General features: G+C 39.7%; 2 protein-coding genes across 3 annotated transcripts in view; both read right to left on the bottom strand.

Annotated features, from left to right (window-relative positions):
• Window positions 1-499: 499 nt before the first annotated feature.
• On the bottom strand, window positions 500-101,831 carry gxylt2 (glucoside xylosyltransferase 2). 2 transcript variants are annotated; one of them, XM_028825404.2, is made up of 9 exons: window positions 101,493-101,831; window positions 71,123-71,309; window positions 54,606-54,737; window positions 41,811-42,050; window positions 31,626-31,749; window positions 23,142-23,314; window positions 11,000-11,183; window positions 8,604-8,643; window positions 500-844 (listed from the first exon to the last, which is right to left on the bottom strand). In XM_028825404.2, exons 1-7 carry the CDS (start codon window positions 101,723-101,725, stop codon window positions 11,004-11,006), a joined length of 1,269 nt encoding a protein of 422 aa, XP_028681237.1. In that variant the 5' UTR covers window positions 101,726-101,831; the 3' UTR covers window positions 500-844; window positions 8,604-8,643; window positions 11,000-11,003. The 2 variants fall into 2 exon arrangements, with proteins under 2 accessions (XP_028681237.1, XP_028681238.1); XM_028825405.2 differs by lacking the exon at window positions 8,604-8,643.
• An 11,792-nt stretch (window positions 101,832-113,623) lies between these two features.
• Window positions 113,624-121,896, bottom strand: part of shq1 (SHQ1, H/ACA ribonucleoprotein assembly factor) — a 92,463-nt gene continuing 84,190 nt past the window's right edge. The window contains 1 exon segment of the mRNA XM_051921546.1: window positions 113,624-114,654. Within this exon segment, the coding sequence (XP_051777506.1) occupies window positions 113,979-114,654 (676 nt within the window). The 3' untranslated portion in view covers window positions 113,624-113,978.

The raw sequence follows: 121,896 nt of genomic DNA, 5'->3' as shown, positions 1-121,896 counted from the left end.
TAGTCCAACTTCTCCATCAATATGTGCCATTGCCAGAAGGTTTGCTGTGTCTCCCAGCACAGTCTCAAGGGCATGGAGGAGATTCCAGGAGACAGGCAGTTACTCTAGGAGAGCTGGACAGGGCAGTAGAAGGTCCTTAACCCATCAGCAGGACAGGTATCTGCTCCTTTGGGCAAGGAGTACTAGGATGAGCATTGCCAGAGCCCTACAAAATGACTTCTAGCAGGCCACTAGTGTGAATGTCTCTGACCAAACAATCAGGAACAGACTTCATGAGGGTGGCCTGAAGGCCCAACATCCTCTAGTGGGCCCTGTGCTCACTGCCCGGCACTGTGGTGCTTGATAGATATATATATATATATATATATATATATATATAGATACTGTATATAGATACCCCTCCTCGAACCGCCACCTTATTGTGGTGGAGGGGTTTGCGTGTCCCAATGATCCTAGGAGCTCTGTTTTCCTGATTTAAAATCAGACGTATGTGTGAGTGAGTGAGTGTACCCCACAATCCACACCAGTCCTGGCCTTTCAGGGACCCAAGCAAATTTTATTTGGTGATCCACCCAACCATAACCACCAAAGTCATGCCGGACGTTGCTGATTTACACTGTCTCACATATCAAGTCCTTAAGGCAATCAGATTCCTTTCTCCTGAAGTGCATACAAACACAACAGTAAGACAAAAACATTTACATTTAAGTAATTCTGAAAAAATGAAATTCTGGAATACAGTATACCGAACTGAATAAATGAGAATTTCCATCAACTGGAAGAGGCAGATTGAGGGTCTCATGGTGCGCATGTCTCCCGTGCCGAAAAATATTCAGCATGTAACCTGTAAAAAGACAGACAATAATATTGTATTACTATTTTGTATAAATGATTGTATATACTTATTGTAACATAATAACTTCTCTAAAACTACAGTATTGTCAGATTTTACACAGGAAACACGTTGCAAAATCCTGGTCAACATCCCTTGGTTTTATGAACGTTGGAGATATCTCTGGTGTTACAACATAACACCAAAAGGAAAAAAAAAACATCATAATTGCCTCACACCTGTCAAATTTTTCATTAATTGACAATCTATAAAAATGCTAATTAAAATGGAATTGACCTGTTATCTTCAGTATAAGTATCCACCTGGTTAGCTTTGAGGATATAGGCGCAACTTTAACTGCAATTAAACAACTCACTCAAGTTACCTTTTGAAAAATGTCATTAAGTTGAAATTATGAAGTAAAGTAGGTAAGCTGCACCCAAGTGTCAGACAGGAGACTTTCACTGTTAGTTTTCAGAGAACTTGACAATTTCCTATTGAACTTGTGTTGCATTGTAACGTACCTGCCAAGGTTCTATACTGCCCATCTAGCATCTCCCTACTTAAAGGTTTTTCTAGTTTCCCTTTTTCAGATTTTCTCAAAATGTATCTTTTTTAACGTTAGATGTAGTAAATGACCCATCCCAACAAATAGAAGATGGAACCAACAGTCCTTTTGCATATCACTTGGTCTGACGGTTATTTTAGACTGGTAAAAACACTTGATATTTAGCTTCAGCCCAGTGGTTCCCTTGATCTGTAAGAGCAGATCTCTGGAAAATAGAATACTGTCTGTAGACTTATTAGCCCCTCTTACATGCAAAAATAACTCAAGCCAGAAATCTGTGCAAGTTCTGTGAAATGACATCGTTTTGCCGATCCATTTAATCTCCTTAGACATCCACTCCAACAAAGCTATCAGCTAACATGTGTGACACTAAGAGACATTATTTCATAATTATTAGCTGAAAGGTTATTTTTAATATCTTCTTCTTTCGACTGCTCCCATTAGGGGTCGCTACAGCTTCTTCCATATCTTTCTGTCCTCTGCCTCTTGTTCTGTTACACCCATCACCTGCATGTCTTCTCTTCCCTACATCCATAAACCTTGTCTTAGGCCTTCCTCTTTTCCTCTTGCCTGGCAGCTCTATCCTTAACATCCTTCTCCCAGTATACCCCTCATCTCTCCTCTGCACATGTCCAAACCAACGCAATCTCGCCTCTCTAACTTTGTCTTCCAACCGTCCAACTTGAGCTGACCCTCTAATGTACTCATTTCTAATTCTGTCCATCTCCAACCCATATAACATAGCTGGTCTCACTACCATCCTGTAGACCTTCCCTTTCACTCTTCCTGATACCCGTCTGTCACAGATTATTCCTGACACTCTTCTCCACCCATTCCACCCTGCCTGCACTCTCTTTCTCACATCTCTTCCACAATCCCCATTACACTGTACTGTTGATCCCAAGTATTTAAACTCATCCACCTTCGCCAACTCTACTCCCTGCATCCTCACCATTCCACTGCACTCCCTCTCATTTACACACATGTATTCTGTCTTGTTCCTACTGACCTTTATTCCTCTCCTCTTCAGAATATATCTCCACCTCTCCAGGGTCTCCTCAACCTGCTCCCTACTATCGCTAAGATCACAATGTCATCAGCAAACCTCATAGTCCACGGGGATTCCTGTCTAATCTCGTCTGTCAACCTGTCCATCACCATTGCAAATAAGAAAGTGCTCAGAGTCGATCCCTGATGTAATCCCACCTCCAACTTGAATGCATCTGTCACTCCTACTGCAGACGTCTCCACTGTCACACTCCCATCGTACATATCCTGTACAATTCTTACGTACTTCTCTGCCACTCCTGACTTCCTCATACAATACCACAGCTCCTCTCGAGGCACCCTGTCATATGCTTTCTCCAGGTCCACCAAGACGCAATGCAACTCCTTCTGGCCTTCTCTAAACTTCTCCATCAACACCCTCAGAGCAAACATTGCATCTGTGGTGCCCTTTCTTGGCATGAAACCATACTGATGCTCACTAATCATCACCTCACTTCTTAATCTAGCTTCCACTACTCTTTCCCATAACTTCATGCTGTGGCTCATCAATTTTTATTCCCCTGTAGTTACTGCAGTCCTGCACATCCCCCTTATTCTTAAGCTATGTTACCTGCCAAAGACAGTCAATAGGATAAATTGTAAAATATCTGATATCTCTTGCCGTGTGTGTACTCTCAGTAATCTTCCTACACTTTTCCTTGGTATCCTTGTGTTTCTCAGCTTTTCTTGCCCAGCTCTTCCTCTCTCAATCACATTCCCATAAAGCCAGTTTCTCTAACTCTGTAATTACAGGGTGCCTTACCCCATACCTGCAGTGAAAACATCATTCCTATTCTTGGGAATACCTCCAGTCTTTAAAGGGGACTCGGGTTGTGCCTTGTTAGTATTTAGCAACCCAATGTTGTTCAGTACATTCTTCACTTTGTTCCTCCATTTTAACACCTTTTTATTATAAAATAAAATAATAATAATAAATAAAATAATAAAAATAAAATGGCCACAACCAGGAATTGAAGTATCATGTCATCCTCTCCACCTCTGAACAACTAAAGTCAAACTGACCAATCAGATTCTTGGCGGGACTGGACACACACACAGACACAGACAGTATTGTTATATAATATATGATAAGTATTTAAGACGTATAACTAGATATGGAATACTGCAAGTGTACAGTACTGTACTTTCATCAGCCATCTACTTCATCTAGGATACTGCTAGAATTCTGTCCATAGTGTACTCAGGTAATTTGTGTATTTTTTTTTTACTTTGCTCTTTTCTGGGTTTCTTAGTTTATTACTTTTGAGCGATTATGGAATGTTTTGATTTACCTTGAGAATTTTTAAGGGACCTCTCATTTGTCATTTTACTTTTTTACCATCATTTTAGCAGATACCACCTCGTTGACAGATTTGTGTGACATGAGCATGGCAGTGCTTTAAAAGGCTCAATGCGGTGCAGTGAAGTGCAAGCTACAGTTTCAATGAGCTCAATTTCAAACCTGACAGAAAGGTGAGGCTTTAAAAGAAAGCAAATGATTCACTGAAGCGCCCTCTTCTACGCAGTGGTGTGCTGGGGAGGCAGCATTAAGAGGAAAGACGCCTCACATCTGGACAAACTGGTGAGGAAGGCAAGCTCTATTGTTGGCATGGAGCTGGACAGTTTAACATCTGTGGCAGAGCGAAGGGCGCTCAGCAGGCTCCTATCAATTATGGAGAATCCACTGCATCCACTAAATAATGTCATCTCCAGATAGAAAAGCAGCTTCAGCGACAGACTGCTGTCACTGTCCTGCTCCACTGACAGATTGAGGAGATCGTTCCTCCCCCAAACTATGCGACTGTTTAATTCCATCCGGGGGGGGTAAACGTTAACATTTAACATTATACATAATTATTGTCTGTTTTTCACCTGCATTATTATCATTCTTTAATATTATTTATTGTATCAGTATGCTGCTGCTGAAGAATGTGAATTTCCCATTGGGATTAATAAAGTATCTATCTATCTATCTATCTATCTATCTGGTATTTAGCCTGGGGCAGGGGTTTTGTTTTGACCACATTCATTTCTTTCTGCCTCTCATACAAAACACTCATCTCTTCTTCCCATTAACATTTAATGAAACAGTTGCTAAAAAAAAATCACAAGGAAAGAACCAAACAGGTTTTCAGAGAAGTGATTAAATGCTTTTTCCTGGTTAATGTGAAGAACAGTGAAATGAGGTGCAAATTTTGCAGCGCACACTCCCACTTTGCCAACAAAAAAAATGTCTGTTCCATAGCAACTTAAAATCTTAGTCATCCAATTTTCAAAAAACGTTAAGTTAAAAAAAGAACATAAAAGAATTGAAGTTATAGAAAGAGATAAAGTTGATGGAGAACATGAACATACCCCTTGATCAATGGAAACACAAACTGAGAGAAGTTTAAAGCTTTCGAAAATGTCTTTCTACTCACTTTCCATGAAGCTTAACTTGCACGACCCATTTGTGATTTCGCACAAGATGTACTGTTGATGAGGTTGCTGAACGTTGCCACTGCTTATGATACTAATGTGGGTGGCAGAAAATGATGCATACAGTTGCTATTGCAATCAGCTCTGTTGTTAAGAAAATAAAATCTGCAGAGCTCATGGGAATTCTTTTTGACAGAACAGAGACCATCAACGGTTCTGAGCAGGAGATTGTTTATCTCGTTGCTGTTTCCAAAAAAGGTGAATATTCTTCATATCTGATTTGCCTTAATTGATTCAGGTTCTGCTCATTCTGCACAGGATATAGCCAATGGACTTCACAATGTGTTCCACGCCAATGGATTGGATGAAGAATGGAAGATGAAGATACTATCTTGTGTGTTCAAATGGACCTCCAGTTAATGATGGCATGTACAACAGAGTTGTCCATAAGTTATGATCAATGGTTGCCATCAGAGACTCCTTTATATACTTTGCTGTGTATATCTCTGTATTATAAAAAAAAACTTTCCCTGCGACGAGACGTGATCTTTAGAAGAGAGACAGAGAGACATCTTCAACGTCTCATGACACAGGCAAGTCACGTCATACTTACAACCTTTGGAAGCAAGTCCTGTGATACACATGCAGAGCAGAATAGAATAATAGAAGTAGGAAAATTCGAAAGTCTCAAGAAAATGACAGTAAAGATCACATAAGCGCAAACCCAACGGAAATAATTACTCTGTGAAATAACGGAACAGCGAAAAGAGATCAAATAGTGTTTGAGGATGTCTGGGGGAGAAGAGACACAAGGCAGTGACTTTAAAACGTTCGAAGCGCAGAACGAAATGCAGATCACGCAACACAGGAGCAGCAGCAAGCCAGCAGCTAATCGAGCAAAGAGGAGGTAAAAAAAAACTATTTGTTTCCCATTATATCACCGTTTAAGAGGGGGTTTCAGAGGAGCGATTGCGTCTCCTTGTAGTGCGTTCAGCCTCCCTCTTCACAACGGCGTGTAGCGCTTAGGATTGGTGAGCGAAGCTAGTTATAAATATTGCTGTATATATTTAATCAGGGTGCTGTAAAACTCCACAGTTTCTGTTTGCAGGAAGGCATGACACTATTCTGCCCGAAGGCATGAAGAGGACAAGGAGATGAAATGGTTATAAACCAGAAACGAACCATAAGACTAAATCTAATACACCAAAGCCTAATTGTAAACAAAAAAATCAAGGTTAGAGAGACAAACTACAGAATCATATAGTTGAGAAAGAATACATGTTTGCTTATTAGAATTTTTATCCAAATCATGGACACCGAAAGAGTCTCTGCACCATATTTAAAGGATTGCACTGATGACATACAGTAAGAAGCAGCACTGTGCTGTGCAACTTGCATTGCAACCCAGAGCTGCATCCCAGTACAGTTGACCCTTGATATACGACCGGCCTGACATGCGAACAACTTGATTTACGACCAAAATTTTTATTTTGATTTACGACCAACATCTTGTGTTACGAACTGAATGCGGTCACGTGTATCCGCTTGCGCGATTGTAAACAAACAGCCGCGAGCGTTTGTAAGCGTCAGTCGGAGCCCAGATACATGTGTTTGTGGACGTAATTTCGGTCAGGGCAGTGATTTACATAATTTATTTCGATAATTGCTAAGGAAGGAAGAGAAGGTAACGAAGGTAAAGAAAGCGATCACAATCGAAACGAAGAAGGAAATTGTGTGGAAATATGAGAGTGGTGTTCGTGTGACCAATCTCGCTAATATGTACAGCATGTCGAAATCCACCATCTCGACAATTTTTCAAAGAAAAGATTTGTATAAGGAGGCTCCTTCCAAACAATAACCACCTTCCATTTCATTCTCCTCCTCCTCCTCCCTTCCTGCAGCCCAAAGATGTCAAAATAAATGGTGAGTACAGTATGAAATTGTTTCTGGTAGACTAGGCACTTTTTATAACTTTTTGGTTAGTACATTAGAAAAATTATTGGTGTTTTGGTAAATTATGCACATTATACAACCCGTTTTTATTATGAAAAGGTTAAGTAAGTGTTGCTGTGGGAGGTTCGGAACGCATTATGGGTATTTCCGTTATTTCTTATGGGAAAAATAGTCTTGACTAACAACCAACTTGAGTTACAACCAGCCCTCGCGAACGAATTGAGTTCGTAAGTCAAGGGTCCACTGTAATGGGAATAATAACTGGGTGGCTCCTGATTGTAAAACAAACTAATGTGAAAGTATTGTGAATAATTAATCATTACATTCTGGAAACACATAACTGTCAGGAAACCACTCTAGAAAAAAAGAAGCAAAAATACCCACATAAAATATTGTTCTAAAAACTCATAGTGCACAAGTCATAACAGATACAAAAAATGGATGTGTTAAAGCAATTTTGTGATGAGAATGAAATGCATTTATTAAAATAGGCACATTTCTCAGTATTTAGAGAATACTGTATACAGTATTTATTCTAACTAAAATCTGAAGGCTATATAGATATTTACTTCTCCCCTTCTTTTGTCTAATGTTGCCTTATTAAAAAGCTTAAAGCAATTTTCCTTTAGCTAAGCTCTCCTTCTCAGGGGTGGGGTTTGATTTGTCTTCAAATTTGTTGGGTTATAAATTGATCTGTTTGTATGGAATGATTACAATGAAAATTAATAAAATAAAAATATTAAAAAATAAATAAATAAATAAAATCTGAAGGCTCTTACCAATAAAAATGAGACTGAGTGTTGTAAGTTTCAGACATGCAATAAATCTGTAGATATGTTTTCACACTTCTAATCAAACATTCTTGAACTTGACAGCATTTTGCTGCATACACCTATTGCATTTCAGTGTGAGAAGCTCACAGTTGGACGGTGTAAAGACGAGCTCATCGTATCTGTGGTAACGTTCACTCTTTTAATTGAAACTAGTGGTGCGCAGAAGTCAATGGCATTTCCTCATGCTGATGCTGACAGAGACAAAGTGGATCTCTTAAAAGCATTACTTTATCATCTGAATCATGGTATGCGTCGTTAAATGTATTCAACAATTTTTTTTTATCTTTGGTCCATATTCTTAACATAAGGAGAAGCAATTCATTCACATTTTTGGAAACAAAAATCTCAGTGAGATACTTCACAAGTATGAGACCTGCCTGTCTGTTGAAGCACAGTCAGCTTTGAAGGAATGGAAGCTCTTGAAGCAAGCTGGAAAACATCTGCCTGCCTCATCTGTGTCTGATCTGGACAATACTGAAATAGACACACATTCCATAGACACATAGTACAAGTTGGCAAGTAGTGCGGTTGACAGTAGAACTTTAGGGACCTCCAAAACTCGACTTGATGTGATATTTAAAGAAATAAGTGGATAGGATCGACAAGCTCTGTTGGGCTGAATGGCCTGTTCTCATCTACATTGTTCTAATGTTTCAATATTGTCAAGGCTAGCAGTGTGGACTCTTATCCCAATTGTCATACAATAATATTGTGGCCTTTCACGCTGCCTTTAACCAGTGCTGTTTGTGAGAGGAGATTTTCACTCATAAACGTTATCACGAAATAAGTACAGAAGCCACAAGTAAGATAAGAGCTAGTCTGCTTTATTGAATAAGTTTGGATATTTCAAGTTGAAGTTATTTCTTCACAGTCATTGGCACTGTATTGGCACAACTGCCACATGAAATTGTGTTATAAAGAGAAGCACTTTTTATAAATAAAAAATACCTACCTGCCCATGTACTTGGGAGTAAAGGTCACCTGGGTCCAATCTGAAAACAAAAGCATTCAAACTTACCAAATAAGTTCACTTTTTAAACCAAGAGCATTATCAAGCATTGATCTGTTCATATATTTTAAATAGTTTAGGAAAAGGAGGAAAAAAAATATTTTTGTGAGATTCAACGATTTTAAAAGATTGGTTGTGCACTTTACTTTGCTGGCCATCTTCCTCCATGGCACCACAAGTTTTACCACAAAGAGTCATCATCAAGCATTGTTATTGACATTATTGAATGTTGATACTCAGATGTGAACGAACTGCTGTCTCTGGTCTATAGAGAATTAGACAATAATCTTTGGAAAACTCACACTTAACTTCACTCATAGTCTTTCACAATACGTAAACTAATACCCGACACTCAAAAAAAAAATTTGTTGCATTATTTTGCAAATATATTGCCTACTGTTGTCACTATCATCCTGCACATGCATGCTTCAGTGGCCTAGCAAAAGAAGGGTCTGAACGCGTATAGTCAAGTGACAACAACTGATGGCATGTATTTAATTTTAATCAGTTTAGTAGTTTAGTAGAGATGTTTTAGCATATGTAGAGAGGTAGCACAGAGATGTCATTCCTGCCTCACAACAGCAGTTTTGCACATTGGATTGATTGATACAAGTGACTTTACTCACTCAAAAACATTGCGATTATTTCTGTTATTATCATATCCTCAGGAAGAGCGAGTGACTCGGCATGCACTGTAAAATTCAACAGTTGCTTTGTGGCACCTCAGTCTGATTCATTATGGTTTTACGCTATCACATTCTTTACCTTTTTCATGTTCTCACTTATTATTATTTATCGTGTATGTGCATGACACACCAAAGGAAGTAATGCTGAGTATTGATTGGCCCTTTCAAATTACCCTGTGCAAGTTGACTTGGCTCTTTCAAAAATCCATGACTTTTATAATAAATACAATGCAGCGTAATCAGATCAGATAATTGTTATATGTACAAAGTACAATGAAACTCTTATGTATGTTGCTCATCACGACACTGCCATTCAGCATGACTCTCGCTCTGTGGGCTATGTAAAATAACAAAACTGAATGTAAAAAACAACAATGTGTATGCATTGTTTAGGAAAAAAATAATCTGATAATTTTTTGAACACCTATATCTGTTCTTACAAGCCATGGCAGAATATATCTGTGAAACAAATAGCATTGCAAAGGTTTGTGATTTAATACACAGCCTGGAGTTTCATCCACCTCCATCTACGATGCCCACTGCCAACAAATAAGTGAGCAAGAAATATATCCTTACCTCAAGAAAACAGTACCAAGAATCTGTAATAAAATATATTATTTCCTCTTTACTTTTGTTGTCATAAGCATGCCTCAGAAAGGTGCTGCTTCAAAGTGGGTGTATTCTGTAAGTTTGAAGGATTTTGTTTTCATGTTGGGACACCAGTGTCTTTTCCTCCATTATAAAGCACAACAACAGGCTAGGTATTTTTTAAGATTGATAAAAAAAAATGCTTCATTTTAGAATGCATTTTCATATGGCAAATTAATATATACAATGATTGTGAAGAAATAACTTCGATTCGAAAAATACTGAACTGATCCTTTAATGCATATTTATTTTTGCAAGCTGAACACTGAAGCATTCAACCCTAAGGAAACTTTTACATTGTGGATGCAAAACATACTTTGCTGTGTCAATCAAAAAGAAAGACGCTCATACCAAGTTGAAAATGGAAATAAAGATGGAGGTTTATGACTTTTAATTTGTCTGAGTACAAAGTCTATTCATGCAGGTACTTTTTTGAGCACTAGTGGTAAAATCTAGGTCATCCCTAGATGACCACACGCTGTTCATATACCTTCTTCAAAGTCTTCTCAATTTGTTTAAGAAAGATCTGTGGTATTCTTAGTATCATTCTGCCCTCCATTGATTATTTAGCCTTTAGTCCAGTTTAGGACTGTGGTGACTAAAAGTTTTCCTGGTAGCATCTGGGACAATGTGAAAAGCCAGTTCATGGCAGAGAACGCTCAGACTCATACTTGCACTCATTCACATAGAGACAATTTAGAGTTCCTAGTTTTCCTTATAAGAATATCTTCTGGAAGCAGGAGAAAACCCACAAAGCCATGAGATGAATATGCAAATAAATGTACCTGGCCTGGGTTTTTATACCACATATACCTTCTTCGTTTAGATCAGTTAACTTTAATTACTATTACATCTACAGGCCATGATATCGTTTGCTGTATAAACATTTATTTATGAAATATAATTTATTTTATGTACTAGTTTTCATTATGTCACACATTTTTCTTTTAAATTTTTTTTTCTGTAGAGTGCATCACAATTTACATAAGATTGTATCACCAGTACCTTTCTAATACTGTAGATGTCCCAAATGAATGACCACACGCTGTTCATATACCTTCTTCAAAGTCTTCTCAATTTGTTTAAGAAAGATCTGCGGTATTCTTCCACACAAAGTATTCACAGTGTCCAGAAACTTTGTTTGAAGAGGATACAACAATGACTGGAACATATTCTCTTCAATAGTATACTAAAATATACAAGAAAAAAGTTTCATTTATTTTACAGATAACTTATTTCAAAGTAAAATTAATCCACATAACTCTATGCATTTCTGCAGCAGTACACATATTACACTACCCAATCAGAGAACAGCTTATTTTACTAAAAAATCATATTTTAGAAATTGTTTTAATTCATATAATACCTCACAGATTTGTCTGTGTAAATCAAAGTTCATAAATGGTTAACAAGGAAATTCAATTCTGATTCTTTCCCATAGTTCAACAACTAATTAATGGACATGTATTGTTAGGTTTTACTTATGTTAATCAGTTTCAACGTACTTTTTAGTCCTGAATGTTTCAACAAACATGTATCTTTATGTGCATTCATAATGTAATTAGTAATTTGTAATGTCTGACATTGCATGTACATGTGAACTTGTTACATCACTCTGAGCCTGCACTGAGTAAAGAGCGCAATACAAAATAAACTGAGTTGTTTTTCACTGGCCATGAACATTTACAGTATACTGCAATAATTATACTATGTAATAATTATACTGTGACTCAAGGGAAAAGACGTGCCCACCAAAGAAATGTTGGGGTGCCAACTGGGTTTCCCCTTTCAATAAGCACTAAGTTCAAAGAAACAAGACGATCAATAGTGCTAAACAAGGTAAGGCAATACTGCCTGGAAACCTGCTGTGTTGCTGAAAAACCGTAGGTCATAGCTATGAGCTAGGTTTATAGTTGCTGGACTGGAAGGGGTGGAGTCACTGGGCAGTTTCTCTGGAATGACTGTAGAAAAAGAGATGTCGTCAGCGACAGCACCCCCTTGTGTCTTCAGGTGGTAGTGCTTGCATCTGATAAGCCCAGAAGGTGATCCTCTGATGTGTATGTAATACAATTTATAAATATACTAGCTGTGTAAGCCCATGATGTAAAAAGCCCGGGGTCCTAGTAACTATTGAAATCGTCAGAAAAAAAATCGAAATGTAGAGATGTCAGGTAATTGAGGAACTACTCTGGGCATCTCTCTCTGCTGTGCATTAGCAGCAGGAGGAAAAGTCAAAGGGATAGCCGTTTTGCTGATGTTAGCAGCTAAGCGACTTTGTCTTTCTTCAGAGGTTTCATTTTGCTGACGTGCTGGCCTCGTGAGTTTTCTGTTTTCTCGGAGGCGGAGCCCTTACCCCAACTCCACCTCTCACTTCTGGGGCGGATGGAACACACACTTCCACGCGTAGACATTTATATATAATATATATACTTATGAGGGGCGGCACGGTGGCGCAGTGGGTAGCGCTGCTGCCTCGCAGTTGGGAGACCTGGGGACCTGGGTTCGCTTCCCAGGTCCTCCCTGCGTGGAGTTTGCATGTTCTCCCCGTGTCTGCGTGGGTTTCCTCCGGGCGCTCCGGTTTCCTCCCACAGTCCAAAGACATGCAGGTTAGGTGGATTGGCGATTCTAAATTGGCCCTAGTGTGTGCTTGGTGTGTGGGTGTGTGTTTGTGTGTGTCCTGCGGTGGGTTGGCACCCTGCCCGGGATTGGTTCCTGCCTTGTGCCCTGTGTTGGCTGGGATTGGCTCCAGCAGACCCCCGTGACCCTGTGTTCGGATTCAGCGGGTTGGAAAATGGATGGATGGATATATACTTATGCAAAGTTGACTGGCTCATTTTTACACTTTAGTTAAAAAGCTGAAATTTGGCAGGATGGTACACCTAGCAGTAGGTATCTGCTAAGAAAGGACATTTCAAAATATCAATATTTAAGGGTAAAACCCACCCCTAAAACTGAAAACCTAAATACCCCACTACCTCAAAAACGCTTTGACTGATTTGATTGAAATTTGGTAATGTTATAGAAATAAGAAAATTAACCAACATCAATAATAATGCTGTAGTGAGCACTCCATGCTTGTGTGGAGCAGCTGGAAGACGTCTTTTACTAACATTTTTAACCTGTCCCTGGCTCAGGCTGTTGTTCCAACTTGCCACAAGACAATGAACATTGTGCCTGTGCCTAAGTAATCCCCTGGAGTGGAATTTAAAAATCTCTTTAATAATCTTACCTCCATCACTATGAAGTGCTTTGAGCAACTGGTTCTTATTAATCTCAAACCATGCCTAGCCTCTACACTGGATCCCCATCAGTGTGGATATCATCTAAGCAGGTCAATTGAAAATGCTATTTCTACAGCACTTCATACAGCCCTAACACACCTGGACAACAGTGGCACCTATGTGAAGGGATGCTGTTCATTGACTTTAGTATGGTATTCAGTACTATCATCTCCTCCAAACAGGTCACAAAGCTCAGTGAGCTCGGCTTTATAACATCCCTCTGCAATGATTTTGAATTTCCTGATCAACAGACCGTAGATTGTTTGGTCAGACAACCACACTTCCTCCACTGTGATCCTGATCTTTGGTGTCCCACCGGGCTATGTGCTGAGCCCCCTACTCTACTCCCTTTTCACTTAAGACTGTGTCCCCATACATGAATCTAACATAATCATTAAATTTGTCGACAACACCAACATAGTAGGCCTCATCAATAGCAATGACAAGTCACTCTACAGAGAAGTCCAACACCTAATAACATGGTGTTCCAACAGTAATCTGGCCTTGAACATCATGAACACCAAAGAGCTCATGGTGAACTAAAGGAAGTCCAGTGCCTGCAGGCACACCCTGTTCTTCATCAACAGAATTGAGGTTGTGCATCTCTCCAGCTTTAAGTTCATGAGCGTTCACATTTCCAAGACATTTTTATGGTCCCTCAACACCTCTGCCCTGATCAAGAAGGTACAGAAGTGTCTTTACTTTCTGAGGAGGCTGAGGGAATTCCAACTGTCTTGTCAGCTTCTAACGAAACTTGTATCACTGCACCATCAATAGCATTCTGACCAATTGTGTTACAATATGGCATGGTAACTGCATGCCATTGACTGGAACTCTCTGCAGCAGGTGGTGAAAACTAACCTGGATGTCACTGGTTCTTGATAACCTGCCATTGAAGGGCCTCCACTATAAACTCTGTCAACTGTTGGTATGTATCATCATCGGGAACTCCTCTCATCCCAGTCATAGTCTGTTTACCCTTTAACCTTCTGGGAGGCAGTACAGAAACCTACATCCCAGGTCTACCATGTTTGCACCATAGTTTTGAACATTTACCTTAATACTGCCAGAACTCTGCTGTGCTTGAACCTATACAACTGTCTGCACTTTATCATTTACATAATTTAAACTGGTTTTATACTTTACTGATTATGCTCTTGACTTACTCTTGTCTGTACATTCCCTCACCGCTGTATATAAAGAATTTATATTTATCTGATCACTTGCAAATAACTTCTATTTGCACATTTGGTTACATGAAAAGCTGCACTTCGTTGCCATGGTACTAGTGCTGTGTTCTAATTTAATCTAAAATCTGAATACAGTCATAGCATGCATACTATAGCACTGCTGTATTATGAATGATGATGACAATGATAAAAATAAATACATATTACCACTGTAGTAGTAGTAGATACAGTATATCATTGTAAGCTGTTTTGTCTGTTTGCAAAGTTAAAATTTTATTTATTTAAATTTAAATTTATTTAATCTCTTGCCTTTGTTAATTAATTTTAAAGAGGAGATTAGAGAGACAGGAGAATTTAAAGAGCTGTGGGCTCATATAAAAGGGTGGTCAGTGGCTTATCTTATTCATGGATGAACAGAAAAGAACTTGCAGAATGTCAAGCAGAATTTAACCTACCTCAGCAGAATTTTAATGAATGAAACCAGCGGTACCCAAGGATTCTCCGAAGAGACAAAGGAGTACCAAAGGAGTCCGGTCTTCATCTCAGGTCACTGGATAGCATCCATGTCTTGCAACCATGTAGCAAGACAGGAAGCACCAGGACTTTAAAGGCTTAGACCTTCGTCCTTTTGCAAGGATGTCAGGAGTGCCACACACCCCTTTCCAGCGATCTCATGACCCCCCCATGCTCTCCCAATCCGTCTGCTGACTTCATAGGAAGAGTCACCAACAGGCCTGATCCCATTAGCTTTTGATGGTTTCGACTCTTCCTGGGATGGGGCTCCCAAAGGCTTTCCCCCATCCCCTTCAAATTGCGAGCAGCACCTTCCTATAGGCAGCTACAGCAGAGCTACTCTCATGGAGAGCAGAAAGGAGTCCTGTCTGTCAACTCAGAGCTGCGTGAAGTATTTTTTAGGGTGATTGGAGTGCCAATCCTGCCACCAACCCCAATGAATTCCTTGCAAGTTGGAAGACCACTTGCAGGGCTGGATGCAGTTTAACATCATACCCAGAACTCTGCTGCATTTTACATTTTTTGTACTAATTTGTTGCTGTCATATTGTGAGTTTCTGAGTTTAAAGGAATTCAATGGTTTCATTCATTTTTTTTGTTTGAATGTACTTTTATGGATGTTCCTTTGTGAGTTCTTTCTCCCCCAAAGCCATATTTTATTTGTATAAACATTGCCATTTTTGTTGTGCACTTGCTAGGTAATTGCTAGACTTAATGATTGGAGGTGAGTGTCTTGTGACGTCATCGCTGCAATAGTGTAAAGGTTAGCACTACATATTTTCTGAATTATATTAGTATTAAGATTGCTTCTAAGAACTTGGCATGCAGCTTATATTTATTTGATCTCTTCATTTTGACTTATATTGGTTTCCTGACTTTGATTCTCGTCTCTCGTGTTGGCTAATCTCTCTATTATAAAAAAAACCCTGGAGAGAAACAGTAGGGCGTCGAGACGTGATCTTCACGTTAAGATCACGGAAGACAGTTAAAAGACCCGCAAGGACCTTAAATGTGACATTGTGCCAAGAGATTGACCCAGGACTGTCTCACGATGACGTAGAACATGAGATTCTTGCAAGACAGCCCTACTTACAATCAATATCAAATAAGACAACGGGGTAGGAAAACATTCAGTCGTGTGAAGGATTTGAGCACACACAGATCCAGGGTCTCAATACATATAAAGCGTATAAGGACAATACGTTATAAATACAGTGGAACCTCGCTTCACGGCCATAATTTGTTCCAAAACTCTGGTCATAAACCAATTTGGTCATGAACCGAAGCAATTTCCCCCATAGGATTGCATGTACAGTAATCCCTCCTCCATCGCGGGGGTTGCGTTCCAGAGCCACCCGCGAAATAAGAAAATCCGCGAAGTAGAAACCATATGTTTATATGGTTATTTTTATATTGTCATGCTTGGGTCACAGATTTACGCAGAAACACAGGAGGTTGTAGAGAGACAGGAACGTCATTCAAACACTGCAAACAAACATTTGTCTCTTTTTCAAAAGTTTAAACTGTGCTCCATGACAAGACAGAGATGACAGTTCCGTCTCACAATTAAAAGAATGCAAACATATTTTCCTCTTCAAAGGAGTGCGCGTCAGGAGCAGAGTCTGTCAGAAAGACAGAGGAAAGCAAACAAATCAATAGGGCTGTTTGGCTTTTAAGTATGCGAAGCACCGCGGCACAAAGCTGTTGAAGGCGGCAGCTCACACCCCCTCCGTCAGGAGCAGGGAGAGAGAGAGAGAGAGACAGAGAAAAACAAGCAAGCAAAAATCAATACGTGCCCTTCGAGCTTTTAAGTATGCGAAGCACCGTGCAGCATGTCATTTCAGGAAGCAGCTGCACAAAAGATAGCAACGTGAAGATAATCTTTCAGCATTTTTAGATGAGCGTCCTAATCGTCTAGGTGTGCGAACAGCCCCCCTGCTCAATCCCCCTACGTCAGGATCAGAGAAAGTCAGCGCAAGAGAGACAGAAAAGTAAGCCGGGTAGCTTCTCAGCCATCTGCCAATAGCGTACCTTGTATGAAATCAACTGGGCAAACCAACTGAGGAAGCATGTACCAGAAATTAAAAGACCCATTGTCCGCAGAAATCCGCGAACCAGCAAAAAATCCGCGATATATATTTAAATATGCTTACATATAAAATCCGCGATGGAGTGAAGCCGCGAAAGGCGAAGTGCGATATAGCGAGGGTTTACTGTAAATACAATTAATCTGTTCCAGACCACACGAACTGTATGTAAATATATATTTTTTATAAGTTTTTAAGCACAGATATAGTTAATTAAACCATAGAATGCACAGCGTAATAGTAAACTAAATGTAAAAACATTGAATAACACTGAGAAAACCTTGAACAACAGAGAAAACTAACACTGCAATAGTTCGGGCTATAGCGCTATCAACCAGTGGCTAAACCTATCTATCTATCTAAACACACTTTTTTTTTAATGAGTTTTAAGCACAGGGAAAAAAATGAACATTTGAAAAAATCCATAACTTAATAAACCACCAAGAAAAGTAACATTGCAACAATGCACGCTACGAACCGATCGCTGTAAACAGAAGTGAAAACAAAATCAAGCCCAGTGCATTCTTTAACTGCCTTCCTACCTTATGAGTCCAGCCCTCTCTGTCACTCGCGCTGCCTGTGTGTGTGTGTCTCTCTCGTGTGTGTCACGCTCTCTTGCTCTCTCTCTCTTGCTTGCTGCACAGGAAATGCACAGTGAGAGACTGAACACGTACAAACCGAAAGGAAAACTGGCTTGTTCATATACCAAGTGTGTGCTCGTGAACCGAGGTAAAAGTTTGGCGAACTTTTTGGTCGTAAACCAATTTGTACATGTACCGAGACGTTCGTGAACCGAGGTTCCACTGTAGGTAGGTAGGTAGGTAGGTAGGTAGGTAGGTAGGTAGGTAGGTAGGTAGGTAGGTAGGTAGATAGGTAGATAGATAGATAGATAGATAGATAGATAGATAGATAGATAGATAGATAGATAGATAGATAGATAGATAGATAGATAGATAGATAGATAGATAGATAGATAGATAGATAGATAGATAGATAGATAGATAGATAGATAGATAGATAGATAGATAGATAGATAGATAGATAGATAGATAACTTTATTAATCCCAATGGGAAATTCACATACTCCAGCAGCAGCATACTGATACAAAAAACAATATTAAATTAAAGAGTGATAAAAATGAAGGCATAACAGACAATAACTTTGTATAATGTTACCGTTTACCCCCTGGTGGAATTGAAGAGTCACATAGTGTGGGGGAGTAGAACTTCATAAACATGTTCACAAACATTGGCGCTATACACATGCAGAGCGGATTATGAAAGCAGTGGAATACGAAAGGCTCAAAAAAAAAAAAAAGTATGCGCGATACAAATGTGGAAAAAGTTAAAGAATACGAAAGTAGGAATATTAGAAAGTACAAAAAAAAGAAAGTAAGGAGAGCAGTAGCGAACCACATGCCGTGGCACAACATTAGGGGCTTCGCCTCTGGCGCTGATGTCCGAGGTTCGGTTCCCCGAGAGGGGGGTGCAGTGAGTGTGTACGCCTGATGAGCCCAGAATTAGGGTGAAACACATGTCACGTACACTTTGCATTAACTGCGGTGGGCTGGCGCCCTGCCCGGGGTTTGTTTCCTGCCTTGCGCCCTGTGTTGGCTGGGATTGGCTCCAGCAGACCCCCGTGACTCTGTAGTTAGGATACAGCGGGTTGGATAATGGATGGATGGATAGATCGCAATAGTGCAAATAAATGGAAATTATTACTCAAAAAAGGGAAAATAATCACCACGGACCAGGTGTCATTGAAAAAAAAACCAGGACAAAGCGAGGTCAGAAATAAAAGACAGAGTAGAAAACAAAGTAAAACGTCATAAAGAGGTTACAAAAGAAAGGGGCCAAACACATGCAGAGCAGGTTAGAGTTAACGAAAACTGGAATTCAAAAGACTAAAAAAAAACGTAGGCGTGAAACACATTCAGAGCAAGATACAGAATATGAAAACAGAAAAAAAACGACAGTGTCAAAAAAAAAGTAAACATCGTATTAGCGCAAAAAAAGAGAAATTATTACTCAGAGAAATAACTAAAAGGCGAATAGAGATCGAATATATGGACACAGGTGATATGTCAGAAGTATGTAAATATTGTAAGGCTTTGAAGTTTAAGTCAGAGAATTTCAAAAACGTGTTTTACCTCACATGTATTTATTGGTTACTTTGCAAAAAAAATGATTAACTGCTGATGATGTAGATCACTTTGTCTGTGCTGAAATTCCAAACAGAGAAACCTATCCTGAATTATGGTACAAAGTCATTAAACACATGTCTCATGGACCTCATCCATATTACTAACCGAGAATGCTAAACCGGATGATGGACGCAGGCACATCCGGCAATGGGCCGTAGCTGCAAAAAGACGAAACACCTCCCGTCTCAGACATACGTTAATGGCAGCGAAGGCTACAACGGGCTTCTCACACAGCACAGGCAAATCGATTACAGCTCCAAAACAACACGTCCCAAATACTACACATGCAACAACGCACCTCTCAAACGGCACAAGCAAAACATACACCAGGAAAATTCATTCGGATTAATGAATGTCATTTGCAATCATTGTCATTCAGTTCACTTCCCTGAAGAAACAACTGGCAATACAAGTTATACATTTACACGTTGTTGTCAAAAGGGTCAAATTAGACTGCCTTCTTTACATTCATATACTGAATATCTACAGAAGCTTATAACTGACGATGTACCTGAAAGTGAAATCTTTATCAACTACATTAGATCCTACAAATCGGAATCCACTATGAACATTAACGGTGGCACTGCACGTGACATCCGTCTTGAAAAAATGTTGTTTATTGATGAATGTTCAATGGCATGAACAAACGTTTATGAATAATAATATTCGATTTGGAGGAAAGGTACTTTTATGAGGAGGAGATTTTAGACAGTGATTAGCTATTCTTCCAGATGCCATGCACTCAGCTATTGTTCAGTGCACCTTAAAATACGCAGACAATTGGCATTGCTTTCAAAAGATACAGTTAGTAAAAAAGATACGATGTCCAGAACCAGATCATAAGAATTGCTTATTACAACTGAGAGATGGTACACTCACCAATACAGATGGACTTCAGCCACATATTATTACAATTCCTCAAGCCTTTATCTGCGAGGACTTAGTTACAGAGAGATTTGGAACAGCAATCTCATTAGACCAAATGCCCCTTTTAACACAACGCACTATATTATGTCCAAAAAATATTAATGTGGAAAACATAAATACCCAAGTCATTCCATTACTTCCTGGAAAGACACAACTCTTTCTAAGCTCTGACAAACTTGACTCTGATCACAACAATAACCATCTTAAATGACCTTACAAGTTCTGAGCTGGAATTACCTTTTACACTTAAGCGGCGTGTACAAAGAAATTTTCAAATAAACCTTTACACTGTGCCACACACTTTATTGTTTGCTTTCTATTTGCATCATCTACACCGTCACACTATTCTATATCTCATTCATACATCACGCTCTTTGTCATTCCCAACACCAGGGGTTGGCGAGCGAAGCGAGCAGGGGGCGGAGCCCCCTAGTTTAAAAGATTCAGCATGTTGGGACTCGAAAGATTCCAAATATTGTTTTTACATAAGTTCTGAAATAAAAGTGAAACTAATGAAATAGCAACAATTTAAAGAAAAAAAAATCTTAAAAGTGTGTATCTGGAAAACCAAACATGGGGGTTGGCGAGCAAAGCCCCCTTGTATACATATAAAAAAGTAAGTTCACTCTCTTTTTTAACACATGCAGACTTGATCTTCATTTAAACACTATCTTTAGATAAAGGTGATATAATATAGCAAACAGCTTGCGACATTTACATGATGGAGCCCATTGTATAATTTAAATAAACAAAAATCCAAACTTCACCTCAAATACATAAAATTAGAATCAGGTGCATCGGATGAGCAGAAAATAATTCGATCATCATTACAGAATCTTGCCTGTTCCTATCTTATTTAAACTTTAGGCATTTAGTTTAGTTTGCTTTTTGTTTGTTGCATGCCTAGACTGTCAGGAGATTTAAGTTGAATGGAAACTAGACCTTACAACATTTGAAATGGGCTGTGCATGCGAGACACCTCTCAAATATCACACAGCTGAAAGAATTCTGCAAGGAAATGCCTACTTGAGGTTGTTTCTGCTAAAGGGAGCAATGCAAACTATTAGATCTAAGGGTGTACTTACTTTTTTCACAGACAGAAATGGCATATCTGATCATTTTAATTGAATAAATGATTGCAAAGTCAAATTTGTTTCTTCAAAATACTGTTTAAATGAAGATCAAATCTTGTATGTCTACGTACATCCACAAATGTTAAAAAAAAAACAAAAAACATTTGATACCACACAGTTACTTTTTCACATGACTGTACATTAATTGACTTCCCGGCTCCTGAACCTCTCACTATGTCCTTTATGGCCCTGATTTTTACTTCACATTTTGGGCTCTGTTTAAAATACAAATTTGGAATAGACCTTAGCTTGACCCTAAATCTAAGCCATTTATGACTGCTTCTTTCCTATGCAGTCATCACAGAAGTCCTGGGTTCAGCGTACAAGGCATTGAATCCACTTGTAGACTTCACTGATGCCCACTCTGGAGACTCTAGTTTCTTATCTGAAGGTCCTTCACCTCAGCATCAAACTGATGACTTACACCTAATCAAGAACATCAAGGCAACAGTAATTGTGTACTTAAACAAGATGTATGATGACACGACCACTGACAACATTGTTGACATGACATTTCTTGTATGCCCAGGGTTTAAAACATAGTACAGAAAAGATGGGAATACGGATTGCATTAAAGTTGGAGCTCTCGCTGAGATTCTGGAGGAAGTTGAAGAACAAATTGCATCTCAAGGTCCTTCCATGGTCGGAGGCACAGAAGCAGAGTCTAATGGAGAAGCTGCTGCACCAACACCAGGGAAAAATAAAAATACAGTATACAGTAATCCCTCCTCTATCGTGGGGGTTGCGTTCCAGACCCCCCCGCGAAAGGTGAAAATCCACGAAGTAGAAACCATATGTTTATATGGTTATTTTTATATTGTCATGCTTGGGTCACAGATTTGCACAGAAACACAGGAGGTTGTAGAGAGATAGGAACGTTATTCAGACACTGCAAACAAACATTTGTCTCTTTTTCAAAAGTTTAAACTGTGCTCCATGACAAGACACAGATGACAGTTCCGTCTCACAATTAAAAGAATGCAAACATATCTTCCTCTTCAAAGGAGTGCGCTTCAGGAGGAGAGAATGTCAGAGAGACAGAGGAAAGCAAACAAATCAATAGGGCTGTTTGGCTTTTAAGTATGCGAAGCACCGCCGGACAACGCAGCTGCTAGGAAGGGAGCAATGTTAAGGTAGCCTTTCAGCATTTTTTTAGAGGAGCGTCCATATCATCTAGTGGTGCGAACAGCCCCCCCTGTTCACACCCCCTCCGTCAGGAGCACATAATGTCAGACAGAGAGAGAGAGAGAGAGAGACAGAGAAAAACAAACAATTAAAAATCAATACGTGCTGTTCGAGCTTTTAAGTATGCGAAGCACCATGCAGGAAGCATATTGCTTGACAAAACAGCCACATTTAAGCCCAGTAAGGAAGAGAGCAATGTGAAGGTAATCTTTCAGTGTTTTTTGAGGAGTGGCCATATCTTCTAGGGGTGCCAACCCACCGCAAAACCAGCAAAATATATATTTAAATATGCTTATATATAAAATCCGCGATAGAGTGAAGCCGCGAAAGTCGAAGCACGATATACCGAGGGATTACTGTAAAATATTTTAATAGCTCAGTGCTCTAGTGGCTGTCCAGATTGTGAGTTGGTGTATAGTATAGTGTACATAACATTTTAAGATAAAATGACTGATTTACTCAATACCTGTTCATTGCCAAATAAGTAAAAAATAGCTGCAAAAGTGTTACTCATTAGCAATATCACCGTGCATTCTTGTAGGTAATCTAACTTCTTGAACTTGAAATAATTCTTCTTCATCTGACACCAAAGCACTTAATAAACTGAGTACTGCACACTTGTACTTACACCATGTATAGCTTCATATACAGCTTTGAAGGCTGGCTGTTTGTCATCGTAGTACACACCATTGTTTCCATGTAGAATTGACACACCTTCTTCTTCTGCCCCTTTGCAGTTGCTGCCATACATACAATGCTGTGGTCTGTAATTCCACTGACAGGGTAACTTATACAGATACTCTGGAAAAAATGATATACTTTACAAACAAGAATTAGCATCCAATGTATAAAAAAAGACATAAGAAAAACATTACAGACTGATAGGTTGAATATTGGAATAAATGGTCTTTTATACATAAACCCTTTCTTCTCATCTACTACATTCAATACAATAGTTAACTGAGTTTTGAACATTCTCATGGTACTGTATTAAAACAAATTGGCCAAGAAATGATTTCATGTATTTATGTATGCAAATGAATGCTGAATAGCAAATCAGTATCAAAACATTCTTCACTGAGGCCCAGTGTTTACACAGATTTATAGATACAATACAATACCAGTAAACTGCATTAACTACATAACATTCACACACATAAATACACATATTAAAATAACTAAACAATATTATCACTGTTAGCACGTCTTAGTTTACAGTTTATCTAAACACCAGAAAAACACACAGACTCAGGGTCCTAAAATAAATGCACATAAAAAACAAGGTAAAGATAAGGAGCTGTTAACATCTCATAGGTTTTTCCAAATATCTGCTTGTTTCACATCCTCTAGAAGTTTTAATATATTTTATTATTTGTGGTAGTTCCAACAGAGCAAGCGGAACATGGGCTTATGGATAACATACAAGTTAAAAATGAAATTATTTTATTGAAAACAAGTAGAATACACGAAGCATGCAAACACAAAATCATAAAGGAAATACACATGACATTTCTTGTCTACAGTATGTGCTTTTGTCTTCTTACTTTTTGTAGTTCTTCACTTAAGACCCTTCTATGATTTGTTTGACACTCTGCTCTTCTTCTTCTTCTTATTGCCCACTAAGGTGGTTAGCACTTTGTATGTTATGTGCGTTTAATAAAATTTGATGTTCGATAAACAATAAATATAATATATTCAAAAACAGGATATTGTTTTAATAAGCATATTGTTTTTAGGAGGTAAAGTAGGCTAGATATAAACATCAGTAATCACTCCGCCAGATCTTTTCACACATAATAAATTACACACATCTTTTTAGCAATATCAAAAAGGCAAGTTTACAGGGAGATATTATAGTCACGGCGGACTTTAATTATCCAAATATTAACTGGGATAATTAGTGATGGGTGAAAGCCAAGTTTTCAAAAACAAAGGAGAATCCCAGCTATACGACTTTGCTTTGTGACGCTAGTGTTGTTTGTGCTCCAGCTGTGACTCCCTCTTAGTGCAGCACATTTAGCTCTCCTGTCATGCTGAGGGGCATATGTATGCACCACTGATCTGGTGTCCTGCTGCAGTGAAGCAGATGTGAAACAAAAAACTCTTGACGTCAAAGTCAGAAAATCTGATCAGCACTATTTATTTGTAATAAATTGTCATGAGTAAACAATAAACTACATTTACAAACAGAAACAACAAAACTAACAGAGATAGCAATACTGTGTCGCCTTTAGATCTGTACCCCTTTTGGATCATCAGCTAAACAAAATTGACAGGAATAACAATGTGTGGAACAGAGAGTTCACTTAGGTCTAAGTGCTTTCTCCGTGAATGGTGGAACAAGATCAATACTAAGTTTAACTAATCCACAGCTAGTCTTGTTTTGACTTTGTGCTTTTTCTTAGTTTGTTCAGCAATTAACGTCTTGTCCTCTCCCAATGAATAACATGTCTCTACATATTCCTTTCGATTAAAAGGGATAGAACACAGGGAAAAAGAGTGCCCTAGTGTAAACTTATTAAAAAAATAATTGCAATCATTAAGCTACATTAGATTGGCTGCCGTTATTATAAACATTGTTCACTTTGAGCATGTGAACGGGTGATGGGGTTTTCCATCATATGTTGGTGAGTCTGTTCTTTCTTCTGAGATACACTGTATTTTATGCAATTTTCCAACATCCTTCAACATAATTCACCGATTAGGTAGATGTTGTTTGTTTGCTTACCCACACAACTTCCCCTTAGTAATACATCAAACATTGTTTCAGCATATACATAATTATTATGTGCATGTTTCCAGATCTCACTGCGACCGGATAATAAGAACAATGCATCCACTGCCATACACTTTTGTATTTCTGAACTTAGCAAGCAACTTTCTCAAAAAGCTGCTTAAAGAGCAATGCAGCATCCTAAATATTGGTGTACCTGGCAGTATGCTCACATACAAACAAACACTGACAACGGCAACAGTTTATTCTGTGATGCTATAGTTCCAATAATCTGAACTGTTAAACTGTAAAATTGTTACATAAAGATAAATTAATTTGAATTACTGTTTTCAATTATCAGTATTCTACCACATATCATAGAGTGCTGTCCAGAGTAACCTCTTGGAAAAAGTTAGGATGAATAGAACAATCTTACTGTTATAATGTGTTATTTTCTTTATTTTTTGCTACCATCCCTACAAGGTCTGAGTAAATACTGTATATGAAATATGTGGTTTTGGATCCCAAGGATTATGATTTCATATTACCATATATACTCGCATTTAAGTTCTCCCGTGTTAAGTTGGGGCTTGATTTTACCGTATAATTTCCGGTATTTTATAATGTTGGTCGTAAAAGTCGAATGCAGAAAACTCATGCTACTGGTACGAGGGATTATGATATGCTAACCTGAGAGAGGAACCACAGAGCACACTGTCTTTTTTTTCTATGTATTGTGCCTACGTGACCACACAGTAATACCCGAACTGTTTCAAAGTGCACTGTTTGCACTGTTTTGTGTTTTTTTATCTCACATCCTCATACACCTTTATTGTAAGAGCATCCCTTATATACGACAGAGTGATTGATCAGAAGAAAATATGAAGCTTGTTTTAAATTAAACGTCATTGAAGTAGCGAAAGAAATTGGTAACTGTGCTGCTGCAACAAAATTTGATGTGCCCAAGAAACTGGTGTGAGACTGGAGGAAGCAAGAAGATATTAAAAAAAAATGTGCCGCATTTTTGAACGGGTATATAAGTCGGTGTCTAATTTTATGATTGATTTTTCGGGTTTCAAGACCTGACATATGCAAATAAATATGGTAATTGCTTGCATAATGCAGTATTTACAAAGTTTAATTTTGAAACATCTCCTCTCCTCTCTTATTGTTTATAGTAAAGTGTCAACCATTGCCATGGTAATCTCCCAGAATCACCTGGGAATATGCATTGTGTGATGTCATTCAGCGTGCCAGCCTAAAGATCTGCATTTTCTACTCCGGTGCATCTGATATTAGGATTCCCATGTTGGTGTGCGTCATGTTATTTTGATATGTCAATTCCTGGTTATTAACTAATATTTTTCTGATAGAGGACATTGATTTTTTGCTTAGTGTTTAAAAATTGACAACTGGTCGGCCATCTTTTCTGGTTTTGACTCTTGCCTGTTTTCTTGACCACCTCACATCTCCCAGTCCTTTTGTCATTAATAATCAGTACATGATCAGCACAAGCAGCAAGCAGCCTGCTATCCCATCCCCCCAACTATAAACCCCCCACCCAACCCCACCTTGACGGACCTCAACTTGGGCAAAAAGTTCTCCCAGCTCAAGCAAAGGGAGTTGTATAGGGTAAATATAAGAGTATATTGTTATTTGGAATGCATCCATGCATCTACATAAGCCCGCACACCCACAGAGACTGAAGTGGCCATTTATTTCTTTATAAAACCGACCACCAGTTTCTAAGCCACAGACCCACAATATCACAATCTTTACAACTTCAAAAACATACAAATAATTTTTTTTATTATTTAAATAAAGTTAATTTATACTCTTTTGGGAGATAATTAAAAGTCGTGGCAGAAAATTAAGTAAAATTAACTTCAGAAGCCCATAAAGTGAATCTACATTCTAGAAGGACAGAAAATTAAACACTACTTCCAGTAAAAGGAGGATGTCCTACAATGTAACGAGTGCTGGAGGCATGTCAAAAGCTTTATCCTCACTACAAAAATTAAGTACAAAACAACCAACTGCCAAACAGTTATGAAGACAATAATGATGCATTTAATCTGCTAAAGAAAATGTAGGAAGTGGTAATGATACTTCTGACTGGAATGTGTGAACCAGCTGTAAATCATGATTAATTCATAAAGTTTATTAGTTAATAGATGTTTGGAAGTTTTAAATACTCTTGAGACGTAGCATCTGCAAGAATTATTATAAGAACCAGAAATTCTGAACACATAACTCCAGTTTTTCACTCTTATACTGGCTCCCGGTTACACTTAGGGCAAATTTCCAAATCCTCTTTTTAACATATAAAGCATTAAATGGCCAAAGTCCGGCTTACTTATCTGAACTTACCATTAATTACAAGCCAGAGTGCACATTAAGATCTCAAGATGACGCTCTGCTTATGATTCCAAGAATTAATAAAAAAAAGGTAGGAGGTTGAGCTTTTAGCTACAGGGCACTGACAGCTGTAGAATGGCCTGTAGGGGGGAGGCAGCTTGTTGGCCGAGGTCTCCAGGACTCTGACTATGTCTGGATTGTCTGACTCCTTTTCTACAATCTGGCAGTGCTTCTACATTTAGCTGATGGACAGACATTGTAGTTCTTCACTTATGTTAATTAGTTTCTAGTTAGTTTTTTGATGTATTTGAACAAATCTGTAACTCATATGTGATAGTTCTGTATTTAGTGAGTGATCTTATCTATTCTTGCATTTTGCCATGTGGTTTCTACTATTGTGTTGTATTTCAGTGATTGAGGTGGCAGTGATAGATTGGCCATCTAGCTCTGTGAAGAGGCTTGCTTGTATTCTGTTTTGAGTGTTTTATTTACACCATTTTTTTAGCATCCATTGCATACCCAAAACACCTAGAAGGGGGTCTTCTCTCTCTGCATTGCCCAAGATTTCTTTCATTTTTTTCCCTACAAAGTTTTTTGGGAGTTTTTTCTTGTCTGCCAAGGCTAATGGGCTGTCGGAAAACAGGGCCTGTTAAAGCCCATTGAGGCATTGCTTGTGTGACTGTGGTAAAGTGAGGTCCATGGCAGGTGGGCACATTATAAATGAATAATTGCCCCTCTTCCGTCTTTGGGTGGGGGGGCATGGTGGCGTGATGAGAACAGTTCCAGTGTGTGATGTGGGAACGGACAGCCCTGCACTCAATGCGCACATGCAGGTTCCCCTGCGACCCTAACTGGCATCTGGAGCTGCTGATTGCTGCAGCTGTGCCATGTCCCTGTTATAAAAGGGAAGCATGAGTGTTAGGGGGGAAAAAAGAAAACAACAGAAGGCATAAGAAGAAAGGCAAAAGTGAGAGAGAGTTGGTGCGAGGAAGAGAAGCAGATGGACAGGAGTGGCGCCCCAGAGAGAAGCATGTGTGGCTGAGCGATCAGGTAGCAGGAGTAACCATTATCGTCAGGAAAGTGCTGTCACAGGGAAGAGCCAACAAAGTGGCAGTGGTGAGAGGACAGAGTGCACTTTCAATGTGGAGAAAGGCAGCGGTGGGCGCAGAGTAGAGCAGGTCTCTGTGGCTCCCCAGGGGACGCCATCAGACTAGCAGCAGGGACACAGGCCGGGATTAAAGATTGTCTGCGTCTGCTGGTGGACTTCTCCTCGGTCTGCAAGGACCGGAAAGTGATGAGACAAGGAGAAGTCAGTTTTAAAGGGGCACCGAGGTTCAATGTTTTTAAAGACAGTTTCCTGCCTGTGTGTTGACTTCATTTTAATGGATTTATTTATGGCTTGTTTTAATCTCCAGTATCATAGATACTTTATGGAATATTTATTAAAGAGTTGCACTGCACGTTTTGGACACTGCTTGACTTTTTTTTTTAATAAAAGCCCTAGAGCACTTTTTACACCTTCCCCTTGCTATGTGTGTGTTTTGTCCTCATCTGCCAAGCTCATCCCAATCATGACTATCAAAGGTGTCGGGTTCAAGAGCATCCCGAGATCAACTGGGAGTGTGGAGCTGACCCGCACTGTCACAGTGACTTTGGGCAATACAAGAAATAAATGATTGCTGTTGTTGTGTGAAAACTATGAACATCACATAAGGAAGCAATAACCAAGGAGGCAATCATACATAGAATGTAAACAGCATTTGATAATTTCACCTATTACATATAAAATATCCATCCATCCATTATCCAACCCGCTATATCCTAACTACAGGGTCACGGGGGTCTGCTGGAGCCAATCCCAGCCAACACAGGGCGCAAGGCAGGAAACAAACCCTGGGCAGGGCGCCAGCCCACCGCAGCATATAAAATATAATAATAGTAATTAGTCAAGATTTAATTTGAATTACAAAGTAGCAAGTTTTTAATTTTAGGTTACAATAATGTATAGTTTAAAAAAGGATGTAAAACAGCGTCACCCATTCAAATATCCCAATCTTGTTAACATTTGGCTGTCAAGGGACATCTACTTTAGCAATGGCTGCCTTGAATTCAAGGGGCCTAAAAATGCACAGTACCAGCTGACCAAATGTCATTTTAGATATAGTGTGCTCCCTTAAAGTGTCACAGGCAAATCTAGCCCAGAGAGTAAGAGACGGACAGAGCACAATGCATGGACAGACTGTCTTAGAGACTCCCCAACACATATAACAGTTTCAGTACACTTTATAACAATATCAATAAAGCTAGTATAGAGGGGAGGTTTTAGCAATGAAGAACCTTATTTACCCAAAATATAAACTGAAAACAACAACAAATAGTGAATTATTTGTTGGAAAAGGAACAAGAATTTACAGGTGTACACAATGACGTTCTTTTTAAAACCAGTGTGTTAAAACAACAATCCGATAATGAGAATATCTACATTTACTATTCTATAATAATCAGCCCAGAATTCAGAGTGTAGACGTAAATGAACCATTAGGAGTCTAGTAATAAATTCCCACATCCCAAAAATGTGAATGTTCAGTTGACTAGTGACCACATAAGGGCTAGTATAAATGTCTTTGTTGGGTATTCTCCTTGGCTGACACCTAGGTTATACTCAATGCTGTTAGGACAGCCCCTACTTCCCTAAAAATGGATAATTTGATTTTGGAAATGTGAATAACTTATTCAACAAAATAAAAAAAATATTGATCTACTAGTAATGTGTTGGCAAATAGTCAACATGGGGTCAGGCAGGTAAAGTCATGTTTCACTAATATGCTCGAATACTATGAGGAAGCAACAAAAACTAAAGATAAGAGAGGTACATATGATATTATTAATTTTGATTTTCAGAGGGCTTTTGATAAGGTACCACATGGAAGGTTAGTGATAAAACTAAAACAAGTTTACAACACGGTGTGTAGGTGAGTACAAAACTGCCTCAAACACAGGAAGCAAATGGTAAGTATGAGGGCAACCTTTTCAGAATTAGGTGATGTTGAAAGTGGTGTCCGTAAGGGATCAGTGCTGGGACCACTGCTCTTTTTAATATGCATAATCAATCTGGACAATAATATAATCAATAAGCTGGTTACATCAGCAGATGATACCAAACTGGTGATGAACAAACAGCTAAATTGTCACAGAGGGACTTGGATAGCACACAGGGTTGGACAGATTTGTGGCAGATGAGGTTTAATGTAAGTAAATGTAAAGTATTACATGAATGAGGTAAAAATGTTAGATTTGAATACACAATGGGAGGTCTGAAACTTGAAAGCACTACTTATCAGAAGGACCTAGAAGTCATTGTGGACTCATCACTATCTACATTCAGAAGCGATCAAGAAAGTTAGTATATATCACGAGGTGTGGAGTACAAGTTAAGGGAGGTTATGCTTAAGCTTTATATTGCACTAGTGAATACTTACCTGGAGTACTATGTATAGTTTTGGTCTCCATATTACAAAAACGAAATGGCAGTTCTAGAGAAAGTATAGCGGTGACCAACTAGGCTGATTCCAGGGCTAAGAGGTTATGAGCTATGAGGAAAGATTGAAGATGCTGAACCTTTCCAGTTTAAGCAAACAGTGATTAAGAGGGGACATTATCACTGTAACCTCCTAATTATGAAAGAAAGTAGTGCAGTAGATCATCGATGTCACTTTAAAATAGATTCTGGAACAAGAACACAGGGATATGGTCGGAAACCTGTAGATTTAACACATATGTTAGAAAGTTTTTCCTTATGCAAAGACCTATAGACAAATGGAATAGATTGCAAGTAGTTTCATAAGACTTTAGGGACCTTCATATCTCAACTTGATGTTATTTTGGATGATCTAGATGAATGGAATGGACAAGCTTGTTGGGCAGAATAGTCTCTTCTTATCACAATTGTTTTCATTTTCAAATGTTCTAAAAAAGTGCATGAAATATAGTATTTAACACGCAAATCAATTTAAAGGAAAATTAATCAATATGGCACCTTACCTGGATTATCATGAAAAATTATGTTCAGCATGTCTTGATCCTTCCAAGTGATGTAGTTTTTATATTTCTCATAAAAATGATTCAATAAATCTTTCCATTCCACGCCATTAGGAATTAGGCTATTCTAAAAATAAAAAAGAAACACAGCATTCTTTGATTTAATTGACAACACCAATATGGTTTCTTGGCTAAAAACCACATGTTACTGCTGCCCTTAAGCACACCCCACAATGTGTTTGGTGTGTGATTTTCTTTGTTGTCCTTGTTTTTTTTTTTAAATCTGTCCAGTATTTTACAGTAAACCATAACAATCAATTTGAAATCTGTCTGTAGTTTGACGTTTATCACTTTTAGACTCTAACACGATTCATGTGCTCTACCTAGGTAGTTAAATACACATGAAGCCAAATTTACGTATTTTATATAAATGTAATGGCACTGACAAGATGCATTAGCAAATGACTGAGTCAGCTAAAGTATTAGGTAGAATTTTATCATATAAATGAACAGTTTCAGAGCTAGCTGGAGGGGATCCTATAAAAACAGCAGGCCTGCAATGTCATAAACAGAATTCCACCTAGTGTGGCAATGGAAAGCTGTCCTTTTAAAAGAGCAAAAAAAGAGCTCTAAAAGAGCAAAGAGCCATGTAAAGAGCAAAGAGCCATGTAAAGAGCAAAGGCTCTATTCTGGCACTCTGCACCTGGGCTACAATTTAGACCTAAAGCACCTGTAGTAAGGTACATAAGCAATTAAAGACTTTAACTGCACTATCTCCTTTGCAATAACCACAGAGACCCTTGTATTATAAATGGAATCCAAAATTTCTTTTGGAAAAGTTTTTCTGAGTCAGGCTGAATAGTTCACTAAGACTGTACTGCCAACCCCCAGAATATTCTTTTTTTTTTTTTAATTTTATTGATTTTATTGTAATCATTCCAGACAAATAGATCAATTTTTACAAAAAATAGGATTGAAAACAAATCAACCCCAAGTCAAGTCAAGTTGGGGAACATGCACTAGTACAGTGTGTTGCTGCACCAACTACATAACGAAACAACTCGGGATCCCAGTTTGCAACCCCCCAGGCAGACACGCGGTCCAGTCCCACCCTCCGGAAATGACCCTCTATCTGCTGCAGCCAGGTGTTATGTGGGCGACCCCTTGGTCTGGTCCAGCCACTCGGGTCCCCAACAATGAGGATCTTACGAGCTGGATCATCCTCGGTGAAATACGCCACATGGCCGTAGTGCCGTAACTGACGCTTCCTCACAATGCAGGTAATGTGCCTCATTCGGTACTCCATGATCAACCACTCATTCAACACAAAGTCAAACCAACGGTACCCAAGGATTTTCCGGAGAGACACAGAACCAAAGGAGTCCAGTCTTCACCTTAGGTCACTGGATAGCGTCCATGTCTCGCAAACATGTAGCAAGACAGGAAGCACCAGGACTCTAAAGACTTGGACCAATGTCCTATTGCATAGATATCGGGAGCACCCCACACCCCTTTCCAGCGACCTCATGACCCTCCATACTCTCCCAATCCGTCTATGGACTTCATAGGAAGATTCTCAACAAGGTCAACATTCTCTCCACAAACAGACACACTGCTGATGGCTGTGCCCAAGACATCATTAAAGGCCTGAATCTTGGTTTTTATCCAGGACACTTGCAAGCCCAGACACTCAGACTCCTCGCTCAGTGCCCCGATCAGAGGCATCATTGACTCTATGAAGATCACAACAGTGTACAGGCCGGCCATGATATCCAGCAACCTCAAGGGGATCCCGCGAATCCTCAGGATGTCCCACAGGGCAGCTCGATCAACTGAGTCGAACGCTTTGAGAAAATCGACAAAAGCTGCAAAGAAACTCTGCCGATATTCACGTTTGCGCTCCATGTGAACCCTCAGTGCCAGGATGCAGTCGAAGGTAGACTTCTTAGGTGTAAAACCAGACTGTTCTGGTCGCTGGTAGGTGAGCAAGTGATCACGGATCCTATTGAGGACGACCCTAGCAAAGACCTTACCTGGCACCGAGAGCAGTGTTATCCCCCTGTAGTTGCTGCAATCTAGGCAATCACCCTTCCCTTTCCAGACAGGGATGACAAGTCCCATTTTTCCAGTCAGTTGGGATGATGCCAGTCTTCCAAATGGAAGCAAAGATTGCTTGCAATGCCAGGAGGACAGCCTTACCACCAGCCTGGAGAAGTTCACACCAGATACCACAGATCCCTGCAGCCTCCCCCCACCCCCCCAGCTGGTTCTCAGTGAGATTAGGTGGTTTACAGCTAATTGGAGGATCAGCCTGAAGAAACGCGGACCCAGAGATATCCAACATCCTCTTTTCTCATGATCTTTTCCCTCGATCTTGATCTTTTGGAAGGCTTACACCACTTCTTCGTTTGTGAATGAACTGAAATTCACATCCAGATCTTTTCCTTCTTCTTTCATAGGTGGGGTTTCCACTGATGTTACATTCAGAAGGCCACTAGATTATTTCTTCTTTTTATCCAGCTGTTCTGGTGACTTATTGGTGATATTTCCATCTTTTCCTCTGACTGGTCTTTTCATATTGGTTTTCTGGCCTGACAACTGATGTGTTATGTCATGCACTGTCTTCATGTCATGTCTCTCCATTGCTCTTTTGGCCTCCAAAGTTAGTCTGTCCATTAGGTTGCACTTATCTTGTCTTGCATATCTCTTTACTTCCTTGCTCTTAAAGTTGTACTCTTACTGGACCTGTTTTTTTTCTGTGCTCTAGTTCTGGTGTTACAGAGTCGTTGCCTGATGGGTCTCCTTTCTCTAATTGATTTATGTTACTTGCAGGCACCTGTAAAGTTTGTTTCTCTATCAGAGCAGAGTTCTCTTGCTGGACCACAAATAGCAAAAAATCTTCTTAACGCATTGATAAGGCTGGATGTGGACACCGGTTCAATCAGTTTTTTATGCACAGCTCTGGCAAACCTACATGTAAAGAGCACTTCTCAGGGTTTTCTATCTTCAATACTCCCTCTTGAGTGACATGTCATTACACACCATGGACCAAATATGTCCATTCCAACACTGGTGAATGGTGGCTCTGGGGTAATCCTGTCTGCTAGTAAGTCTACATTCTTTTGAACATATAACCTCCCACAGTGTTTGAAACAGATGACACACTTGTGTATGACTGCAAAGATCAGACACTTGCCTCCAATAATGCAGAGTCCTGCAGCCCTCTATAACGTGACACTCTTGGTGAGCTACTTGATCGTGGTAGTATCTGACAAGGAAGGCTGCAATGTGATGATAGTGAGGGATGATAACAGGAATAAACAACCTCCAACCCACAGCAATCCATTCTCTCCCACTACTGGACTTAGTCTCTTAAGAAGTCTTTGATTAAGTAATGCCTTTTTTTCCCAAGACATTTGTATTCATTCTTCAACTGTTCATGCTGGGAAGAAGAAATTATCATAGTCCTGGACTATAAAAGTTAAGCTTTGACATATGGTTTATTATAACTTTGCCAGCATCTACATTATACATTGTTGGACCATTTCTGAAAAGATCTAGCTACGAAAATAACTCGAGCTATAATTTTTTTGACTGTCCTCCAATTTGCAGTCCAGATGAATTTCAGAAGCTTTGATGCTGAGGGATGTAATTTCAGGTCGAACCTCTGGGTCGGTTTCAGGGTCCACAAGAGTGGACATCTCTCCATTGATTTCCGACAGTAAGGATGAACCCTTAAGCCATACAGTACTGTAGTAAAGCTGCTTACATGGGGATACAATAGTTGCAAAATCTGCAGGGTTGAGATCTGCAGGGACATAGAACCATTGATAAGGCCATCCTGATTTTCTGTTTCAAGCTAGTCATTTGGAAACATAAAGAAAAAAAATCCCAGACGTGTATGCAAGAATGATTTTGCTGTCTGTAAAGAATTTCACAGAATCCCAATCAATGTCCATTTTGCTTCTAATAGACTTGTGTAGTTCTACTGCTATTATGGCAGCACATAGTTCCAGTGAAGGAATGGTATGAGCAGGCCTCTGTTCCTGTTACAGTGATTGAGGCATCTAAAAAGATACGCAGTTCTTTCCAACGGTTTGCAAAGAGTGAGACTGAAATATAACATAATAGTATATACAGGTTTTCTAAGGATTAAGGATTCTCTTCACTGATCCCATTCTGTTTGTCTTTCTTGTGAAGGTGGTGCATGCCATTCACTCTGTTCAGATGACAGTTCTCAAACTAAGGCTTTACCTATCATTTTTATGGGAACTTGTGGTGAAGCAAGTTAGGGGTCCATAGCAGTGCAGGTTTTTTAAATAAAAAAGTCTGCCTCAGGATTAGCAGGTGTGGGTGCATGCTGCTCCAAAACCGTGCAGGTTAAAATGGGAGACTGAATGATTGCTAGTTAACATGGAAACACAGTCAGCTTGGTTGGTTTCCTCATTGACACTCTGTGGGTCATTACTGAAAGCACCTGCACTCACAAAATATAAAGAGCTTGAGTAGGACAAAGAAGGAAAAAAGAAAATAAGGAAAAGAAAGATCAAGAGAACAGAAAGAGAAAGAAGGGAGAAAGTCAAGGAGGAAAAATTGGTTGAAAGAGTGGAGACCAGGAGTGCATGTGGTGCAGAGAACAGGAGGCATGGTGGTTGAAAGATAGTCTCATGGGGAGTAAGAGGAAAAGTGGGGTGTTGGTGGTCACTTCTGCTGTGTGTTTAGGGAGCAGAAATGACTGAAGGGATTTGAGGGTCAGCTACAGATGCCAGAGAATAGTGGTAGGACAACGACAACATAGTCAGATCATCCAGCGGGTGACCAACTGATGTGGCTAGAATGAAAGCTGCTTTAATGGACCACGCATACTGGTATCTCAGACTCTCTGAGGAGACCCATCTGGGTCAGCAGTAAAGAAAAGGAATAAAAAGGCCCTGAGGCTCTAGGGAATACAAAAGTAACTTGTTTTAACTCTATGGCTTTATTTTTGTTTTTAACCCTGTTTTGGATTATTTATTAGCTTGATTTTAACTCCTACAGATGAGCACTGGATTTTCTTGAGTTATGTATTTATTTTTTTAAGACCTGTACTGTACTTATTTATTTATTGGGCACTGCTCATATGAAATAAATTGCACAATGCACTTTTGAACCACCCTTGTTGTTTTCACCGCATTAGTCCTTCCTCAGTTCAATGACTATCAATGTCCCAAATGCAGGGTGATACCAAGGCTAGGGGCACCCTTGGGCAAGACAGTGCTGCTAATCTAAGGGGGTCATATAAACTGTTTATAGTACAAACAACTCCTCCCCACATGAAAGGTTTTTGTTTTGGAGAAACCTGGAAAGTAAAACTGTCCATTTCCATATTCGAATCAAGTCCCAAACTCCTCTTAAGGGGAATAGGATCTACACTGAGATGTCGATCTTTCAAATCTTTAGCATGGTCTTCCTAAGGAAAGGCTTCCTTTGCTTGCTTATTGTTATAAGTGTTATGGACTTGTTATGCCAAGTTGTCTGCCTGCCTATGGAAAAGTTATCTCAGATAAAGGAGCACTGGAATGATTGGGTAGGAGGGTCCTTTAATCAGATTGGCTGGTCCAGCACTGACTCAGCTGTAGAACGGCCAATAGGGAGAAGGTGGCTTGTTGGCCGAGATCTCCAGGACTGACTATGTCTGGCTTGTCTGATTCCTTTTTCTACACTCCTTATATGTGATAGTTCTGTATTTAAGGAGTGGTATAATCTGCTCTTTCATTTTGAATTGAGAATTGTCATGGAGCTCTCTGCACTGGCACTTGGTGAGAAACGCTGTGCAAGAATAAAGTAGTTTGTACTGTATATTTCTGAGGTGGCAATAGCATATTGGCCTTACTGCTCCATGAAAAGGATTACATCTGTTTGGGTTTTTTCATGTTTTCTTAGAGCAGGAGTGTCAAACTCCAGGCCTGGAGGGCCGCAGTGGCTATAGGTTTTCATTCTAACCCTTTTCCAAATCAGTGACCAGTTTTCACTGCTAATTAACTCCTTTTCCCTTCATTTCAATAGCCCTGTTTTTAAGGATTCAGTCCTCTGAATTGATTTGTTTCTTCATTAAATGGCAGCCAAACAGAAATGAGACGTGAAACGAGCCAACAGATGACCAGCTAAACTGGGATTTCAAACTCCAACCGATTTCACTCCAAACAGTCTCTTAATGAGAAGCTGATTCTTGTTGTTAATTAAGCCGTTATTTAATTCAATGGCTTGTTGCTGCTCTCATTCTGCCACAGCAGATATTTCCAAATTTGTTGATTTTTCTGTTTTTTCTATGAACATTGTCAAAATGTTTTGGTGACCTGAGAGACCAACCTTACTGAGACCTTCACCTTTCTTTATTTTCAGATATTGTGTGATGGGCATAGGTGAGCTGGTCATATGGTGGCTTGTTTGTCTCATTATTGTTTGGCTACTAATTAAAGAAAAAGAGACAATTAAGGGGCCTGAGTCAAGTTAATTAAAACTAAAGCAAAAGAAGTTAATTAGCAGTAAAAACGGCTCACTAATGAAGAAGATGGTTAGAATGAAAACATGCAGCCACTGCGGCCCTCGAGGACAGGAGTTTGACACCTGTGTCTTAGAGAGTCATACTGTGTTTCCCCGAAAATAAGACCGGGTCTTATATTAATTTTTGCTCCAAAAGATGCACTAGGGCTTATTTTCAGGGGATATCTTATATTTATTCCTGTACAACAATACACAACAATATATTTATCCAAATACAGTCATGTCATCTTCTTCTGGAATATTGTCATGACTCTCCACATTCAAACCCTGATTTCCAGCCTGAATTTCTTGATACTCCAGCCGCTTTTAGGATCCTATGGGATCGATGTGTACACTTCGATGTTTGATGAATGGTTCGATGTGGTGAAGCAAAATGCCGACATGCAAATGTATTCATGTTGCTTTGATATTCAAGCGTCACATATTCCCCAAAGTAATGACGATACATTTTAAAAGTCTCACATAACATCTTCTGTGCCGTCTTTTTTTTTTTTTTTTTTTTGCACCTTTACAGTACCATCAGAATGTACGGTGGCGTATTTGAGCCAATAAGAAAAAAAAAAAAGGACATAATGAAAATGTCTATATTGTGATTAAAGTGGAAATGTCATCTTTAATCCCATAGTTTACTTTGTCATTAAAGAAGACTGTCGTAAACGTCATTTTAAAACCGACCCAGTGGTTAAATCGCTACTCGCTACTGAGGCTCCTCCTGACCTGACAGCAGCAGCAAGCAGCATCGCCACACAGAACACATTAAATTTATAAAATTCCAGCTCTCTGCACAATTAGAATTCTTAGATTTATTCTTGATATCACTTTCATGATGAAATGCATTAAAAATATGTATGCTACATATTACAGATAAATTGTTAACTTTGTTTAAATAATGAATACTGCTAATAGTTACACAGCGGTAGCGCTGCTGTCTCACAGGGAGTGACATCTCTTGTGATCCCTGCCTGGAGTTTGTATGTTTTCCTGGTGGGTTTCCACAGTGTGCTCAGTTTTCCATCCAAAGACATGAAGGTTTGGGGATTTGGTGAAGTTACAATGACGCCAGTGTATGTGTGTGCTTGTGTTCACCTTGCGATGAGCTGATTCCCCGTCCAGAGATTTTGTTTCTGTCTTGCGCCGATGCTGCTGGAATGGGCGCATCCCCGAATTGATGGATGTAATCATTAAACATCATTTTCAGAGATATTGTGGCAAGGTGTCCTTGGAATTTAACGGATGTTTCGGGCACACGCGTCACATCGCGAGAAGTATAAACCTGGCCTTAGGTGCCTTACTTTTCAGCTGACGATCTTGGCTAGGGCTTATTTTTGGAGTAGGTCTTATTTTCGTGGAAACATGGTAGCTGGGAGGTTGCCAGAAAAGGGCATGTTAAAGTCCATTGAGGCATTCCTTGTGTGATTTTGGGCTAAACAAGAAATACGTTGTTGTTGTTGTAATGCCTGCCATTTCCACTAACATCCAGTAGGTGTCAAGCAAAAACCACTAAATAGAAAACCTAGGAAAACTGAGCTCTTCTGAGTAAGACTTTTTAAAAATATGGCGGCACAATATTGTAACTAAGAACTACTTTGTTGCCAGATTTAAGTACTGTACCATGGGCTTTGAGTATGGATTTCCCACCTGCGATGGTTTGAGATTTTTTGGAAGATTTTTTCAAGTCCCGTGAGTTGAGACCTTTTCTCAACCATTTTCAACCACACACACGGTAATCTCACCTCTCATTCGCGTGAATGCTTTTAAAATACATTTTCTGCTCTCTCAGCTCTTATAAATATTAATGTTTTCCTCACTTTAAGTTACCAATTAAAGAATATGTATTATTTCCAAATCTTATTGAAGAATTTCATCACAAAGGGTTATCAACAGAAAAAATGAGTGCATGGGCATTCCTAGCAGCGAGAAACAATGAAGTCAAATGAATTAACGCCAAAAATGTTGATCAGTTACACGGCAAATCAGTTAAATGCATATCAATAGACAATGCTGAAACAGTTGGTGGTGATCGGGTGGAAGATGAAAACAACAACTTACAATATTCAAAAGAATAACTACAACTGTTAACACAGTCTGGTCTTCCACCATACGAATTACTGTAGAAAGAAGGATGTATCTAAGAAAGGTAATGTAGTACATCTTAAGGGGATAACATTAAACAACAAAGGAGATCTTGATATGCCATTATTATTAAAAGGTTAACAATTTCCCGTTAGAATAGCTTTTGCAAAGACAATTAATAAATCTCAGAGCCAAACATTCGAAAAAGTCATTTTATTTAATAGAGAGAAAGAAACGAAATTCAATCAAGGGGAGTTATACATTGCGTTGTCATGATGAAAGTCGAAACACAGAATCAAAATTCAATGCGATATTGTCAAAAATTTTATTAAAAAAATTGTTTTTACTGAATTTTTACAGTAAAAGTGTAAGTTTAAAAAGTATTTGTGTGTTAATTTCAAAGCCAAACAGAACAAAATCTTATTATCAACAAATGACGCAATATGAAACATAATTTACTTTCAAATTATTACGTTTTACTCTTTTTTAATATGGTTAATTACAGAGACAGAGTCACGTGGGGTTGCTGAAGCTTATCCCAGCCAGCAGAGGATGCCGATCCAACACGGGATGAACACACACAAACACACACAACCCCACCTACATACTAGGGCCAATATAGTATCATCAATCCATGTAACCTGCATGTCTTTGAACTGTGGGAGAAAACTGGAGCACCCGGAGGAAACCCACAAAGACACAGAGGGAACATGCAAACTCCATGCAGGGAGGATTGGGACACGAACGCTGTGGTTCTTACTATAAGACAACAGCGCTACCACTGCACCACCCTACCAGCCTCCAAGCTAAAGTCTAAACCTGGCAAAACTCAAATGTCATGCAAATATTGTGGTCAGAAAAACAAAGTTCAGAACCAAAGTTTATAGTCAAAAATGAAGCAAAGCCCATACCAACATGTTAGGTTCCTATCCACAATCTTAGAAAAATCAACGTAGTACATGAGCAAGAAATGTGATTCCCGTAATTCTGTGCTTTTCAACTGAAGACAGGACTCTTGAGATGCAGATGCAGATCTTCAATTCAAAAGCACAGAATTATGAGAATGTGATGTCCTGTACCATTATTTTTCCAGAAGTAAGGAAGAATATTTTAGCAAATAAAAAAAGCATGTGCTTTGCATGATTTGAGCATATAACTGTATAACAGACACGTGAATTATACGTGAGTAATGATAAGAATTTTTCTTCTTTTTTCCATGGACATTTTTCACATTGTTTGCCATTATATCATTTTGTTTTGCCAGGTCAACATTATATTCTATTATATGGATGAACTGTTTCCTTTTATTCTACATGAAAACATGAGATTACATTTTTTTCTCAGCCATCATTACAAACTGTATGGGATATGTACCATATATAAAAATATCATTTTTGCGAGGAGTATTCCTTTAAGCAATCAGGATGGAACAAAATCCTGCAACCTCTATGGCCCTACAGAGCCAACTTTACCTACTCCTAATCCAAATCACTCCATCATTTTCTACAAAGCATCAAATCCTTAACTTCCACACATATAATAAGTTCACTCATGAAAAATTAATAATCATACCTTGAAGACTGCACTTCTTATACGAGTAAGGTTCATCAACATGACCCCAGAGTTTATTCCAGCAATTCCTTTTATAGAATGGTGATCAAATATTCTGTTTGGTATTTCATGTTCAAGGGTCATTCCAGCAAGCTGAGTGTCATTGAACATATTCAAAAAACTCCAGATATCTTCTACAGGTCTCAGAAATAGAACATCAGTATCCACATACAACAGTGAATCCACATCCTTTAGAACTACCTGCAAGAACAACGAAAATGAATATGCCATCCTACATTAGAAAGAATTTAACATTTATGAACATGGCTCACTACCCAGGCAATTTGGAAGATGCAACTGTCACAAATATTAATATCCATCCATCCATCCATCCATTTTCCAACCCGCTGAATCCGAACACAGGGTCACGGGGGTCTGCTGGAGCCAATCCCAGCCAACACAGGGCACAAGGCAGGAACCAATCCCGGGCAGGGAGCCAACCCACCGCAGGACACACACAAACACACCAAGCCCAATTTAGAATCGCCAATCCACCTAACCTGCATGTCTTTGGACTGTGGGAGGAAACTGGAGCACCCGGAGGAAACCCACGCAGACACGGGGAGAACATGCAAACTCCACGCAGGGAGGACCCGGGAAGTGAACCCAGGTCTCCAGGTCTCCCAACTGCGAGGCAGCAGCGCTACCCACTGCGCCACCATGCCGCCCCAAACATTAATATTCTCACAGTTATTAATAAAAACACTAAACTACTTTAATCTAATTACTTAAAAAAACAAAATACTTTAAAACAAATGACAATGACTATAAATGCAATACAATATAGTATTCCAACAAAAGCATTTAAATTTGCAGAAAAAATCAATTTTATGCTAAACTTGACCATTGTGTTACACCACCACTAATTCTGGCACAGAATGTCCTTGAAAGGGTAGTTAAAAGATGGGTTATGAGATAACTAGAATGGAAAGTAGAAAAAACAGTTACAATTCTACATCAACCATGTGTGGTCAAAATGTTCAAAAATCCTGAAACCAAAAGAGACATCAAAAGGGCAAAATGTTAGGCCAATATTTTTTCTCAGAAAAGATTCTGTTTCTGCCCTTATTCAAGCTGGGGTTTGGCAGGATACCCCTCTCTCTAATGGGCATTTTTGGAAGTGTTTTTGGAATGCTTTAGTGCCTGAGACTCCTAGTCCACAACAGCCACCATATCAAACTAAAGGACTGCAAAACAAGTACAAGGTGAATAGTTTAGTTGCTATCCCAAAACTGAGATAAAGTTACGACCAAACCAAAATGTTTTATACTCAACAATGACATAATATGCTATGTGATATCTGTCACAAGACTAGTGATTTGCAACAGTACACACAATGGTGATATTCATGAACAAAGACAAAACAAAAGCCAAAAATAACAAAATCATGATATGTGTAATACTGTCTTTAACTGATAACTTTTTATGCTACAAAAAGTATTTGCTGGGATAGGCTCCAGCAGACCTCCGTGACCCTGTTCAGGACTAAGTGGGATAGCAAATGACTGACTGACTGTTCTGTTGTCCCAGTAATGCTAACTTAATGTTCACCTACTTGATCATGTTGCCAGTGTAGCAGATCAGTTTTCCCTTTCATGTGTATTGCAATGTATGATGTTTTATCAAAAGGTTATATCAATATTTTACTGCTAATATATGTACTTTGAAGTGAATAAGTGTACATTGGTCAGTCTTCTTAACATCTTTTACTGCTTATATACAGGGTTTTAATAACTTGCCTATAATGTCTACTAAGATCTGCCATCACACTTCACAGGTTGTACTTACTGAATAAAAACTGTTGAAAACTGACCGAGAATAGGCTAGCAGAGCTGTAAAGAACTGTTGATGTTTCCACTGCTGCAAACTTTTAAAGGTTAATGTCATTTTCTTGTAACTGTGCCATCATAATACCTTAGCGTAAAGTATTTGGTTTCCAGTACATTGAGTATAATTTTGCAGAAATAAGGTTAGCTTGATAAGCAATTTAATTTGACAAATAAATAAGTGTTGGTTGGCAATAAGCTTGTCATTTCAGCATGTTTTCTTTATCAAGCTCGTTTAAGCAGCTTTATAATGCATGTTTGAAATTAACAGAAGGGAATTAACTCCGGCCAAAAAAACATTAGGTCAATTGTATTATTGTAGTATTCTCCTCTACTTACCCTTTACCTGTTTTCTTCAAGGGTAAGTGTACTCATCAAGTTCGTTATCGGGTTGGTCTACTGTTGCACTTTAAGATTAACACACGCATACATAGCTATACGCACACACATAGACCCTAACCACAACAGTGCCCCATGAATGACACACAGATGCTGATTAACCTTTAGCACTTTAAACCACACAAGTGCTTTAGGAATAATACAGCCTGTCACTCTTTCAGCACTTCAAGAGACTTACTTATTATCGGCACGAAAAACATACAATGTTTTAATGATATCTCAGACCTAAATATTACTTTTGGTCTACAAGAATATATTTAAACATACAAAGGCTCAGCACTCTTGACTATAGGCCACTTATCAGCCAAGAATGCCTTACTTTACGTACTGTTCCCTACTACTGAGTGGAACTCTCACTTGCAGCCTTAATAAACCTCGCAGCACGGAGCGTATGGCAAACCTCCGGCTACACCAGGTGCTCAAAGAAATCTACCTTATTACTTCAATCACTCTATAGACATTAAGACAAAGCATAGAAAGTTAAAAGCAGCGTGGTATTATTACGGGAATAATAATAATACCACTGGAACAAAGTGAGATATAACTGGGAAGAAGACATGTTTTGATTTGTCCTGAATGTACAGTGCATCCAGAAAGTATTCACAGCGCATCACTTTTTCCACATTTTGTTATGTTACAGCCTTATTCCAAAATGGATTACATTCATTTTTTTCCTCAGAATTCTACACACAACACCCCATAATGACAACATGAAAAAAGTTTACTTGAGATTTTTGCAAATTTATTAAAAATAAAAAAATTGAGAAAGCACATGTACATAAGTATTCACAGCCTTTGCCATGAAGCTCAAAATTGAGCTCAGGTGCATCCTGTTTCCCCTGATCATCCTTGAGATGTTTCTGCAGTTTAATTGGAGTCCACCTGTCGTAAATTCAGTTGATTGGACATGATTTGGAAAGGCACACACCTGTCTATATAAGGTCCCACAGTTGACAGTTCATGTCAGAGCACAAACCAAGCATGAAGTCAAAGGAATTGTCTGTAGACCTCCAAGACAGGATTGTCTCGAGTCACAAATCTGGGGAAGGTTACAGAAACATTTCTGCTGCTTTGAAGGTACCAATGAGCACAGTGGCCTCCATCATCCGTAAGTGGAAGAAGTTCGAAACCACCAGGACTCTTCCTACAGCTGGCCGGCCATCTAAACTGAGCGATCGGGGGAGAAGGGCCTTAGTCAGGGAGGTGACCAAGAACCTGATGGTCACTCTGTCAGAGCTCCAGAGGTCCTCTGTGGAGAGAGGAGAACCTTCCAGAAGGACAACCATCTCTACAGCAATCCACCAATCAGCCACTGCTTAGTAAAAGGCACATGGCAGCCCGCCTGGAGTTTGCCAAAAGGCACCTGAAGGACTCTCAGACCATGAGAAAGAAAATTCTCTGGTCTGATGAGACAAAGATTGAACTCTTTGGTATGAATGCCAGGCGTCACATTTGGAGGAAACCAGGCACCGCTCATCACCAGGCCAATACCATCCCTACAGTGAAGCATGGTGGTGGCAGCATCATGCTGTGGGGATGTTTTTCAGCGGCAGGGACTGGGAGACTAGTCAGGATAAAGGGAAAGATAACTGCAGCAATGTACAGAGACATCCTGGATGAAAACCTGCTCCAGAGCACCCTTGACCTCAGACTGGGGTGACGGTTCATCTTTCAGCAGGACAACGAGCCAAAGCACACAGCCAAGATATCAAAGGAGTGGCTTCAGGACAACTCTGTGAATGTCCTTGAGTGGCCCAGCCAGAGCCCAGACTTGAATCCGATTGAACATCTCTGGAGAGATCTTAAAATGGCTGTGCACCGACACTCCCCATCCAACCTGATAGAGCTTGAGAGGTGCTGCAAAGAGGAATGGGCGAAACTGGCCAAGGATAGGTGTGCCAAGCTTGTGGCATCATATTCAAAAAGACTTGAGGCTGTAATTGCTGCCAAAGGTGCATCGACAAAATATTGAGCAAAGGCTCTGAATACTTATGTACATGTGATTTCTCAGTTTATTTATCTATACATATTAATAAAAGGCAAAGCCCTCACTGACTCACTGACTGACTGACTGACTGACTGACTGACTGACTCACTCACTCATCACTAATTCTCGAACTTCCCGTGTAGGTGGAAGGCTGAAATTTGGCAGGCTCATTCCTTACAGCTTACTTACAGAAGTTAGGCAGGTTTCATTTCGAAATTCTACGCGTAATGGTCATAACTGGAACATATTTTTTGTCCATATACTGTAATGGAGGAGGCGGAGTCACGTATCGCGTCATCACGCCTCCTACGTAATCACGTGAACTAAAAACAAGGAAGAGATTTACAGCACGAGTCAAACGCGGGAACGAAGGTAAATGACGTTAATTTTTGACTGTCTTTTAATACTGTGTAAGCATACATATTAACACGTGCAATTAAACGTGTGCATTTACGGGGTGATTTCTCAGGCTTAAAAGCTCGCCTTTTATCAAACGCGGGAACAAAGGTAAATCACGTTCTTCACTGTCTTTTAATACTGTGTAACCATACATATTAACACATGTGCAATTAAACGTGTGCATTTACGGGGTGATTTCTCAGGCTTAAAAGCTCGCCTTTTACTAAAAAGGTAAATGCAAAACTATTTTTAATCATTCTATGATCTGCTTCTCACAACTGAAGGCACCGTGGCTGATGTTACGTCACTTGCTGTCCAACCATAAGCGTTTCCTGGTAGGTAACCGGACACTCTCTTCACTCCCTTTCGGGAATCAAACCTCTGAGGTTTTCTTTTGTTCTTAATTAAAATTTAAAAGCAATACTTCACCGCTGCTAAGCCCCTCTAGCGCTGACGTCCCAGGTTGGATTACCGTAAGCAAGTGCAGTGAGTGTGTAATTACATTCACGGCATTCATAGTCTGATTCACAATCTGATTGTATGGGTGGTTACCTACCAGGTAACGCTTATACTTGGCCACCAAGTCAGGTCGAAGTGATCACTCGAGTAAAGGCAGCTTCACAAAAAAACAGATCCTTAACAAACTGTTATTAGTATATTTTCCCTCAATTTAAAAACGTTTTATTTTCTTCTTAATAAAAATTTAAAAGCGGTACTTCGCCGGTGCGAAGCGCGTGGATTTGACCGACTGACACATACAGACATATTCATGAGTGCAGGTACTTCGGAAAGAAAGTACCGTGTAAACCTAAAGTTTAAATTAAGTTCATAGACCTACAAAAGGTTGCCATTCATTTGAGGCAAGATTGCTTTTCTTCTGTACAACTATATGTTGCATTCTCAAGAGTGTGCTTGCACGGCTTCGGATATATATATATATATATATATATATATATATGTATGTCTATATATAAATATGTAAGCTTATAAGTACTGCCTTACTTCTCTTTAAGAAAGGAAGATGTAATGATACTTGATTTAAACGATTCCATGTCTTCCTGGGTTTGCGTAGCTTATTGTCAATATCTTTACACCTGTTTTTAACACTTATTTAATGAAACAGGCTTTCACGAAAAAAGTTAGGGCTTTGCTACAGGATACACCCTCCACAAGTTAAGCAAGTAAAAATAAAATATATATTTCTGTTTTATTTAAACCTTTTAAGTTCGTATGCATAGCCCCATTTGGCTGTTTAATTTTTTTTTTCTTTCTTCAATAATATTTAATCTCCTTAAAGAAAAAGAACATATCCATTTTACTTTTTTTGTATCTCTTTAGTAATATTTTAGTGTAAAAGGATAACCAGTATTTAAACCTTTTATGTTACTTTATACATTTATTTTACACAATGTTGAAAAATTAATAAGAAAGCTACGTATTTTGGCAGCTGCTGCTTTCATTTTCAATGAAATGAAAAAAGCTCTCCAAGAGAAAACGTCAATGAAGAAGAAACAGTTTGCACTATCTAAAAATCAGAAACCCTCATTTATAAAAGTTTGCTGCAGATGACTTAACTGAAAATAAATGAATAGTTCCTATGTGTATAATACATATTTATCTATTTTACTTATGCCTTTATTCCACCAACTTACAACATCTGAGGTACAATTTGTTACATTACTTTTGTTTTTTGCAGCACAGGCAGGTGAAGTGACTTCCTCAGGGTCACACAGTGGTGTCAGTACCACGATTTGAATTGACAAGCTCCGGGTTTACTGAAATATTACTGAACAAAGAAAAAAAACGAAAACGGGCAAATACGGCTATGCATACAGATGTCCATCCGTCCATTATCCAACCTGCCATATCCTATATACAGGAGCCAATAAGTACATATGTATATATACAGTATATATACAGTATATATATATATATATATATATATATATATATATATATATATATATATATATATATATGTGAATGTATGTATGTATATATGTATGTCTATATATATATATATATATGTAGATATGTAAATTTGTATATGTATATATATGTTTATGTGGATGTGTATATGTGTATATACGTATGTATATGTAGATATGTGTATATGTAGATATGTATATATATATGTATATGTATATATATGTTTATGTGTGTGTGTGTGTATTTTATATATATAAAAAGACAGCAACACTCATAACAATGACAACACAATTACATTGACAATCATGTTACGTTATTTTTAAAATGTTTCCTTTTTTTTTTTTCATAACCTCTTTAACACACTACTTCTCCGCTGCGAAGCGCGGGTATTTTGCTAGTTTTTAATAAATTTGCAAAAACCTCAAGTAAACTTTTTTCACATTGTCATTATGGGGTGTTGTGTGTAGAATTCTGAGGAAAAAATGAATTCAATCCATTTTGGAATAAGGCTGTAACATAACAAAATGTGGAAAAAGTGATGCGCTGTGAATACTTTCCGGATGCACTGTAGTTCATCTGTTGTCTTGTCTTGAACAAAATATAATGAAAATATAAACCAAAATGTACAAGATTTTGTACCCAACAGCAGTCAATGTTGTTTCTTGTTCCCTCATCAAAGTAAAAGTCTATAAAATATTTCAGCAGCGGTAGGAAAAATTGTGTGTTAGATAGATTACTATGGACCAGTTGTATTTGTGTATTAAGAATCAGTTCGGCACAGCCCCCAGTGGTATCACTGGGGGTGGGGGTGTAGACCACACTGGGTAACACCATCAGTGACACCCAAATGACTGTCTATAAAATTTGTGTGCCGTGTTTTGGGCTGAAATCATAAAGGGGTCCACCTCTCACCCACCTCGATGAAATAATCAAGAGTACATTGGCTGAAATAAGGAAGGGGGACAAAACACTCAGTGAAATAATCAAGTCTCTGTAAACTGAAATCACCAAGGGAGAAGCCCCCTCATGCCCTCCACCTACTTGAAGAAACAGTTAAGTCTCTGCCATTAATAGTGGGAATAACTGATCTACATTAAATGGCAGGGTGTACATGCGCCGGGGTATGATAAACTCTCTGTTTAGGATGTCTATTCAACAAGTCACCCAGGGACCTGTGGGGATCTTAATCTTGTGACACCAATCCCAATGGCATCACTGACAGCCCCACAATATGTTATGTAAAATTAGTAATAAGCTTCCCTCAGTCATTTAATATTTAACTTTAACTTTTTGTTGCATATGAAACTGTGTTTATGCTCGGTACTGCAAGCCCGTTTTCTCCTGTGGGGGGCTAGTACTATTAGCACTGCAGTGTTCTAGGTTTACCCTTGTGTGTGCATTCATGTGAAAACAGAACATTCCGGTTTAACAAAGGTGCCACTTTATTCTTGGAATTAAAATAAGGATCGCCTTTCTTTTAGTTAATATTTTTGAAAACATCACAATAGCATTCTACCAATCAAACATCTAGTAACACACCAGATACTCCTTTTTACTATGAATACAATAAAATCAAAGAAAAACAGGAAACAAACCAACCAAAGCAAAACTCACCCAAATGAAAAGAGACACACAGGTATAAAAGAAAGGACCCCCTCTTATTTTTTTTTCAAATGATAAAATGATTAATATCATTTGAGAGTCAATCACAGACCCAGCTTGCTTACTCTAAAGTAATATTAATGAATTCTTGTCATATTTTAAAAAAGTTTTGGACCTTTACTCTAAGAGAGAATGTGATTTTTTTCTAATATGAGATTGTATAAAACATCACTTGCCCATTGAGTTATAGAAGGTGGATTGGGACTTGTCTGCGTCCTAGTAGTATGGTACAGGCTATTACAATTCATTTCTCATCTTTTGTCTTATCTGCTATATTCCTCTCTAACTGCCCTTGAGCTTCCCCAATATCATTCTTAATGGTTGCAAGTGTACTATTGTATGCCCTATGATTCACATTGGAGTTATTATACTTATATGCCTTGTGCAGCTGTTTTTTTCCATTGCAGCTTCTGTTTCAACTTTCTACTTTCCTAGTGTGGAGGTTATTTTTTTTATTTCCTACTAATTCCTAATTTTGGGAAGTACCTGTCCTGCTTTAAGTGTAAAACATGTTTAAACCCGTTTCACTGCTCCTTGAATGTCTCCACACTTAAAAGCTTATCTCAGTTCATCCCCTAAACTTTGACACAAAAATTTGCCCAGATTACATCTAAAAACTCCTGTTCTTGTTAACTGGGTTGGCCCAGTTAATATTTGAGTAATTAAAGTCCCCCATGACTATTAAATCTATCTGTAAATCAAAATTGAAGAGGACTTGTGTTTAAATTCTGTTTGACATAACAGCCACCTCACCTCCTTTTCTGTTCTGTCTATCCTTCCTAAAAATGATATACCTTTGTGTTATCCTCATTTCCATCCATCCATCCATCCATTTTCCAACCCGCTGAATCCGAACACAGGGTCACGGGTGTCTGCTGGAGCCAATCCCAGCTAACACAGGGCACATATCCTCATTTCCATCTTTGTTATTTAGCCAGGTTTCCATTATTGCTATAATATCATAATCATGCTCCTATACATACAACTCCCACTCTCTTGTTTTATTTTTGACAAGGGGGCTCCGCCCCCTGCTCACTTCGCTCGCCTACCCCCGGTGTTTTGAACCCGTGCCCGCTGGGCAGCCACGTGTGAGGATGACGCACGTTTAATACGGAGCGTTCGCCCATGTCACTCTGGGGCCCCCCACTGTTAATACGGAGCTCCGTCTGTACTATTATGCGGTGCATTGTGGACTACTGCGGACCCCGTAGTGTTTCCTGTTTCAGTTTGTATCTCGGTCAGTCGAGCTTTGGTTTTTGAAGCTTTTGAATTCCAGTCTTCATTATCAGTAACCTGCTGTCTATGTGTTTGGACCCCTCATTTAACCTGTTTATGACGTTTTACTTTGCTTTCTACTCTGTCTTTCATTTCTGATCTCGCTTTATTCTGCTTTTGTTTCAATGACACCTGGTCCGTGGTGAATATAATTTCCCTTTTTCGAGTAATAATTTTCATTTGTTTGCGATACTGTGATGTTTATCGTACTGTTAATAATACATCACTGTAATGTGATTCACCTATGCTGTATAGTTTGGACGTGTGAGGATGACGTATGTTTAATACGGAGCGTTCGCCCGTGTCACTCTGGGTCTCCCCACTGTTACTACGAAGCTCTTTCCGAACTATTATGCGGTGCATTGTGAAGCATTGCGGACTCTGTAGTGTTTCCCGTTTCACTTCGTATCTCGTTTAGTCGAGCTCTTTCTTTTTGGAGCAGTGCCTGCCTGGTCTGCGGCATTTCAGACACACGTTGTAGGCGCCTGCGTTCATTAATTATATCCAGGCAGGCGCGTGTTTGTATCTCGGTCACTGGAGCTGTGTCGTGTTGAATCCGTGCCTGCTTTGCCTACGCAGTTTGAGACGCGCGTTGTAGGCGTCCACGTTCGTTAGATCTGTCCACGCGGGCTCAGTGTCGAAGCTGTGTTACTTGTTGAGCTGTTTGGTTTTGGAGCCGAGACAGTTTTGCTTCCGCGGTTTCAGACGCGTGTCCGTACCATCTCGGGTTTGATGTATGAACCTTTGTGGACTCCGTAGGGGGCGTTGACTCCTCTTGTTTTACTATGTCTCCTCCTGCGCTTTCACCACGCATTAGTGCCACTCACAATATGGCGGCGACGCCTGCGCTTTCCGTATTATGTCGGTTTTTACCATGCTGTGTATCTCCGCTGTGTGGTGTGGACGTTTAACTGTCGTTGTTTCTGCCTTTATATTCTGTATCTCGGTGTGCATGTGTTTCGTGCCTAGGTTTTTTTGAAGCTGTTGCATTCCAGTTTTCATCATCTGTAACCCGCTCTCAATGTGTTCGTCCCCGTTCTTTAATCCCTTTATAAAGTTTTACTTTGTTTCCTACTCTGTGTTTTATTTCTGACCTCGCTTTATCCTGCTTGCGGCATGTCAGACGGTTCGTAGTCTTTCTCGTTTTACTCTGGCCATGGGGGCTTTGTTCTGTAACATGCTCTCCATGTGTTTGTCCCTGTTCTTTAACCTCTTTATGAGGTTTTACTTTGTTTCCTACTCTGACGGTTCGTAGTCTCTCCCGTTTTGCTCTGGTGGGGGGGGACTTTGTGTGGCGCCTGCGCACGTGCGTAGTCTCTCCCGTTTCACTCTGGGGGGAGGGGCTTTGTGTGGCACTTGCGCACTATGTCTTTTGCGTCCACGGGCAGGTCCCTGCGTCCATATCCGGTTTACCATTCTCATTTAGTAATATGGATATTCCTAGGGTTAAGGCAAGCTATTTTTTTAAAGCGTTACTCATTTTACTCATTTAGTAGCCGTAGAATATGTATTTTTATTTATCAATGGCTATTCTTTCTAAAAATCACTTGAACAGCGCAGTAGATGGGGCTCCTCTTTGAATGAATAGACATGAGAATATGTTTGACAGCACTACTTCTGTGACATGATGACAGCATGTAATCTGGACCACTTCAGTTCCAATAGGTTACTCAATTATAATGCATGCCCCTTTATGAAGCCCTTTGTCGCTAGCTGTTGCATGTGTAACAACTTACTAGTTTTGAAGTAATCAACATTTTATATAGGCAATGGTCGGTACCAGTCATGTCTAAACATTTTTGTGTAGGCAAGAAATGAACTAGAAAAAAAAACCTCCTGCTTACTGTTAGAATTTTCTGGGAACCCCACCTAGAATGATCAATTTCTTTTTTTATGGTTTACTAATCATTTAGCCAGTTAAGAACCCAACACAAGAGTACATATGTAGTAACAATACAAATAAAATATTCAGAATCGAGCATGTAGCGGTGCTACTAGAAGTTAAAACTGCAACTCCCAGCAGTCTCTGCAGTGGCTCTGATTGGTCTTCTGTCGAGGGTGCAGGGGCTGTTGGGGTCAAAGGAGGTCAGCGCGGCTTTTAAAAAGGGGCCAGTGACCAAAAGGAGGGGAGGTGTTTTTTGTAATCTGTGTTCCAAATTCCTGTCTGTCTGCCTTCTGTTGGGTTACCTGTTGTCCTGGATCGTTTCGTTGTTGGGGTCTGGATTGTCTGCCGTCTGCCTGTGTACATGAGGACTGTAAGTGGAATCATGACCATCCTGTGAGGACAGGAGCGCTCCTGAACCCATTCACCCGTCTTCACCATTTCAGGAACTAGCGGTAGGACTATCTTTACATTCCCATTCAACATGTGAATCTCTGGACTACCTGTTCTCATCATTACATTTCATCTGTTGCCATTTTTCATGGACTTTGCTGTGTGTGTTTTGTTTGTGCTTTGTGTATTTAATGTAATATCGCCGTAAGGGGAACAGGGGTGGTATTGTTGTTTTCAGAATTAATGTTAATATATTCTTTATTTGCTATTTTATTTCCGTTGGCTTTTTGTCTCTGTTTGTGAGTGCTTGCGGGTCGGGTCAAGGCTTGGTGCGTCCCTGGAATCTCCATCATAAAAATAAATAAATCCCCGTCTTCTCGGTGGTGTGAATCTTAGCAGCACTAGATAACTAGAAGCAACCTCTAAATGTTTCACAATTTCAGAGGTAAGCAAGCTATCCCGACTATACACAAATAAGCCTTGTGGAGAAATGGTTCTACAGACATCAGTGCTTTGCATTATTCTGTGGACAATCCTAATACCCATACATTATAGAATATTTACTCTGTAAATAACCCATTCTCTTTTTTGAGTTCCTGAAATTATTCGCCTCAAAACTCCTTGAAAGGATCTAGGTTTTGCTAGACTTCATTTTCTTTAGGAACCTCCCACTCTACTAAACTGGAAACATTCTAGGCCTTTTATTTTTAGGCTGCTATGCCCTAATGACTGCCATTTTAATAGACACTATTTATATTAAATGTGTCTTTCCAGCAGAGGGTGCAAGCTCCCTTTGAAATAAGGAATTATAACTAAAATAATTGTCCATTATTTTCGAACAGCTAAAATTCTTAGGTTGATTGGAAAGTGGCATAAATTAGCACAGCTATGTGATTGCGTGTCTTCTGCAATAAAATGGTTCTTCCTTTGCACCTAACGCTGCCATGATACACTCAACTTTTCTACCATCTTAATTAGAAAAGCGAAAAAAAGACATCACTTACTGGAAGAAAGAGGTGTTGTGCAGCACATGGCTGAAATATTTTCTTCCATTCTTCTGCATCTTTAATTGAAAAGGTAATCTCACGGATAATATACTGAAACTTGCTTGAAAGTGGATCAAGCCACTGCTTGAGCTGAAATGAACATAAAAACAGATAGTAAAAAAATGTATAAAACATATTGACCTTTATGGTAAATTTGAACTTCTCCACATTTTAACTTAGTTCACCTTTCATTATTTCAAAGCATTTTGTACAATTAACATCAAAATACAATAATAAATATTGCATTGCAAATAGTAAAATTAACAAAAAGATGATATTGAGAGATGGGATGATGCAAACATAAAAAAATAACTGTAAACTTCAATAAAATTCAGTTTTTTCTTTTGTGATCAACTTTTTATTGAGAAAAAAACAAACTGACATCAATAAATGAACATAATGGGGCGGCACAGTGGCGCAGTGGGTAGTGCTGCTGCCTCGCAGTTAGGAGACCCGGGTTTGCTTCCCGGGTCTTCCCTGCGTGGAGTTTGCATGTTCTCCCTGTGTCTGCGTGGGTTTCCTCCAGGTACTCCGGTTTCCTCCCACAGTCCAAAGACATGCAGGTTGGTGCATTGGCGATCCTAAATTGTCCCTAGTCGTGATTGGTGTGTGTGTGTGCCCTGTGGTGGGCTGGCGCTCTGCCTGCAGTTTGTTTCCTGCCTTGCACCCTGTGTTGGCTGGGATTGGCTCCAGCAGACCCCCGTGACCCTGTAGTTAGGATATAGTGGGTTGGATGATGGATGGATGGATGGAAATGGACATAACATACAAAGTAACCCAACCCACCCCCTCCCACCCAGCCTGAGCCATGGGATTATTTAAAAAAAAAATTTGGATTCAATTGCATTACTGGGAGCACCTATAATTCATGCTGCAGCCAACTCCAAATGTATTAAAGTGAAGAAGGAGGTCTACCAATTGTCAATAGTGACGCATTCAGGTGTCTTCTAGCAGGAGGCAATAATTAGTTTGGCTGCCAGGGTACACAGACAGAATAACCTGCGTTCAGAGAATTTGAGCGGAAGCCTAGAAAGGTGTAAAACAAGAAAGATTTGAGGGAAACTGCAGGAAAGAAAGGAAGACAGTAGGTGATATATGTGTATCCAAAATGAAAAGACAGGGGGAGAGTGCCAGAACATGTGGAGAAGTGTGCCAAATAAACCAAGGGAACATAAATGACAGAGGGGATCAGCAGTGAGGCCCAATGAAACTGCTTGTAGGGTGTAGGATAGAGTCTGTTGTGGGATATGGCCGGCCATTCATCCCGGCCAATACCCCCAGGCCGCTAGATGGAGCCCTCCTTGCAATGTGGAGATGCCCCAAATTCTAGCAGGGCATCATGGACTATGGAGTTTTAATACACAGCCCTGCTGGATAACGTCGGGGCCACCTGAGGACGCTGCAGGGAGACACAGACAAGTTTATTTTCCATACAGCTTCCAGGCTGATAAAAAAAAGAAGTTTTTACCTGACCCGGAAGTGATAGAAAGTCACATGGACTGAGGGACAGAAACACTTCCGGGTCACGGACTATAAAAGGATTGTGGAAGATCCCAGACGGCAAGCTGAGTTGGGAGGCAGGGTGGCTAAGCGTCTGGGAGAGTGGAGGATTGATTATTGTTATTTGATTATTGATTTGTTATTGAGTATAGTGGAGTGGTGGTGCTTTGTGCACTTTATTATTATAATAAATATTCATCTTTGGACTTTTACCTGGTGTCTGACGTCTGGTCTGAGGGTTCAAGGGGTCGACAGTGCCGCTATCTGTTACACTGTGTAAAATTTTGAACGGGGTGTGCTGGTATTTTGGGTTTCTAGAACAAAGCCTTACATTGGAGAGAACTGTGTCCCATGAAAGGGAGAGGATAAAGGTATCTGGATCAAAGAGAAATCAATGGCAGAGGTTTATAGGGTGTTTTGCAAAGTAAAGAGTAGAGGGTAGACAGGTTTTTTTTCCTTGGGAGAGAAAGAACAAAACAAAAAGTATAATGAGTGATTTGATAGGGGGATAGTCAGGGAAATCCCACATATCCTGAGCACTGATCGGAGTTGAAGGCAGAAAAAGAAACTGGAACCAGGGAGATTAAAATGTGCTTGTAAAGACTGTAATGTCATAAGCCCTGAACTATTAGAAAGATCTCCCAGCACACTAATTTAAGCACGCTGCCAAGAAGGAAATACACAGGGCCGGCCACCTTTTGAAAGAGCAGGGTTGTGAAATACAGGAATGAGGGAGTGAAATTGCATGTAACTTTTCCACCTGAGGCCAGATGTTGATGGTGTATTTCAAAATAGGTCCCAAGGCAAGTTTGGTGGCTTTAATAATAATAATACATTTTATTTATTTGTAGGCGCCTTTCTAAACACTCAAGGACACCGAACAATAGATAAAACACAGATTATAAATAAAACTAAAATAAAAAAATTAAATCAGACAGAGCAATTGTAATCAAAGAGAAAAAGCAGTCTTAAACAAATGAGTTTTAAGTTTAAATCTGAAAAGTGAAAATAATTCAATATTGTTAAGCTCAGATGGTAGTGAGTTCCAGAGCTGGGGAGCAGAGCAACTGAATGCTCTGCACCCCATGGTGGTAAGACGGACGAAGGGGACAGTCAAGTGCATGGAGGAGGAGGATCTAAGGGTACAGGAGGGAATGGCAACATGGAGGAAGTCAGACAGATATGGAGGAGCAAGGTTGTGGAGAGACTTAAAAGTTAACAGAAGAATTTTGAATTGAATGGAAGCCAGTGAAGCTGCTGCAAAATGGGAGTGATATGGCAAATAGAGGGGGTTCTAGTAATGATGCGGGCAGCCGAATTCTGGACCAGTTGAAGCTTATAAAGAGATTTGCGAGAAACACCATAGAAAAGGGAATTGCAATAATCCAGACGAGAAGTGATAAGGCTATGAACAAGGATAGCAGTGGTGTGGGGAGTGAGGGAAGGGCGAATACGATTAATGTTACGCAAGTGGAAATATGCAGACCGGGAGATGTTATTGATGTGGGACTGAAAGGATAAAGTACTGTCAAGGATGACACCCAGACTCTTAACCTGTCGGGAAGGGGAGACAGAGGAATTATCAATAACAAATGAAAAACTATCAGTTTTGGATAATGTTGATTTTGTACCAATGAGGAGAACCTCAGTTTTGTCACTATTTAATTTAAGAAAATTTGAAGAATCAATCAATAAGTGAGGAGGGTGAAAAGGAAGCAGTAGGTTTGCTAGTGAGATACAGCTGGGTGTCATCAGTATAACAGTGGAAGCTAATGTTATATTTACGAAAGATATTACCAAGGGGAAGGAGGTAAATAATGAAAAGGAGGGGCCCCAGGACAGAGCCCTGGAGCACACCTGAAGTAACAGCGGGGGGTTGGGATGTGAAAGTTTTAATCTGAACAAACTGAGTGCGGCCTGAGAGGTAGGATCTGAACCAATCTAGTGGAGTATGGGTAATGCCAATTGAAGATAATCTATTGAGAGGAGTAGTGTGACAAATAGTGTCAAAGGTTGCACTCAGATCAAGGAGGATGACAATAGTAATTAAACCAGAATCAGCTGCCATAAGGAGGTCATTAGTAATTTTTATGTGCCGTTTCTGTACTGTGGAGAGGACGAAAATCAGAGTGGAACTGTTCATACAGATCATTTTGAGATAAATGAGAATGAAGTTGAATGACTACTATTTTTTCAAGAATTTTAGAAATGAAGGGTAGATTAGAAATAGGACGAAAATTATTGAAATTAGTCGGATCTGCAACAGGTTTTTTCAGTATTGGGGTTATTGCAGCAGTTTTAAAAGATGAAGGAGCAGTACCAGTAGTGAGAGAAGAGTGGATTATAGCAGAAATAAGAGGGACCAGAGAGGGGAGGCAGGCTTTGACCAGAACTGTAGGGAGGGGACCAGTTGACAGGTGGATGGCTTAGACTTACAGACAAGATCTGAGACTTCTGAGAAAGTAGGAAGCTGAAAAGAGGAAAATGAGTGAGTTGGTGGGTGAAATTCAGATGAAGTACTGGAGGAATCCGTACCGAGAGACTGATGTAATCTTCTGGATTTTTTCATTAAAAAAGGACATAAGGGAATTGCAAAAATCAGTTGAGTAAAGGTGAGAAGGTAAAGAATTCGGGGGTTGTGTGATATTATTAAGCAGTGAAAACAATGACTTGGTGTTACCTTCATTGGAAGAAATAATGTGAGTATAATATTTAGATTTAGTTTGGGCAATACAGTCCTTGTAACTGTATATGGTTTTTGTACATCTCTTTGTGAACAAAGGGTCCAGTTTTTTTATACAACCGTTCAAGTTGCCGGCCTTTGGCTTTCAAAAGCCGAAGTTCAGGCATGAACCAGGGAGCAGAAAAGTAGAAAGAAACAGATCTAGTTTTTAATGGAGCGACAGAGTTAAGAATACCATTAAGTCCAGTTCTTCAGGAGTGGGTAAATTATGAATGTCCATAAGGGAATCAATACTAGAGGAAAGAAAGTCCAAGTTAATATTCTTAATATTACGGAAAGACATGAGACGGGAAAGCTTAGTATTGGAAAGTGCAAGTGTAACATTAAGAAAATGGTCAGTTATGGGGAGTTCATCTGCAGTACAATCAAGCGGGGTAACTCCAGAACAGCAAATCAAGTCCAAGATATGTCCTTTGGAATGAGTGGGAACATCAGTATGCTGCTGGAATCCAAAACACTCAAGGCAGGATGTAAAGTCTCTAGTAATAGGGAGAGTGATATTATCCATATGTATATTGAAATCCCCCAGAAGTATTATGTTTGATGAAACAGTAGATAAGTGTGTAAGAAAAACAGCAAAGCCATTCAGAAAGTCATTATTTGATTTAGGGGGCCGGTAAACAGTTGCAATAACACTGCACAACAATTTTTTTGGAAAGTCTTGTTTCCTGAAAAGTTTTTACTGATTGTAACAGGTACCTACTGGGTATGCACAAATATAGTTTTGGTTTTACTGCATCACATAGGAACTCTGAGAAATAGACATTTATATGTTTACTGACAATAACGTATTTAGTCAAATTTATGTTTTGCATAAGCTATTAAATTCAACAGAATTAAAAGTGATTTGCTCCTGATTTTCTTTAGTATTCAATGTCTGTTGCATCCCATTGCAGTGTCCAACAGTCATCAGCAAGCATTAACGGATTCCAGTTGCCCTGGTATCGTTTCTCCATTGTAGTAATGTCCTGGTGAAACCTTTCACTGTGTTTGTCACTGACAGCACCGAGATTTGCGGGGAAGAAGTCCAAGTGTGAGCGGAGGAAATTAATCTTGAGGGACATGTTGGACTTCATTGTCTTGTATGCTTTGAGAAGTTTGTCTACCAGCTGAATGTAGTTTGGGGCACTGTAATTGCCCAGAAAATTGTCAACAACATCTTTGATGGCTTTCCAGGCAATTTTTTTCTGGCTTAACTAATAGATCTTCAAACCGCTTGTCACTCATAACATGTCTGATCTGGGGGCCAACAAAAATACCCTCTTTGATCTTGGCGTCAGTTATTCTTGGGAACATCTGTCTTAAATAACGAAAACCTTTGCCTTCTTTGTTCAGTGCTTTACGAAATTCTTCATGAGTCCCAGTTTTATGTGAAGAGGAGGCAAAAATATCTTTGCCGGGTTGACAAGCGATTCATGTGCCACATTTTTATGTCCTGGAACTAACTTTTTACAGAGTGGCCAGTTGTGTCGAGAATAGTGCAACTCTTTGGCACGGCTGTCCCATTAACTGATGAAACAACAGTACTTTGTATAGCTGATCTCCACAGATACTCCAGTTGTACCTGCTATACTGGGCGTGCTTCAGCAACAGTTCCATATTCTCATACGTTTCTTTCATGTGTGCTGCATAGCCAACAGGTACTGAAGGATAAACGTTACTATTGTGTAGCAGAACAGCTTTGAGGCTTAACATTGACTAATCAATGAAGAGACGCCACTCTTCCAGGTTGTGATCACAACCCAAGGCCGAGAACAATCCTTCTATGTCACAACAGAAGCAGAGACTGTTGACTTCTGCAAAACATTTGGTCATATCATGATGTCGGCCTTAAAACACAGAAATATTCGTACCTGGTGACAGCAAACACCATTCCTGAAGTCTCAAACCCAGCAGCTCGGCTTTTGCTTTTGACACACCCAAATCTCTGACCAAATCGTTCAATTTGGACTGTGTTATCAGATGTGGATCGCCTGATGAGCACGGTTCAAAATCCGGGTCAATGTCACTGTCAGTACCTTGCATTGCAGTTTCTTCATCTGGTTCATTTAAGGTCCAATCTTCTGGTGGTTTTGGAATTGCAAGACCGTCATCATGTGGCACGGGTCTCATTGCTGAAGGCAGATTAGGATATTCAATTGACTTCTTGTTTTTGGCAGAGAAACCAGACACATTAGTCAAACAGAAGTAACAGTCCGTCACATGGTCTTTCTGTTCTCACCATATCATCAGAACAGCAAACGGCATCGTCTTTCAAGTACCTCTGAGCCAGACTCTCAGACTGACAGCACATGTCGCACAGCAAATGTGAGGTGCCCATTCCTTGTCTTGATCACCAGTTTTGCAGCCAAAATACAGTTGATAAGCTTTCTTCACAAGAGCAGTCATCCAACGTCTCTGAGGCGCAAGTGTATATTCGTCACAGATATAGCAGAATGTATCGCGGCTGTTACGACATTGATGAGATATATTGCCCAACACCAAAGTGCCTATGGCATCAAGCTTACTTACTGTTATATTGCTACAGATACTACACTTTACTAAACTATACTGATACTATACATACACACTGACTATCTATATTAACCAAATGAGCAGGATTGGCCACCTTTATAGCATGCTGAGACAGCATCAAGCTCGTTCAGACCTGCCCAGGCATGCCCAGGATGTCAACTTCCACAGAACAGCTTCCTACCTGGCCTGATTCCATGCCTGGACATGCCCAGGCTGCACAAACCGTTGTTGATAAGTCACTTACAGGAGCGAAAATGTTTGGATACAAATATAAGAAAAAATCATGACAAAACTGAAGATTTCTCTGAAACGGTATGTGATGGGTAAATTTTGATGTGATATTCATGATCAGCACCCAAAAATCTATAAGAACCACCCAACAGTGTTCAAGAAGCAAATATTTTGTTGTGCAGTGTAATAGTAGGAATAGGTCCAGTTAATTGACACACAAGAGATTCAAAAGAACTGAAGGTAGGAACAGACAACGGCAGGACTTTCCACTTCTCACGATACATTAATGCGAGACCTCCTCACTAGTCAGAGCCACGGGGCTGAGAGATGTAAACAAACTCTGGGGGAGTGGATTCGTTAAGTTGGAATAAGTCATGAGGTTGTTGCCATGTCACGGTTAGACAGAAAAAGTTAAACTTACGATCAGTGAGGAGATCGTGGATGAGAGGCCCCTTGCTCGTAAGTGAGTGGATGTTCAACAGACTGAAGTTGACAATGGCGTTATCGCATTTAGCAACGGTGTTAGCCGACTGTCTGCTGTTCGTTGTACTACGTGAACGCGACTGAGAGAATAATACTGAATAAAAGAAAAAAATTTACAACAGGTGTTACAGACTCAAAGCAAATTAATGTTTTTATTATATAATTGTAATAATAACAGAAGCTCACTACTCAAAACAGAAAATGCAGAGAAAATCCAGGATCGAACCCATAACCTCTTCATTCGGAAGCAGCCGTTCTTACCTCTACACCATGACTCTTTTTTTGTAGGCTTTAGGGATTCTTGTGTTAAAGTTTGGTGTCTTGCCATTCCAGAGTAACCTTGAGATCAGTGACCTAACTTCAGACGAATATTTAGTAGAAGGTGGAAGTGGCAGAATGGAGTTAATGAAGTTGAAGTGAGGTACAATATTCATTTTGATAATGGCCAAACATGATTGAAAAGAAAGGGTGAGTTTGGATCAGGTGTTTATGGAAGCTTTCAAGTCTGCAAAGATGTGGCAATAGTTATTAGAGGATATGTCTTAGATTGAGACAGTAATACCAACTCCCAAATATATTATACTACTAGACACAAGGATGACAGACGGTAGGAAGACTTCACAGCACATATCATTAAGAGGCAAGAGAGACGATTTAAACCAATTAATTTTGTAGCCGGACAGGGCTTTGAAACACCTGAACAGTTCTAACACGCAAGGGATGTCAGTCGGGGCATTACCTAGCTAGGGGAGGATGTCGTCAGCATATAAGGATATTATATGAATGGAATTTGAAATTGTAATAAGAGATAAGAGCTGGGAATTATGAATGGCAATTGCAAGTGTTTCGAGAGATAAATTGAAGAGTAAAGGAGATAAAGGACAGCCTTGCCTAGCTCCCCTACAAATGGAGAAGGGATGTGAAATATCTGAATTAGATAAGAGAACTTGGACCAAAGCCCATTCTGTCCATGACTTGCCATACAAATTGCCAATTCATGGGATCAAAAGCCTTTTCAGCATCCAGGGAAAGGAGTGCAGCAGGGCTAGGAAGGGAGGGAAGTGAATTAATGAGATGCAGAAGTCTTCTCATGTTATCTGAGGCTAGCCATGAATACATGAAACCAGACTGGTCGCTGTGGATTAATTTGCTAATGGCTTTTTGTAGGCGGTGGGCCAGAACTTTAGCAAGAAATTTTGTATCTGTATTAATGAGAGAGATGGGTCTGTAACTCTGACACAGAGTAGGATCTTTACCTTGCTTCAAAAGTAACGTAATAACTGCAGAATTAATACTAGCGTTTAAATGGCCAGAGGGCAAAAAGGGCAAAAAGAGAAAGAGAAGTGTTTCCAGAATGCGGAAATTATATCAGGCGGAAGCCCGTCTGTCCCTGGGGCCTTGTCTATGCTCATTGAGTCTAACGCCTCTTTAAGTTCAGGCAAAGAGATGGGAAATTTCGGTTTTTGATTCCCATGACTAGAAGTAAATTTTGAGATGTGTAGACTGGCATGGCTCACTTTGCTTTGCTTTGGCACACAACTCTCTTGCTTTAGGGTCAGCTGCCAGACCCTCTTTTCTGATGCAAAACCTCATTTAACGTGTATGTCCTTCTTACAGGCTCCCTCCATAAAATGTAACTTCTGGATCTCATCTAATAAGACCAAATAATCACAGGCAAATAACATCCACAAATGTCTTCACCATGCACTATTTAAACACTGTACAAGCAAGGGAGACCACATATAAAGCAGTATCTTCAACTTGTTAAAGAAGGGAGCCAACTGATCACTGACAGCCTAACAGATAAATTTGTGTTTTATGCTAGTAAAGGAGGCCCACTGTGTATGAATCCACAAGGATTGCAAACTGAAGTAACTTTTGCATCCTCAAGGTGTGACCAAAGTGAAAAAGAGAACTAAAGAGCACTGAAATCCTTCTAATTGTGCCAGAGAAAGACAACCTTGAAGGAATTGGGACAAAGAATCGCCTGCCCCTTGAGCCAAAAAGAACCAAACCATAAGTACATCCATATTGATTGTGAGAACTCTTTACTGTAGGTAAGATAAAGCTTACTAATATATTTTGCTTTGTTTATTACTGTAACTGAAAGCAATAACCTGTGTGAAGGATCAGTCTTTAGCTGTCTCTCTTCATAAACTCAGTAAGAAAGTATCTCACACTCACACACACACATGTACAGAGAGGAGGACTTGAGAGAGGTGGGGTCATCCAGTGCAGGCTAGCTATGAACAAATCAACACTGCCATAACAGTACAGGCGGTGAGGAAATTAGAATATATCTACCCAACTGGCTGAAAAAACAGAACTGACAAGAACATTTAAAATCCAGCCTGGAACAAATGATGATAAGAATGAAGGAAACAGATCTTTTCCTGTAGGAGAGAAAAATATCAGACTAAGCCAACACAGACTTATATTTTGAATTGTTTGTTATTGTATAATTTCATATCTTCTATTATCATTATGTTTTAAATACACTGTTTTATTTGGTTTATAAAACCACGGTGGCGCAGTGGGTAGCGCTGCTGCCTCGCAGTTGGGAGATCTGGGGACCTGGGTTCGATTCCCGGGTCCTCCCTGTGTGGAGTTTGCATGTTCTCCCCGTGTCTGCGTGGGTTTCCTCCGGGTACTCCGGTTTCCTCCCACAGTCCAAAGACATGCAGGTTAGGTGCACTGGCGATTCTAAATTGTCCCTAGTGTGTGCTTGGTGTATGGGTGTGTGTGTGTGTGTGTGTGCCCTGCGGTGGGCTGGTGCCCTGCCCGGGGTTGGTCTCCTGCCTTGCGCCCTGTGTTGGCTGGGATTGGCTCCAGCAGACCCCTGTGACTCTGTAGTTAGGATATAACGGGTTGGATAATGGATGGATGGATGGATTAATTAATCTATTTAATCTTTTATTGAATTCATTAAAAGCGCGTAACATTCTATACAATCAAGTCAAATTTAACAAAACTAAATTCAATTCAACCCCTACCCAGGAGAAAGGGAGGAAGGCCAACAGCCAAAGTAAAACTTTGAGAGTAGTAAAGACTGAAAGAAGTCCTTCTCCTCAATATAACTGCTTATTCTAAAATTTTATTGATTAGATCATGCAAGGTTTTAAAAACGTTTTGTACAGATCCTCTAAGTGAGTATTTGATTTTTTCCAATTTGAAATAGTATATAACATCAGTTACCCACTGACTTAAAAAAGGTGGGCTAGGATTCTTCCAGTTGAGCAAAATAAGTCTACATGCCAATAGTGAACTAAAGGTAATTACAGTTTGTTTGTCCATCTCCACTTTAAGCCTATCTGGGAGTACACCAAACACAGCTGTTAGTGGATTAGGAGTATTACAGGAGGCTGTCTGAAAGGCATTTAAAAAAATGTAAAAAATTAATATTTATGCAAAGTTAACAGGTATTCCCATTCAACCATATCAAATGCTTTTTCTGCATCCAAAGATAATAAGATTTCCGGAGTGAGACTTTATGGGTACATATATTACATTAAACAAACGTCGAAGATTGGAAGCTAAATGTCAAGCTTTAATAAATCTGGTTTGGTCTTGTGATATTACCGAAGGGAGCACTATCTCAGTCCTTCTAGCTAGAACTTTGAAGAGTATCTTGACATCTTTATTCAGAAGTGAGATTGGTCTGTATGATGCACATTGTAGCAAGTCCTTATTTTTCTTAGGAAAAATATTAATTAATGGTTGGCAAAAAGTTTGAGGTAGAATTTCATTGTCTCTGGCTCCTATAAATGTTGCTAATAAAAGGAGAGGAAATTTAATTGAAACATTTTATAAAATTCACCAGGGTAGGCATCAGGACCAGGTGCTTTTCCACTCTGAAGTGAGTTAATAGTGTTGAGTAATTCTGATAGTGTCAGAGGTTTATCCAATTCCTCTGCACTGAGAGTATCTAGCTGTGGTATCTGTAATGTATCAAAAAACACATTAGATTGTGTCTAGTTTTCTTTAAACTGAGTTGAATATAAGGACTTATAGTAGTCTTTAAATGTGTGCATTATATTTTTATAATCAATGATTTTATCTCTATATGTGTTGGTGATTACTGATAATGTATTGCAAACTTCCTGCTTGTGGATTTGTTGAGCTAAGATCTTATTAGCCTTCTCTCCGTAATGATGTTGTGATTTAAAAATGAGTTGTTTTGTTTCTTTTGTTGTCAAGAGGTTGAGTTCTAATTGCGAAGCTTGTCTTTCCCTAAATAGTCCCTCATTTGGAGATCTGGGGCCTCATGCATACCGCCTTGTATAGAATTCACACTAAAACATGACGTACGGACAAAAGTGGAAATGTTCATACGCAGAAAAAAATCCAGATGCATAAATCTGTGCGTTTGCCAATTTCTATGTTCTTCCACTACATAAATCCTGGTAAGCATGAAAAGTAAATCACGTGCATGCGCCTACTGCCACTCCCCAACTCCTCCCAGAATTACGCCTCTTTGAATATGCAAATCAATATAAATAGCCCTTAAGCTCAGCGTTCTGTGAAAAGGCAATGGCAAAAGCATAGGCGAAAATAGAAGAATTTCAGAATACCAAGTGGAGGCAAGGAAAAACGTACTATTTGTTGGTTTAAACAGTGGTATAAACAACAAAAGTAAGTTGATCGAGTGACATAGTGTGTCGAAGAAACTCGAAAGCTCAAGGTTACAAAGTTGCACAGTGGACAAAATAAAAAAAAAGTTGTCAGATATCAAAGTCGCCGTGAAAAGGCGAGTCGTAGCCCACCGTCTGAGTGTCATATGGCCGAGAAAAGGCAAGTCGTAGCCCACTGTCTGATTGTCATATGAAAGCTTATTAGGGTACAGAGAAAAGAAGAAAAAATAGGGACACAGAGGGGAAAAAAGCTCGAAATGTCAACTTTAATCTTGAAATTTCCACTTTAATCACGTAGTTTATTTTGTCATTAAAGTAGAACATCATAAACTTCATCTTAAAATTGTTTAATTTACTAGTTTCTCAAATCCCATCGTAACTAAAGTAGCAGGTTAAATGCTTGTTTTGTATGTGTTCTTTTATAATAATAATAATAATAATAAATTTTATTTATATTGCACTTTTATGTGCTGTATGTGTGTGAATCACCACGTGCTTCTTATACGGGCTTTCTCTTCCTCCGACAGGACACAGAATCCATTACATTTGTGATATTACAGTTCTCTGAATAATTTAAATACTGAGATTATACTTGATATCATTTCAGTATTCATATCATATCAATTAAAGCATGTGTTAAACATGGGAACACGGTGGTGCAGTGATAGTGACGAACTGGCGCCCCATTCAAAGATTGTTCCTGCCTCACGCAAGATGCTTGCTACACCGTGCGCGACCTTCGATGAAATAATTTATTGCAGCAGTACTGTCTCTTTCAAATGTACTAACCAATTCCTGTCCTTCCTTTTCTTTCTCCAAGTACCCAATTGCCACACAATCAACTCGGTAATAGCCGCTAAGCCATCTGTAAGCTTAGAACTCAGATTCTTCAAAATTTTTGAACATTGAAATATCTCCAAATTACATGTTTAATTATTCCATCCATCTATCCTTTCAGTTTTCGTGCTAGTCCCAGCAAGAATACAGCGCAGGGCAGGAACAATTCCTGAACAGGGCACCAGCTCCTTGCTAGCGCTACAACACCGTGTCCTCACATGTTTAATTATTAAAAATATACTTTATTTAAATGATGCTAACATTTTATCTGTATAATGTAATAAACATATTTGTTGCATTTCATTTTAAAATGATATCGTCCTCATATGTAAATACGCGCTTTATAAAGTGGCTCAGATTGTGCAATATTATAACTGTATCGCAAGTTTACAGTGAGGTAATTGTACTTATAAGTACAAACAGTTCTACAAGGAGCACTTGATGGACTGATTGTGTTTATAGTTCTTGGGATGAAACTGTTTCTGAACCGTGAGGTCAGTACAGGAAAGGCTCTGAAGCATCTGTCGTATAAGAGCTGTTCAAATAGACAGCATGGCTGAAGCTGCGTGTGCTTGATGCTGTATACCAATAATTCTCTTTCCGATCAGCTGCTGTAGAGCTGTGATTCCACACTCAGATACAGTGATATAAATACTCCGAGTGGTGCAGTGAGAGTAATATGGAAAAGATGATCCGCTGTGGCAACCCCTAACAGAAGCAGCTGAAAGAAGAAGAAGAAGGTGCAGTGAGAGTAACAACGCTAAAGCAGCTATGGTATTTGGAATAGTTTGGCCATTCCGTGGACCATTATATTGTTACAGGTTAATTACAATCAGATGCCTTAAACTAATAAACAATATGCGGTTAATTTCAGTGTATTTATAAAGCCAGGTCAGGGAGGTGGATCTAAAAAAGACAGGGAAACCACACTGGAACAAAAGCACTGCTTTGACGCTGGGTAACTCGTGTATGCCATGGTTTGAGCTAGCATGAAAATGTGCTTTACGCCAAGTTTAGGCTTTATACATCGCGATTTTAACGTGCAAACAGAAGTACGCAACATGTTTGTGCGTACGCACCGTTTATACATGAGGCCCCTGGCATGTTCTTGATCTATTCTGGTAATTTTACTGATTAACTCTGAGGCCTTCTTGGTTTCCAATTAATTTTTGTGGGATATGAGATAATCTGTCCTCTATATACAGTTATTTAGATTGGCTCAAATCCCCATTTTTATATAATGGAAAAAACATTTGCTAGTTCCCAATCCACAGGAATTTCTTCAGTGTGCAATTATTATTGAAAAATCCCTGTCAAGGGGTTATACATGGACTCATTAAACATCCATAGTCACTCTAGGATAAATGTTATCTGCTCTCAGTGATTTCTTTAACTTCAGCTTTTTTAATCCAAACATAATTTCTTTCTCTGCAACTTCCAAATTATTAAATACCTCCTAAGTAGTCCCTGTAACTGCTACTATTGTCTTTTCCACATGAGAACAATGTTAGAAAAATGGGAATTTAGAGTATTTACAAGGGTGTAATGTGCATGTTGCTAGTCCTAATACCCTTCACCTCCAACTTGACCGTTCTTTTACTACTAAAATAGTGAAAGATCTTCTTTGTGTCATCTTTCACATTTTTTTACAATACTTTTTTGTTTTCCTAATATTCTTTTTAAAATCTGCCTCCTACGGTTCGGTGGCAAATGGGCGACAGTCAACTCGGCGAAAAGACAATTCGGCGAAAGACAACCCAGTGAAAAGACAATTTGGCGAAGGACAATTTGGCGAAAGACAATTCGGCGAAGAAACAACTTGGCGAAATACAACTCAGCGACATCCTTTACCAGTTAGGTAATAGTTAGGTTCAAAGAGATTTTTTAATTACATTTAAATGACAACGTGATTTAAAATATTGAAAATAAATTTATATAATTGACGAACAAACTTTATTCTGCACATAGAACAAACTCTATCTTACATTATCTTCTGCAACCAAAATTGCTAATCCTTTATATAAATTGTATTGATTGTAATCGTATGATAACATTATTTAGAATAAAAAGGTAACCTGCGAGTACGGCTTAAGGAATATCTTTACTCTCAACGTATTGGGACTCTCATAAAGCAGGTGATTCTGTGGATTTTCTGCCGCCCTACGTTGTCATTTAAGAAACATTAAAAAGTCTCTTTGAACCTAACTATTACCTAACTGGTAAAGGATGTCGCCGAGTTGTTTTTTCGCCGAGTTGTCTGTCACCCAGTTGCCCCTGAACGGCCTCGGTTACTGTCATAAGCCCTTATAGTTAGAGCTGGAGGTATAATGCCTGTCTGGTATGTCACTGTTTTTTCTTTGCAACTACTTTTTATCCACTGCAGAGTTCTCTTTAATATCTTACTGGCTCTAAATTTTAAAACAAACTTATCTAGCATTGCATGCAATGTGCTTTTAAACCTGCTCCACGGTTTCTCGACTGTTTCCACACATAAAATGTTTCTCCCACTTTATCTTTTTTAGACCTGCTACATCTGGTCAAAACTTGCCCTAACAAATTACATGAAAAAGTTTTAGTTTTTAAATAGATGTTCTGCCAAAATATTGTGAAATCTTTTATATTAAGATAAGTAAGTACCTTGTGACTGGATAATTTTCAAACAACAAAAGGCAACGATTCAGACTGTGACATTGGCTATGGTGCTTTACTGAATTACAAAATTTTAAAAGGCGAGTGCTTTAAGCAATAATTTCTAGGGCCACCATTAATAATGATAAAATGGAATAAAAAAGTTAGTTAACACTGCAGATACCACTAAATTCAAAACATTAGCAGATAATCAAGTCTTGTCATTAACATTTTAGCATACTTAAATGGCAAATTAAACATAATGAACTAATTAATTTTTAAAAATTTGCACTGGGATTGTAAGAAAATAGAAAACACACTTTACAAAAAAGACATTTATGGATTTTACTGGACTCATCACTCTCAACAACATGACAAGTTAATAGTATCCTGGGAATGTAAAAAGTCAAGAAAAGCTATGCTTAAGTTCAATAATGCACTTGTACAGCTAGATCAGGAATAAAGTGTTCAGATTTGGCTTTTGTGTTATAAAAAGTCCTCATAGTACCACAGGACAAAGACTATAGAAAACTGTTAGACTTGAATTATAAGGTTTGAGGAATAACTAAAGAAACAACTGGAAATTATAAAGGAGGGAACAGTGCAATAAGCAAAGTGAATTCAAGCTTTTATATTTAAATATTTTTAACAAGATCAGTGAAGTACGGTACATTTAATTCACAATTAAATGTTAAGTAATATTTTCCACATAGAGAATTGTAGATGCAATGAAACAAGTCATTCAACAGTTCACTTGAAAGCCAAACCTTATAAAACTTCAGATATATACTTAACATTTTTGGACACAATAAAATTATGATGCTGGAATGAATTGACTGTCAATGTAAGCCTGACTGTGTCTTTTCTGTTGCGTAATAAATTTGCTTTAACTTTCTCAAACGACTCACCCTAGTTTCAAACATCAACTTAATAGATTCTTCTGTAAAGATATGAAACATAATCTTTCTGTTGCTGAAGAGAAGAGCAGACTTCATCATCGTCAGGGCTTCTTCCAGATGATTTCTACAGGCCACTAAAGCCAAATGCATTGGCCCTTTATGAGATATTGACATTGAAAATTGTTTTGGATGTTTCCTAGAAGTGGATGAAAAGAATACATACATTTTATAAAATAATTACAATTTTCTAACATTACAAAATTAAGAAAATAACACTATGTGTTTAACCTTTTTATATGTAACTTATTCTGGTTGGAAGAGACAGATCCTGTCCATACACTTAAGGAGTATCCATCCATCCATTGTCTCCCGCTTATCCGAGGTCAGGTCGCGGGGGCAGCAGCTGGAGCAGAGATGCCCAGACTTCCCTCTCCCCAGCCACTTCTTCTAGCTCTTCCGGGAGAATCCCAAGGCATTCCCAGGCCAGTCGAGAGACATAGTCCCTCCAACGTGTCCTGGGTCTTCCCCGGGGCCTCCTCCCGGTTAGACGTGCCCGGAACACCTCACCAGGGAGGCGTCCAGGAGGCATCCTGATCAGATGCCCGAGCCACCTCATCTGACTCCTCTCGATGCGGAGGAGCAGCGGCTCTACTCTGAGCCCCTCCCGGATGACCCTATCTTTAAGGGAAAGCCCAGACACCCTGCGGAGGAAACTAAGGAGTAGTGATCAGGAAATGCTGCGGAGTTTGCTTCACCATGAGTTCAGCGAAATCACGAAAATGTTCAAAACTTCGCCAAGCTCAGTGAAATGTATTGAAGTCAACAGGGAAGGAGGTACTGAACTAGTTTTGAGTGGACTATAATGGTGCAATGGTCCAGCAATGGTCCAGCGTCCTTGATGGCTAGAAAGTGTCTTTCAACTATGCTGGACCGATTATTGAGGCCACAAATGTGATCTGATCCGTGAGGCAGCAGTGCTAATCATTGTGTCATCGTGCTTTAAATAGCAAAAGATGCAGACGGAACAATAACCACAAATAAAATATAACAAATTGCTACGAACTAGTAATAAATGAAAAAATATACAGTAATCCCTCGCTATATTGCGCTTCGACTTTCGCGGCTTCACTCTATCGCGGATTTTATATGTAAGCATATTTAAATATTTCCAGTACAACTCGGAGTCCTGCCACGTGCAAAAGTTTGCTGATGACACTGCTATCGTGGGCTGCATCAGGAGTGGGCTGGAGGAGGAGTATAGGGACATAATCAATGACTTTGTTAAATGGTGTGACTCAAACCACCTACAAACTGAACACCAGCAAAATCAAGGAGCTGGTGGTGGATTTTAGGAGGCCCAGACCCCTCATGGACCCCGTGATCATCAAAGATGACTGTGTGCAGATGGTGCAGACCTATAAATATCTGGGAGTGCAGCTGGATGATAAATTAGACTGGACTGCCAATACTGATGCTCTGTGCAAGAAAGGACAGAGCCGACTATACTTCCTTAGAAGGCTGGTGTCCTTCAACATCTGCAATAAGATGCTGCAGATGTTCTATCAGACGGTTGTGGTGAGCGCCCTCTTCTACGCGGTGGTGTGCTGGGGAGGCAGCATTAAGAAGAAAGACGCCTCACGCCTGGACAAACTGGTGAGGAAGGCAGGCTCTATTGTTGGCATGGAGCTGGACAGTTTAAAATCTGTGGCAGAGCGACGGGCGCTCAGCAGGCTCCTATCAATTATGGAGAATCCACTGCATCCACTAAACAGTGTCATCTCCAGACAGAAGAGCAGCTTCAGTGACAGACTGCTGTCACCGTCCTGCTCCACTGACAGACTGAGGAGATCGTTCCTCCCCCAAACTATGCGACTCTTCAATTCCACCGGGGGGGTAAACGTTAACATTTAACATTATACAAAGTTATTGTCTGTTTTTTACCTGCATTATTATCAATCTTTAATATTGTTTATTGTATCAGTATGCTGCTGCTGGAGAATGTGAATTTCCCATTGGGATTAATAAAGTATCTATCTATGTATCTATCTATCTATCTAAATATATATCGTGGATTTTTTGCTGGTTCGCGGATTTCTGCGGACAATGGGTCTTTTAATTTCTGGTACATGCTTCCTCAGTTGGTTTGCCCAGTTGATTTCATACAAGGGATGCTACTGGCAGATGGCTGAGAAGCTACCCAACCAGAGCGCATATTACATATTAAATAAAACTCCTCAAATATATTGTGAGCACAGGGGCTGTTCGCACCCCTAGAGGATATGGCCGCTCCTCAAAAAACGCTGAAAGATTACCTTCACATTGCTCTCTTCCTTGCTGGGCTTACATATGGCTGCTTTGTCAAGCGATATGCTTCCTGCACTGTGCTTCGCATACTTAAAAGATCAAACAGCACGTATTGATTTTTGATTGTTTGCTTTTCTCTCTCTCTTGCGCTGACATTCTCTGCTCCTGATGCAGGGGGTGTGAGCAGGGGGGCTGTTCGCACCCCTAGACGATACGGACACTCATCTAAAAATGCTGAAAGATTACCTTCACGTTGCTCCCTTCTGTACAGCTGCTTTGTCAAGCGACATGCTTCCCGCACGGTGCTTCGCATACTTAAAAGCTCGAAGGGCACGTATTGATTTTTAATTGTTTGTTTTTCTCTGTCTCTCTCTCTCTCTCTCTGACATTCTCTGCTCCTGACGGAGGGGGTGTGAGCAGAGGGGCTGTTCGCACACTGACCTAGAGGATACGGATGCTCCTCTAAAAAATGCTGAAAGACTACCTTTACTTTGTACATCCTTGCAGCTGCTTTGTCTGGCGGTGCTTCGCATACTTAAAAGCCAAACAGCCCTATTGATTATTGATTGTTTGCTTTTTTTTCTCTCTCTCTCTGACATTCTCTGCTCCTGATGCACACTCCTTTGAAGAGGAAGATATGTTTGCATTCTTTTAATTGTGAGACGGAACTGTCATCTCTGTCTTGCCATGGAGCACAGTTTAAACTTTTGAAAAAGAGACAAATGTTTGTTTGCAGTGTTTGAATAAAGTTCCTGTCTCTCTACAACCTCCTGTGTTTCTGTGCAAATCTGTGACCCAAGCATGACAATATAAAAATAACCATATAAACATATGGTTTCTACTTCGTGGATTTTCACCTTTCGCGGGGGGGTCTGGAATGCAACCCACGCGATAGAGGAGGGATTACTGTATATCATTGTGCTCACAAAGTTCAAGTCTTGGATCACACATTAGCCATTTCACAAGGTGTCAGGCACTGTTTTGGATCTCTGTGCCGATTCTTTGTGTAGATACTTTTTTCTTCCACAAAGAACATGGAAATATGGAAGTTTATTGATGCCAAAATTAAATGCAACCCAATATGTTAGGTACATTGAAATGCAATACATACTGTATGTAAGAGGGCTATCAACCAAATGATTGCTTTTAACTACAGCACGCTATTTTCATGTCAGTTTAAAATGCAATACAAAAGTGTATTGCATTTTAATTCATGTCCATAGATCGCATATCATAACTAAAAGCAAAGCAGATATATTGCATTTCACTTAGATGCAGCTCTGTGTGAAATGCCTTTTGATTCAAGACCATACTTTAATCGTGCCAAAAGGAAATGTAATTAAATGATCAATTAGTGTCAAAAGGTGGGAGCAAAGGGTATCAACATTTGGGGAAAAGAGAAAGTCCAACCACAAGTTTGTTATACTTGAACAGGGCGTTGATAAGATAGGGGATCCACCATCTCATTGAATGGTGGAAGTGGGCAATCTAAATGACAATTTAATTTTCGTGTCGAAAGAACTGAAAAACTATACAGTATCAGTTTATTACAGAGGACATGAATACAGTTATAAAGAAACCAAGCTCTGTGACACTGACAAATGTTTCACTATATTCAGTATTTAGCTAAAATCACTAATACCGATACCTCAGAAATTTAACTGCACTTCTTAATTTAACATATACATATAGAAAGAAACTGCGGTGGGTTGGCACCCTGCCCAGGATTGTTTCCTGCCTTGTGCCCTGTGTTGGCTGGGATTGGCTCCAGCAGACCCCCGTGACCCTGTGTTTGGATTCAGCGGGTTGGAAAATGGATGGATGGATGGATGGATGGATATAGAAAGAAAAGTTTAGACAACTTAACATAAGAGTAAACTTTTTCAGTGAGACCAAAAACATATTTTTCACTGTTTCAGTTAACCACTCCACAGTCCATATTGACTAAATTTATGCTCAACCCCTGAATACAGAAACGTTTAGGAGTTGACCTCCTCTTTCCCCAACTGTTGGAACTGATGCCACACCTATTGATGCTGATTGGTCATTTGATTACTGTTTGCAGTCAATTACCATGTGATCTCGATTCACAGTGCAATACACTTCAGCTACTGCTAAGCAAAATGCAATACGTCTGCTTAGCTCTTGTTTATGAGATAAAACCTATGAATATGAATTAAAATGCAATTTGCTTTTATATCACATTTAAAACTGACAATAAAATTGTGTGAAAAGCAAAAAACAATTGATTGCTAGGTTGATATATTTTTAATTATGACATGATAAAATTGTGCCAACATCAAATGTCCCACTTGCCTGTGTATTGCATTTCAATGTAGTTAACATGTTGGATTGCATTTAATTTTGGTATATATAATATTCCATATAGAAACACCTTGTAAATATTAATAAATCTTTCTTGTTATTACTATTTCACAATGTCACATTTCTTTTTTTTCTCAGGGTGGGTGAGGGCTACTTTAAGGCTGGTTTGCATTATGCATGCAAATTAGCTATGCGGTGCCGCACTGCTATTCGCAAAGGGATCAGTGTTACATATCCGGTAGCAGCACTCATAATATTCTCATTGTGGTTAGCTAATGTACTCCTTTTATATATATATATGGATAGAAGGCTGGAGTACTGATCGGGGTGTGACATCACTCATGCCCAAAGCAGACTGGCAACAATCTTATAGCATGAATGTAGGAAAGTTCTGTGCATGGCTGCTACAGATGTCTGATATCACACTGGCCTTGCAAAGCATCATGGCAGGCAGGGGATGGAAGAAAAAAACCTGCAGGTGAATTTCAAGGAAAATATTTGTCACATTTGCTGTGAAAAATACTTCGGCAAATTTGACATAAAAGCACTATTAGGAGTAAAGCAAAGAAACCAACCCAAGATACAGGACACAATCACCGTAAGACAAAATTTCAGGCACAACATAGCATTATTCATCAAGCTTTGAACAACCCTCTATACTGTTAGAGAAAACTGGAATCTCTAAAAGAAGCCCACATAACGTGTGCATGCAAAATCCAAAAAAGGGGAAACTCAGCCTTGAAGAGAGCATCACACAATCTCTTAACTTTATAATGAACAGTTTATTCACACTTTAAACTTTTCCATTACAACTATGTTATTAAACAAATGAAAATCCAGCATCTCCAAATTAATATAATGTCATATTCAGCTGTTCATCTTCATCAAGAAGGAGGATTATATTATTAAATGTCAACAAACAGTAGCATAGATTATTTTTAAAACTGTTTCAAAACAGAAAACCAGATATTGTATACTGAGCAGTATACAGTATCAACTTATATTTACAAAACCAAATACAGTGGAACCTCGAGTCATGAACATCTCTGAACACGTACAAATCGGGTTATGACCAAAAAGTTCGCCAAACTTTTGTATCTGTTCATGACCACACACTCGGGTGACGAACAAGCCAGTTTCCCTTCCCTTCCGGTTTGTACGCACTGATGATTTCCGCATGTGTTCAGTCTCTCCCTGTGCATTCGCTCTGAACTCTTTGTGCTCTATTTCATTTCCCTTCCGGTTTGTAAGCGCCGGTGATTTACGCATGTGTTCAGTCTCTCCCTGTACAGTATAAGGTGGTCCAGATCTAATTATGCAATTTTCATTACGCTATAACTTATTAAGTTTATTACATAGAAAATCACCTGAAAAATCCAGGACCATCGAGAAGTGTGCGAACTGACGACATGAAGAATCATCTTCATGCCGAACTGGAATCATCCCTGCATAAATCAAAGTCATCCAGACGATTGGGATCTGCATAAGAACTGGATGGCATCGTGCAGAGGGACTTTGTGGTATAGCGGGTCCACAGCTCACGTCAAGAGGCCAGTTTTAAATAAATAATCGCGGCGCTACAGCTGCCACATCCTCTTTATAAATAGAAGCGCGAGGCGGCTAAAGGGACGAAAAAGAAAAGAAAGATGGAGATTGCGGAGTGAGGAAGTAAGCAGGAAGCAGTGTGGAAAGAACCGGTGTGAGCGAGCGCGTGTTCACAGGCAGGCAGCTGGACAGTGAGCCCAAGCAGGGGTGTTTGGATCAAGGAGCTAGAGTGACCAGAAGAAGGACGGCTGGCCACACAAGGCCGAGAAGGCAGCAGGGGTCACCAGTTAAAGAATGCACCGGGCTTGTTTTTAAAGAGACTGCTTCCAGCATTGTTTTAACCTCGTTGTATTTAATGAAGACTTTTTTCTATTGGATTTTAACCTCCACTTCACTTCTGTTTTTATGGGATTATTTATTTATTGAAGGATTCTGAAAGTACTGCACTTTATTTAATTTGGACTTTGTTTTTGATTGTTGTTTTGTTGATTTTAATAAAAGCACTTGACACTTTTTGCACCATCCCCTTGCTCCATTGTAGTGTCTCACTGTCGTGCTCATCGGTAACATTACCGATGGTGACGGGTTTAAGGGCTCTCGGAAGCGAGATTGGAGCATGCAGCGAACCCGCATTGTCACAGACTTTACCTCAAAACTATAACTCCTCTCCACCCAGTTCCTCCTCACGTCCTTCATGTCACAACTCGACTCATGCAAGGTTAGTTTTCTTGGTTGTTTATGGTTAGTTTTGTATAAAATGCAGATTTTTAAAATGTTCATTTTTTTCCCTGTGTTTAAAACTCATTAAAAAAAAAGTGTTTACAGCGAGCGGTTCATAAGGCTGTAGCGTGAACTCTTGCAATGTTAGATTTCTCTTTTGTTCAAGGTTTTCTCAGTGTTATTCAATGTTTTTATATTTAGTTTACTATTACACTGTGCACTCTATGGTATAATTAACTATTTTTGTGCTTAAAAATCTTTAAAAAAATATATTTACATACAGTTCGTACAGTCTGGAACGGATTAATTGTATTTACATACAATCCTATGGGGGAAATTACTTCGGGTCACAACCAAATCGGGTTGCGACCAGAGTTTTGGAACGAATTACGGTCGTGACCCGAGGTTCTACTGTACCTAACATTGTGAAGGTCCTCCTTGTGTCACCAAAACACCAAAGCATGGACTCCACAAGACCTCTGAAGGTGTTCTGTGGTATATGGTACCAAGATGTTAGCAGCAGAGCCTTTAAGTCCTATAAGTTGTGATGTGGGGCCTTCATGGATCCCACTTATTTTTCCAGCACATCCCACAGATGCTTAATCAGACTGGGATCTATGGAATCTGGAGACCAAGTCAACACTATGAATTCTTTGCCATGTTCCTCAAACCAGTCCTGAATAATTTTTGCAGCGTGACTGGGCTCATTATTCTGCTGAAAGAAGCCACTGCCATCAGGGAATACTGTTTCCATGAAGGGGTGTACCTTATCTACAACAACCTTTAGGCAGTTGGTACATGTCAAAGTAACATCCACATGAATGTCAGGACCCAAGGTTTCCCAGCAGAACTTTGTCCAGAGCATCACACTGCCTCCACCTGCTTGCCTTCTTCCAACAGTGCATCTTGCTGCCATCTCTTCACCAGGTAAATGATGCTCATGCAAATGACTGTCCACATGATCTAAAAGAGAATATTATTTAACAGACCAAGCCACCTACTTCCATTGCTCCATGGTCCAGTTCTGACACTTACGTGTCCTCTGTATGTGCTTTCGGTGGTACAGAGGTTAGCATGGGCACTCTGACCTGTCTGCGGCTATGCAGAAAGTGGCGATGCAATGTTTTCTGACACCTTTCTCTTATGGCCAGGATTAAGTTTTTTTTAACAATTTGTGCTAGAGTGGCTCTTCTGTGGGATCAGACCAAATAGGCTTGCCCTTGCTACCCATGCACATCAATGAGTCTTGGGCGCCCATTATCCTGTTGCTGGTTCACTGGTTGTCCTTCATTGGACCACTTTTGGTAGGTATTAACCAAAGCATACCAAGAACACTCCACAAGACCGACCACTTTGGAGGTGCTCTGACCCAGTCGTCTAATCATCACAATTTGGCCCTTGTCAAAGTCGCTCAGATCCTTACTCTTGCCCATTTTTCTTGCTTCCAACACATCACCTTCAAGAACTGACTGTTTACTTTCTGCTTAATATATCCCACTCCTTGACAGGTGCCACTATAACCAGATAATCAGTGTTATTCATGTTACCTGTCAGTGTTTTTAATATTGTGGCTGTTCAGTTTTATTTGTTTATTTAACATGTAAAATGAGCAGAACACATTTGAACATTGCTATACTAGTTACTCACTGTTTCTGTTTAAGCAATTCCTTAAAAGTAGCAGATACCATGTAAACCAGTTGAGGACTGATCAAAAGGGAAAATATTCCACTGTGGGAGAAAGCCAATTTTACATTTTCTTAATTTAATAATATATTCCATCACCTCTTTGACCAAAATATTAAAATATAACTAAAACCATTCACAAATTCAGGAAGAACTATTAAAATATTTTTGTCAACATTCCAGATTTCCTAAAAGCATCAAACAATACAAATGCTGTAAGCAGTGGAGCATGCATTAGCAATCAATTCATTAGATTTTAATACATTAATTTGCTATGATAGCAAATTAATGATGACTAGCCAAATTGCCTTTTCTTTCTAAGTATGTTAACATTGTATTATCTGATGTATTGAAAAATCACTCAGGTTTTGAGTTCTATGAATGCTTTGAAGGGTGGCACAGTGGTAGCACTGCTGCCTCGCAGTAAAGAGACCTGGGTTCGCTTCCTGGGTCCTCCCTGTGTGGAGTTTGCATGTTCTCCCCGTGTCTGCATGGGTTTCCTCCCACAGTCCAAAGACATGCAGATTAGGTGCATTGGCGATCCTAAATTGTCCCTAGTGTGTATGTGTATGCCCTGCCGTGGGTTGGCGCCCTGCCCGGGATTTGTTCCTGCCCTGTGCTGGCTGGGATTGGCTCCAGCAGACCCCCGTGTCCCTGTGTTAGGATATGGATGGATGGATAATGACTGAATGCTTTGAAATAACTTCCATTTTCTTTGTGCACCTCTTGACTCACTAGTACAAGAAAACCCCTACATATCATATGCCATTTGACTCATCTTGATGTCCTGTCAATGCAAGTATCCCTATTTTTGGACCTCTAGACCATAAACACCCTCATTTTTAGGTGGTGTATGGACCATATTTTGTGCAGGAAATTATACCCTTTATGATAAGGAGTAAAACAATAGGTGCCATCACCAAAAAGTAAGAAGGAATTGAAGTTGTGAATATTACATGAACTGACCCCAACAGTTCATCCCATAATGGTATTATGACTGGAATCTTCTTTAATTTTTTGTGCACTTTTCTAAAGTGATCATGTTCTTCTGGGTGTCTTTTTAAGGGTTTTGACCAAATGAATCAATTTTCAGTTTGTTTTCTATCCAAAGGCTTTATTATAAAGTTCATTATTATTTAAAGCCATTCTGTATAGGCAACAGGTGCTGCTACTTGTGGATGTTGACATTCCTTATCCAGGCAATGTTTGAAAAAAACTTTCTTTCTGACTTTTGATGATGATTTCAGCTTTGTCCTTTTTGTTTTAATGAAAGATAGGATTGCCTTCTGGTTAACAAACTTTGTGCGCCTCAAACTACATTTTCTCATTCAAAAATCTTTCTGTCTCATGTAGGCAGTACAAATGGGATACAAGGGTTCAAAGTTAACTTCTTTTCACAAAACTTAGTGAAAATAAAAATAGACATCAGTAATATAGTCATGTAGTGTTTATTTTATGTTATTTTGAGGATGATGATCACAAATACGAATATAATTTGGATATTTGATTCTTTACTGGTGTTCCTAGCCCTTTAACAGTCACTCCCAAAAAGTTAAAAATCAGAATTTTCAAACATAAGCATGTGGGATATCAGTTTCGACTATTTCAAGGTCAGTTATTATGAAAATGTTGTTATTTTTGATCCTTTACTATGGATCTAGCCCTCTTTGGACCTCTACATTCTATTACAGTCGAGAATAATTAAGACTTTCAACAATTAACCTGAAAAACACATTTTAATATTTCAAACATTTGATGCAACTGTTCTTGTTGATTACATATGTCTACCTCATGAAGTAGATCATTACATTTTCCACGAACACCTCAAATTAAGGCGTCTTACGCTAATTCAGAGTTTTTTTGTTATTTGTTTTATTCTGCTCTTTTGGTAGATTCAGCCTCTGAGTGTGCCACAATTATATTTCTTATGTGATCTCAATAAGTCTGCTCTATTCACTCATTGACACACCTAACCCTGATTATCATGATCATTTAGCAGCCACATGAAAGGAGTTGTTACAGAAACGAAATGACAGAACTGATTTTAACCCCTGCTTTAGAATTATGGACCTTAGCCTCAGGAAATTCCTTCCAGTTTGGGTTGTGTTCCCTACTATAATCTATTGTTTATACATTTTGGCATTGAACATTTTTATCTGTTTTCTTGAGATTCTTAGTTTAATTTTTGGATAATACAAAATGTTTTCCTTTGGTGGATATTTTTTTAATAAAATTTACAGTCCATCCGGAAAGTATTCACAGCGCATCACTTTTTCCACCTTTTGTTATGTTACAGCCTTATTCCAAAATGGATTAAATTCATTTCTTTCCTCAGAATTCTACACAAAACACCCCATAATGACAACATGAAAAAAGTTTACTTGAGGTTTTTGTAAATTTATTAAAAATAAAAAAACTGAGAAATCCCATGTACATAAGTATTCACAGCCTTTGCTCAATACTTTGTCAATGCACCTTTGGCAGCAATTACAGCCTCAAGTCTTTTTGAATATGATGCCACAAGCTTGGCACACCTATCCTTGGCCAGTTTTGCCCATTCCTCTTTGCAGCACCTCTCAAGCTCCATCAGGTTGGATGGGAAGCGTCGGTGCACAGCCATTTTAAGATCTCTCCAGAGATGTTCAATCGGATTCAAGTCTGGGCTCCGGCTGGGCCACTCAAGGACATTCACAGAGTTGTCCTGAAGCCACTCCTTTGATATCTTGGCTGTGTGCTTAGGGTCGTTGTCCTGCTGAAAGATGAACCATCACTTCAGTCTGAGGTCAAGAGCGCTCTGGAGCAGGTTTTCATCCAGGATGTCTCTGTACATTGCTGCAGTCATCTTTCCCTTTATCCTGACTAGTCTCCCAGTCCCTGCCGCTGAAAAACATCCCCACAGCATGATGCTGCCACCACCATGCTTCACTGTAGGGATGGTCCCTGGTTTCCTCCAAATGTGATGCCTGGCATTCACACCAAAGAGTTCAATCTTTGTCTCATCAGACCAGAGAATTTTCTTTCTCATGGTCTGAGAGTCCTTCAGGTGCCTTTTGGCAAACTCCAGGCGGGCTGCCATGTGCCTTTTACTAAGGAGTGGCTTCCATCTGGCCACTCTACCATACAGGCCTGATTGGTGGATTGCTGCAGAGATGGTTGTCCTTCTGGAAGGTTCTCCTCTCTCCACAGAGGACCTCTGGAGCTCTGACAGAGTGACCATTGGGTTCTTGGTCACCTCCCTGACTAAGGCCCTTCTCCCCCGATCACTCAGTTTAGATGGCCGGCCAGCTCTAGGAAGAGTCCTGGTGGTTTCGAACTTCTTCTATTTACAGATGATGGAGGCCACTGTGCTCATTGGGACCTTCAAAGCAGCAGAAAATTTTCTGTAACCTTCCCCAGATTTGTGCCTCGAGACAATCCTGTCTCTGAGGTCTACAGACAATTCCTTTGACTTCATGCTTGGTTTGTGCTCTGACATGAACTGTCAACTGTGGGACCTTATATAGACAGGTGTGTGCCTTTCCAAATCATGTCCAACCAACTGAATTTACCACAGGTGGACTCCAATTAAACTGCAGAAACATCTCAAGGATGATCAGGGGAAACAGGATGCACCTGAGCTCAATTTTGAGCTTCATGGCAAAGGCTGTGAATACTTATGGACATGTGCTTTCTCAGTTTTTTTATTTTTAATAAATTTGCAAAAACCTCAAGTAAACTTTTTTCACATTGTCATTATGGGGTGTTGTGTGTTGAATTCTGAGGAAAAAAATGAATTTAACCCATTTTGGAATAAGGCTGTAACATAACAAAATGTGGAAAAAGTGATGCGCTGTGAATACTTTCTGGATGCACTGTATGTGTTAATAAAAACAGGTGACTTTATTGAAATTGTTATGACTATGGCAGTAGTGGATGACTGGGACTAATACAGTATGACGTTATGGACCTGAACATGTGCTAAGATAATAGATTAGTCTATGAAAAGTACGTGAATTAATTTATTATCAATAGATTGTTACTGACTGACACAGTTACCAATGCACTAAAAGTACTGGTTATCAGACCACTGTTGAAAATTATTATAGCTGGACCCCACGATGCTTAATATAGAGCTATTTCATATTTACTTATACTTTCTAAAGTGCCTGAAAGGTGGCTGCCATGCAGCATGCAGTCTCTAAATTGCACATTACAATTTAAATTAGATTTTTCAGTGTGGTTTTCAAACTGGTAACGATATATAAATAGCAAAAACACACATTATTAATGACATCTTAATATCTACTGATGAAGTAATTATTAATAACAATTACAGTAACCACGACCCTCTCCAGGAAAAGTGGTTATAGACATGATGAGATGAGATAGCAGTAATTATTAATTGTGGCCATTAACACCATTCTACAATATAGGCTTGAAAATTGCTTTGGGCTCTCAGGCATTGTTCTTGCATAGTTTATCTCATATCAATCAAGTCAATTTCAGTATTACAGAGAAATACTCCATTACTATCTAGAGAAGTTTGATTTGGTATCTGTTTGGCCCGGCTCAATACTTGCACTGTTACTACTTTCACTTCTGTTAGGAGGTTAGATTAGAAAACATAACATTCACTTCCACATGTATGCAAATGTTAGCTAGATGAAAAATTAAAGTTTCTAAAAACAAATGCTTGCGTTTTGGGTTAGCTTAATCAATATGAAATTATCACATAATGTATGCAATTAGGAAATCTAAATTTTGTTCAGTTAACATTCAAGTATAAGTTTCAACACCTTAGCAATTAAAATATGTTGGAGTAACTCAAATAAGTTATGTTAAGTGATCTACATTTGAATTACTCAGTTCTTTGAAGTGGAATTTTTACATGCAATGAAAATAAGCTCCTTGTTAGGCCACTTATCTTTCAGACCAGAAGACATTTTTCCTATCATGTCTGTTGCTTGTCTTTGAAAAAAAAAATTGAAATGTTATTTATTGGTGGAATGATACACATTTTAACTTTGTTGGTCTAAGAATTTTACTGAATCAGCATGCAACCTAGGCTTTATCACTTATGACAGCATGTATTAAAACACACATCATAAAAATGTCTACAACCTATTTTTTTCCAGCTTAAAAACATTGACAAACTAGTTATTCCAACTGATAATAAATCATGTACTACTTGTCTAGCACTTAAATCTAAGTCCACTAGTGTCATCTAGTTGAAATATATTTAAACAGAGTGTCCACAATACCCATGTCATTACTCGTAACATCCTCACTTGATATCATCTTTCTTAACATGACATTTCCATGAGGTTTGGTGCATGTACTTTTAAGAGGAATTGCATTTTTCATTCCAAACGAAAGCATATTCAATTGACTCTATAAAAAAAATGTGAGATTAAAAAAAGGCTCACCGAGGAAGTACTAATCTCAATGGGGCTAACTGACTTACATACAGAGCATGGTAGTTGATAGCCTGACCACGGGGAGTCTCAAACACAGATCCTTGAAGGCCAACACCTCCTATTTATCACTGTAAATGAAATTTGTTATTGATTTACTTAAATAATTTTGACCCCAATAATATACAAGAAGTTCCCAGCTCATGAGGTCAATGCCTGCAAGTTTCAGGCCACGTTTGCAGATGTCTTTATGGCGCATTGTTGGTCAGCCCGTCGGGTGGTGTCCAATGGCCAGCTCACCAGAACTGTTGGTACATTTTAAGGGCTTTGTATTTTTTTAGAACATTACAGCATCAGAACAATCTAGACAAGAACAGGGCATTTAACCCCACAAAGTGTCTCATTCCTATTTATCCATATTCTTCTACAATAACATCAATTCTAATGTTTGAAAGTCCCTAAAGTCTTACAGTCTACCACACCACTATGTAGCTTATTCAATGTTTCTATGGTTCTCTATGTAAAGAAAAACTTTATGTTCATGTGAAATTTACACTTAACAATTTTCCAAATGTGTCCCTGTAGTCTTTCATTCATCATCATTTTAAAATAATGGTCTTGATCCAATGTACTGATTCCCATCTTTTTAAATACTTCAGTCCTGTCTCCTCTTAATCTTCTTTTGTTTAAACTGTTGTGAGACTTGCCCAGACACCATCAGACAGACACCGCATCTTTATAAAACTCTTGTTTATTTTTCGTTCTCCAACACATAACAGTCCCGCACAACACACTGTGCTTCTTGCCCCAATCACCTTTACACCGGGCCTTTCTCTCACTGTCCATGGGCCGCCTTTTCCTCTCTCCACGGGAGCTTCGTCCTGCTCCCGCTCCCGACTCCAGCTCACTGATTGGAGGGAGGCGGCCCCTTTTATTCTTACCCGGATGAGCTCCAGGTGCTCTGCCTGACGACACTTCCTGGTGTGACGGAAGTGTCAGGAGAGCACCCAGAAGCACTCCGGGTGTCCCTGGAAGGATCATCCTCCATGAGTGTGGCGGAAGTAAATGTGTCCCGGGCTCCATGAGGCTCGGGGCGCCCCCTGGTGGTGGGCACGGGCTCAAACGGGTTTGAGCCTCCCTGCTCCCCTTCTGTGGCCCTCTTCCGACGCAGGGTGGTTGCCCCCTCGTGGCCCGGAGGACAAATGCGCCACCTCTTGGTCCTTCCATGCGTTCCGGCCGGGTCTGACCCCCAGCCTCCTGTGACACTGTATAGGCTCAGATCTTTTAATCTTTCCTCATAATTCATCCCTTGTAGCCCTGGGATCAGCCTTGTTGCTCTTCTCTGGACCTTTTCTTGCGCTGCTATGTCCTTTTTGTAATCTGGAACCTAAATGTAAGAGTTGAATTTGAATCCTGGTCCAATGTGCACCTAGCAGTCTCATATCATTCTGAGCTTATGCTTAAAAGCTAATGCTGTTATTTTATTTTTTATTACTATGATAAATGCATTTTTTGTTATTTTATATACTGTAACCCTTAAGAGAAAATGTTATATTTTTGGTACAATCATTGTTCTATTGTTATGCGCTAAGTTTCCTCTTGATGGCAAACATGAATGAGAATCCTGGTGTACTTTTAACCCTCCTGAAAAGTTGCGTGCTCTTAAGGACTATAAATCAACCTTGTCACGGTTGATTGTAGATATTTAAGGTATCAACGTTTGTCATGTCCTGTTAGCAACTAGATGTAACCAATCATGTTAAAAGTTTTCTGATTATGTAATGAATTCCTTTTTTTGAGTAGTGACCTAATCAATGAATAGTATAAATACAGCGCAGAGGACACTTGTTTCTTTGTAACATGTTGCCTCTTGCGAGATTTAGATAAAGAATAACGATTGACACTTTCTCCTGCCTGTATATTATTGCTTAAATTGGGGCATTCCAGTTGGGGGTGTCTGTATTCATAATTTTCTTCCACAAAAACTGCACACAGTACCCCAGATGAGGCCTCACCAGTGAGCTATAAAGCTTGAGCATAACCTCCTTTGACTTGTACTCCACACATCAGGGCGCTATACAACCTAACATTCTGTTTGCCTTCTTAATGGCTTCTGAACACTGTCTGGAAGTTGATAGTGTCGAGTCCACTGTGACTCCTAAATCCTTCTCATAAGGTGTACTTTTTGATTTTCAGACCTCCCATTGTGTATTTAAACCTAACATTTTTACTTCCTGTGTGTAAAACTGACGTTAAATTTCATCTGGCACAAATCTGCCCAAGCCTGAACGCTGTCCAAGTACCCCTGTAATGATTCAAAGGATCCTAAATTATCTGCCAATCCACTTATCTTGGCATCATCTGCAAACTTAAGCAGCTTCTTACTTATATTCCTATCTAAATAGAATGGACTATTGTAATGCACTCCTCTTCGGGATACCCAACAAGAGCCTTCAAAAGCTACAACAAATTCAAAATAGTGCTGCAAGAATCCTGTTGAGGGTGCGGAAATATGAACACATTTCACAAATCCTTCGGTCACTTCATTGGCTCCCTATCCATCTCCGTATAGAATACAAACTCTGTTTGTTTACTCACCAGTGTATCCATGGAAATGCTCCACAATATCTTAAATAACTCCTTATACTACAATCCACTACAAGAAACCTCCGTTTTACAAATACCTACCACCTTCATCCCCCTGTGACCAAACTTCATACAATGGGAGATCGAGCCTTTGCAGCTGCTGCTCCACAGCTCTGGAATGCCCCACCAGAGAGCCTAAGATCACAGAAGATTGTGGGCTGTTTTAAAAAACAGCTAAAGACTTTTCGATTTAGGAAAGCTTATTAACAAGAATGCTATAATTATTGTTGTTTTATCTCAGTTTTCATCTTGCCTTGCCTTTGTTTAACTTTTTATGTTGCACTTTGAGATTTACTGCTAATGTAAAGTGCCCCTATAAATAAAATGCATTATTATTATTATTATTATAAATCATTTCTATATATATTAAATATAGCAGTGGCCCTAGCACTGACCCCTGTGGAACACCACTCTTAACATCGGCAAGTTCTGATGAGGTTACTCGCACCATCACCCTGTGCTTCCTGTGTCTGAGCCAATTCTGTACCCATCTACAAACATCAACTTGAACTCCCACTTCTTTTAGTTTGATGCCCAACCTCTCATGTGGCACCTTATCAAATGCTTTCTGAAAGTCAAGATACTGTAAATAATATCATATGGTCCACTTTGATCATACCTTTTTGTTGCTATCTCACAGATTTCCAGCATGTTAGTTAAACATGACCTCCATCTTCTGAACCCATGCTATCTGTTCAGTAAAACTGTTCTTGCCATGTGTTGCTCAATCATATCCTTAATAATTCCTTCCATTAATTTGTCTGTGATGCATGTTAAGCTTACTGGGCCAAAGGTTGTTTGGATCTGCTCGGTCACCATTTTTATATAACAGGATAATATTTGTCATTTTCCAGTCCTACAGAATCTCCCCAGTGTGCAGTGACTTCCTAAAAATAAGCATCAAGGGTTTATATATGTACACACTAACCTCCTTAAGAACACGAGGGTAAATATTATCTGGTCCTGGTGAGTTGTTTAATTTTAGCCTATTTGATCTGGGCAGTACTTCTTCATCTACAATTTCCAAATCCCTCAGTACCTCCTTAGTAGTCCCATTTACCGCTGGTACGTTATCCACTTCCTTACACGTGAAGAACTCAGAAAAATGCAAGTTTAGAACATCTGCTATTTCATTGTCTGTATTTTTTAATTCCCCTTTACTATTTCTGATGCACTTCACCTCCTCCTTGACTTTTCTTTTACTACTAAAATACTGAAAGATTTTCTTTGGGTCATTTTCACCTTATCTGCTATATTCCTCTCTAAGTGCCTTGTTTTACCTCAAGCTCTCATATGCCTTATGATTCACATTGGAGATATTAATCATGTAAAACTTATACAGCTGTTTTTTTCCTTTGCAGCTTCTTTTTTAACTCCTTATTAACCCATTTAGGAGATTTTAAAAATTTCCTACTAATTCCAAATTTAAGTGTGTACCTGTCCTGCATTATGATTGAGTCCCCAACTATTACTATCTGTCTCTTTCTGGGAACTGGTTTTGAGGTGGTCTGTTGGGCCAGGTATGATGCATGAGTCATACAATGCATCCTGTGATGTTTTGATTTGACAAAAATTATAATATACAGGTAGTGCGCTCAGTATTGTTCGGATTTACGTGCAACACATGTCATTTTTCAGGACCACGAATCTCATTCCATAGGTTATACAAATGCCATTGTCATTGAGAAAGGATTTCTGTTGTTCAATAGGTTTGCTCCCTTACAGCTTCTGTACTATTTAAAAGGAGCTTTCTTTGTTTCTATAGTGAGATGTTTGCCTCAGAATTATTATGAAAAAAAAAATAGATAACCAGGAGATGTACAGTAAATGTGCAACTAAACATAGTAAGGGGCAGAAAGGGATCAAAGCCAGAATAGTCAGAGACTGCACAAACAAGACATGAAGGCAAACTGAAAGTCACAGACACAAAGTGAGTTCAAAAACCAAAAAGACACCTAACGCTGGGCCTATTTGAAACTACAGTCTTTGTTATTCCAACCAAGTGATACTGAATTACAGAAATGTTGCCATGTACGTACTGTCAGTAACTGTGACATAAGGAGTTCTTTGATAAACAAAGATGGGACAAATGAAAACAAAATCTCCATAAATAGATTTTCCAAGCTAAAATAATGCAAATACATGTACAACCATGTGCTATCTATATATATAAAATCCCTATGTGCGTCCAGGTGTCCGTGTGTGGGTGTCTTCTGGTGAAGTGCGCATGCGCGGGGCACGGTGCAATGCGCGATATTACTGTCAGAGAAAGTTAAGAGGCGTTTTACGGTAATACAAACCAGTATTACTGCAAGAGGAAATTAAAGGTACACAATACAGTGATGCATATTACAGCCACATACAAGCCAGTATTACTGTCAGAGGAGATTAAAGGCATATTACCGACGTGCACGCCTGTATTACCGCCAGAGAAAATTAAAGGTATATTACGGACGTACAAGCCAGCGGACATACAAGACGGTATCCTTCAATAAGGGCGCGCACAAAAAGGCGAGCCTCAAAAGGGCGACCTCAATTGGGCGCAGCGAATAAAGGCGCGTGTAAATAAAGATCTGCACCTTTGTTGCTCTTCACATATTCCAGAGCCATGCAGGTTAGGTGGATTGGCGATTCTAAATTGGCCCTAGTGTGTGCTTGGTGTGTGGGTGTGTTTGTGTGTGTCCTGCGGTGGGTTGGCACCCTGCCCAGGATTGGTTCCCTGCCTTGTGCCCTGTGTTGGCTGGGATTGGCTCCAGCGGACCCCCGTGACCCTGTGTTCGGATTCAGCGGGTTGGAAAATGGATGGATGGATGGATTTGAACTAAATTATCTACGAACGCCTTTATTCGCCGCGCTCAATTGAGGTCGCCCTTTTGAAGACTCGCCTTTTTGTGCGCGCCCTTATTGAATAGAGCCGTACAAGACAGTATTACTGTCACAGAAAATTAAAGACACACAATACACGGCGGCAGCCCACGAAGAGCGGTCAGCTCAGCAAGTAAACATCAACAAAAGAAAGGCTGAAAGAAAGAAAAATACGACCAACAAAAAGAATGAGGTCAAAGTCCCTTGCCATTTAATATAGACTGTTCCTACTAATGTTTATGCACTACTGTTCTAGCGCCAGTTATTGTAACGGGCTAAATGACTTGTTACTACATAATCCTCTCGTGAATGTGCAAGCTCCAAGCGTGAACATTCAGCTTACAAGGAAATTAACTATGGAATCCAGCCATATGCCAAGGGGAATGGATATCACTGGCATATACCCAAGAGTGTTCCTCAGGATCATAGCCTATCCAATCGACAGTTGACAGGATATTTCATCCAGCAATCAAGTCTCCTGGAATCTAAACTTGTGTGCATCTCAAACTCCTGATGACCCCCAATAACCACAGGAAGAACAGAATCAAAAGAAATGGTCCTTTTCTTCTTTGGTCCAGAAAACAAGATGCACATTTCTTCCAAAAAGACCTGAAATATTGATTCATCTAACGACAACACTCATTTCCTCAATGTGTTATGGTCCACTGCAGATGCCTCCAAACCCATAGAGGTTGACAGCATTTCTGGACACAATTAACACATGGCTTCCTTTTTGCACAGTACAGTGATCCCTCGCTATATCGCGCTTCGCCTTTCGCGGCTTCACTCTATCGCGGATTTTATATGTAAGCATATTTAAATATATATCGCGGATTTTTTGCTGGTTCGCGGATTTCTGAGGACAATGGGTCTTTTAATTTCTGGTACATGCTTCCTCAGTTGGTTTGCCCAGTTGATTTCATACAAGGGACGCTATTGGCAGATGGCTGAGAAGCTACCCAACTTACTTTTCTCTGTGTCTCTAGCGCTGACTTTCTCTGATCCTGACGTAGGGGGTGTGAGCAGGGCGGCTGTTCGCACACCTAGACGATACGGACGCTCGTCTAAAAATGCTGAAAGATTATCTTCACGTTGCTACCTTCTGTGTGCAGCTGCTTCCTGAAGCGCCATGCTGCACGGTGCTTCACATACTTAAAAGCCAAACAGCCCTATTGATTTATTTGCTTTGCTCTCTGTTTCTGACAGCCTGTGCTCCTGACACGCACTCCTTTGAAGAGGAAGATTTGTTTGCATTCTTTTAATTGCGAGACAGAACTGTCATCTCTGTCTTGTCATGGAGCACAGTTTAAACTTTTGAAATGTGTTTGAATAACGTTCCTGTCTCTCTACAACCTCCTGTGTTTCTGCGCAAATCTGTGACCCAAGCATGACAATATAAAAATAACCATATAAACATATGGTTTCTACTTCGCGGATTTTCTTATTTCGCGGGTGGCTCTGGAACGCAACCCCCGCGATGGAGGAGGGATTACTGTACAGTTGTAACCGGCATTTGTGAATGTAACTACATATTTTATTACTTGATAAAAGTTTGCCTCCTGAGCTGACTTGGTTATGTCATTTATTGATGAATGACAGTTCTACTTGCAGTGCCATCTGAGGGACTGCATTCACTGTCAATTATCTTAGGCTAGTGCCCTGGCTCTTTACGCAACAAAATTTCTCCAGAATCCTTGAATCTTTTAATTGTATTAGGCACTGTCGGGAGTCAAACACCCAAATCATTTCCAATCTGTCTTTGAGAAACATTGTTTTTACACTTTTTAATTTTCTCACACATTTGTGGAAAATTGGCAAAACTCAACCCATCTTTGCTCTAAAGGAGCAGGTCTTTCTTGGATGCAGCTTTTATACCAAAACAGGATTTTAGTCACTGTTGAACATCATCGATTTCTACTCACATCATTTTCTTTATTTTTAAATCATAATTGGCCTTAAATTGCTCCATTCCCCAATATTTTTGGAAAGTGTTGAAAGTGCTGTTGGAGAACAGTTTATAGCCTTAGTTGATGACAGTTTTACCACAGGCCACCTGAGCGCACTAAGAAGTAACAGTACCTCTTCTTCTTTCCCCTCTGTAGAAAGGAAAACTGACGGTGCCACTGTCTATGACGTTACTGCCGGAAACAGCCCAGCTGTGTTCGCCTCTTCCTCCCTGGAAACATCATAACTGAAGACACCACCATCTTGGGGCAAACTTAATCATCACAATGGAACTAGCAATTACCACACATTTTCTTTTGCGCATTTTGCACCCTTTCAATATACAGGATTTGCCTACGGGTGGCCCACACCCTTTATGAGCCTCTTTGTGTTCTCTTTACAGTGGTGTAGTTGTCAGGGTCTACGCATGTTGGAACCCCTAAACATAGCCAAAATGTTCCAACAAATGGCAGAACAGATACTGTACAACAACTTCAAGTACAGCTGGGACAACAACAAACCCAGATTGCAGAAACGGAGGAATGTAGCCAAGCTCAAGTGGACCTCCAACGACATTTACAGATTGGTCCTTATCAGGTATTGTTACCTTTACATCCAGATGTTGACAATGAAACCTATTTTTTAATTTTGAGAGAACTGCTGCCTGTCATCACTGGGATTGCTCTGAGTGGGCAAATATATTGGCGTTGTTCTTACTGGGACCAGCTCAGCATGCTTATTATGACCTGTCAGAGAACAATGCCGAGGAGTATGATAAATTGAAGGCTGAGGTACTCCTGCAATATGGCATCATTCTAGATCAGCAGGTCAGGGGCTGCCATGAGTGGACCTTCAACCCAGAAAAGCCAACTAGATCCCAGGGTTATGAAATCTGGGGTCATGTGAGTCATTGGTTAAAACCCAAGGTTGCTAACGGTAAGGAGATCACCAAATTGGTCACTTGTGCTTTCCTAGTTCAGGCCCTACCCGTACATCTAACCAGGCCGGTCCAGAGGCAGGACTACAAATCTATGGAGCCCACTTGGCATGAATCAGAGCCTGCAGTTTGACCCAATGAGAAGCCCTCACATCCACTTCACTTCTATAAGTGAAGAGCTTGGACATACTATGCCCAATTTCCCCCATTTCGGCAAAACCATGAACTACAGCTGGTTGAAGGGAGAGAGGTTCTGTTTATTCGCTAATCCTTTATCTTTACCCCAGGGTGAGGTGGTGGTGATGAATGGATATAGGTTCTCCACCTTATTTTATTCCTGCAGCAAAATGTCCATTGTTGTTCACTGTTACGTGCTTTCACAACAGAAGGAAAAAGGTATGATCAGTCTGACTTGTATTCACAAGGAAACCCACTGGTATAGGGCCACCTGGTGTATCATCACTTATCAAAACATCACTAAGTAAATTAGTAATGTGCAGCCTTCCCTACCTGGTGATCCTTGGGCAGGACTGGTCAGAAATTATAAACGAGAGTACGATTGCTACCTCTAAGAAAACTCTAGGCCTGGTTATTGAGGAAGAAAATCCATCACAAGTTGTTGCCATGCCGTGTATACAACCAGAGGAAAGCCATGTTAGTATAATTACCCAATGGTAGAAGACTGACATAACTGCGTTGCGGTCTGATGACATAATGCAGGCAGAGGACGCGACAACCAGGGATGTAACTCCGCCCCTTGAGGTCACATCAGACCCTCTCAGAGAACAGCATTTTCAATTCAGACAAACTCCGGGCTCCTTTAAATGGGAGCAAATGAACAATGATCCTTTGAAATTTGCTCTGAATGCTGTTGCTCTGATTATTTAGCAATGTACAATTATACTATGCCACAGGGACTGTACTTTGTTTTAAAAAATGATTTCCTTTATTGGGTAGCTGAGCATGCGGGTGAGATGACGTCATTATTGTTAGTACCACGGACTTTTCAATGACAAGTCTGCAAGTTAGCCCACGCCCACCTTATGAGTACCCACTTAGGTACTGATAAGACTTTGGAGCGGATAAAGCTCTGATTTTATTGGCTGGGAATTAACAAGGAGGTCCTGCACTTCTGTGCCTACTGTCTAGAATGTCAGTTGCAACAGATTCCATGGAAGGACCATGCTCCTCTTGTTCCTGTCCTGCTCATTGACATTACAATATCAACCCCTAGTCGTTCAGATGGAATAACCCTAGAACCCTCTGCTAGAGGCCAACAAATATGTTTTAGTGATTGTGGATTATGCTATGGTATCCAGAATCCATCCTTTTGAGAGTGGCTGACTTAAAGAATATTGTACGGGAACTGATTGGGATCTTTGTGAGTGCGGCATCCCTAAAGAAATCCTTACAGATCAGGGGATGCCATTTACCTCTGATGTGTTCTGAGATGTGGCCAAATTACTCCATATCAAGCATTTAAAATACCTCCGTGTACCACCCCCCAAATGGACGGCTTAGTAGAGTGTATTAATCAGATGCTCAAATGAATGCTACATAAGGTGGTCAGTGAGGATGGAAGAAACTGGGATCAGTTGCTTCCCCTCATGTTGTTTGCTTACCAGGAAGTTCCTCGGGCTTCCTCAGGCTTCTCTCCTTTTAAGTTATTATACAGACGGCAACCCCAGGGTCCTCTTGACATATTAAAAGAGGGTTGGGAAGAGGAAGCCAATCCCTCCACAAACATTTTTGAATGTATCGCCCAATTACACAATATATTTGGAAAAATCAGACCCATTCTAAAAGAAAACACGGAACGTGCTCAAGCAACACAGGCTTGTTATTATGATCAAGGACCTCCATACGGGAGTTCCAACTGGGAGACCAGGTTATGGTTCTTGTTCCCACATCCCATTCTAAATTATTGACTCACTGGCAGGGCGCATATGAAGTTAAAGAGAGGAAGGGCATTCGTCGACTATTTGATTAAACAACCAAATCGACGGCCAGCCTAGTGGATAAATCATTTTAACCTCCTGAAGCCCTGGAAGGAAAGGGATCCCGATCCTTACTTCATTTCAGGCAGCTCCTTCTTCACAGTTGGTCACTTTAACTTCGTTACTGATCTCACTCCCGACCAAAGACAAGAACTTGAAGGAGTAATCTCGTCCATCATGGATGTGGTGAAAGAAACCCAGAACAACCTCTTTGAGCATGACATTGTTACTGACCCTGGAGTCATCATTAGAGAACGCCCATATCACATCCCGGATGCCAAACGTGCCAAGGTTGAGTTAGAGATCAGAAGGATGTTGGACTTGGGGGTGATCGGGGAAAGCTACAGCCCTTGTTCTAGTCCCATCATTCTGGTTTCTAAGCCAGACGGAAGCAGGGATTTTGCAATGACTTCCGGCATCTTAATCAAGTATCTCGGTTTGATGCATACTCGATGCCCTGTGTGGATGAACTTCTGAACCGATTAGGGAGGGCTCTATATCTGACCACTCTTGACATGACCAAAGGGTATTGGAATCTGCGAAGAAAAAGACCATTCAGCTTGCATGGAGCACTGGTGACTTTCCAACGTCTCATGGATAGAGTGCTACAACCCCACCAAGCCTATAGTGCAGCCTATCTTGATGACATAGTCATTTATTCCGACACCTGGGAGGATCATATACAACAGGTGCGTGCTGTACTTCTGACACTAAGGGAAGCCGGCCTCACAATCAACATAAAGAAATGTTTCTTCAGGTTAGTTGAGGCCAAATATTTGGGAAATTTGGAGGGTAGAGGTATCGTATATTCACAGTGTTCCAAAGTTGCTGCCATTATGAATTAGCCCTGTCCAAAAACTAAACGACAAGTACAAGCTTTTTCAGGACTAGTGGGTTATTATTGGTGGTTCGTACCCGGTTTCTCAGAGAGGGCTGACCCTTTAAGTGATTTGACAAAGAAGCGTGCTCCTAACATGGTGGTCTGGGATGAGAAAACAGGACACATTTCATGACTTAAAAGTGGCCCTCAGTTCAACAACTATTTTAATTACTCTGAATTTTTCCTTACCTTTTATTTTGTAGATCAGTGCTTCAGACAGAGGCCTGGGGGCCATGCTGAGCCATAGTATTGACAGTGTTGAACAAACCCTGCGATGTACCTGAATTAGAAACTAATGGATCACAAGACAGTGGAAAAAGAGGCCCTGGCGATTAAGTGGGCTATTAACCAACTGAGGTACTACCTCCTGGGACACGAGTTCACCCTATTGATGGACCACGCTCCTTTACAAAGGAATGGCTCTGCATAGGGAAGCCAATCTCCATGACAACGCTGATGCCCAGTCTCATATTCATAACCTCATGGTTGGGCTGCCTGATCATTTGGATCTAGGCTAAGTGGGGGATACCATCACACGCATGTGCTTGGGGAACAACTTACAGGCTCAGTTGATGACAATTTTACCCCTGGCCACCTGAATGCGCAAAGCAGTAACAGTATCTCTTCTTCTTTCCCCTCTGTAGAAAGGAAAACTGACATGCCACCATCTATGATATCAGTTCCAGGAAACAACCCAGCCGTGTCTGCGTCTTTCTCCCACGAAACATCATAACTGGAGACACCGGCATCTTGGGTCAGACTTGATCACCACAATGGGACTATTCTCAGTTTAAGTGCCTACCACATGATATCTATTGCGCCTTTTGCACCCTTTCAGTATACAGGGTTTGCCTACAGGTGCCTCAGACCCTTTAGGAGCCTCTTTTTGTTCTCTTTACTATATATATATATATATATATATATATAAATATACAAAAATTCTGGGTCGCAACATGATCATCTCGGGGAGACACTTTGAAGTCCCGTGAGACTTCTTGCACGTCACGTCACTTCCAGGACTTCTTATTCTTCTTTACGCTGAAGATAGTTCTTAATGACTTTGGCTGAATGTTTGGGGTTGTTGTCCTGCTGCAGAATAAATTTGGGGCCAATCATACGCCTCCCAGATGGTATTGCATGATGGATAAGTATCTGCCTGTATTTCTCAGCATTGAGAACACCATTAATCCTGACCAAATCTCCAACTCCATTTGCAGAAATGCAGCCCCAAACGTTCAAGGAACCTCCACCATGCTTCACTGTTGCCTGCAGACACTCATTATTGTACCGCTCTCCAGCCCATCGACGAACAAACTGCCTTCTGCTACAGCCAAATATTTCAAATTTTGACTCATCAGTCCAGAGCACCTGCTGCCATTTTTCTGCACCCCAGTTCCTATGTTTTCATGCATACTTGAGTCGCTTGGCCTTGTTTCCACGTCGGAGGTATGGCTTTTTGGCTGCAACTCTTCCATGAAGACCACTTATGGCCAGACTTCTCCGGACAGTAGATGGGTGTACCTGGGTCCCACTGGTTTCTGCCAGTTCTGAGCTGATGGCACTGCTGGACATCTTCCGATTTCAAAGGATAATAAGCTTGATGTGTCTTTCATCTGCTGCACTAAGTTTCCTTGGCCGACCACTGTGTCTACAATCCTCAATGTTGCCCATTTCTTTGTGCTTCTTCAAAAGAGCTTGAACAGCACATCTTGAAACCCCAGTCTGCTTTGAAATCTTTGTCTGGGAGAGACCTTGCTGATGCAGTAGAACTACCTTGTGTCTTGTTGCTGTGCTCAATCTTGCCATGACATGAAACTGTCTTCCACAACCTCACCTTGGTAGCAGAGTTTGGCTGTTCCTCACCCAGTTTTAAGCCTCCTACACAGCTGTTTCTGTTTCAGTTAATGACTGTGTTTCAACCTACGTGTGACATTGATGATCATTAGCACCTGTTTGGTATAATTGGTTGATCAGACACCTGACTAGAATCCTACAAAATCCCTGACTTTGTGCAAATGTACCTATAAGAATTGATGCTGGTTTGAAGGCAAAAGGTAGTAACACCAAATATTGATTTGATTTAGATTTTTCTTTTGTTCACTCACTTTGCAATTTGTAAATTGATAACAATAAACAATCATTATTTATATTTCTGAAAGCATTCTTTGTTTACAGCATTTTTCGCACCTGCCTAAAACTTTTGCACAGTACTGTATATATACATATATACACTTAGACCGCTGTACTTTTTTCACATTTTGTTTTCTTGCATAATAAATTTGTCAAAACTTCTTTAATCCTATATTTGCTTTGCCATTCTGGGCTATTGAGCGTTGCTTGATATGAGGAAAAAAGATTTTATTTTTTCAGTTTCCCACACAACAGGTTCTGTCATCAAGAAAAAGTTTATTCTTCCGCAAGGTCCTCTCCAGGTGAGCTCTGCCTTTACTCCACTCCTGACACAAGAAAATGTCACTCATTACCTCTTGGTGTTCAGTTAAATCAAGTATTGCACAGCTGTAAATCTGCCTAGAGTAGGTCACTCAAAAAAATTAGTGATCTTATTAGAAGACGACTAGTGACGGAAGCCTCCAAGAGACGTCTGAGAACTCAGAAGGAGCCTCAAGCCACAGTTGCTAAGGCTAGAGAGGCTGTGTAGACAATGCCTTTTGACTCAGTGCTTCACTCATTGCAGCAAATGGCAACAAGAAAGCCACTTGGTAAAAAAAAATACTCACATGACATCTTGGCAGAAGGCACATGGGAAACTCTGAAGTCAGGTAGAACAAGATTCCATGGTTTGATGACACAAAAAATGCCCTTTTTTGGCCTTCAGACTAAATGCCATGTTTTGTGTAATCTAAACACTGCACAATATCAAATGGAGAGCATCCCCATAGTGAAGCATGGTGGTTGCAGCATTAAGCTATGGGGATACATCTGTACAGCAGGCCTAGGAAGGCTTGTATTGGTACAATGAATGTATGACAATACGGGTAAATTCTGGAGGAAAACCTGCTGTCATCTGCAAGATACCTGTGTCACTGGACAAGATTTGTTCATCAAGACAACAACAGCAAACAAAAAGCCAAAGCTACACAGGAATAGCTTCAAAACGACAATATTAATATCTTGTAGTGGAAGGGCCAGAGTCCAATCTTGACTTAGAATTTGTGGCTGGATTTGAAAAAGGCTGTTCATTCACGATCCCCGTGCAGCCTGTCAGAGGTTGAGCAGTTTTGCAAAGAAGAATGAAGAAAACTTACAATATGCAGGTGTGCAAAGCTGATCGAGACCTGAGCACACAGACTGAACGCTGTCACGGCTGACAAAGGTGAATCTACTAAGTACTGAATGGTGAATATACTTATGCAATTAATCATTTTGTACTTTACATTTGCAATTAATTTAGACCCCACTGCAGAAATCTGTTCTTACTTTGACATGAAACTGTCCTTTTCTGTTGACCAGTGTTAAAAAGCCAAACTATATCCACTATAATTCAATACTGTAAAAGAATAAAATGTAAAAACTTGCAAGGGGTACATACTTTTTATAGGCACTGTATATTGCCAGGTATTCAATTCCTTATCTGCTGTTGATATTGAAATTCTGTGACTCATCTGTGCGAGACGTGTAAGTGGGAGGAATCACACTGTGATGAGTAAATCTGAACTTGAAAATGCTCAGTAGTACAGAAAGGACAAAGTATCGCCTACAAATAAATGCAGTGTTATGTTCAAGATGGGTGTCAAAAAAATTAAAAAAGAAGTATCTGAAAAGAATTTAGAAGAATTATGGTGATGCAATATACTATATACAATACGCAGAAAAAAAAGGCCAGCAAATGTTGTCCTGTGCCGTAGTAACTGTACAGTTCAGATTACCATCTTACAAAAAAGACATTGCAGGATTAGAAACTCCAATATGGTCCCATCTGTTAGTGAGATATATTATATAAAGGATTTGATTCAAAAACTAACCTTTCATATCCCACTCAAATCAATCAATTACATTTATTTGCTTAGCAGATGCTGTTCTCCAAAATAATTAAGAGGACTGTTTGGAAACAAGTGTTACAAAACGAGGGTACAGAAATGATCATCACAAGTGGAAAACTCTGAACAAAACACAAGGGAGTTACAATTTCTAGGTTACAAACCTAACAGCCAATATCAGACAGAAATTCACTAAACAATGGAGACTTCAAACGCCTCTAAAACACCTTCAGTAGATCAGAATTTTACATGGAGGTGGACAGCTCATTCCAGCATCCATAAGCTACACATGACCAGTGTCTGGACTGGGACTTCATACCACAAAAAGGTGGTATCACCTAACACCATTCATCAGCAGAACTAAGTTGTCAAGAAGGAGCAAAGAACCTCACAAGTATGTCCATATACTGTAAATAGGTGCCGATCAATTGACTATTCTGTAGGCAAGCTTTAAAGAGTTGAACTTAATATGTGCTGCTACTGGAAGCCAATGCAGTGATCTGCAAATTTAAAAACAAGAATCCCTAGAGCAATCTATAAGTTACTTTTTACTGTCTCTGTATTTTCTAACCTGCTACATACCTCAAATAAATATTTATAGTACCACTTTAAAGATATAATCTTCTAAACTCCAGGGTCTAATCACATACAGTTGCCTCCAGCTTTTTAGGGGTATCTCAAATTCAGTTTTTCTTAATTATTCTTGTTATCTGCCATAGCACTATATATTGTCCATACACATTTGTTAATTACGTTTTATAATGCAACTTCTCCTTACATCACATAAATGAATTGTCCATAATATGCACTTGTACTGAGTGTATCCTAAAACGGTCCATGAACAGAATTCAAAAATACTGATGGCAGATGAAGTCATTTCAGGATGGCATGGGTGAAACTAATCCTGGCCGGGATGCCAGCCAATCGTGGGGCACTCACTCATACACATCAGGACATTTTAAGAACACCGATTAATCTAAAACATACATATTTAGAAGTCTTGCTGAATCCCCCGTCTGTGAGGGCTACACTGCGACTCTTTCCTTTTGTTTCTTTGAAAACGAGCGACTTCAATGCTATTCACATTCCGACACGTACTGCCACGTGAGCACTTAAAAAACAACATGCTTTGATTTCCTTACCTAGTAATCTTTTTGCTGCCTGACAGTATTTTAGTTAGTTTTTGTCTTCGGCGAGTCTCTTGCTGTGTATCACGCAAAAGTGGCGGATGAAAGGTAACTGCACTTCTCACGTCCCGTAAAGAGCCACCATTCTGCTCTGCTTTTAAAAGTGCATCGCGTCTGGCAAAAAAGTATAGAAGCAACAAAATAAAAAAGAACGTTGACAAAACTAAAGTTTTACTGTAAGCTCTCATTCTGCAAAATTAACACAGTCCACTGCATGAAAGTACGTCAGTATTCCTCCATGGTGTAGCTGACTTGTGTTAGCAGACGCTTAGGAGGCAAGCGAAGGGAATCGAGAGGCGCAGATTATCGAGGACATTCGGTAATGCGGGGAAGGTCCTTACGTTCGCCGTCTTCGACACGCCTTCTCTTACGTAAGAATAAAAAAACCAGACGCACAGGGAGACAAGGCAACATCTGGCCAAACTTCCTAAACTCATGTTAACTTTTAAGAAGTAAGATAATCTGTTAGGAAAATGGAGTGGTGAACTGGCTAATATAAAGCGGCGAGAATCAAGTGTGTCGAATCTCAACAAAATGAAAAGAAGGAGGGCAGGCTTTTGATATTTCAAATGTTAGAAACAGGATCATTATTTATCATGATTGCCTAAAGTCCATCACAGTTCAATCAATATTGTAGCGACGGACGGCACTGACGTTCCATGAAGCTCTGCGGCGCTGTATTTAAAATTAGACAGTTAATTAAGATTTCTTTTATGTTGGGGCTCCAACAGTTGTGTTTCATTTTGGTATGTAGCTTTGGCAATGGGTGTGATTTATTGAAGTCTACGAGGGTTAGGGAGGGGGTGATTTGATGCTGCCTACCACCACTAAGCCTTTTATAAATGCGTGAAGACTTAAAAGTCTTTAAAAGCTTTATAAGAGAAGTCATAAAACACAATTTAAAAACATTTTTATTTGAAACCTGACTTATTTCAAATTATTTAGAGTTGGTTTGAAAAAGTCTTTGATCACATTCAGCCAGTCTGGTTTTCCTTTACAATTAAAAATAATTTAATCCTTACCAGGATGTCTTGTACACTTTAATAAGAGCACAGATGGTGCTGGGTTATTTTGTGCCCTAGGCCAAGCATATTAGTGCACCTGCCAACAGCTCGGTAGCTACCCCATGCGGCTGGGATTTTCCCCCCTATTCTGATCTGCTCCCTAGACAAATGCCTAAATCGCATTAATGGTGGCACCGGCCCTGGGTGGAACCACCTGCGGGGCATTTCTGCCTGACGTACCTCCAACAGTACCATCTTACTGGCTGCAGGGTCATCAGCCGGGAAACACCCTTCACTGATGTTTCACTCCTTTAATCCCAGAGCACCTCAAGGTGGTGGAGCAGAGCTAGGGATGTCTCCCTACTGCCCTTGCAGTCAGCTCCAGGATCCTTGTTTTCCCCACACTTTATCCTTCTGAGCCAGAGCCAGAAGCTCCTTTTTTCTGCCTCTTCTGCCAGATCTTTGAGGGTCTTCCTCAGATGAGCCTGTAATCTCAAGGGACTTCAGGAAGCTCTTGGAGGATGTTCCGGTAAAGCCTCTGCACCTACATCTACTGGGAAGATGAAGGCCCTCCACCTTGCTTGTGAGCATGCAGCTAACAGTTCTGCATATGTTTCCCTCTTTCTCTCAATGGCAGCCTCCATCCTATCTTCCCATCAAACAGTCAATTCAGCCATAACAATTTCCTAGTAGAGGTGGACCAGAGCACAATGTCTGGCCGTAAAGAGGTTAGGGTGATCTCATGTGGGAACTTCAACTGACAGTTGAAATCAGCCCTCATGGTCCACTCTCCTACAGGTGACAGGAGGGTCCACGTCCTTATGCTACTGTTCTGAGCCTTGTACCCTTGCCTGAAAAACTGGTTCAGCCACAGTGAACTTTCCGGACTGGCCCTGTTTGCTTCAAACCTGTATGCCTCCAGGATTTCAGCTAGCTTATGCAGGACCCGTCATGATGCCATCTATACTGCGGTAATGCTGCTGTACAGCCAGGGAGGGTATGTTGCAAACTCATGTTCTGTGAGTTGTAGAATTGGCAGATCTCCGACAAACCATACCAGATATGGTTAATACTTACAACATGAGCTTCAAAAGTGTCTTGAAATATTAATTATTTAAAATGATATTTGGTGACACCCAGAAATACATATAAAAATTAAAATGTCCTTCCAAGAATGGATCGAGTTCCTCTTATCCCTTTTGTGATCCCAGTCTTGATACTGGAGAGGGGGCCCTATTTTATTATTTGGATCTATTCTGTTGCAAAGTGTTTTTTTCCCATTTTTTAAACTTTAAGACTTGCTGTACTTAACAGGCCCATTTATCACATCACTTTACCTGTGCCCAGGACCATTTTATCCTGGAAAGGACAGAGATCACTAGTGCTGTATACAGAATTAAAACTGGCTTATGTGTCTATTAAACATTTATTTGAACAGGTATTGGGCTCACATAATGCTGCATTTCTTGCTTGGCATGCATACGGATTTAATATTAGAGGGGGCACCCATTTACAGCACTGCAGCTGCAGTTATGCTATAGAAGTCATTTTCTCCTGCAAGAAACTGAGGCTATTAAATCTATAATTTAAGAATCAAATATTTCTTGCTTCTCAATACACTTGATCATTTTACTTGTAAATCTTGTGATAGATATGTTTTGGATGTGTTTTTAATCAATACTAGTAGTAGTTCTAATCCAACATTTAAATGTAAAAGTAAAAGGAGTAGCATGTTAAGAATAGCTCACTATAATGATAAAAGTATCAAAAATAAAACAATTGAGTTAGAGTTGCATGTACAAGAGCATAATTTTGACATTATAGCAATAATAGAAACCTGGCTAAAAAACAATGATGGGGATGAGTGTAACATAGAGGGATACACATTTATTAGGAAGGATAGACAGAACAGAAAAGGAGGTGAGGGGACTGTTTATGTCAAAGAGAATTTAAACGCAAGCTGGACGATGAGCCCCATCTTGATGAGGACAAGTGGCTTCGTTTGGAAAGCATTGGGGAAAGATTTTAGGAGTGTGTTATAGAGCACCCAATGCAGGCAGTGATTTTAACACACATCTTTTTAGTAATATTGAAAAGGCAAGTTTACAGGGGGATATAGTCATGGGGTTTTTAACTATCTGAATATTATCTGCGATAACCTTGCAAACAGTGGAGGACAAGAGCAGGGGGGTATTTTTCGTACGTCGCTTAAACCATCCGAGATCAGGTGCCTCATCTTGAATGAGTTAATGCCAGTGACACTCATCCAGATAAGTCGGTTTTTCAAACGCAGCTGTGTATTAGATTAGTGTAGCTGGATCTAATCATACGAGATGAATGCGCGTGCCCGCGCTGAGTGAAAAGCCCATATATATTGAGTCTAGAAAACATGATCAGCAAGTCTTTGATAGGCTGCAACAAAATGACGAAAGAACGGGCGCATTTTTTTTCACACACGCGGCGTAAGACCTTTTATTCGAAGGACACGAAGAATTTCAAGATTTAATATACACAAGGGGTAACACTGCAAAAGCAGCCCAGACCAGAAAAGACGGCTGGCAAAAAGTGGCCGAAAAAATTAAACGCTAAGTAGTGTAAAGTGTACTTAGTGAATGCAGCGTTTCATTTCCTATGTGTCAGATTAATTATTATTAAATATGTCATAATTCCAGATCAAACGTGAGCACAAGGAGAACATGGGAACAGGTTAAAGTGAAGTACAAGAATATACTTCAAACTGGTAAATATTGGTATATAACTATTTAAAGAATTGTTGACATAAAGAATCATATATAATATAAAAAACATTAATTTTAAAGCTAATAAGGAGGCAGACAAGCAAAAAACAGGTGGAGGTCCACACGGTCCAGACCTAACCCCTGCAGAAGAGTTGGCTCTCCAGCAAAATGCCCATAGCCCTGTTTCTGAGGGCATTCCAGGGGGAAGCTCCTCCTCAGAACCAGTGGCAGGAAGTAGTGGTCACTTCATTTCAGGTAAAGGATGGTCATTGCATATTTGTCCTCCATGTGTGCTATAGGTATGTTCCATATAGCCCTCTTTTTTGTTGGGTCAGTTGCAGGGAATATCATATCCCTTGAACCTGTGTCTGACCAACGAGATATTAACGAAGGTCAAATATTTGATGAAGACACTGTGTCTGATTATTCATCAGGAGGAGAGGTACATTTTCCAAATAATGTTTGATCAAACTCCACTCTGATCAGTTCCATGTGCCCCAATCACATTTGGAAATCCTGGTAATGAGAATGTTAGGCTGATTGTGGGATTCTTCGTGGAACTGTGGGTGTTTTTGCCTGTGTATTACCTACCTGCAATGGCATGAAACGCCTCTTTTATTGTCTGCACACGCAGGTGTCCAGGAAACACAATGAAAACCCGATGGAAATGTTTCAGAGCCAAACAGACTTTACGAATTGCCTGGCAAACTGCACTTTTCGATAGATGTTCCGCATCGCCTACAGTATATAAAAAAGTGCCGCTTGCAAGAAACCTCAAAGCAATGCCTACTGTCTGTGTGGTTGTGAGAGCCCGACTTCGCCGAGTTTGACTTCGAATATACGGAGCTAATAAATCTTTGAGGTACAATATTCCCCCTCGGCTAAAGCGGTATCTTTCGTACAGAATTTCCTCCGGGGGCAATAAAGGATCTTGCCGATCGCGCAAAACCCTCTTTATATGAAATTCTCTTCGTATAATTTGCGCACCAATATCAATTGGTCGCTCATTCATGAACGGCGAAGCCCTGATTGGATGACTTCCACACCGTCACTGATCACGTGTGTAAACTAATCCTTGTTTACGCAGAACAAACCTGCTCCGAGCAGGTTTGCGGATTTGGATGTGTTGCTATGACAACACTTCCAGCAAGAGTTTCAAAAAACCGACAGATCCAGGATCAGGCCAAATCGTCAACAATTACATCCGGCTAAGCGAGTAATCCACGTACGAAAAATACCCCCCAGGAGTTTTTAGAAGTAATCAGTGACTATTTTTTAACACAGCATGTTAACGCACCAACACGGGGTGAAGCCTGTTTGGATTTAGTATTTTGTAATAATCAGGACAGACTTGAGGGTGTAGAGGTGATTGAACCACTAGGGTTAAGTGACCATAATATAATACAGTTCTCCATATTTTAGAAGAGTGCAGATGCAAAGACTTAAATTCTTAAGGTGAACTTTGGTAGGGCATATCTGAAGCAAATGCAACAATGTCTAAGGAGGATAGACTGGGATAAGCTTATAAGTGTGGAGACAGTCAAGGAGCAGTGGGACAGATTTAAAAACGTTTTACATATAATGGAGGACAGGTAAAATACCTACATTTAGAATTAAAAAGTAAAAATCTGCAGTGGGTTAAAGAGTTAAAAAAGGAGCTGCAAAGGAAAAAAAGATGTATAAGGTGTATAAGACTAATAACTCCAAAGTGAGGGCGGCACAGTGGCGCAGTGGTAGCGCTGCTGCCTCACAGTTAGGAGACCCGGATTTGCTTACCAGGTTCTCCCCGTGTCTGCGTGGGTTTCCTCCGGGTGCTCCGGTTTCCTCCTACAGTCCAAAGACATGTAGGTTACGTGCATTGGCGATCCTAAATTGTCCCTAGTGTGTACTTGGGGTGTGTGCGCCCTGCGGTGGACTGGCGCCCTGCCCGGGGTTTGTTTCTTGCCTTTCCTGTGTTGGCTGGGATTGGCTCCAGCATACCCCCGTGATCCTGTAGTTAGGATATAGCGGGTTGGATAATGGATGGATGGAACTCCAAAGTGAATCGTAGGGCGTATAAGAACATGAGGGCAACCATTAAGGATATTAGGGAGGCTAAGACAGTTGGAGAAGAATATAGCAGAAAAGATGAAAGATGACCCAAAGAGATTCTTTCAGTATTTTAGGAGTAAAAGAACAGCCAAGGAGGAGGTGAAGTGCATCAGGAATAGTAAAGGGGAATTAAAAATAAAGACAGTGAAATAGTGGATGGTCTAAATAAGCATTTTTATGAGGTCTTTACAACTGAACAAGTAGATAACTTGCTCCTTTTTAATTTTCTCTGTAGTTACTTTATAGTTATAGAGACCAAGGAATTCAATGGGCACATTTTTGATTTCAGCATGTTTTTACTGCTGTTAGAAATGAATTATGTTCTCCACAGCAACGTTTTGTTTTTGTAAAGGCGTCACTATTTTGAAGCTGTTAGGGTAAAATGTTTTATATGTATTTGTAAAGCGCTTTGGACTGTGCCTGCCTGTTTAACAAAGACATTTTGTACCAATTGTACCCATACCAAGGGAGTGATGAAATAATGACAATTAATACATTTATCTTTGTCCTGTGTAAGAATTTACAGTGCATCCGGAAAGTATTCACAGCGCATCACTTTTTCCACATTTTGTTATGTTACAGCCTTATTCCAAAATGGATTAAAATTCATTCTTCTCCTCAGAATTCTACACACAACACCCCATAATGACAACATGAAAAAAGTTTACTTGAGATTTTTGCAAATTTATTAAAAATAAAAAACTGAGAAAGCACATGTACATAAGTATGCACAGCCTTTGCCATGAAGCTCAAAATTGAGCTCAGGTGCATCCTGTTTCCCCTGGTCATCTTTGAGATGTTTCTGCAGCTTAATTGGAGTCCACCTGTGGTAAATTCAGTTGACTGGACATGATTTGGAAAGGCACACACCTGTCTATAAGGTCCCACAGTTGACCGTTCATGTCAGAGCACAAACCAAGCATGAAGTCAAAGGAATTGTCTGTAGACCTCCAAGACAGGATTGTCTCGAGGCACAAATCTGGGGAAGGTTACAGAAAACTTTCTGCTGCTTTGAAGGTCCCAACGAGCACAGTGGCCTCCATCATCTGCAAGTGGAAGAAGTTCGAAACCACCAGGACTCTTCCTAGAGCTGGCCGGCCATCTAAACTGAGCGATCGGGGGAGAAGGGCCTTAGTCACGGAGGTGACCAAGAACCCGATGGTCACTCTGTCAGAGCTCCAGAGGTCCTCCGCGGAGAGAGGAGAACCTTCCAGAAAGACAACCATCTCTGCAGCAATCCACCAATCAGGCCTGTATGGTAGAGTGGCCAGACGGAAGCCACTCCTTAGTAAAAGGCATATGGCAGCCCGCCTGGAGTTTGCCAAAAGGCACCTGAAGGACTCTCAGACCATGAGAAAGAAAATTCTCTGGTCTGATGAGACAAAGATTGAACTCTTTGGTGTGAATGCCAGGTGTCACGTTTGGAGGAAACCAGGCACCGCTCATCACCAGGCCAATTCCATCCCTACAGTGAAGCATGGTGGTGGCAGCATCATGCTGTGGGGATGTTTTCCAGCGGCAGGAACTGGGAGACTGGTCAGGATAAAGGGAAAGATGACTGCAGCAATGTACAGAGACACCCTGGATGAAAACCTGCTCCAGAGCGCTCTTCACCTCAGACTGGGGCGATGGTTCATCTTTCAGCAGGACAACGACCCTAAGCACACAGCCAAGATATCAAAGGAGTGGCTTCAGGACAACTCTGTGAATGTCCTTGAATGGCCCAGCTAGAGCCCAGACTTTAATCCGATTGAACATCTCTGGAGAGATCTTAAAATGGCTGTGCACTAACGCTTGAGAGGTGCTGCAAAGAGGAATGGGCGAAACTGGCCAAGGATAGGTGTGCCAAGCTTGTGGCATCATATTCAAAAAGACTTGAGGCTGTAATTGCTGCCAAAGGGGCATCAACAAAGTATTGAGCAAAGGCTGTGAATACTTATGTACATGGGATTTCTCAGTTTTGTTATTTTTAATAAATTTACAAAACCCTCAAGTAAACTTTTTTCATGTTGTCATTATGGGGTATTGTGTGTAGAATTCTGAGGAAAAAAATGAATTTAATCCATTTTGGAATAAGGCTGTAACATAACAAAATGTGGAAAAAGTGATGCGCTGTGAATACTTTCCGGATGCAATGTATATAAAAGGTGTTTCTCTTTAGATATACATGTATGTCAAAGACTTTTAATCTGTTTTAACTTTTTTTGGGACCTTCAGGTAATAATAAGATGGCATTGCTAAGAGAGGTCAACCAGATCTGTGCAGCATATGACATCACAGTTCAAATGTATCAAGGTCAGCTTCGTAAACTTCTGGGTTGTCTGAATTTATGCATAGAGCTTAAAAAGCCAAGTGCTGTCTTCTTTGACTCTAAAATCGATTTCTGATTACAAAGTCTTTAATATCCCATTGAACACAACAATGTTCAACTTACACTTTAGCTCAGTTTGCATGTAAATTTGTGGTTCTGACTCTCACATTTCAGATCTTGACTACAATTATCGTTTTATCCTCTAGGCTATTATTACTTGATTCTTGCTCTCCCGGTTTAAGCATTGGCTAGTTTTACAGTCAGGTCCATAAGTATTTGGACAGTGACACAATTTTCATGCTTTCAGCTCTCTATGCCACCACAATGGATTTGGAACAAAGCAATCCTTATGTGATGGACGTGTAGACTTTCAGCTTAAAGGGGTTTAGCAAAAATATTATGAGCCATTCAGGACAGCCATTTTCCTGCATTAAACCCCCCCCCCCCCCCAATTTCCAGGGGCTCAAAAGTATTGTATTTGGACAGATTTGACTGACACGCTGTTCCATAGCTAAGTTGGAACAGCTCCCTCATTATTTTATTACCTATTAAACCGGTAAAAGGTTTGGAACTGATTCCAAGTGTGGAATTTGCCTTTGAAAGCTGTCACTGTGAACTCTCAATATGAGGTCCAAAGATCTGTCCATGCAAGTAAAAACAGTTCATTGGGCTGGGAAACAAAACAAACCTTTTAGAGACATACAGAGAGCAGAAACATGAGGAGAGGTCAGATCAACCATTCGGTACATTCTTAAAAGGAAGGAACACACTGGTGAACTCAGCAACACCATAAAGTCTGGAAAACACCAGAAGACAACTGTGCCAGACGACTGTAGAATTCTGTCTGTGGTGAAGATGAACCTCTTCACAACATTTAGCCAAACCAAGAACATTCTCCTGGAGGTAGACTTATCATTGCCAAAATCTACAATCAAGAGAACACTTCATGAAAGTAAATCCCTTGAATTAAAGCTGAAAGTCTACACTTCAATCACAATTTCAAATCCACTGTGGTCATATACAGAACCAAGATTATGAAAATTGTTCACTGTCCAAATACGTATGGACCTGACTGTATAACCATGACTGTCTCCTGATAATATTTCTCTTTAGAACTGCTGCTACCTTTTGCAGATCTTTTTGAATAATACATTACAACAACAATGAATCATTTTGATCACATTTATGCTTATTAGAATGCCCCAGGACTGTGCAGAATTTTTTGGCATTAGAGGTTTACTTTTTTTTTTTTTAAGTTTCTCATTGGCCAGTGTCTTTGTTTCCCTTTCCTCCCCTGGCCTTTTGACCACAACATTGGAATGTGACTTGTAACTTAAGTTAAGCTTAATTACGTTAGTGACTTTTCTATTTTTACTTTTTTGGTATTGTCTATATTATACATTTTTTACCTTTTTCCTATGCAATTTCTTCTACTTTAGGTCATGCATTTTGAACCACACTGTTTATATGTGAATGTGCTATCTAAATAGAAATGAATTAATGAGGTTCAGAAAATGATGTAGTTCAACATCCGTTATTTTAATTACTTTATCAATTCTTCCTTTTTTAACCATATTCATATTACTGGACCACAAGTGGGTAAGACCTTTTTTGGTACCATCAGTAGCAAAAAAAAAATTGCCTGCAATAGGACACTATTATCTATTTTTTTTACCTCTTGCCTGAAGAAGGGGCCTGAGTTGCCTCAAAAGCTTGCATACTGTAATCTTTTTAGTAGCCAATAAAAGGTGTCATTTTGCTTGACTTCTCACTAGTCCCTTTGATTGTAATCATATCCTTATGATTGATTCCTATTCTACCACATTATCATCTCAGACTGTGCACCTACTCCACTGTGCTATTCTGTTATTTCTTATTTACGGTATCTACACTTCAGCATTTAACTATGACATGCATTTACAAGTGCTGGTATTTAGTGTTTATTTTGAAATACATCCTTGTTTGCATAATCTAGGAATCTATGTAAAGCAAAGACTGACTGAAGGTATCAGCCCAGTCCAAGGTGTGAATGGAAAGCAGCACAGCTGTACACTCATAGGTCAGGTCATAAATTTTAAAATGGATACTTGTATTCATTGGAGGCAAGTTTAGAGGGTAAAGTTGAAGAGTGGGTGTAGCATGTGATAAAACGCACAACTAATCCATTCTGGAGAACAAGGAGCAGTCAGACATTAGTGTCTGGGGAACCTGTAGGCAAACAATTGCAGTAGTTGAACCTGGAGACAACAAAAACATGAATAAAAACTTAATTGGCATTCTTGGAAAGAAAAGATCTTGTCTTGTGGATATTAAGAGGAATAAAGCAAAAAATTGGCTTAAAGGCAAAATGTGTGGATTAAAGGAAAATTCACCAATCGCAGCACACCATGATTTGTGATACAAACTTGTGTTGAGAGGGTGACATCATATTATCAAGTACAATGAGTACACAGGTTGACCTGCTGAGGGGCCATCCAGTGCTGTGCAAATGTTTTAGGCCACCCAAGGAAATTTTTTAAAGCAAGTTATCTGAGTAGCATGTTTATTAGCTTTGTGCACATGCTATGTAACTTTACAGTAAGCACAATTCTAATTATTCAATAAAAGTAACAAGAATGATGTGTTTTCAAAACAAGTCAGTATTTTGTTTGCCAATATGTCATTTTTTCCAAAGGTACAACATGATGAACCAAAATCTGTTTGTATTTTTCAGCAAATTTCCATTGATTTACAACAGATCCCATACGCCACTGATTGAAATGCCAAGGCCATGACAGAGCCACCCCTGTGCCTTACCAACTCACCTGCATTTTTATTAGCCAAAAATATCAAACCTGGACTCATCTCTACATAGGACCTTCTGCCATTCAATGCTACACCAAGCGTTATGATCTGTTGCATATTGCAATGTCTTCTGTTGGTTGCCTTTCTGCAAGAATGTTATTAACTGCAACATACTCTACAAAACCACTTCTTTTAAGACGTCTTTCACACAGCTGAAATAGTAGTTTGGAGCAAGAGCTTCACTGGATTTCCTTCTGTCACTGAAACTAGTAATGTTGAATTACTGTTCATAAGATAAGGGGTTTTTGCATCTTCCACTGTGTCTTCACATATCCATTTTCTTCAATTTTTTTTCCTAACAGCTTCAACACCACAACTTGAAAATCCAATCTGGTGTGCTACTTCTTGCTGACTATGGCCTAACTGGTACAAAACTAGGATTTTATGTCTGTCAAAACAAAGCATGATAGTTTAAACTTAGGTAGAATGCCCAAAGGGGACTGGGCGGTCTCGTGGCCTGGAACCCCTACAGATTTTATTTTTTTTCTCCAGCCTTCTGGAGTTTTTTTTTGTTTTTTCTGTCCACCCTGGCCATCGGACCTTACTCCTTTTTATGTTAACTAAGGTTGTCTTATTTTAATTTCTTATTTGTCTTTTATTCTTCTTTTCTTCATTATGTAAAGCACTTTGAGCTACTTTTTGTATGAAAATGTGCTATATAAATAAATGTTGTTGTTGTTGTAAACATACACAAACCCCTCCTAGAAAGATTCCAGCATTAGAGTTTATTATAAAAAAATGTATTTGTTAAAGTGCAACACTAGCTGACTTGTGTTGGTGGAATTTAACAAACATGTAGAATGGCTTAGGTGCGTCAAGGAGAGGTTTGGGGCTCAATGTATGTTGGTCTAGCCATCTCACAATATACCATTAAGTTTTTGGAAAACACAAGAAATTGTGATTATGTTCTATTGTATTGAACACTACATATTATTTTCAATAACAGAAACATTAGGTGTCTAGATAACTAGATTTAAAAATAATTTTGAGAGACCAAAAATCTTTTGCACAGATAGTTAGGCATCATAAAGAAAGGTTATAGAGTAAAATACTAACTGTGAGACATTTTCCAACTCATTTAGCAAATTCTTTTTTTTTTTTGTAATATCTTTCCAGAAATAATTTGAGATGCTTTTCAGGAAGACTATCTGAAATGTGTTTGTAGTTCATATATTCATACAACTTTTGGTCCATTTAAGAGCCTTAATGACCTGATGAGAATAGCACCACATAACTGCTAAACAAAAACAACCACCTTTAAAATCAATGTATCAATAGTATTTAATTACAACAGCAGAAAACATTTAAATCTGCAGAAACAGCTTCACATTTATTTAAAAAAAATATTTTTTATAGTCTGTAACTCATAATGTAAAAATGCAGAGATCAACAATAATGCTTCTTACCATAATGTTACAAGAATATTTTTTTTATTAAGGACTAATGCCACATACTATGATTCTTCGTTATCTTTAGTGGTGTGTACTAAAAGCAGCTGTGGATCCCTTTTAGGACAAACCTCTAAAATCTGTCTCTGTGTAAGTGAAGGGTTTGTGAGGCTGAAATCAACCAAGGACTCTTCCTTTGCATCTGCTGCACAGCTCTCAGAAATGTCATGTGTAGAATCCTCAGAGATAGACACTACACTATTTAACTTGTCGCCAAGTTCTTCAACCAAATTTCTGCTAAGCGATTCTGATATCATTTTGTCTTTGTCTTCATCAGATAAGATTTGTCTTGAAGGAGCCATTTGGTCCATTGATTGATTTGTATCAGAAGTAGTACTCACTGCAAATGAAGTTGTATTTTCCTGTGACCTGCCTGATAATTTGTTCAAAGACTCTTCCTCATTTTTCTTTGAACTACATGCTAAGCTGACTGAATATTCTTTTTCTGGATGAAACCTTTCTGTGTCTCTTGAAGACTTACTGCTAAACTCAATAGTGTCCTTGCAACATATTAGATTCTGTTGTTCTTCAGTTTTGCTTGTATCTGGTGAAGTCGCACTCTCTTCCTCCTCTAGGACCAATAGTGCTGCTTTTTCCAGTTCCTCCAGTTCTAATTCTAAGTCTTCTTTTCTGATGTTCGTGTCACGTAGGAGATCAGTAAGGTTCATTATATTCTTTGACCTGATGAGAGAAATGCAATGGTTAAAACGTAAAGTATAAGAGATAAAACAGCAACAGTACAAGACTTTTGTCAATAATAGGTTAAAAAAAAAAAAGCACAATTTGGAGAAACGGAATACATGAGTACTTGAACATTTCACATCCAATGAAAATATGCATCCATATGAAAAGAAGTCAAGTCACTTTAAAAAGAAATGACCAAGAATACAGGTGCAGATACACTCACTGAAGGGATCAATGGGGACAACTAAGACAGCTCTGGAGAGGTGCATGCATGGTTTTACAACACCTTGGGATTCTTTAAATAGCAGCCCTCCTGTTCTGCAGGCAGAAAGGGCAAATATTACAAAAAAGTGTGTTATGAAAAACATTCTGCACCAGCTTAAAATGTTATGCTGTATATAAACTGCTCAAAAAAATTAAAGGAACACTTTGAAAACATATCAGATCTCAATGGGGAAAAAAAAATCCTGCTGGATATCTATACTGATATGACTGGGTAATGTGTTAGGAACGAAAGGATGCCACATTGTTTGATGGAAATGAAAATTATCAACCTACAGAGGGCTGAATTCAAAGACACCTTGAAAATCAAAGTGAAAAAGTGATGTGGCAGACTGGTCCATTTTGCCGAAATTTCATTGCAGCAACTCAAAAATCGTATTCAGTAGTTTGTATTGCCCCCACATGCTTGTATGCATGTCTGGCAACGTTCGGGGCATGCTCCTAATGAGCTGACGAATGGTGTTCAGGGGGATCCCCTACCAGATCTGGACCAGGGCATCACTTAGCTCCTGGACAGTCTGAGGTCAACCTGGCGGCGTCGTATGGACCAAAACATAATGTCCCAGAGGTGTTATATTGGATTTAGGTGAGGTGAGCGTGGGGGCCAGTCAATGGTATCAATTCCTTCATCCCCCAGGAACTGCCTGCAAACTCTTCCCACATGAGGCCGGGCATTGTCGTGCACCAGGAGGAACCCAGGACCCACTGCACCAGCATAGGGTTTGACAATGGGTCCAAAGATTTAATCCTGACACTTAATGGCAGCCAAGGTGCCGTTGTCTAGCTCTGTAGAGGTCCGTGTGTCCCTCCATGGATATGCCTCCCCAGACCATCACTGACCCACCACCAAACTGGTCATGCTAAACGATGTTACAGGCAGCATAACATTCTCGACGGCTTCTCCAGACCCTTTCACGTCTGCCACATGTGCTCAGGGTGAACCTACTCTCATCTGTGAAAAGCACTGGGCACCAGTCTTGGACCTGCCAATTCTGGTATTGTTTGGCAAATGCCAATTGAGCTCCATGGTGCTGGGCAGTGAGCACAGAGCCCACTAGAGGAAGTTGGGCCCTCAAGCCACCCTCATGAAGTCTGTTTCTGATTGTTTGGTCAGCGACATTCACACCAGTTTCCTGCTGGGGGTCATTTTGTAGGGCAAAGGCAGTGCTCATCCTGTTCCTCCTTGCCCAAAGGAGCACATACTGGTCCTGCTGATGGGTTAAGGACCTACTATGGCCCTGTCCAGCTCTCCTAGAGTAACTGCCTGTCTCCTGGAATCTCCTCCATGCCCTTGAGACTGTGCTGGGAGACACAGCAAACTTTCTGGCAATGGTACATATTGATGTGCTGTATCGCCCGACCCCTTACCTAGACCAGCAACTGCACAACCAAGACCTGTGGCCTGGCTAAACTGAGGAATCAAAAGACAATACCCAGCCGTACCCCTTATAAACAGTATTTTCCCCCAATCGACAAATAAACAGGCAATGCAAGTCAGTGTGTAAAATTAAGTGCAGATATACTGAAATGTGAAAACTGATATATACAGTATATGTACATATACATATATACACACACACACACATATATATATATATATATATATATATATATATATATATATATATACGAGCTGTATATACCCGGCGTTGCCCGGGGCAGAAGTAACCTAATCGGTCAAACACTTACATATATACCAAAGTAAACCTAATCGGTCAAACAGTTACATATATAAAAAAAGCGAACCTAATCGGATAAACAGCTTCATATATACAGAAGCGAACCTAATCGGACAAACAGCTAATCTATATACATAAGCAAACCTAATTGGTCAAACAGTTACATAAATACAAAAGCAAACCTAATCGATCAAACAGCTTCATATATACAGAAGCGAACCTAATTGGTCAAACAGTTATGCATGTGCAGAATGATTTTACAAAGATTATGCGTGTTAACAATCATTAAAAAGAAAAGATTGAGGAACTCTTCTTGTATATGTGATGAAGCTGGATGAAGCTGACTTGACGAAGACGTAGGTGGCATAGATTGGTTTTTCTAAAACAGAAGAAAAAAATGAGTATCTATTATTATTTTAAATTAGAATGAAAATGAGAACCTTGATTAGAGATAGATTATCCGTATTAAAATATGTGCATGAATAAACTTTTGCTAACTCTGTAGCAAAAGTTTATTCATACAAATTGGAATGGGATGGCTTTGTGAAAAAGTAAAAATTACATAAAAATAAATTGAGAATGCGTACTTCCATTTGACTGAGATTATCAGTAATGATGAAAAAAAAGTTTAGTATGTTTTTTTTTCCATACGGGAAGGATGTAAAACCTTACATAGGCACCCTTCAGCCCGTACTGAAGGATAGTGTCAGATTCTTACTGACTAAAAAACACCCTTTTTATTCCACAGCTACCCGAAAAACCACTATTAGGCATTACTTTGGGGTGGCAGTAGTTTAGTTATGAAACAGCTGGGTCCTGAAAAAAATCTGTCTTATTAGTGGCTTCATCACATATAGAAGAACAGTTCCTCAATCTTTTCTTTTTCATGATTGTTAACACGCATAATGTTTGTAAAATCATTCTGCACATGCATAACTGTTTGACCAATTAGGTTCGCTTCTGTATATATGAAGCTGTTTGATCGATTAGGTTTGCTTTTGTATTTATGTAACTGTTTGACCAATTAGGTTTGCTTATGTATATAGATTAGCTGTTTGTCCGATTAGGTTCGCTTCTGTATATATGAAGCTGTTTGTCCGATTAGGTTTGGTTTTTTTATATATGTAACTGTTTGACCGATTAGGTTTACTTTGGTATATATGTAAGTGTTTGACCGATTAGGTTACTTCTGCCCGGGCAACGCCGGGTATATACAGCTCGTAAATTATTAAACAGTAAAATCTTCTTCTGTAATTTGCTACCGTGGCAATTTGTGTGTCTGTCCAGGATTTTAAATGACCTGTAGCTCGCAAACCGTTGCACCTATACACTTGAAATGTGGTACACATATAGTACGTCACGTCTACTATCCGCTTTATGGGTGATGATTGTTTTAGTCTTTTTATCTTTATTTTATTTTATTGTACAATCAAGTCCTATCTGCGCACAGCAGGGCAGCCGTGGGCGGATGCGTATGGTGTATTCACTCCATGTTATCATGCATTGCGCTGTCAGTGGTATTTTGATAAAAGAATTTGAACAACATATAAGAAGCGTATAAATTATTAAACAGTAAAACATTAACATTTAAGAAGTAAAGTTACATTGAGTACTACTGCAGTGCCTTCGGGTATACCTCATTTTTTCTTTGCCCATTACATGCTTAAATGTATACATTTTTTTGGTGTACCTACCCGAGAACACGCGACATATAACCGACCGTGGGAGAAGCATGGATTTTAAACACGCGTTGAGTTCATCTGCTGGTCTCCCTCGTGGAATAACTGGTAATGTTTGAGTAAAATCTACAGCGGTAAAACGACATTACCTCCTTTTTTTTTTTTTACGATCTCTGAGATCTTGCTTTTTTCGGTTCAAGGCTTCATAAGCTCTTTTATGTTCAATGTTGTACTTAATAAGTACTAATTATCCCAAACCATCATCTTTGAATGTTGCAAGACTTTCGCCTTGTATGTAGATCGGGGTAATTACATTCATTGCATTCCTAGTCTGAATCACAATGTGATTGTATGGGTGGTTACCTGGCACTGTAGGGTTGCCACCCGTCCTTTAAAATACGGAATCGTGCCGCGTTTGAGAATGAAATTGCGCGTCCCGTTTTGAATCAATACTGGACGGGATTTATCCCGTATTTTTTTTATCATTTTTTTTTTAAAGCAGCGTCTCATGCAAATCATCCCACACGCATTTTATGAAGATGCCTCCTTTCCTACTTTTGATTGGGTAATACTTGATGTCATCGTTAGTTTGATTGGTGTTTTTAACTGTCCAGTGAGTAGGGCGTGTCTTTCAACCGTAAGCAGATTTTTTGCACTGGTATCACTGACCTCGACGACGGCGACGTTATACGTCAAAAATAAATTGCGATAAATGACGATTTTAGCGATACTTTATTACGACGGCGGCTACATAGACACGATCAAATAAAAACAAAAAAATCAAATAATCATTCTACATTTTCAAAACGTCGAAAAAACGACGGAATGAAAAAAAGGCCCACCCGACGACCCACCCATTCCATTTTTATATATATAGATATATATATATATATATATATATACACACACACACACACAATTTCCCACTATCCCAAAGACACCAGTGAAACACACTATATATATCTTATTTATAACAAGCACACGAATATATATAATCAAAATAATATAAAGCCCTCCCTTGCCCCTAAACTATAAATGAATAAACACAGAACACAGATCAAAAACAAATTGAAATTGAAATGGAGGAAATAAACAGAGTCCAAAGTTATTAAAGCGTTGAATTAAATGAAATACTGGTTGATATGACAGTTTTGCTCTTTCCAAAAATAATTCAAAAACGATCTCATCATGTGAGTCCTCGACAATGGTTGAACTAAATCCAAACCCCAGGGTTACTCCGCACTGGCTGACTTAATGATGTTTCGGACAGTGAAAAAAGCAAACGGTAAAGTTGCGCAATGAACGTAAATGATGATTTATAAAATGAATGCGAAAATGGCTCCTTTCTCCTCTCAATCTCATCTCTCCTTTCTGGCTCCTCTTTTTTACTTCCCTCTTCTTGTTTAAATAAAAATATCCTGGATGCAATTGTTGTGGTAACAGGAAATGCCAGTATAGGGGTCGCCGCCTCCAAGCATCATCCTTCCCCATTTGTTTCCCGGGGACAACATTTACAGAAACACACAGCGGAGTAAACGGGACGATGTTAAAAAAGACGCGACTCAGCACAAAACTAACATTAAATATCTACAATTATGTAGCCCCGCTACAGTGAATCCTGGAGAAGTTGGACTACCTGTGCAACCTCTGTAGGGTCCAGGTATCACCTCATGTACCAGTAGTGACACTGACCATAGCCAAATGCAAAACTAGTGAAAAAACAGTCAGAAAAGATAAGGAGGGAAAAATTTCAGTGGCCTCCACCTGTTAAACCGTTCCTGTTTTGGATGTTGTCTCATTGTTGCCCCTCTAGTTCACCTGTTGCTAATTTCATTAACGCCAAAGCAGATGAAACTGATTAACAACCACCCACTGTTACTTAACTGACCAGATCAATATCCCAGAAGTTTCACTGACTTGATGCTATACAGTAATCCCTCGCTACTTCGCGGTTCACTTTTCTTGGATTCACGACTTTGCGGATTTTATATGTAAGCATATCTAAATATATAACGCGGATTTTTTCGCTGCTTCGCAGGTTTCTGCGGACAATGGGTCTTTTTACTTCTGGTATTTGCTTCCTCAGTTGGTTTGCCCAGTTGATTTCATACAAGAGATGCTATTGGCGGATGGCTGAGAAGCTACCCAATCAGAGCACACAGTTAAGTTCCTGTGTGCTGCTGATTGGCTCAGCGACGGAGTGTTGCATTAACCAGGAAGTCTCATCTCACTCATTCAGCATTAACGTGCTCTTGCTACTGCATTCAGGGGATTATCACCTTCATCGTCATCATTTTTACTGCGCAGCATATTCATCACCATCATCACGTCATATATAGCTACGTGTACTTCGCTATACAGCAAGTGTAAACTTATCTACCGATTTCATATTGCTTAGCAGTTGTCCCTGTTATTAACAGAGTAAAGGGTGGGTTGTAAACAATACAGGGAGGGTTTAAAAACGTCCAAATACACGTTAAATAATTAAATAAATATGGTGTCCCTACTTCGCGGAAATTCAGTTATTGCGGTCGGCCTTGGAACCTATCTCCTGCGATAAGTGAGGGTTTACTATACTCTGATTAAAAGGTGCGCCTTTAATTTTTTGAGCAGCATATTATACAAATTCAGAATAAGTATTCTGGGGACAGCACGATTGCAAAACTTTGTAATAGATGTGCCCCACATCTTCAGGCAACTGGCCAGGGACATGCATATACACACACAACCTAGATATGGTGAGTTCCTTTTTAAGATATGGTGAGTTTCATTTTTCCTGAAAATCTCCATTTACGTGTGCAAGTCCGCTAAAGGAGTTCTCTTTCGGCAAAACACTCCAACATCATTAAACTATGAAAAGAAGAAGAAGAAGAAGAAGAAAAAAAAAAAAAAAAAAAAAAAAAAAAAAAAGGTTAAATGTCACTTTTGGAATCCAAAAACAAGCATGAAGCCTGTGATAATTTTCTAGTGTTTTATAAATACCTTAATCCTTCAAGGGTAGTGAAGTAAATAATACAACAACACTGAAAATTAAAAGAGCCACATACAGATTATGAAAGAGTCCATTATGTCACTGGGTGCTGGCACTACAATAATATCAATCCTCTTTTTACATCCTCAACCTGAGCCACCATTGATTTGTGGTAAATACTGGCCATTGCATCACCCAATCACAATGATTCAACATATCAATAGCAAACAGCTCTACTAAAACGAAACAGATGATTAATTTATTACTGGACTGCATGCAGCACACTCTTTGCTGCTTGGCTGTACAACTGAGCCATACAAATGACTGGCATACTGGTACGTATGATTCTTGCCTTATACCCAGTGCTGCTGGGATAATGATGCAAGTATTTCTACTTCAGTAAAATAATTATTGTGTTAGGTTACTTATTATTTTAAAAAGTAATTGGACTATGCAACAAAAGTTACTTTTAACCATTACCCTGAAAACTGGTCCTGAGATTGTGCTGCTGATCTTAGCACTGTACATTCAGCTCATCAATATAAAGTGATTTCTGAAATATTAAGCCGGCTTATTTCAACCAGGAGAAGGAATAACATGAATACCTCAGCATTTATCTCATGAAATT

The sequence above is a fragment of the Erpetoichthys calabaricus genome, chromosome 18 (genome assembly GCF_900747795.2).
Source record: "Erpetoichthys calabaricus chromosome 18, fErpCal1.3, whole genome shotgun sequence".
In the NCBI taxonomy this organism is placed as follows: domain Eukaryota; kingdom Metazoa; phylum Chordata; class Cladistia; order Polypteriformes; family Polypteridae; genus Erpetoichthys; species Erpetoichthys calabaricus.
The sequence above is the reverse complement of the archived record's forward strand: the minus strand, read 5'-3'. Positions and strand labels throughout refer to the sequence as shown.

Bases quoted from the DNA above. Each gene is read 5' to 3' on its own strand.
- gxylt2 (XM_028825404.2), bottom strand. From the start codon at position 101,725: ATGAGAGCTTACAGTAAAACTTTAGTTTTGTCAACGTTCTTTTTTATT. The intron at 71,310-101,492 runs GTAAGGAAATCA...ATCCACTTCTAG, and splicing joins GGCAGCAAAAAGATTACTAG to GAAACATCCAAAACAATTTT. The intron at 23,315-31,625 runs GTAAGGTGCCAT...CATTTTTTCCAG, and splicing joins AATTTTTCATGATAATCCAG to AGTATCTGTATAAGTTACCC.